At 35.8% G+C, this 117714-nt stretch overlaps 7 protein-coding genes across 11 annotated transcripts; 3 read left to right on the top strand and 4 right to left on the bottom strand.

Annotated features, from left to right (window-relative positions):
• Positions 1-29608: 29608 nt before the first annotated feature.
• On the bottom strand, positions 29609-47929 carry LOC144448894 (RNA-binding protein 25-like). The gene is made up of 21 exons (XM_078139241.1): positions 47808-47929; positions 45314-45518; positions 44924-44985; positions 44390-44449; positions 41944-41991; positions 41497-41577; positions 40917-41003; positions 40009-40158; positions 39626-39700; positions 39164-39269; positions 38747-38805; positions 37847-37930; positions 34477-34628; positions 34011-34134; positions 33451-33614; positions 32807-32957; positions 32465-32590; positions 31746-31860; positions 31167-31447; positions 30698-30844; positions 29609-30226 (listed from the first exon to the last, which is right to left on the bottom strand). The coding sequence occupies exons 2-21, from the start codon at positions 45414-45416 to the stop codon at positions 30134-30136; spliced, it is 2268 nt and encodes a 755-aa protein (XP_077995367.1). The 5' UTR covers positions 45417-45518; positions 47808-47929; the 3' UTR covers positions 29609-30133.
• Positions 47930-48202: 273 nt separating this feature from the next.
• Positions 48203-49375, top strand: LOC144453528 (exosome complex component MTR3-like). The gene has a single exon (XM_078144842.1). It carries the CDS (start codon positions 48289-48291, stop codon positions 49129-49131), a length of 843 nt encoding a protein of 280 aa, XP_078000968.1. The 5' UTR covers positions 48203-48288; the 3' UTR covers positions 49132-49375.
• A 1462-nt stretch (positions 49376-50837) lies between these two features.
• LOC144445635 (testis-specific serine/threonine-protein kinase 2-like) lies at positions 50838-51731 on the bottom strand. The gene has a single exon (XM_078135264.1). It carries the CDS (start codon positions 51729-51731, stop codon positions 50838-50840), a length of 894 nt encoding a protein of 297 aa, XP_077991390.1.
• A 441-nt stretch (positions 51732-52172) lies between these two features.
• Positions 52173-53063, top strand: LOC144445628 (testis-specific serine/threonine-protein kinase 2-like). The gene has a single exon (XM_078135252.1). The coding sequence runs from the start codon at positions 52173-52175 to the stop codon at positions 53061-53063; it is 891 nt and encodes a 296-aa protein (XP_077991378.1).
• Positions 53064-54343: 1280 nt separating this feature from the next.
• On the bottom strand, positions 54344-74973 carry LOC144450789 (WD repeat-containing protein 64-like). 3 transcript variants are annotated; one of them, XM_078141521.1, is made up of 28 exons: positions 74701-74973; positions 74203-74333; positions 70935-71040; positions 68574-68680; positions 67811-67843; positions 67046-67156; positions 66531-66745; positions 66105-66147; positions 65465-65562; positions 64463-64685; positions 63733-63859; positions 63242-63390; positions 62886-63009; positions 62395-62561; positions 62035-62199; positions 61722-61849; positions 61227-61382; positions 60843-60915; positions 60513-60588; positions 59985-60184; positions 59455-59560; positions 59122-59183; positions 58482-58594; positions 58049-58264; positions 57452-57641; positions 57070-57201; positions 56732-56761; positions 54344-55233 (listed from the first exon to the last, which is right to left on the bottom strand). In XM_078141521.1, the coding sequence occupies exons 1-28, from the start codon at positions 74846-74848 to the stop codon at positions 55123-55125; spliced, it is 3540 nt and encodes a 1179-aa protein (XP_077997647.1). In that variant the 5' UTR covers positions 74849-74973; the 3' UTR covers positions 54344-55122. The 3 variants fall into 3 exon arrangements, with proteins under 3 accessions (XP_077997647.1, XP_077997639.1, XP_077997655.1); XM_078141513.1 differs by having other exon boundaries at positions 56738-56761; XM_078141529.1 differs by lacking the exon at positions 56732-56761.
• Positions 74974-79251: 4278 nt separating this feature from the next.
• LOC144453733 (methyltransferase-like protein 25B) lies at positions 79252-80994 on the top strand. The gene has a single exon (XM_078145074.1). It carries the CDS (start codon positions 79252-79254, stop codon positions 80992-80994), a length of 1743 nt encoding a protein of 580 aa, XP_078001200.1.
• A 1978-nt stretch (positions 80995-82972) lies between these two features.
• On the bottom strand, positions 82973-108372 carry LOC144448426 (presenilin-1-like). 3 transcript variants are annotated; one of them, XM_078138674.1, is made up of 10 exons: positions 107861-108372; positions 92286-92521; positions 91679-91820; positions 91213-91280; positions 89119-89339; positions 88709-88807; positions 88222-88347; positions 86384-86602; positions 86041-86153; positions 82973-85582 (listed from the first exon to the last, which is right to left on the bottom strand). In XM_078138674.1, the coding sequence occupies exons 1-10, from the start codon at positions 108056-108058 to the stop codon at positions 85427-85429; spliced, it is 1578 nt and encodes a 525-aa protein (XP_077994800.1). In that variant the 5' UTR covers positions 108059-108372; the 3' UTR covers positions 82973-85426. The 3 variants fall into 3 exon arrangements, with proteins under 3 accessions (XP_077994800.1, XP_077994809.1, XP_077994816.1); XM_078138683.1 differs by having other exon boundaries at positions 88234-88347; XM_078138690.1 differs by lacking the exon at positions 107861-108372 and adding an exon at positions 99068-99509.
• Between the last annotated feature and the right edge of the window lie 9342 nt (positions 108373-117714).

Raw genomic sequence — 117714 nt, 5'->3', positions numbered from 1 at the left:
GTTTGTATGTATGTATGTATGTATGTATGTATGTATGTATGTATGTATGTATGTATGTATGTATGTATGTATGTATGTATGTATGTATGTATGTATGTGTGTGTGTGTGTGTGTGTATGTATGTATGTATGTATGTATGTATGTATGTATGTATGTATGTATGTATGTATGTATGTATGTATGTATGTATGTATGTACATGTATGTCTGGCTGTGAAATATGCACGTGTCTCTGTCTCTCTCCATGTCTCTGTATATGTCTCCGTCCGTCCGTCCGTCCGTCTGTCTGTCTGTCTGTCTGTCTGTCTGTCTCTGTTTCTATCTATCTGTCTGTTTCTCTCTCTCTCTCTCTCTCTCTCTCTCTCTCTCTCTCTCTCTCTCTCTCTCTCCTCTCTCTGCAACCAATGCAACCACAACCCCCCTCCCTCTTTCCCTTTCCTGCACCGTACAACCCAGTGTGTCTGTATCTTTTGTGACCCTGAATTATTTGTTCCATTACAAGCTTTACATCTCCAACCCACTAGGGATCTTGTATCCTTTTATAATGATCATACTTGTCATTAACATATCACAAGAAGTAGATGTCTTTATCCTTCTGCTGGTGTTTACTACTTAATGATATCAAGGGATATACTCATTTGAAAATTAGACGTTGACCTAACAACTCGTACCCTCTGACATAATCCAGTATTTTAACACGTGACCCAAACGTAATCATATCACGTTGGTGTCAGTTTGCATTTTTAAATCACAAAAAAGGTAAAGTGGGTTGCGTAAATAAAGCTCCATTCGGCGTAGATTTATTTCCAAAACAGCCTTTTCTATGTATAATATATTTTTAAAAAGTCCCTAGTCATGGAATGTATTTTGATGATAATGATATATGCTAATGTATGGAATGATGTGAATAGTCAGAATTAGAGACCCAGTCCAGCTCAACCTGTGATCATAACACTCTGACATAATTAAGTATTTTGCATTCTAGCAAACCAGATCTAACATTTCTTCCACGACACTGTGAAATATCTAGTCTTGGATGGTGCCGTAAAAGAGGCTGTGTGGTTTACGACGATGGTATTTTGAAATAGCAAATGATCTTGTATGACTAATATCATAGTAATTTAAGTTAGTGATTTTACTTTATGACATATAGTAATGGAACAAAGTGGATCGGATATAGGAATGGACGTAGACTAAAATCGAACGAGTAGAAATTGAGTGACACAGCGCCATCTATCGGCTCAGAAGATAAAATTATAAGTTATCATCCTGGAAGCAGAAAAGTATGGGTAATCAAAGCAAAAAATTCCTATAAGATATTTTTACTGAAAACCTGAATAAATTTAATGCATGCGCACTACATAAAAAATGTTCTTCATTGTATGTATAATACAGTCACTTGTGAGCTAATATTCTATTTCAGGATGATAATATTCTATCGTAGGATGATCATCATACAAAATGATGACATTGTTAGGTATTCACGAATATTCAAAAAATACCGTCATCATTTTTGCATTCTGATCATCCTGGAATAGAATACTAGCTCACAAGTAACTGTCGTATGATACCTTATTACATCCTGTGGCATCTACTATTAACGGGAAAACGTTTAACAATGTGAAGGAACCCTGTGAAGTAAATTATCGAACAGTGACATAAATTACTGTCTAATTACAGAGCTTGTTATTCATTTTATGCGACCATTCTTCTATTTATTCTTTTTATTAATGAATAGTAACTTTAATCAACTTTATTGTAAGAAGTGACCATCTTTGATAAATGATAATTACTGCATTGTTTTTGGAGTAATCATCATTTACGCTGAAAATTGGTCATTTTGAGAACAGTGAACAAATGCAATTCGAAAGCTCCAGACACAGTATGTGTTTCCTGGCAAGTTTCTATAAAATGCGAACAAACTGGACTATCATCATCCAGTGTTCATCGAATACTAACAGTAAATAATGAATGCAAGCATCGTTATGTTGGCCTGCCTCTTGGCAGTCGCCTGTTCGTTCCCGACCAAGGTAAGTTGACTTCTACATCATGTAATAGCATTTGATATGAATACTGGCATTTCGGAAACTCTGCCATCTCGGCACTTAACGTAGTCAGATGAAAACCTTAAAATTTAGAAATTCAAACCAGTATTGGAGAGATATAGCTACACACACATCACAATATTCTGACATGGGTAAGCTTATTTTTTCTCATTACTTCAAAAAAAATTGGAAAACACGAAAAGGGGGAACGTGAGAGATGTAAGATATCATCCGTTAGATCTTTTCAAAGAATTGATTCCCGGGGCCCCCATGTAGTCATGTGTTGACTCCTGTGAAATCGTCTTTGAGCAGAGTGTTGCACAGGTGTATGAAACCAAGCCCAACAAACATTACCTCATACAGCCTGTTACAATATTTCAATTTCCTTGGCAATGTGTTCAAATTTTTCAATTGTATTCCTTATTACAAGACAATTTGATTAACGTCAAATGTCATAATTTCAGTATATGGTCTTATCATTTATATCAATTCATTTTTCATAACTTTATTTTAATATGCATCTGTATAGAAAAATACTTTGTCTGTTGAAGACTATGATAGACTCTGCAGAATGACGTTACGCTAAAACATTAAAACGTATTCAATCTTATATTGCTCAGTGAGAGACTTGCGGTTATCATTTATGTATCACTTTCCTATTGGTGCAAATCATAGACCCTCCAGGGTCTATGTGTAAATCCATTCCGCTGAGTCTATTGTCTATTTTGTTTTGCGTTCATTAGAAGGATTCGAAACGATTAAGTATGTTGGATATTTTAACCAGAACTGAGCCCCCAGAAGAAAACCAATCTGAAGGTACATTTGAATCGGATATGAAATTGACAGCCGAACAACAAACAGCTATTCAAGAGTCCATCAAAGCAACTAAAGAAGGGAGGATGAAGAGAAAGGCTTTAAATTATTTGAGTTACAGGTGGCCGCAGAAGATTATCCCGTATGAAATATCATCATCAAGTAAGGAAACAAAAATAATTTCACATCTATTTACCACATCTCTTTAGCTTGGCTTTCAACGACACCTCGATCAAGTTGTTTGAAACGAAGTGGTGTCCCGTTGTAATCATTATCTGTGTCGCCTGTCCTACCGACAATTGCAATCTAATATCTGAAACAGTTTATTAGTCTGCATAGATATTTGATGTGTAGGCTTAAGTCTATTGAGATTTTACATGGAAAGATGGGTTTTGTAGTTTTTCGTGAATTGTGGGTACTTTGTCATGGTTTCAGAACTGATATTTTCGACTTCATCTCTGAAACTGCCTGTAAGTTGCTTTGTTGATATCTGATGTATGTGTGTGTGTTTCTATGGTGACGTCTTTTTTCATATTCAAAGATTTCCATGTCATTTTCGCAGTACTGTTGTTGATTTCTCGGGATTTTGTTTAGGGGTGAGGGGGTGGTTAAAAATGATATTTTTGTCTTGAAGTTGTTTTATTATTTGATATTTGATATGTACAAACTTACAAGTTTGAATATATTTTATTCTAATTCATCCATGTGAATATTACATTTGTCTACTTGTGATAATTTTTAGATAGATTTTTAAAAACCCAAATGAAGTGCATGGCTCCCAAAAAGGATCAACACAGCTAGGCTGTTAGGCTAGTTAAAGTCCTAAAGTAATGTGTGCATGCCGCCCCCACGTATCAATCCACGTCCACAATAATCGCATTTACAAAACGAACCTTTTGTTGCCGTGTTATCTTCACAGGTGCTGGCGATACCGCTGTTATTCAAGCCGCCATAGATCACTGGGAGTCTCAAACCTGCATTCGATTCCAGTCATATTCACCATCTCAGAGCAACACGCTGGGTCACAGTGCCTATGTAAACTTCATTAAAGACAGTGGGTAAGTAAATTAATATACTAAAGATCATCCAGTGGTGACTAATATGTATTTATCGATTTATTAACGATGTCTACAGGTACGTAACCCGGTAGTAGAGACACTGACTGACTCTCCCAGCTTCGTTAAAAAAAACACCCATTTGACATGAAATCTTGTCATTTTACAGTTGTTGGTCATATGTAGGAAAAATAGGAGACGGAAAACAAGATATTTCTATCGGAAGTGGTTGCGAATACGTAAGTATATCTAGATCTTTTTTTGTATGTTTGTTTTTGTACACAGAATGTCGTTTTCTTGTCGAAGTGAATTTGATAGGCAAATCATTAACAATTCCCATGTCAAGTATTTCTTTCGATAACATACTGGTCTAATACATACATGACTAGCATAAAGTGGCCATCGTCGTAAAACTTCTAGTCTCTTTACAACACCGATTAACAGACGTTCCCTCTCAGACACTGAGGTACTATATTTCGTTGCTTTAGCTAAAAAATACATGTATACGATCTGCCTTGTGAGAATAAAAGTCATGTGTTCGTCGTTATTATGGAAATGTTAGTTCTCTAGAAGCACCGTGACCGTTCCACTGAATAGGAACAAATAAATTATGTTTGAAAGTATAATAATTTCTATGTATTGTGTGCTGACAATCGCTATCCCAGTTAGTTGTAAAAGTTATAAAATTACTGATATCGGAGAAAAACGACCATAAAATGAGACATCAATGAACCCCGATATGTCCATTTCTAATCTAAATCTGGACAAAAATGACTGCAATACCTAAGTATTGACAGTAACACTATCTGGATGCACTAATATGAACACTACTTACTCATTACTATACATATGACGTCACCAGTCAGTCTTTCTTATTATCAAATCCAGCTTGGAACCGTCGCACACGAGATTGGACATGCATTGGGTTTTTTCCACGAACAAAGTCGTCCTGATAGAGACGACTACGTTAGAATCAACTATGAAAATATACAATCTGGTTTAGAAAGTAATTTCAACAAATACAGTACGAATGATATCAACACACATGATGTTCCATACGACACCAGATCACTTATGCACTATGGAAGTCACGTGAGTAATTATTATGGTTATTGTATCACGTGTTTTAATATCTTGTTAAAAGATCAAAATTTGGATAAAGAAAGAAAGTTGACTGGTAAAACTGGTGGAAAGGTTGTGTCTGAACGAACGAAGAAACGAGCCTATGTAATGGTTTTACTAATGCGATAACACTATACGAGAACCTGGGATTGAAACGCTGGCCTTTCAGATACGCCATCTAAACACTAATTATCAAAATGAGTTTGTTTTCTTTGTCCTTTTTAAAATTAGCATTCATACCAAACAAATTGATTATTTTTTATGTATTAACCTGAACTTTGTGTGTTTTGTTTTCAGTACTTCTCTAGCAATGGACAACCGACAATCGAAACACTTGACCCTTTGGAAATGGCAAACATCGGACAACGTGATTCACTCAGTTTCTTTGATGTAAAACTTGCTAATATCATATATGGATGTAATGGTAAGTATGGCTGTTTTCAGGGAATTGGTTCAGTTTTTTTAAAAGAGTATTTTTCAACTATTCAGCTAAACAATTGTTATCATAATGCCATTAATGACAGTAATTATCATCATTTATCATGATAGGTTTCCTGCTCGATAGAGTCGAACATTGAAATACAAACAATGTCGTGGTCTTGTTGAAAAAGGTCAAATTCTATAACAATTATCTGGAAGTATCTTTCTTCCATAGTTATCTTTGTCAAAATATTTTTCATTCAATATTGATACTTAACATTACTACTTGATCAATAGATCATTGTGGTACTACTGGGACCTGTCAAAACGACGGCTACATAGGACCTGACTGTAGCTGTGTGTGTATGGATGGTACAAGTGGAAATATGTGTGAGAACATAGATGTAATTACAGACGGTTAGTATAGTATATAGCTTTGTTTCATATTTCCGTTTCAATGAGATGGAATTCTTATTAAAGGTAAAAACACACACACAGAAACACTGTACTACATAGTACATCAATATGGGGGTGGTGGTTGAGAGTCACCCCTCCCCCCCCCCCCCCATGGTAACTGTCCCTTGGGCAATCGTCCCTGGAATTGCAAGTTCACACTCTATACTCGAACATACCAAAAAACCTAAAACATACCGAAAGAGATCGCATGGAATAGAATGTGAATGTTGATTACTAGGAATCAAACTTCTCACTATCAAAATCGAATTAAAGCGTCATATCGTGTTTATGTACTATAAAACAATAGAATACAATTCAGTGGGAGTGATTTGACCACGAAACAAAAAGTATCACACTCAATGTGTAATGGCAATACTTTTATTTGTTGCTACTGACCTCAACCACGCCACGGAACATCTTACACTATATCATATAGAGTATACAGAGAAGTCATCACAAAGTACACTTTGTATGCCTATACCGATTTACGAACCCCGTCCCCTCCCCTAACCCATTTTATACTATGTACATAAGACAATTGTCCTGGGTCAATTTGTATTGATACCAAGTATTTAAGACATCATTTTCCTCACTGGTATTTATGTGTGTTATCATGCAATACAGCACGTTTATAAAATTTTACCAAATTACTAATATTTTAACCAGACTGTATTATTAATTCAGAAGCGTGATGTGTATTTGTGCAACATATATTATGCTAAATTTAATCAGATATACAGGAAAAGTTCATCGTCGAATGAAAAATACATAAATATTCGAAGATCTATTTTGTTAATCATAACAGTAAAACAACATCGCCTTTCAAGGAATATCCATCACATCCAACCAAAGCAAGTCACCAATCATGTGAATTTATGTGGTATGGCACATTTTAACGACGTTATTATTATCAATTATTCTCAGAATGTGGTGGCACATTAACAGAAAATACTGGAACCTTCACCTCACCAAACTTTCCCTCCGATTATGAAGATAACGAAGACTGTATATGGCACATCCAGGTAAAACTAGACTTGTATATGGCACATCCAGGTAAAACTAGACTGTATATGCCACATCCAGGTAAAACTAGACTGCATATGGCACATCCAGGTAAAACTAGACTGTATATGGCACATCCAGGTAAAACTAGACTGTATATGGCACATCCAGGTAAAACTAGACTGTACATGGCACATCCAGGTAAAACTAGACTGTACATGGCACATCCAGGTAAAACTAGACTGTATATGGCACATCCAGGTAAAACTAGACTGTACATGGCACATCCAGGTAAAACTAGACTGTACATGGCACATCCAGGTAAAACTAGACTGTACATGGCACATCCAGGTAAAACTAGACTGTACATGGCACATCCAGGTAAAACTAGACTGTACATGGCACATCCAGGTAAAACTAGACTGTATATGGCACATCCAGGTAAAACTAGACTGTACATGGCACATCCAGGTAAAACTAGACTGTACATGGCACATCCAGGTAAAACTAGACTGTACATGGCACATCCAGGTAAAACTAGACTGTACATGGCACATCCAGGTAAAACTAGACTGTACATGGCACATCCAGGTAAAACTAGACTGTACATGGCACATCCAGGTAAAACTAGACTGTACATGGCACATCCAGGTAAAACTAGACTGTACATGGCACATCCAGGTAAAACTAGACTGTATATGGCACATCCAGGTAAAACTAGACTGTACATGGCACATCCAGGTAAAACTAGACTGCATATGGCACATCCAGGTAAAACTAGACTGTACATGGCACATCCAGGTAAAACTAGACTGTACATGGCACATCCAGGTAAAACTAGACTGTACATGGCACATCCAGGTAAAACTAGACTGTACATGGCACATCCAGGTAAAACTAGACTGTACATGGCACATCCAGGTAAAACTAGACTGTACATGGCACATCCAGGTAAAACTAGACTGTACATGGCACATCCAGGTAAAACTAGACTGTATATGGCACATCCAGGTAAAACTAGACTGTATATGGCACATCCAGGTAAAACTAGACTGTATATGGCACATCCAGGTAAAACTAGACTGTATATGGCACATCCAGGTAAAACTAGACTGTATATGGCACATCCAGGTAAAACTACATACCGTAGAAAACAACAATGTGTCGCCGTAGTAGTAAAAACATGGCTTCGAACACATGACAATTTCAACTGTCTGAATCCGATTGCGTTTCGGGAATCAATTTGTCTCCGAATCAAAGGTGTTCAAACATCTCCAAATTTTGCCATAGGAAAGGGTATTTCTGGTCCTTTTGAAACTTCAGAAAGGAATTCGAGAGTTCACTTATTAGTTTTCAAAGAAATCGACAACCTTTTATTATCTCTTGGAGTTAAAACAGTTTTTGTTGACCGTATTGGATTAATCATTTGGGACCCTTTTTAAAAGTGTATTTTATTGTATTTTCTTGACTTTATCAGAGAATAGGGTTGAATTTTCTTGACCAAAGTAACTGTTACAGCAAACGTTTACAGAGGCGAAGTCAACGTCAAGTGAAGTATTTTGATAATTTGTTTTCATAGTGGTACAATGTATATCCAGCCACTTTTTAAATTTACATGAAATCAACAAAAAACAATTTCGAATCTTATTTCACAAAAATAAAGTTTCCCAATGTAAAAAAACACTCACTTCTCTGATATCTGTAGGCTCCAGAGGGAGAAACCATCACACTCACGTTTAATGCATTCAACCTGGAAGCACATAGCACTTGCAACTATGACTTTGTCCACATACGTGCGGAATCAATTACTTCCGGTGGAAACAAGTAAGTTCTTATTTCAATTTTTCATAATGTGCTCTTTTTTCCGCCCTTTTGGCAAAGTATAATCGTGACTCCTGATGATCGGTGTTGTTTTCATCATTCGCGTATCTTCTCATCTTCAAAATTTGCTCATAAATCAGTCATATTGGACCACTAGTCAAAGTTAAACATAATACATGTATCAGCTTGTCTGTTTGTTCTACGATTCTACCTATACTAGGTACTGTGGTAGTAACAGCCCTCCTGTACACATATCAGCGAGTAACGAAATCGTGGTACACTTCCACTCTGATGCGGGGGTTGTTGCCCAGGGTTTCAGTGCATCTTGGACCATGTCTGGAGGAGAGAGTGAATCTTCCGAAAGCGAATCTGAATCTTCCGAAAGCGAATCTGAATCTTCCGAAAGCGAATCCGAATCCTCGTCTGGACCTGTACCAACAGATGGACCAGTGTTGGCAGGTAAGTACTGTCTTAATCTGAATGGTTTCATCAAACTCATTTATCTTCATTCACTAAGTTGTGCATTTTTAACCAAGCATGCATGGAATGTTTAATTTTATACCGTAACTAGGAACAGCGCTTTTGGAACTGCACAGTCATTTGCAATACACTCCACCAACAAAAATGCAACTAATAGTTGCTTCGACAGAGTGAATACCTCTCTGCCTCAACGTGGTTTATATTTTTCATAAAATTATTTTCAATTTGCCATGTGTATTGTGTATATGTCTATGTCTTTCACTTTAGAATTACTTTTCTCCTACTGAGCATTCTATTTCCACAAACGTACACATACATGCATTCCAACGCAATCAAAACTTGAACGTTAAATTTAAATAATGGTCTCACCACCGTACCAGTCGAATATCTGTTCTTAATATTCGTCTGTAGATTGATAGACATCAACGCGAAGTTTGCTAATAACTTCTAACTGTAACGGTCAAGTTCTAACAATGTAAAGATTATGTGAGAACAGTTTTAAAATATTTCACTGATGGGAAGAATAGAAATCAACCTTTGCGTGTTTACATTACAGGCTCTATTGTACATTGTATTCATGTGTGTTTGTTTCTGTTGCCGCAGAATGTGGTGAAACACAGACGTCTGAAAATGGAATAATACAGTCACCCAACTACCCCTCTAATTATGACAACTACGTAGACTGCACTTGGATAATTGAGGTAACCAACTTAATAAATCTTCGTAGGGAAAGAGTTGTAATGCAACACAACTATAAACGCAATCGAAATCGTAAAGAATAGACAGTGTTCAAATGAAGCAAAGATGAAATGATTATTTGTAGAATGACTCCTCTCCAGTGTACTTTAATTGCTAAATCGAATAAAAAGAATATGAACCTTTCTGTTTTGATTGAAGGCTCCAGAAGGATATGTAATCACTCTCACATTTGATTCTATGGACGTGGAGGAACAAGAAACATGTGCTTGGGATTGGGTACTTGTACAAACAGGCCCCGGTAATGGACAGAAGTAGGTGTAAACTTAGTTGTAACTTGTATGTTTCGTGAATATTTCGATAACTATAGTGTGCCTCAAACACCCAAATACTAAGCTTTTATGACAAAGAGTGACCAATTAGTACTAAAATAACCAATGAGATGTTTAATATGTCAACATGAAAATAACTTTAGAACGACTTTAACTTTCACTTGTGTAACTTGAGATCTTTGATTTTGATACACATAGAGCGAATAAAACGCGGTATTATAAAAGTTGATTTATTTGAGGTGAGTTAAATGCCCCGAGTTCTACACTACTATTCAGCTAAACAAGTAATCGCTATGCCAAGACCGGCCTGATCATGCACATATTGCTTCCACATATACTAAACATCATCGAGGATAATTACTTGTGATTATTTGTGTTTCTACGAGTGGTACAGCTACACTGGATTGTATCGTACAAAGTCACGTGACACCACGACGAGACATGCTCCAACTTTTCTAACATTTTTGTAGCTTTTTGATTATTTTATCTAAAGAGTTACAAACATGAGAACGGTATGTGCTGTTATGTTTCACATTGTCTTCTCTTTGAAAAATACTCGAATTATTTTACCAATTAAAGATCAATAAATATCCATTTCTTATCCATATAGCCACTTCGATACACCGATTGATGACGCCAGACTATCTTCTTGCTTCGTGCAGTAAATAAATTAACACAATATCTACTCCTTGCTTACCATCTAGGTTCTGTGGTTCTACAGTGCCTGACCCGATTACTTCATCGGGTAACACAATGTATGTGGAATTTCATTCTGACTACAGTATTACCAAAGCTGGCTTCAGAGCTTTGTGGATGATGTCTCAGGGATGGATAGCTGGTAAGTCTCAATAAACCAACATCACACCGAATCTACACACGATTTATTTTATTTTGTGTGATAACTGTATTATGCTAACGTACTTTCCCCAAACGTCTACTATTCTTGTGTTTTTTCAGAGTGTGGTGAAAAATTGACTGGTAGTCAAGGAACATTTACATCACCTAATTTCCATTCAAATTATGATAGCGACTTGGACTGTGTATGGATTATTGAGGTAACATACATTCTATTGTTAGCTGACAAGGATATAATGTATTATAAACTACTGTCGTGGATCGCTTCTTGATAGTCTAGGCTTCACACAGGCATGGCACAGACCATCGAAACACCACCTAGTCCTACTCAGAGGGATTCATAGCTGATAACAAACGTCCATGTTCTGTGTTTTCAGTGCCCAAGTTGTCTTTGCAATTGCACACAGTCATGGCTCAATATCCTAAGGCTTTTAAAAGTTGCATCTGGTTTGTCACTCTGTAGGTACCACAGGGAGAAGTCATCACTCTCACATTCGACTCCTTCGACATTGAAGCAAATTCACATTGTTCTTGGGATTATGTAAGTGTCCGATCGGATGAAAATCTTCCAGAGTCTGGAGAAAGGTGAGTTCAATATTATTCCCTACGAAAAGATAAACCACCGCAAATCACATTGCATTAAAAATAGCAATGACACATGTTTGTTAAACAAAGTCCATTTCAACGAATAACGGTCTAAGATTCAACAAAGTATAAAAGTGATGCTGGTATAAAAGGTATTCTAGCAATCTTTGTACTACTAATTGGTATGATCTTAGGCTATCCTTCATTGCTCCTAGCATGTGTTTACATTGTTTGATTAATTCTGTTTCGCTTCATTTTACTCTTTCCTTCATCCAATAATCACTTGTTGATTTATACGCCCCTTTTCCTCTTGCCAAATCCAGATATTGTGGAACATCTGCTCCGGTGCTGACGTCATCAGGCAATAGGATGTACGTCGAATTCCATTCTGACCATAGTGTCACAAAACAAGGGTTCAGTGCTTCATGGACGGACAAGTCAACAAGCAACTGAGTACACTGAACCAATGGTAAGACGATTAAAGTTAACTTTATGTTATGTTTGCAAAAGGGTACGTTAAAGCTACTAGACTGGTTGGTTAGTTGGTTGGTTGGTTGGTTGGTTGGTTGGTTGGTTGGTTGGTTGGTTGATTGGATGGGTGGTTGGTTGGTTGGTTGTATTGGAGTTCAGTTAAGCAGGTTTGTAAATTGTCTGGAAATCATTTACTTACAGAGTTATAAATGCCTGTCTCATGTATGAGTTTTGTCATGGCTCTATTGCATATTGACTATCAAATTTCTTCTTCGTTACAGCTATATGGTAAACAACGTTATTTCATCGCACTGATGTTCTAATCAAAATAAAGCTATGCCAGTTTGGACATTTCCATATTAAAAAGGCCATGGCCATTCACTTTTGTTTCAAAATCAAATACAGACGGCACAAGCTGAGTTTCTACGTTATTTTACTCGAACGAAAATACTTGTATAAAACTCCCTTGATATAACTAGTTTGCTTCTAATGTCGATACATCGACGATAAAATCGTCTTCTGGCTTCGTTAGCACAGTTGATGACATAAAAGGAGTTTTCTCGATATTTTAATAGATGCATACTAACTAATGTCACCGAATTATTATGCCAGAATACAACAGTTTGAGTTCTACCACTAGTAAGTGATTGTTAAGTATGCTTCAATAACTATGTAGAATTGTAATGCAGGTATTTTTTGATATGCAACCAAAATATCCCCCAAACTAACGTATAAGCACAGTTTGTGCTCATTTAAATGGACAATTTTTTTCTCTTCAACGAGTTATCCACCAGTTCCTTGTTATAATGAATGTTCTACATGTTTTCTATTGTGTGTAGTTTCACCCCTAGTCGACCAAACGTGTTCTCTTGTTGAATACATCGTACCGTAAGACCACGCTATGATACACAGTTTGTCGCCATTTGATCCATTATTTTAAACATGTCACATTTAATGTACATCTGTCAAGATTCTCAATCAAATTGTTGTTATATCTTATTGTTACAACAATCTTAAAATCTAAGAATAAAGAATGGCATAACTATAGTTGACCGTTTGGCTTGTTTGTTAATTGACTGGTTGGTTGGTTGGTTGGTTGGTTGGTTGGTTGGATGACTTTTTTGATTGGATGGATGGGTGGGTGGGTGGGTGGATGGGTGGATGGATGGATGGATGGACGGACGGACGGACGGTTGGTTGGTTGGTTGGTTGGTTGGTTGTCAAACGGTTGAAAAGTTGGTTGATCCATACAACTGTTCATGTCTGACTATCATGTAAGATTCCAATCCCCTATAATATATACCTGAGATAAAGTAGACTTCTTACACTGTACGACTGGAATGACATCACCTTTCCATTTCAAGGAGGGTGGTTAGTAGCCAAAGACTTTGGATTTCATGGAGTAGCGAAATGTATCTTGTGAAATTACATAACAACAAAAAACCACTGTAAAATGAGGTACAACAACTTTACACGTGCTACTTACAGTGACACCAATGACGATGTCATGTCATGTTGGTGGGTGACTACTCCACTCGACAAAGGGCCGACATAATTATGAATTTTAAACAGATTAGCTATAAGACTTACATCAATGGCCATGTAATCAGATACCGACTGGATAACATGCCTATTAGAATCGTCACAATTCCACTTCCTAAAAGGGACGTACACATTAGGCCTGCCATACATTGTTTCCATTCCTGTACGTTCACCCTTCTTATCACCAACAACATCAGCTATCGTCAAAGGTTCTTACACAAAATGACATTATATAACATCTTAATTTGTAGTCACCAAATGCAACTTCATTAGGCTTAATAACTAAATTACCATTAACAATATGATAGTGTTTTAATTGTATTGGTAATTTAGATCATCATCTGGAATATTCAAAACTATCTTTAACAATAAGCTGCACAAGATGGATTGGCTTCACGTCGATAAAATCTTGATAATGGCCAAGAGTAATCAATCTCTAACCATGGGATGTCTTTTAGAGGACAGTTATGATACATACTAATGTAACAAATTAGATTGGATATTGTTCCGATTGATATGTACAACTTGCTGAACATCGCCATCTACGACACAAATGATAGAAATAGGAATCTATATAACTTATCATCTTGGAAACAAACTGAGTATGGATGACGATAAGAATACAACCATTCCGATGGCATTGTCTCCAAAGCTGCTAGCTTTATGGATCTTCGTTGAAACTATAGGAGGCCTGTAGGTGTGATATACCTGTACCGTCTTGATTTAGATGAACAGCATCGCTCCGAAAGTAAGATGCATAAGAATAACAGTCGTTCATTAGTTGTGTAGTAAATATATATCAGTTTGTTTTCCAAATTAAACGGAAACGTGGCAACTAGAGATGAAGTTGTATAACGATAATGAATACGAATGTTTCATAGGAATAGGTACTTCATTAATAATATATGATAGAGTCTGTAACCATGGTAATGGGTACCTGGTAGGCTGTTATTTTGCATAGCAGCAGTGAGGATTGTGAGCTTCCCATTGATTTGAGAAACTGTAAAGGGTGGTGTCATTAAAAGTCTGTAATAGGGTTGGGGTTGTTTTAGGAAAGCACTAAATTAAAATGTACAATATTCATCATCGCTGTTTTATATTTCGAATTAACCTGCATCCTAAGACCATTATCTAGTCATTGTTGGTCGTTGCAGTTTTCTACATACAACTTTTTCCGTCGAAGTACAATTTCAGATTAATATTAGTCATTTTCTTCTGTTGAATATTGCTGAATTTATTGTTTTACATTTAGAGTCAATAATATTTTCTTCGTTGTTACAGATATATGTAGACAATCTTATCTCGCCAGATTGACGTACATGCATGTATAGGAAATGTCGGGTTTTTTTCTTATTATCCATGTCTTTTCTTCAAAATCAACCAGACAATTCAATTAGCGTCAATTTGACTGATAGCAATATGTCGATCGTTGTCAATGACATCTTGCATGCTCGTCACTTCAACCTTAATAGCGCAGAATAAAGTGAGTGAGTGATTGAGTGAGTGAGTGAGTGATTGAGTGAGTGAGTGAGTGAGTGAGTGAGTGAGTGAGTGAGTGAGTGAGTGAGTGAGTGAGTGAGTGAGTGAGTGAGTGAGTGAGTGAGTGAGTGAGTGAGTGAGTGAGTGAGTGAGCGAGCAAACGAATGAATGAATGAACACCCAACTGTCCAGGCCTATACATGTACATATTTGATAATCACGATATAATCCAATCTCCTGAGGTAACACACTAGGACTGTAATCGTCTCCTCATTCAATTAGGTATCGTGTTAGATAGTATGGGTATAGTGTACAAAGAGAACACGTACAATGGTAAAATCTATAATTACCTGTATATTCAGTCACTACTACTGAAATTATTCTGCAACCTTTGTTACAATTCCACTGACTAGAAGGTCTAATGATTTCACTGGAACTTGTAGACATATTAATACCTTTGTACTCAAACAGATTGGATGCAGATAATTTTAGCTTGCATGTTGCATAGAGAGGACCATTTTCTTTTCTTATCTAAATTTTACATATTTGGAGTACATCAATACTAGCCTTTGGTGTCTACGCTTTCAGGTGACCTTTGCTTTACTGCTGTTCTTCTCATAACCAACGACAGCTGTGATCATCCGGATCCCCAGGTACATGTATCTATACGACATTACATGTAATCGAAACTGTAGTTGCCAACTACCAACTTCATGACGTGTAAGATTAATAATTGATTATCAATCAGCTGATATAATTGATTCCATGCTTTCATTGTATTCATTATTCCCATTGATATGTGAAAAATGTAGAGATGTCTTTAAAAATAAAGTGTAAAAGACAAATTGATATCACGTCGTCATAAATTACTGTTTAATTATAAAGTGTCTGTCATTTATTTAATGTGACAATCTACTCATTTGATGAAGACAAACTTAATGAACGTATTGTAAGGTATCTGCGACGTTCGCGAATGATACTTGTTACATTGTTGTTAGATGAATTACATACGTCATTATCTCATCAAACATTAAACATACGTCGTTTGCATTCAAAAATTCTAAACCTCCATACACAGCAAGTATAAATTACTATCTTGTAGAAAACTGCCAGCATACTAGACTGTATTCATCCTATGTTACTGTAATAACGCAAACCATGAATGTAAGCATCGTTATGTTGGCCTGTCTTTTGGCAGTCGTCTGCTCATTCCCGACCAAGGTAAGTTGACTTCCACATTTGATATGAATACTGGCATCTTGGAAACTCTTTTGTACTTTTATATACATATTTACATATAAAGTTGGCAATGCCCTTATGTAACCAACATTGTAATGTCAAAAATAACATTATGTCTGTGATAAAACACTGTTTCGACAATGCCTCTAAATTCAACGATTGAAAGAAAATCATTCCCATCGTTTGTTTTATTTAGTTTGAGTGGTTCTCTGGAAATTTGTGTGGATAGATCATAGATGTGTAACATTTTATTTTATATGGAAAACTCTGTCCATGTTTACGCATGCACTGTTCATTTCCTTCTGTGTTCATTACAAGGATGCGAAACGAGTAAGTTTGGATGTTTTAACCAGACGTGAGCCCCCAGAAGAAAAACAATCTGAAGGTACATTTGAATCTGACATGAAATTGACAGCCGAACAACAAACAGCCATTCAAGAGTCCGTCAAAGCAATTAAAGAAGGGGAGATAGAAAGAAAGGCTTCTCGTTCGGTTTGGCGATGGCATGCCAGAGAACCTACAAATCTCAGCGGAAAGAAGGCCCCGATAAAGACTTTTCCCACCAAAGTACCGGTGTCGTCAACTTCCTAACACGGTATCGTCATAGCAACGTCATAGCATTTCTCGAAGTACTACCGTTTACAACTTAAGAATAATACGTCAACAACTGACGTACCGACGGCGACTGTTGTCATCGGCTTGACTGGCTAAGCTGCACCTCCACGTGCCTGTGCCAGTATGTCACTATAACTACTCTGACTTGACGAACTTGATTCATTCATTCATCATGCTTCATACAAGTATTCTCTGTATGTCACATTTTTATTTAACATTGTGAAATCAATCGAAACTCATATACAACTGGGGAAATTTATTCGGGATTTTCTCAACTTGTAGCTCAGCAATGAGCATGTTTATTATATCATCTAATATTAAAATTGTGAAATTCATAAAGTTAGTTTTTCGTTACTTTTTTGAAAAAATCACTCAGCTAACTATATCAATCCAAGTCCATTAATCCATAGTCTGAGTGTCTGTGTTAGGTGGGGTATAGAGGTCCTCTTTATTACAAATGAATCTTCATATATTCAAAGAAATTAAGTAACCCCTTTCAGGTTAACCCCCCCCCCCCCACACACACACACACACATAAACACCACAGACGTTCTCACATGGCCATTGCTATTGTCTATCATACAAATATTTCTAGCAAGCCAAACTTTTCTCTCATAAACTTGACAATTTCCGCCATGATCATTACAACTACTTCAGGACATTTCTCTTTTAAAATGCCGTGGTTCACATCTATTTATTAACACTATCTGCCCGAACCAACTGATCCATTCTCAGATGGTATATGCGTAGTACTCTCAGACTTTTAAAGCCAATGAATTCAGTTTTAAATCCTGGTCCAGCATTCATATTTACGTCTCTGAATACTAGTATGTAAAAACAACAAGTGCACTGGTAGCATGTACATATCATCAATCTCTCCAGCTGCTAAGCAATGTTATTTAAAACAACCACGGGGGAGTTTGGGAATCAATTTAATCATAAGACAAAAAAAAGTACATGTGGTTAAATGATGAACAAGACAAATGTGTAATTATTGAACGATCATAGCTATGAATCAAGTAGTCTAGATTGAATCATTGTCAACAATATTTAGTCATTGAAAGCAATCTAACCATACATTGTAGTTCGACAGGTATAATTAATACCTACGACTTCACCTATTTTATTCAGTCGTCAAAATAGTTTTCTAACAGACATTAATGTGATAACTGCACCAAATATCCAACGCAGTGTGGAACCTATCTCTCTAAGAAAACAACTTTTCAATTTGACACTTTCAGCAGAATAATGGAAGATATTAGTGACAGTATTGTGATCACTGTCTGCCTTTTAACATTAGTTTCATCATCATTCCCAACAGAGGTAAGTTATCTTTTACGAATCATATAATTTCGTAGTATATTTTCTTCTTGCACCGTTGTATTCAGCAAACGTTGCATGATATCTCTGCCGAAGTGAGGTTATCGATGAATACGTATGAATATTAAACGCAGATATCCAGAATTCATCGCCGCAAAGATGTTTCAATGGGGGGGGGGGGGGGTCATGGAACGCAGTGTCATAACTACAACACAGTTTTAATAAAGAACGATCGTTTTTAAGTCCAAAATAATAATTTCACAGCGATTCCATAGATTGATTGATTGATTGATTGATTGATTGATTGATTGATTGATTGATTGATTGATTGATTGATTGATTGATTGATTGATTGATTGATTGATTGATTGATTGATTGATTGATTGATTGATTAAGTTAACATGTATTTCTTCATACGACATACCAGTTGTTCGTAAAACATACATTTTGTGCCCTCACCGAGTGCTTTGTCTGAACTGCCTTTAATATTAGACATCACATAACCAATGCATATATGTACATAGACCAATCTAACTTAGGAATGTCATATACAACTGCAAAGAAAGAGACTATGGTTTATTTTCCACAAAATAGCACTTGTATTTTGTTTTTCGGTTGGCTTTTATTCACGGCTGATTTTTCACGTATATTTATGAATAGTAAATTTCATGTCATTCGAGTCACTAATTTCTATGAATTTTATGATTAAACATCATAGGACCCTTTACATATTAGCTGTCGTTCATTTCACTCTGAATAGGACAGTTTATTTATTGTGAAGTTACTGTAGGTAATAAATGCAAAGCGTGCCTTTATGACGCATGCTTTGGATAAAATAAGAGCTGTCTTTATTACACCAGTTATATGAGTTACATAAACCAGAATGAAAAGAAACTAATTTTTTTGCTGGAAACTCATGTTACAAAGTTTCAAACCCAATCAACGTCTGTTTACGTGTGACATCTTTACACAGTCCGTGCATACTACTCGGTTACCCAGCCTTACCGCTGATGGCTCACTTCATTGCCGAGCGAGAGGCTTGGTAACCAAGACTATACTACACCTAATTCTGCAGGCTTGATAATCATTTTGGAAGCTTCACAGTAAACACAATCACCAAATACGCACAAAAGAGGAACAACACAAACAAAATTCTAAATCTGCAATGAATAGAGCATTTTAGTGTGATGTCCGATATAATTATACAGTATATAGGTTGTGGAACTTATACAGTGAGAGTAAATATGACACAGGCTCAGCAATATAACACGCATGAATTTCTACAGCATTAAATCGTTAATGTCTTGTAAATACATATGTAATGATATATGAATATGAAAATGGCTAATATGTAGTAAATCACTTTCGAGCGATAAAAGTATGGACATATTTATAAGTCAGATGTGTAGATGTTTTTCTTCAAGAATATCATTGAACGTAACAGTGATAATATAATGATATTACTACAAATGAAACTGATAAAAAAGCATTCCACGTATACATATACTAATTAGGCAAACAATTCTAGAAGAAAATAATGATTTATTTTTTGAGTTTGTTGACTTTTTATTTCAGCATTTCCATCGTAAATTGACCAATGTCTCCAGCAGTGTTGTTTCCGTTTGATTCTATGAATTACTTTAAATGGTATACTAAAACAAACCCCTCGTATAGATATTTCAACCAATTTATACAACCTGTATTAGTGAAAGTCAACATTTTACAACAACTGCACGAAGTACAGATCTGTCTAGCGCGTTGGAGTTGTCGAAATCAACAGTGTTTCAAAAGCGTCGTATTGCGAAGCTTTAGACATCAGATATAGGTAAGGGGTGACGAGTTGTCGAAATTTTAGTTTTTGATTACTGATTTTCACGCTATTGTCACGCTATCTTCCTCAAATTTCACGCACTTTTTCACTATTTGGACTTAATTTTTTTGGACTTGTTGAATCACTTAGAAAGCCGAAGTGTTAGAAATGACAACAAGAACTGGTATCGCACTTTTGACCATCGCAGTCACCGTAGTGATTGGTTTTCCGACAGAAGATTTAAAGATGGCTATTGTACGACTTTCTGAGGTATGTATGTTATATATTTACCGAGGGTGGAAAATGGTCGAATCATTCGTCGAATAGTAATGATTATGTATAAAACTAAAATATAAAGGAAAGTTGGCGTTTTTATTTGGTTCACTTACAAAATGTAAATGTACCAGAGGTGTGATAGCATACTAGATGAATTAAAAAAAGTCTTAGTCCAGTTACCGTTACGGTATTAAATAGGCGACTTTCTTATATCTATGGATCAAATGGTCATCTGAGAACATTGGTAATTCCATCTTCATTTCCACATTTCAGGACTATGATGACGTCATTGGAATTATTAGCCCTAGACCTGAACCTCCTGAAGAACAAGAGTCTTATGATACTTATGAATCAGACATGAAACTGACAGCCCAGCAAAGAGTTGCCATTGAGGAGTCTATCAAGGATACCGAACGTGGAAAACAAACCAGGAAAGCTATCTCTCCACTGACGTATCGTTGGCCGAAAGGAATTGTACCATATGAGATTTCTCCTTCAAGTATGTTTTAGCTTACTTTATTTACACGGTGTTTCAAACTAATTATTCCAGCGGTACTCACCAACATTGAGTGAGTGGATAGTTTCTTCAAAGCTCTGTCATTTTTTCTCATGAGACAATGAAAAAAAACTGCCAAGGCTGTATCGTTCAATTCCAAAAAGTGATATGAGTCGTACAAAGTTTATTTAGAATTAAAAAAACCTTCAACGTCGACAAGCAACACAAAGGGAGAGTGACACAGAAGCTATATATAAAATTACTATGTTTTCGAATTCAAAATGAGTGTTCAATGGTTTTACTTTTTAGGCGAATGGGACAAAGATGTCATCAAAAGTGCCATCAACCAATGGGAGAGTAACACGTGTCTGTCTTTCAAACCATTCACAACAGAGTTAGCAGCTGAACTAGGTCACAAAGGAAGAATTAATTTCATAAAGGAGTCTGGGTAATGCTGTATATCAGTCTTTAGCATATGGTAGCCTGATTTAACTAATTGTTGTGGTCACAAAAATTGTATACTCTAAAATCAACAAGGGACAAATGTCTAAATCTCCCCAATATTGACATAGATTACCCCGATTCTGAAATAAAAAGCTGCACAGTGAAACTATTTTGATAGCCTTTCATCTTGATTATTTCACTATCATTTGGTGACGAAGAGACATTTACAAAGTTTCTACTCTAGTAATATTTATACAATTTTTGCTTTTACCTTATGTTTGCTAAAAGATGTTGGTCATGGATTGGGTTCAGGGCGGAACAACAAGACATTTCGATTGGTTTTGGATGTGAAAAGGTGGGTGTCTATCTATCTAATCTGATCTATCTATCTATCTATCTACCTATCTATCTATCTATCTATCTATCTATCTATCTATCTATCTATCTATCTATCTATCTATCTATCTATCTATCTATCTATCTATCTATCTATCTGTATGTCCGTCTGTCTGTCTGTCTGTCTGTCTGTCTGTCTGTCTGTCTGTCTGTCTATATCTATCTATCTATCTATCTATCTATCTATCTATCTATCTATCTATCTATCTATCTATCTATCTATCTATCTATATATCTATATATCTATCTATCTATATATCTATCTATCTATATATCTGTCTGTTGTATGTCTACTATCGCTCTATTATCCATCCGTCACGCGTCAGTCTGTCCGTCCATCCATCCATCCATCCATCCATCCATCCATCCATCCATCCATCTGTATAGTGGTCAACCTAACTCCAATGTCTTAAATGTATTATCGTCCGAGGACGTTCGAAATAAACTGGGTTCATGCAATTGCTTTTCTTTTGGTTTTAGTTTGGGTGCTTTTTATTTGTTTGTTTCCGTACATATTAGATATACAAATCTTACTAGGTTTACGTGCCGATCTGATACATCTTTACATCCATGTCAGGTTGGGACTGTCGTACATGAAATTGGACATGCCTTGGCATTTTTCCACGAACAAAGCCGTCCGGATAGAGATGAGTATATCAAAATTCACGAAGAGAATATCAGAAAAGGCAAAGAACACAATTTCAGGAAGTTTTCCACTAACCTTGTTGCCACTCATGACGTATCATATGACACATCATCATTAATGCACTACGGCTCTAACGTAAGTCAATGCTTTGAATCGTGTACATCTATAACAAGTATAATTCATGCATAGTATGCGACCACGATGACATGTTGGCCATTGCGCATGCACACAGAGACTTCACAAATCATAATAAATGCGTCAAGGTAATATTAAATGTATTTTTACACCAAGAAACTGTTATTATGTTGGTTTAGTGAATGGTTCTCATACTATGTTATTTATAGTATTTTTCAGCCAATGGAAGGGCCACCATATCAACCCTGAATCCATTAGAAATGGTAACCATTGGTCAGAGAGATAAGTTGAGTTTCTCGGACATTAAACTCGCTAACGTTATCTACAAGTGCAACGGTGTGTATACCAATTTTAAAACGAACGAATAAACCGATGGATGGTTTGGTTGGCTGGATTGATGAAGGGATGAGTGGGTGCGTGAATGAACTGATGCTTTTTATTAGTTTCTCTTTCTTTGTAGATAAAAAAAATGTGAGTTTTATTGATAAATGAACAGGATCACGTTTTCCTCACACCATGGGGTAGAACTGATACATTCCCTGGTAGACACTCTGTCATTGGATAAAATGAAAGCATTTTCCTGACTTTGGTAACTCTAAGTGCATTGTATAGATACCTTTTTGCTAGGAAAAGGAAATGTTGCACGATAATAGTTCTAAATATCGTAGGATCGCTAGAATGTCTTGTTTATATCTTTTTTGGATGGGATATCGTTTTGTTGAATCGTGATTACTAACAATTTCTACCTTGTTTGATAATTCTGGTGCAGCCCACTGTGGGGGTGATGCCCCAGAGTGTAAAAACGACGGTTATGTCGGGCCTGACTGTAAATGTGTTTGCAAGGACAATTACAGTGGAGATACGTGTGAAACATACACCCGAACTACAGGAGGTACGTATTCAATAAAACACCAGTCGTTATTGTTGTAATGTACATACAATTTCATGATAAATCACACTTGGGTGCTCAAAATAACCATAATTTAAAAACCGATTTTTAAACAGCACAGCTCTCAATGGTTTATATTTAACTATTTCAGTGTGCTGTTAATTTGGTTTATTGATAATCAAACATTTGGGCATTAAAATACGTAGTGTTAGTGAATTTATGTACACGATTTAATTTGAATTTCTTGTTTGTAGGATGCGTGGGTCGATTGACAGATGCAAATGGAACAATAACCACGCCGAATTACCCTTCACGTTATGACATCAATAGAGTTTGTATATGGCTTATTGAAGTAAGTATGGCTTTGTACTTAATATAATTTTAAAATTGCCAAAAATATGCCGATCTTGTAAAATTGACCTTGTATACGAAAGTAAACAAAAGATACCAGGATATTATTTGTGTGTGTGGGGGGGGGGGTGTCTGTCTGTGTCTGCGTCTGCGTCTGTGTCTGTGTCTGTGTCTGTGTCTGTGTCTGTGTCTGTGTCTGTCTCTGTCTCTGTGTCTGTCTCTGTGTCTGTCTCTGTGTCTGTCTCTGTCTCTGGGTGTGGTGTGTCCTGTTAACAGGCTTCGGCATGACAAACCTGTTGTCACCGTACATCTGTTTAAATCTCTTCAAACAGGCTCCCGAAGGGCAGACCATCACTGTTAACTTTACGTTCCTCGAAGTGGAATACCACTACAGTTGTAGATATGATTATGTGTTGATTCGTAGTGATAATGTACATTCCGGAGGTGTCCTGTAAGTACTTATCATTTACATCATATAACTATGTGTTAACACATAGCGATAATCTACATTCCGGGGGTGTCCTGTAAGTACTTATCATTTACACCATATGACTATGTGTTAACACATAGCGATAATCTACATTCCGGGGTGTCCTGTAAGTACTTATCACTTACATCATATGACTATGTTTTAACACGTGGCGATAATCTACATCCCGGGGGTGTCCTGTAAGTACTTATCATTTACATCATATAACTATGTGTTAACACGTAGCGATAATCTACACACCCGGGGTGTCCTGTAAGTACTTATCATTTACACCACTTTTATACAAAAGATTGGTAAGCTTACATGAAAGGAATAAATTTAGTTGACGACTTGTTCCGAATGTTTGCAGGTTTCCTCTAAATTCACAGATTAAACGAGATGATGTCGTTTCTGAATTATGAATTTTACGTTTGTGTAAAGTGACGTGTATATTGCCTATCGTTACCGTAATATTCCAGGTATTGTGGTAAACACAAGCCCTTTTCGGTGACTTCAAAGGGGAATAAATTACTCATCAAGTTTTATTCCGATGAAATCGTTACTTACGCTGGCTTTGAAGCACGGTGGTCAATGTCAAAGGCCGAGAAAGTCGACGTCGATATCTAAGGGTAAGCTGATTTGAAAAGTATACCGCTGTTAACAAAGACAAAATACTGAGGAAAACTAATAAAATACTGAGAAAAATTAAGAACATAAATATGAAATGAGCAACTAATGTATATTATAATTTATATTTGATAAACTCTACTGGAGACTCAATTTTATCAGTGGCGATTTCTTTACCCAAATTGATCAACCACCCATTCTAATTAAAACACGTAGGTTATTTTAATAGAACATTGTTTGAAATTCTGTTTTCTGTTTTTGTTTCAGGGTTATCTCAAAACATCGATCGCATTGTACATTGTTGGTCAACAATCAACTGTCAATGTCAATGTCAATGTCAAAGTCGATTCTCTGTATTTGGTGATGGGTTGGATGTAGTACATTAATTAAAAAGTTATCACATAAACACATATAATATTCATGTATGTCTCATTGGTTTGAAATTTTGTGAATGCGAGATAATCAGAATGATGGTTGGTTTATCCATGCCATCTTGTACATTTCTACTGAAACTAAATATAACAATACTATTACACCTTAACTCTGTGAATTGTTGGTACATGTAGTGGAATGAGCTGCTGAAAATGGCTACAAATGTAGGAGTTTAGCTTAACCAATCAAATGTATAGTACATGACAATAAATATCTTAGACACATGTCTGGATGTGACAAACATGAGTATGGTACACACCCATGAATTAATTTAGTTAGACAAAAACGTCATGATTGACAGATAGCTTTCAACCGAAGCCTCTCCATATGAGTAACTAAGGACTAAATGAGAGTTGGTACACATATTACCAGTATATAGAGTAATCATTAATCACTGACAACTTGTTTAATATCCGATGGGCGGTGTTACGGTGTTAGTCTAGGGAACTGTCATTTACTGTGGTCTTCTAAAGGGGGTCGAGTATGGGACCGTCGTTAGCGTAGATATTTTCAATGTATTCTTCTTGAACATACAGACGTTGTCTCTCGTCAACATCTATGTGTAAACTAACAGTACACATGTAAATATTCGCAAATGTCAATGCATATGTCTTGCGTTTTACGAATGATATCAACACACGTGTCCCGGTGATTTCCATTCCCTCCAAAACTTACTCAGTCAGTTGTCCCTCACCTGTCATGAACCAAGTCTCATTAATATCAACACGTTCGAGGTGTTTTGAGTACAGACGGAATTATGCCAGTCTCCAATATGGGTATAACTCGTTTTGACAACCAGGGATCGTACTGTAGGTAATTCGTGAGATAAGTGCGCGGTCGACTTTACAAGTAATACATCTTGGAATAGTTCAAAGTCATCATCAGTGAAATGTTTCTTTTGACACTGCCACATTCAACTACCACACCTGAAGATTCAACGATAGCAATGTGTCGTGTCTACCATGTTTAGAAGTCCGTGAAGATTGTCACGTTGTCAAGTGCCGACATTTAATCTCGAAGTTGACAAGATGGTTCATTCCAACTAAACTCTGCGGATTTCGTGAAATCGAGTCTCTAATTGTGTCAAATAAAGACGAATCAAGGTAAATCGTCATATTGTGCTTATAATTTACCAGACAGTACTTCTTCATCGTCAAGTTTCGTGAGAACCAAGACAGGAATGTCACATGTTTTAATGTTTAAAAAAGCAATATTGACCGAATCCTTGAGTATTTCTTAGCTACTCATCACACAATGATAGTCAATCTTCGAGGTACCACTATCACGGTCAACGATACGCTATCAGGTGAAATCGTACTACAAGACCTTATTGCATATCCTTGGGTTCGATATCTGATGATTTCAATATACATTCTCACTATTCTTATTGGATCTTTGGGGAATTTCGTTCTACTCTTCGCAGCGTGTTGCAATCGTGGAGTTTCTAGAGGAAGTTCTAATATCTTCCTTGCAAACCTGGCGGTCTGTAACTTTGCTATATTATTATTTGATGCCCCTCTCAAGTTATCGTCTCTCATTTTTTCATCTGGAATTGAAAATATACTGAATACTCGAGTGTGTCAGGCGGCGAGTTATATTATTCTGTTGGCGGGTTCATGCTCTCTACTCACGACATTAATCGTCAGTATAGAACGTTACATTGCAGTTTGCCACCCGATGTTTTTCCGTGCTTCATGTGGTTTCAAGATGGGTATTGTATTGACAGTGTTTACGTGGCTGATCTGTGGTGTATCGGTGATTCCACTTGCCATGCAATCCTCACCCGCGGTGTCAGTGTTACAGTTGAAGGGATACACAGATTACCCAGGACTGAATTTCACAAGGTCGTTTTGCCTGACAGAGATAGACACGATAAATTCCGTCCCATCTGCCTATTTCTTATTCCTTATTATTGCATTTCTTATTGTGCCATTAATGATTGCCATAGCAGCATATTTACGAGTGGTGATATTATTGCGTAGAAATCGACATTACATGACCGTAGACCATATCATCCTAAGAAAACGTCTAGCGAAGATGATGATACTCGTACTTCTGGTATTGGTTATATCATGGCTACCAATCCTTGCTGTATGCCTTATGTCTGCTTTTGGGGTCAGTTTATACAGGGATAACATTCTATTTATTTATCTCCTTGTCCTATGGTTTATGTTTCTGGGACATGCCATCAGCCCGTACGTCTACATCAACTTTTCAGATACATTCAGAAATCAAATGAAGAGGGTGTCCTTGTTAAAAATTTTCTCTAACAGACCATCAACCACCAAGGTTCGACAAAGACTTTCTAGTTTTTATGCCAGGAAACCAGTTTTTGATACTATTGTCCAGGAACATTCTTTAAAAGTAGGCCAGAGATTGTCTACCGTCTTATGACGAGTTTGAAAAAATTGTTATAAATAACATTTCAAAATTTGTTCTGTAAGTTGTTAATGATACAGACAGGTGCAGGGAATAGTATGAACTATTGCCATATATTGCTTTCAGATGACATGTCAGTCCGGTTACTCTAATTGAAGCCACGTTTCCTACTCGGACAATTTCTCATAAAACTTTTACCTATTTATAGTATCCCATAATTTAACGATATGTGACAACAGTCTGTTTTCTTGTGATCAAAGGATTATTTATCAGTGTAATTACAGAGTAGTGTGCAGTATCTTTTAATAAACACATGTGTTATAGTGTCAAGCTTGTGATTATAAAGTGAATTGAAGTGAGAGAAATGGGGTGGGGTCAAAGGTGAAACATTGCATATGATATTGATATGTGTCTGTGTGAAGTGAGAGAAATACGGGATGGGGTGAAAGGTGAAATATTGCATATTATTCACATTGATTTGTGTCTGTGTGTTCAGTTTGCTACATGAGCGATGTCAGGGACATATTTACATACTACGATTTATATACTGGTAATTGACTTCTAAGGTAAACACAAACACATAGTGAGGTCTCTATCATGTTCTATGGTGCTCCTACATATCTACACCCACACAAAGGCACCACACATAAACCTCCAAATTATATGAATTTGCAATATGGGTTTGCAACTTTGTAAAGTTGAAAGGTTCACATGGGAACTTTGAGGTGAAATCTAGTATGTAACGACGCCCCCGGTGGTAGGATACGTCGATGATGAAAGCGTACATTGTATTATATCATGTTAACAGTTTCTTGATACAATAAACTCAATATTTAGTGGGCATAAAGCCCCACTTCGAATCGGATTAAAATCTAGGTTGTGAAAACCAGTTAATTGTTTGATAGGAAAAGTTAGTTCAGAACAAAAGAATGATCGTAAGTAATCCTTATCAAGATAACACTAAATGCAATGACCTGGTATTGAAACATGGCCCTTTAAATGTCAGATAGGGTAGAACTCTGATGGTTGTCATGTAGTCTTATGAAATAGCTCTACAAGTCATAACACATAGATCTTGCACTATTCTTAGATTGTTATTGTTCTGCATGACACTCATAATACAAGAACTTACTTTTCCTTGTTTGTGCACACACGAAAAAATGACGAAAATTAGATGTCCTCATAAACTACCACAGCTTTCTTTTAATATTGTGGTGTCATTGTCTTGCTTGACATACAGAAAAGATGAAAATATTGCTATGTTATTATAAAGTACATATGCTAATACTTCAATGGTCTATGGTATTTTTTACACACACATAGCTATATTACAGAAAACATATTCTATGGGTTGCCTATTGTGATATCAATACTCATTTTATAATGACAACATTCAAGGCCTGGTAATTATAACTGGAATTAGTTTTTGTCATAATTGTTATTTACTGATGTTGTTGTACTAGCTGATGTACACATGGTTGCCTAGTGATCAAGTCCTACCTACACTCACAAAGTTACTATTTCTAAGTGAATGGGCTATACATCTTTTATACTTGTGTTGACACACATACATCAAGTGGTTGGCCACTGTATTTTTAAGCATCAACATATTATGGAGAGGTCATTCAGCTCCTCAGAATGATTGAACCAATTCATGTACAGATGTGGTGTATATTTCAACAGGGATAAATGAAAAAAAATATAGCACAAAATAATTGGGAGTTAAACTTGAATGGTCACCATAGCTGTGCAGTTTTTCTCTACTTTAATCTCATCTCAACTAGCAGAGAGTAAAAGGAGTCACTGATGATGTATGCGTTGTGTTAACCAAAATTCCATTGCACTCGACTCATTCAATCACCACTAGCTTGCATAACATGATCACAAAAAACACACTTTTTACAATAAAAAAAAGAAAACCAAGGAATGCATTTATTGTTAATTTAGAAATAGCGATTACATTTCACTATATCATTTCTTGCTGTTCAAAATTACACTTATTATGAGGCATCATTTTGATGTTAACTTCCTGTAGTAAATACTATATAATGTTATGATTTCCATGAAGCATATGGGACATAGTAAAACAGCACAAAGACCAGCTTAAAACATTCCCCATCAAAACTATTATGAAACTCAAGTTGACAGGATGTATATGTATCAATGCATAGATGACCTGACAGCTGTGACCCCTGACCTCTGACACTAAACTGCATCTATCACTGTATGTAAATCTATATGAATACACCAAATATGGTAACAACTACAGGACTTCCTGAGTGGATCAGATCAGAGTGACTGTCCAAAGACAGATTTTAGTATCAACAGTTTTTTTTAGGAGACAAACTTCAGGATTGGTGGCACAGGAGATGACTTTATGATTATCACCACATAGTGGTTATTTGCAGCAATTACAAGCAGAAGTACTGTAATGTCTATTTGACTAAACCAATCTTTTTGGCTTCTGTTTCATATATAAGTAACCGCCACATCTTTACAACAAATACTTCAGCTTCTTCATCCAGTACCTGTGAGATATAAAATTGTAAGATTTGAATGGTAACGTACTGTACTGATTAAATGAATGCAACACAAACCAGATTTCATGATATTGGCAGGAAGAACACTTTTATTACAGTAGTGTTTTTGTCATACATTTACATGTTACTATGGCAACCACACAACAATATGAATTACTCCATCATGTCATCAAACAAAATTGAGTCGTGCTTCCATATAACTACCAAAGTAATGGTACATTTATATAGAAAAGAAATCTATGCAAGGTTAAATAGACATCCCAATCTCTGTTACCGCAGTTCTGTTTAGCAAAACAGAGAACACTGCATGGGACTGAAATCAATCATCGAGAATTGAACCCAACATATTGGTACAGATGGATGGAGAGAGGTGATCAAACATTCATACAATTTGTACACCAATCTCTGATTATTCAAGTCAGCCTGGTTGATGAATTGAGAAATCAAGTTATAACTTACCATAGTAACATCATTTAAGATATCTTGAGGTGAACTCCTTGCCATAACTTTTTGACATATGAAATCTACCAATGTTGGTTCTTCTTCACCTATATATTCTACAATCTTCTTATTAATCCATGGTTTTACTCTTCTTTCCATTAAATTCTATCAATGATAAAAGTCAGACAAATAAATTAGAGATGTAAACTCTTCAGTCTGGACCACCATCACAGGATGTCATACACCTCAATGTAACAATCTCATTACTTAAAATCAAGTCTTTTGCTATTAACGTCTAACTTTTTGAGAAGATGGAAAAATAATGTGCTGAAAAGGTTCACTTTTGATGAATATGCAGGTGTTAAGAGAATGTACACACTCGCACTGTTAAATGAAGAAATCCTACAGTTCAGAGTTTCATTGCAGATCTTCAAATTTTCAACGGAGATCTTTTGATTTGCTTAAACTTTGAAATGAATGACCTCACCTCATCTACCATAGACCAGTTGAGTTCATAAGCAAACAACTCCTCTTTAGCTGTAGGTATTTTTTCTATAAGACTCTTGATATGTTTTCTCTTTTCCTCAGCAGCAGTGACAACAGACTGTGACGGTCTGACAGCTTTCATTTCTTCCTCTGTGTAATCTAGTGGAATCAGTTTCCTCTTTTTGGAGGCATCATCACGACCATCTTCTTCATTTGCATTAAATACTTCACTTAGTGTCATTTTTCTCTTGTTGCTGCCTTGTTGGGGACTGTTGTTAGCTCCTACATCACAGAATAAGAAGATAAAGCACAATGTCACTCAAATGCACACACATTCTTGTATCTCAATCACAGAACCTAATACGTATAGTTCAAAATATTCAGAAGTATCACAGATGACAAACATCTCATTATCAGACAACCTTTCACCATGAATATGCTAGGGAGTTCAAATTATCAATTAATGTAACCATGGGTTTCACACTTAATTTCCTTTTATGGGAGGTTATGCAAGTTGACATAACTGAAAGAAATGATTTCGAAACCAATGTAGTTCATCATGTAGCCTGGTCTTACTTACCTAATTTTAATCCCGAGAAACCCAGTTTGGGTTTAAATTCAGGTCCTTCTGGGATACCACCTTCATCGTCTTCAGGTTCTAAACTTGATGCAGGTGTAGGAGGTGTAGCACTTACCTACAACACACAATGTGATTAGATGTGTCAAACTCAATTCTCTACACTATTACTATCCCCTTTGAAATCATTTTTCAATTTAGTAATTTAATTAGTTACTACTTTTTGTGAAAAGATATTAACTTATATTTCATTATCAAACATAAATGCAGACATTCAAAACTGACCAATTCTAGTCTCCAAGCCTGTATCACGTATATGCAGTGGAAATCTACAGGAGCTACAGTTGATATCTACAGTTCTGAAAGCATTCTATAATTGACTACAACCTATAACATGATTAAATATACAGAAAACAAAGTAAAGTACACCATATTTTCCCATGTTACTACAATGTTAAAACCTTTGCAGAAGTTCTGGTTGATTCATTGGTACACAACATGATCACACACACACACACACACACACACACACACACACACACACACACACACACACACAAGCTGATATACTCATCAGTTTTCACTTGTAATACACATGATATAGCAGAGGTTATACGGTAACAACCAAAAACATAGAGCTCTTCATATAAAGTAAATATAGTGTTCTAGAAGTGTGAGACACCAAATATGTTATAAATATTTGATATCATGTAAATACTTACTTGAATCGGTGTATAAGTCGGTTTCAAAGTAGGCTCTAATTTTGGCTTGGGTTCTACAATCTCTCGTTTTGGAGTTGGCTCTTTCTTGATTTGAGGCTGCTTATGACTTTCACGTTCTCTTTCAAGCTGTAACAGAAACACAAACAAGACATGAACAATAATATATATATGATAATGATACTGTCGGATGGATGATCTGACAAACAATACAGACCATATATCTCATTGTCAAGGTTACAAGATCTCTCGCAGCAAACTATCACTTTATCAATAGTACAACTAATGTTTTACATCTAAAGCATGATGGTTCTCATTTTGCCACTACTTCACATTGAATCTAACCTTTTGTATTTCAGCCTCCGGATCTGGGTGGCCTTCTTCCATAAGTTTCCTGCGTATTTCTTCCAATTCTTCTTTTTCCTTCTTTCTATCTCTGTTATCATCATCGATTTCCTTTTCTCTATCTCTCAACCGTCTCTGGAAAGCTGTTCCCCTGAAAAGATGAGCACAAAACATAATGTGAATTCCACTAAGTATAGAGAGTAGCACACATGCAACATTATGCCTTCCATCAAAAATACATGAGCAGTACAAAAATTTTTGTTAAATTTTCCTCTACTGTACAACACAGGTTTTCCCCGGGTACTTCGGTTTCCTCCTGCACTAACACAGAACCCATGAGGGATGGCCCTCATTGGACTTCTTGGGAGACCAAGTATTTATATGCCTAAAGAAGTATCCAGTATAAATAAAATTTTATATCCATGGCATAGTACCTGTTGTAGTCACATATATGTTGTTCAATCAATTGACCTACGTGCACCAGGTTCGAAAATATGAAACATTTTAATTTTTTTGTTTGTGAACAGAGTATGTGTAAGTCCTTATGAGGGTAAACTTTCATTTCACTTTGAAAGAATGCGTCAACATATGCAGTAGCCAGAACAAGCAACCAATTTGAAATATCGATTTCACATTTCACTCACTTGTAAAATTTAGGATCATCTTTCTCATCATCATAGTCTTCTAGAAATTCCTTGAGACGTTTTCCTTCTCTCTCTTGTTCCTCTTTCCTTTCTTCATCTTTATCTCTTTCTTTTTCATATTCTCGACGCTTTTTCCTCTCTCTGCTCTCCCAGCTCTTCAGCAGCTAGAAAAAAATATACAAATATTATTTAATATATCATTTTGCCTGCTAGTCAAATACAAACTCTCTATAACTGGTTCACTGATGAACAATAACATGACATATTTTGTCCAATTTCATACACTCACATTTAGGGGTAATGGTAGTCAGTAATGTAATCTCTTGTTAGTTTGAGATTGCATCAAGTACTTGATTTCATGACATATATCTTGATCACCTACACAAACCAAAGTCACAGGCAATTCCATAGTTTCCACATCTATGTCCCTATTTCATCATGAACAATCACTGAATACATATTTGTGTGTGTGTGCGTGTGTGTGTGCGTGCATGTGTGTGTATGTGTATGTATGTAACTGCAGGTTGTTATATCATCCCCTTCAGTGTAGGAACACATACCTCTCGATATGCTGCTTCTTTTTCCCGTAGTTTTCTTTCCAGTTTCCTCCTCTCATACATTTCCTCCTCTTCCTCTCGTTCTCGTTCTCTCTCTTCTCTCTCCCGTTCACGATCTCGTTCTCGTCTGTGGACAAGATTTGAAATTTTGAACATCCCTTTCTAACAAGTACTACAACATTCAATGTGATATTTCCTTTGTCAGTATGTTTTACTTTACTTTATTGAGGAGGACTGAATTTTGGCCAAAAAAATTCTTTTTTGTTTGCTAATTCACCTCCATGCCAGGAGTTGATCTACTCCACTCAGCTGAATAAGAACTTTTTCTACACAAGTAAATTCTTTGATACACTTTTTTTCATAATCATTAGCTGCACTTTCCTTCCAACTTCTCTTCAACATTGTACAACTGGTGTTCTTAATACAATGATTATAAATGAGTACTGAAGACAACAGCCATCCATCTCACCTTTCTGAATCTTTTTCTCTATCCCTCTTCTTTTCTCTCTCTCTGTCTCGGCTCTTTTCCAACATTCTTTCCCTTTCCTTTCTTTCCCTGTCTCTTCTATCACGTTCCCTTTCTCGTTCTTTCTCTTTTTCCTTTTCTTTATCTTCCTCTCCCTGTGTAGCAAAGATACAGCAAAATAGAGACGAGACATTAGAATACGGCAATAACATCATATAAATTGCCAATAAAGCACTCAAACTTGTTGAACCAAGAGTCGACTACTCTGGGTTTGAAATCTTTACTTTGATCAGTTCACAAATTTATTAGGATTGAATGTTACTTTCTAGAAGCGTTGCACGCCAAAAGTAATCATTTTTTAAAATAATCAACATTCATTGTTTTCAAGTTGGTCTTTACAAATGCACTTTAACAAAATTCAGAATCAAAATTTTCATTTCGGGGAGCATGTACAAATACACACTGTTGTAATGAACATGTAAAATACCGTAAGTTACCAGTCCGGGGATATCACTATTTTGTATTTCATTTGTATTTTTAGATTTCACATTGTGACTTTCATTTTAATTGCTTGCTCCAAATTGTAATCAGTGGCACTTCGACCTAAAGTCCTGTGCTTTGCAAATCCGTAGTAGTCTACCCCTGGTCCTATTATAAAACTGGTACAGCTAAAAGTTGCATATATAGCAATAAAGAAGGCATGTACATATCAATCATTCCCGGGGTACAACTGTCATTACATCAAAATTTCTTTCATTTTGTTGTGTCACCAGTCAACTGCACATTGTCAAGAAGAGTTCACATGAAAACATGCATTGCCAAGTCACAGGTAATACTTTGGCTGCAAAACTACAACTTTGTTGACCCTCTAGAAAACCAATTGAGTAACAAAGCTTAAACACATATCTAAGATGAAAGTCTGAAATTAACTTGGTACTTGTCAGGGATCCAGTAGTTGTCACACAGCTTCTCACGTCTTGGTACACGCTGACAGTCACAGATGATGACTTGATGTTCTGTTTTCCAATGCTTATAATGGCTAATGCCGCTTTTGAAGAGAATTTGGATTGAGTTTAAGATAGAAGGTGCAGAGAGAGGTGCATGTGCCACATTTGTTGTGGTGACACTGTACAAAACAGCATAGTCAGTTGCATTAGCACCAAACAATACATAAGAAATCAATGTTTTCATTATAGAGAAGACATTTCATAGAAAAATAGAATTGTCAAGTCCTGCAATATAAGTGGTTAGTTATCACATGGAAAACATGTCAGTATATAGTCATTTGACATACATCATGTAAAAGTAAAACATTTCCACTGAATACACTGTCTTTACCTGTGCAAACTGCTCCGACTTTTATTGGAAAGACCTGTGTATAATCACATTGCTTACTTCCTGTATGATTAATTCTATATATTTCAAAGTAGCCACACTCAGTCTCATTACCCAGGTCCTAATTACTTCGTGATCGGTCAAAGTTTTCAAGGCATATGCTGGAAGTTTGGTTTGGGATTTCAATTTGTTACCAAAAGGAAAGTACTAACTAATGTTAAATTGAAAACCTACATGACATCACACCAGGTACAAATGAACTGCTAACTTTTCTGTATCATATTTTTACCTCAAGAATATGCCTTCCCAACAATTTTCTTCACAATCATTTTTTTCTATGGTACAACCATTTGTCATTGGCTATTTAAGTTCCTTGTTCCCCATCATTTTTAAGAGGGAGATGAAGCTGCAACATTAAAAGTGGATTTCTTGTCTGGATGTAGTTACATCTTGCAGTTTTACTCTGAACGTCACAGTGTGAATCAGTCTGCAGTTTGGCCGTTCTTCGTTATTGATATAGGTTGTATGAAATTGTTTCTAACGAACGTCAATCCTTCCATACATCAGAGAGACAGGAGAATACATTTGTACAGATGTACATTTCACGTGTATAGCAGCACAGAGTTGAACCAATCAGTAACCAAGTTGTGAATACCAACATCAGTGCAGTGATTCTGCCTTGCACATACTGCATGGACTTCTAATGTTCAAAGACTCTTCAAAATATTCAGTGACTTTCAATTAAAGAAACATATTCATTACTGACCTTATTCTTCTTCCTCTGGAATTTGTACCATACTCAATGAGAACCTAGAGTCTACATACCTTGTAAGAGACGATAACCCAGACTACATCTAAGATTTCACCGGGCCAACATTCATTGCACACCTCACCCACTCTCTATTTACACATGAAGTTGCATCAAGCATACACGAACAAGATGATATATATATGTATATATATAGTCTTTTGACGTCAGTTTTACAGCTCAATCTTGAGACACACTTCCAATACAATTTATTACCATTTACAATTATTGAGATCCAGCAATTTTATCATAGGAGCAAGCAGAGATGTTTTGAGTATATTTTATCAGAGCTCTATATGGATTATATCAGATTCCCTTTGCTGACACCATCAGGCAAAACACTCAAAGCTAAGACAAATAGTTGTGTCTATCTCTTTCCAAACTACCAACACTTGACAAAAATAGACAGAGCAAGATAAACGAAAGCAGAAAGAATATTAAGTGCAAAAGAGCAATAGCAATAATGAATAAAATTGTCACTAACCTTGATTATATCTGCTTCTTTGATACTCTACTAAAAATATAAAGAAGTGACAAGCAAAATGTGTACTCACCACCTTTAACAATTTCCACTTTAAACATGTGTGCACAGCAATGCAGCTTTGGTGCTGGCGCTTGGTTTTCTCACCGACATATCTATTGTGTTACATAGTTGGGGATAGTGGCCCATTAAATTCGGGGCAATCAAGCAGATTTCAAGGGCAATCCAATTTCATCTATTTAGTATTTCATTTTTGAGTTGCTTTGATAATGTGCACACAGGCATGCTTTTTTTTTTTTTTTGCAAAATGTTTCATTTTGGATTTTTGTATAAAACGATATTTGATCACACTTTATACTCAGAGTCACTTTTAGCAACACCGAAGTGCAGGAGTGTCAAAACCAGTATAAAATAGACTACCAGATTAACTTATAGTTCTAATATCAACCAATAATCTGATTTAACTGAACGCGAGAACGATGCAGAGAGAGACCATCTTATAAGCTTGAAAAATTGTCAAAATTTGCTTTCACAGTCAAAAGATGGAGACAATCTAAATATTTGCTTCTGGCATGAATCCAAATCAGCCGAGTAGTGGACATATATGATATTTTTCATAGGAAATTATTTCTATGGTTGGACAATTTCTGTGTTAACAGTACGGTTGTGGGGGGCAGTAAAAAGTAAGCTGCAAGGGTTAAAGATAACATGTGTTCTTGAAGACATAGTTGACAACAATAATAGCATACCTTGTGACTATCTCGAAACACTCTAATTTCTCTTGATATTAGATTTTTCTTGTCTTCGTCCATTTCCATGTCATCAATCTTTTCCTGTATAACAAAAATCACAGAATCTTTGTCTGGTTAGTCTACATTTTCATCATATTCCATTAGACACTACACAAAAGTTAAGTCCCAATAACTGAGACTTGTCATATATTTTTCCTCTTTGGGTGACATGGCAATAAAACCCATCTCATTTTCCTAGATCTTTTACCAGGTTTGAATTTCCCCGCAAAACTCTGACACAAATGATAGAAATCGATGCAAGTTTTACCAGATTCCCTCTCTTTATTATTACGGTTTACCAAACCTTAAACAAAATGCTGGTTATCAGTGGTAATTTATCTTCATTTACAGTTCTAAATCATTCCTTTTGATATTCTTAACATTTTGAATTGTTCAAATTTACCATTCCTGTAAGGTTGGAAAAGGTCACTTTTTGTCCCAATTCCCTGTTCTTCTTTTTGACCCTTCTTGTGTCATTGTACTCAGTGAAGCACGTTTCAATCAGATTTACAAGCATTGTTGACAAATCAGTAAAGTGCCTCTTTTGCGACTGTTTATACACAGACATCAAGCCGGTGTACACAGTACAATTAACATTTAGTAGGGAGATAATTCAGCTGATAAGACTGACTGCACTGTTTCAAAGGCTTGATATGTGCAAAAATAACAAGAAATTGTGGAGAGTCACAGCCATTTGGAGTTTATGAGTCAGCCAAACCGACCCTGTACGCTGTAATCCAATATACAGGTTACCCTGAATATGGACTGAAAATGCTATAGTTGTGTTTGTAATAAACTGCATATGCTGGTGTTATGTTAACTTGATATTCAAAATTTAAGTACGCAAAATTATCTTACATCTTCTTTCTTTTCCTTCTCAAGTTTTTTCTTTCCTCGTCTTCCTCCTTCTCCATCTTCTGTAATTAATGAAATAACTACGGGTAGTGACACACATCAAAGTGGTAAATGAAATATTTGCATCCACATACATGTTCTATCACTAGTATTAAATCTCAGTGAAATATACATATCAACCAACTTCAGAAGAAATACAATAGAACAATTTCACAACACTCAAATGATCATGACATCATAAAACCTCTCTCAAAAACTCAACAATTTAGGTCTAACCCAATACATGTCCAGGCTATGAAGTAAGCAGATGACAGAAGTAATTGTTGGTATGATGATAGAGTAACAAAAGTACACTCACAGAAACCACAACTACTGCTCTTTACCTGCAATACATGCAGTGCATAGAAAAAACAAACTTACCATCAGGAAAAGATCTATTGAGTTCTGCAGAATGTTCTTTTAAAATGTTTTCTAGTTGTAGTTTTAATATTCTATCCTTCTTTGCATTGTCCTGGTCCACGTCGTCCTGGTAAAAGAATCATATCATATATACAGTAAAGTGATAACACCAACCACTGATCCTACTTTTTATAAAGTACAAATGTACTTATTTGATATCTACTACCAACACTTCTGGTGTACTACTTATGTTGAATTAATTTCAAAAGGGTGAAATAGATCGATGAGTTAGTACACAGATGTTCACTTAAGAGTTGTTCAAATTTTCAAAACAATAAATTGGAGTGAGACTTCTATTCAAAATCTGGAATTGTAACACTCATATCATTATGTTTTACTTTATCATGTTTTGAGATGGAGGTGTCTTAGTCTATATATCCAGACATTCTTTTGAACAATGTATGAATGCAGATATACACATACCTTGGAATCATCATGTCCCTTTTTCTTGGCCAAATAGTCATCTAACCTTTCCCTTGTTTTTGCATCTACTTTGACCTGAAAGTAAAATGGTGACTTCAATCAGACATTGTTTTTGAGACATCAGGAATTTAGAGTGATCTATACATGATTTCTACCATGACAACATCATTCCTAAAGCAACACGGAAACATCTGAATATCATTGTACAAGTAATCTGAAGCTCAGAGCCGCACCTTGTCATCTCAAATTATACATAACATCTGACATCACATAACACAGATTTCTCCATAAATACAAATCCATTCATATATTATTTATCTTTTCAAGGACAAATAGATGACTAAATATCATGCTCTTCTTTTAAAGGATGAGTAATTACCTACCACAAGATTCTTTTCACCAATTGGTCTTTCATGTAAAAGTCTTATTGCTCGTAGACTGGCTTCAGGGTCTGCATATTCACAAAATCCAAATGCTTGTAACTTGCCTGAGGCACCCTGAACTCTCTTCCAGCTTGTCATCAGACCACATTTCTATAAAAACGAAAATGTTTTACAATGTTAATAGTTTCAAAGTGTTTACAAAGTTTCACATGGACAACTGATATACTTTTATCATGACTAAACCACTGCAAATTAGAATCTCCTACTTAGCAATTCTTTATCTTGGTACAACTTGATGATAAAGTTAAGATTTTATACAGAGCTTTAGCACACTGCTCAAAGCACTCTACAATTATTATTCCTGGCACGAACCCATATTGGTGCAACAACCCTTTACACTACCTCAACTTGCTGAGAAGCATACAATCTATTGCAGCCTCCATTAGTGCATAGGATCAAAGTATTCACAATGCAACCGTTATCCTATCAGGACCCCAATTAAGCAGCTAGGTTGACTGGGGCACAATAATGGTTCAAATCTTGCTCAAGGACTTTAGCTAATCAGAAACAAATAACCATGGTGAAGCTTGAACCTGCAACCTGCAGATCTGAAGCCAACCACTCTAACCATTCAACCATCATAACTAGATGTGCGTTTCAGACATACATCAAACCCATACAGTTTGAAAGAATGCTGGAAAAATACACTCAAATGCAAGTTTAATATGTTGGTCTATTTAGAGCATACAAATGTTCATATCATTTTGAAAAGAAGAGTCAAAAAGTAAAGCCTGGCAAGATGAAATACATCAATGTCAAGATTTCATGTTGGCTAGCATTGTAACGTCTTTTACATCACAAAACTAATGTATACACTAGGACTATTAGTATATCAATACTGTACTTACTGATAATAGTTGTCTGATCATAACATCTGATGCTCTCTCTGATATATTGCCAACAAATACAGTTGTTTTGTCTTTATTAGATTCCCCCTGGAAAAGAATAATGTGAATGGCAAAATTAAATATAAATCATCAACTATACAACTTAAATCTATGTTGTCATCCTCTGAGGACAGCAATGGTTTGAATTAATTCATGTTTCCTGATACATGGATAAATCTGTGTAACTGATTATTTTATGCTACAAGTATAGTATTGATAGCAATCTTAATCATATAGAGTTTTACACTATGTACATTCATGGTGGAAGCACTATTATTAAATGCACACAGATAAATTCTGTAACAGTGTAAGATCTGTCAGATGAAGAAGAATACTGTAAGTGATTTGTTTGAAACATGGAAGGAAAGAAACTGTGTATCACTATTTGAGCTATTATGTTATAAAATACCATAGCTCAAATATTGAAAAATTTAAACATACTACCCAGTAACCCTATATATGATTCTTCCATTTTGAACATCTTTACTAAGCTGAGAGCTGACAACAATGTAGTGTAGATGAAATTAAAGTTGTCACTAACCCTGTCTGAGTTTTCTCTTCCATCTGATTTCTTGTATGTACTGGCTACGGAACTTGAAGACATACCTCTGGACATGTCAGGCTGTTAAATAAACAAACAAACATGTTTAATTCCAATGATACATTTCTTTATATACCTCTATGTTACTCTATATACAGCTGTTTTTGCAGGCACTGATGCCAAACACAGCTAACACATCATACATGAGCTACACTTAAAAAGCATGAATGAATGATAAGAGAATATTAAAATTTCGGAATAGCACTTGCATACCCTGGTTTAACAAATGTGAAACAACAGGGACATCTACCTGGGTACAAAGTACAGCATTACAGCAAAAAAAAAACTGTCATTGTGAATCTTTAAAGTTGGTGTACACTAGGTCCTCCATTAACTTTATTGAAGGCCTATTTAAGATAAGCTTAGTGATAGACATTAAAAACTGACCTTTCTACCAAATGGACGTCGCCTTGTATCTAACAGTGGTGGCTCATTCTTTAAGAAAGTAAAGGGTACATAGTTCACTTTTACAAGAAATGCTGGCTAGCATTGAAAGACTTTCAAATATGAGCAATCTTATTACAATATAATGACCACTAACTATCAAACAACTACCAAATACCAGTAATGTTGTCAGGATACATAATAAATGCTATCATATGGGAGTATTCTTCGATAATATCCACATGATTAACTACCATGTCAAGAACACCTGCAAATCAATCTACACACATCTTCATCACATTGCATCTATAAGGCAATACATCACTGATTACGTTTGTTGTACTTTAATCCATGCAATCCTATCAGCCAAGCTTGACTTCAGTAATGCATTATTATACAGACTTCCTGACACACAATAAACATATTACAACGTGCTCAAAATACAGTGGCAAGGATCATCTCTCGTACCAAGAAGTTTGAACACATTTCTCTAGTTCTCATCAGCCTGCATTAGTTACCAGTTCGTTTCAGAATTGATTACAAAATTGATTTACAGTTGCTTTTCCTGGCTTAACTCCAGAGTACATTTGTGATTGTCTCCAGCCATACACACCGAGTCGTTCTACAAACAAGAATCTGCTTGCAACAACAAATTACAGACAAATCACCAATGGAGGTCGCTCATTCTCATATGTCACCCCCAAACTATGGAACTCTTTGCCACTTGACATTCACCAAGCCTCCAGCCTGGATTGTTTCAAAACAAAACTGAAGACTTATTTGTTCACCAAAGCATATGGTGTGCTTTAGCCCTTCAGCACTACTGAACAAAACATTGCTCTGGAAATCGGCTATAGAGATTTGATTGCTTGATTGATTGATATGGACAAAGTTAGTCTTTTGAAATGTCATAAATGATGTCCTACTTAAATGTTTTCAAAAATTATATACTTATGCATTTAAAAAAAAAATTATTATGCTTCCACTTCCCTATTTGTTTCGGTACACAAATTGTTGTTTCCCTTATTCTAGCTTTGAAATGTCTAGACAAATATTCATTACAATATTGTCTCATGTTACTAGCCATAAAGCTCAACAAGTGATATACTAAATTACACACTATGCCTTCAGTAGAAAAATAATGACAAAAAATATATATAAAAAAGCCGACTGCCATACACCTTCTTAATAAGGCTTTTAGTACATATACACATAATTATTATGAAAAATGTACACAGGCAATTACACAGTTTGCAAAGAGAAAAGACAATGTGAAGCCAGCACATTATACAGGCTACTAACAATTGTTACTGCTCATCAACTCTATTATTTATTTAGTGCAAAGTTCACTTGATATTATGATATGTTTGACCTATATACATGTAATTTGTGGGCGCTAACAAGCAGGATTGGTACGCCATATGGACAACAACCATGATTGTATTTCAGATCTTTCAAATAACCTCTTAAAGCTGATCAGTAACAGTTGAACCATTGTACAAGCATACCATGTTTTATTCATTTATCTATATTTTTATTTATGGCTACCTAATAATAAACACTTTACAATTTAGTGTGATGTATCACACAATCTGACATATTGCCAAGACAAACAAACCAGCTCAATTTTATTTAGTAAACACCACTGACAATTTCACAACTATGCTTCTTGAACATTATCAAGTGTAGTAGTAGAGAGATATTGTAAACACATATTGAGAATAGAAATCACCAATCAATAGCTGGGTTTTTTCTAAACACCTCCGTTACATAAATTGGCCATCTCATACAAAATAAATCACAATTCTAGCTCTTTAGCAAGAAACAATTAATTTCATCTGTACTTTGCAACAGTACAAATTTGTCCAATATATTTACAATAAACAATAGAATTTCTTTGCAGTGACTTGAGGAAGTATACAGCATGTATGGGTTTTAAATTTCACCATGCTCAAGTGCTAAATCATTCCCAGTTCATCTTTTACATCATTTATGGCGACTTATAAATCAGAATGTGGAGCATTCTTTTTTTACACAAAAATGTAATGCAAGCCATATTTATTGAATACCATTCATCTCATATCTTATCCATGTATAATGGAGGTTACCATGACAACTCCTGCAACTTTGCCTTCAAATTTACATTTTTTTCACTTATGACATAACCATTATTTAAACTGTTTCATTTCTTGCCCCGTGCCTATATTTACGACAACTACAAAGTTTATTTTGGGAAGCGATGAAAAAATAACAGTCATTATCCCTATAGAAGGGATGTCTACTCATGACTTGACTCTTTAATTTTACACTTCATATATCACTGGGTTTAAATCCACACACAAAGAGATGAATTATACATTTAATGTGTGTTTTTTTTGTGTGGAACATTGTCTCAGAAAACTACTGCTAGAATATTCAGCATTTTGTTGATCATGTAAGATAAACTAACCTTTCTATCCATAAGTGACGGTCTTCCCAAACTACTTGTTGATGATGCTGCTGCTGTTGCCTGTGAGATGAGAAAGTTCAATATCAATGGCATTCAATGAATTGAAGAGTCAACAATATATCAATCCATAAATACTTTTCCTGAACACACTACCTAATTAGAAATATGAAGCCACACTTGCAAAATGTAGTATTTTGCAAAACTTATCTAGGAACACAAGTTTCAAATTTCACAATATATAGCCCTAATTATCTACGTGACTGATATAATTACTGTATTACCATACAGGTGACATTACATTAGATTTTCATACCATTATCAGTAACATGTCATATACTGTTTTCTCTCCCTTGTTTACATGTTTGTTTTTTTGTACTAGAATTATTTTTCATATTTTTTTCTAATTCTTGACATGTATGTGTTTAACTTCACTATCTGTGCTGCAGCACTGTTCCTAACATACCGTAATAATCAAGTCCTTCATCCAAAAGGGATGCACTATATAGATAAGTAAATGACACAAATTGATCTTACCACAGTTGTCTGGGGCAGCATTGACATTGGCATTCCCATCGTACTTCCCATCATTTGGGTTCCTACAAAGAAAATATATAGAATAGCATGCATGAAAACTGTCAACTTGCATTTTGATTTAAGGTCACATCTATTCAATTGAGGAGTATAATATTAATTGGTTAACAAATTACATGTCTAGACACATTTCATTAGGCTTTCAAACTTACTTAATAAATTTGACAGTCACACTATGCTCTCACCCAAAATGTAGTGATGCCACTGGCACAGTACAGAAATCATTGCTCTTAATATTCTCATATTTTAGATAAATACCTCATACATCCTAATGCTAGTACTATACTAAGATTAGAGTCACATCTAAAAATTAAAGACAAATTACATACATACCTGGTGGCATTGGAGGAAAGGCAGTAAATGCTGGTGGTGGTATACCTGGTGGCAGTGGTGGCATAGTGAAAGGAGGTCTATTCAACGATGGCTGAAATGACATCTTGATTTCACCAATGTGGTATCTCCTTTACAATATAGAACTCACTGTTGAACAGTCAACACTGCTCTGTCAACTACTGAGTATGCTGTATGTAGGTTTATTCTGGAGGAAAAAGAAAATATTTGGTTGTGACATTACCATGTGGCCTGTGTCAGCAGGCATTGGCTTAAATATATTGAAATGATGTAATCTGTTTTGAATATAGCTAAGACATACTAACTAATATTTTAAGTATGTCTTACCTATATTTAAAACAGATGTATTTCAATAATTTAGCATCAACTTCATTCATTTCAAATTTCAATATCAAACCCATCTTGTGTTCATGTCAAATTTCAAAGTCCTCCAAAATGATGCTCCTGGACATCATAGCAGAAAAAAGAAGATATTTCCCCCGTTTGGGTCAAAAGCCTTCAAGTATCACACATTGAACAATAAGCATGGATATTGTTACATTGTGTAGCCATAATAGCAATTTTTTACCTTGTCCTTAAAAAAACTTTTGTCCTCGTAAAGTGATTGTAATGTCAAACTCTAACATCACAGAAAGAACTGTGCATGGTTTTTACGTTTTAGTTATGATTTGAAAGTCCAGGGTACTGTGAATTCAATATTTATTGACAAATTCTGTTCACTTTTGGTTGAGTATTTTGGAAAGGGCAATGTTTTCGAGGTATTTGATAAGACAAGTGCAGCGTGACATTCAGTTCCTTGCTATCAGACATATGTTTTAGGACACTTTGGTATCAAGCATTCTTTTCTCTCAAACTGATTACATATCAATGTGTGTATAAGATTCCGAACTAGACTACATAAATCATAGACACTCTACCCACTGCATAAATAGGGACAACCTCTTAAAATGTCTCCAGTTGGCCTATTTTCATGATTGCCATGTGTTTTGAACAGTCACACATGGGGTAAACTAGCTGCAATAATTGTAGCATTTGTTGTGATTTTGAGGTTTTTTTCTTCTGTTTTGTGCTGTTTTTCGTTCTGATGTTTAACTGGAAACAAACTCTACAATTCCTGCTGGGCAAACTCAAATAGACGAGATCACGCTGAAAATGTGAGCAAGATGTCAGCGTACTATCCATTTCAAAATGCTGCATGCATTGCTACTTTTGCATGATTTTGACAGGGATTGGGGTACCTCTGATCATTTCTTGGTTCTTGAAGGCTCTGTAATTATGTTGGAGTTAAAAAATGTCTGATTTTTTGGCAGGTAAGGCTTAATTTAGCAGAAAAATCCACCCAATTTTGCAATTCAGATCTGAATTGCTTCCGTCTATTTGCATTAACGTTGCAGGAATTGTAGCATTTGCTTCCTGTTAAACATCTTAACACACAAAAGAGCACAAAAACAAGAAAAAAACCTCTAAATCACAACAAACACTACAATCATTGCAGCTAGGGGTAAACCACCATTTGCCTATTATTAAATATTGCTATCATTCACCTGTTTTTGTTGGCTATGTTTTCACTTTTGTCACAAGTAATTATTCTTTATGATCCAGGGGTGAACAAATCCACTGGTCCTGGGTCCAGGACTAGCAAATTTTGGGGCAAACCACACAAATGTTACCTTGTCTGGTCTTTCAGACCAGTACCTTACTGTTAATAACTATGTTAAAAAGTCGTCTGAATATACAGATTCATAGGCAAGATCTAAATTAATGTTTCACATTAGCGGGACCTGGGACCACTAATTCTTTCAGCAGGACCACTGGATTTTTTAAGGCACTGGTATGGGGACCACCAGTTCACAAAATGATTTGTTCACCCCTGGATACATATAGAGAAGTGTGTACATTGGTAAAAACACACTGTCTGCTGGGATGTTGATAATGTGGGTGCTGACACTCCAAACAACTGTTTATTTTCATGCAGGGTGAAAATAGATACTCTTCACAATGCACATAAATACATGTTGTATGTGTCGTTTAAATTTTATGCATCCAGAGTTATAAGTTTGGATCGACTTTATATTAAAGAGGCAAGATTTTAAGTAAATTCTTTCCGTATTTTTTTTCGTAACTATTAAACTTTGTGACTTTCGGTTTCAGTTGTTCATTTGGGAGGAAGCCCTACACACCTCGTAAAATTTAAACAGAGTTGTATGAAATGCATGCATTTCTGAAAACACACACTTGAACTTAGCTAAAACACTAGATTTACATTTATATACAAAGTTTATATTTTAGCGGGAAATATTTTCAAATAGTACAATTTTCATGAAAGTTACACCTTTTGAGCGGAACAAAATCATACAACTAAAGCATGCTGGCGTATTTGTCCCAGCCTAGCCACGCATAGGAAGCCGGAAAGCGAACTGAAGTGAAATAAAATGGTCCTAAGCTTGATATACCACCTATAATAATATGACCTTACCTTTCCTTGACTACTCAGTTCAAAACAGTTCCAAAAACGAAAGACCTAGCGAGTTAATTAAGGAATAACATAAAACATAAGGCTACAATTTTTCTTCGATTCGTTTGGCGTGCAAGATGGCGTCAGCGGAAAAATAATCTGTGACCTTTGTCAATGTTATCCTCTTACAACCGCTAATATTTTTAACACATTTAAAGCATCTAATAATTACATAACTTGTTTTCAAAAATAAATTATATACTTATTATATACTTGAATATATATCAAATACCATAAAAGTTGGTTGATATTGTTTTTAAAAGAATAAATAAAATGTAATTCTAACGTTACCTTTGAACGAGACGACAGTTGATTGATTGTTTAATATTCCTTTTCTCCACCCATAGCACGTTCGCACGTGTAGAATGCTGAAGTGTGCTGTACGAGCGGTATAAAAACACTGAGATGAAATAGCTTGTTACTGATTTACTGAAACCCAAAAATGCCACAAGATTCCAGACGTATTCAGGGGCCAAAGGATTCATTCCCGGTGACAAACTTTGTGGAACTTTCTAAATCGAGTCCTGTCTTGAGTGAAGACAAACTCCGACCAGATGGTCGTAAATCAGCTGACTTGAGACCAATCTTTGCAAGAGCTGACGTTGTTAGCAATGCAAAGGGATCAGCGTACATAGAAACAAATAACACCAAAGTGATCTGCGCTGTATATGGACCAAGACAGGTTATCCGGAGAGAGGATTTTAAACTAAAGGGTATTCTTAAATGTGAATTTAAATTTGCACCATTTTCTTGTGACAAACGTCAACAACACATCCAAAGCGCACACGACAAGGATGCATCTTTGACAATCCAACAAGCAATGGAACCCGCTGTCTGTCTCGATAAATACCCAAGAGCCCAAATAGACATATTTGTAACAGTGTTGCAGAACGATGGAGGTGCTTTGAGTACAGCTATTACCTGTGCCTCGTTGGCTTTGGCAGATGCTGGAATCGACATGTATGATGTTGTTGTGGGGTGTTCAGTAAGACAGGCAGGCAAAACGACCATCCTAGACCCGATATTTCAAGAGGAATATGACAGCAAAGATGAGGGTTCAAACAATGGAAGCATATGCGTTGGACTTTTACCTTCCTTAAATCAATTATCCGCTGTCATTCAATGTGGGGATCTTGATAAAGATGTGGCACAAGAAGGCATGCAATCTTGCATAGAAGGATGTACAAGAATCTATCCAGTTGTTCAACAATGCTTGGTTAAATCTATTAAGATGCTGAGTGACTCTACTTCAAAAATAAACCAAGGAAAGACATCATCAACATAAACTTTGTCTCTGCCATTGATGGCCATGAGGTTTTAATTGTACAATTGAATGTATCGTGTCTTTTAAAGCATGTTTTTTGGTGACATCAATATACATCCTGCTTAAGGTGACGTAAGTCAGTCAGGACTCAGTTCTGACAATGTCTCTTTTCTTCTTTCTTTTGTGTTTAGGGACATTGTCAGAATTGAGTTGCATATTCTTGTCTGCAAGCAGGACTACATCAATATGTGCTAACTTTAATCTGTGTACAGCTTTAGTTACAAAGAACATTGTTATTCCAAAACTGTAATTTTAATTCCATTCACTTGATGTCAGTTTATCACACTTTCAATACATTGACTTCTTTAAGTAAACCAATTTTGAGTTTGTTGTCTCAATTGTGTTTATCTCTTCTTTTTCAAACATTTCCTCAATTCTTCTGTCTATGTTACTTTTTTTTTTTAGCTTCGGTGTGTTTGCTAAGGTTTAGCACAGAGACTTGGCAAAAGACATCTTCAAGCCAGATAGCCAAGTCTGTGTGTTAGCTAAGGTTTGGAACCTGAGTAAATGAGAACAGAAATCTGGTATAAACTTAATACATACATTTCTATACCTAAGTCCTTGTAACAAAATGTTGGCGGGGACCTTGTAAAATACCTGGAGAAACTCATGTAGACTTCACCTACTTGCCACTTAGACTATAATGACTTCATTGGTCTGGGCTTATCAGCTTGCCCTGATAGAAAAGGAGATTAGAGCATGCCCACAATGCTGGCTGATCTGTCAGTCTACTTCACTCTGTAACAAAAGACTAGGCCTACTTGTTTTCACCCTTTGCATATACAAAGTTCAATCAAGACACAAGCCCACCTACTCCAACCCAACCCAGAATTACTGCAATTTAGCATCATGTTCCACCTACAGGTAGTTTATGCAAAATGAGAACCTGGCCGATGATGGTCAATCTGAGGACAGGGAATCCCTGGGATGTGTGAAATTTGCAGTCAAAGTAGTTACTTGTGATAAAGTTAATCTTGCACAGACAAAAGTATCTAGTTAATTTTTCTATTCAAAGCAAATCTTACTTGTGTCGTCCCTCACAAAATATAGAGATGCAATTGCCATATCTTCACTGATGAGATCCATTCGGTGAAAAAATAGGTAGGAATCATGTTTTAGAAGCAAATATAAGAAACGTTGCCACATCATGGTGTATTGGGATATAGCTATTGCTGAAAATTTATAACCACGATAGTTTTCAATCATAATTATCTCTAAAGAGATTATCATTGCCCAGAGAATTAAAACTACAATACAGAAAACGTTTTCCATGGTTGTACATTTTCCCCCATGGTTCTCTTCGTGTGACAAGTACGTGAACATTTATATATAAGATTCAAAATAATGATTATGCTAAATCGATTTTGTAGCTAGTGACGCCAATACTGATGTGTTCATAAGGCCGTGCTAAAGCTTCGAAAAATTTGATCCTTTTATATTCCTGTTTTCATTCAAGTTGTTGTTTCACAAATCTAAAAAAGGATTTGATTAGACCACTTATTTAGAGGAAAATTAGTAATTTAATCTTGTGATAGATGAAATATATTCCAAACCACCATTTAGTATCCGCTAGACAACTTATACAAAATGGAGTCGGATTTCCAAAGTACTATGTAATAGTAATATGTGACAAGTGCTTTAGGGTAGCAGAGCTTCTCAATTTGTCTTCAGGTGTCTATTTCCTTTTCTGTCGATGTTTTTCCTTCATCCTTGACCTTGTCCTCGGACTTACTCTTGTCACTGCTCGGTTCTTTCAACACCCAAGCACTTTCCTTTACCTCTGGAATTGTCGCACGTTGATCAACCTTGGCCTTCAACATGTGACATATCAAATCTTTGCATTCCGGAGAAAGTTTCTTTGCTCTTGAAAAACCAAGTCTTTTCTCCGTTTGATCTTTGACCATCTTCTTGACGTTTGTGTCGTCATAGGGCATAGAGCCACATACCATAATATAAAGTATGACTCCTATACTCCACATATCATAGCTGGGACCATTGTATGGAATTCCTTGTAGGATTTCTGGTGCCGCGTACGCTGCACTTCCACAGAACGTCTTGCTAAGCTCTCCTTGAGTTATTTGCCGGGCAAAGCCAAAATCAGTTACTTTGATATGGTTCTGGCCGTCGAGAAGAATATTCTCGCATTTCAAATCTCGGTGGATGATATGTTTTTCATGACAGTATTTGATCGCATCAATAATTTCTCTAAACATTTGGCGTGCAAGATCTTCTTTCATGGCACCTCGTAATTTGATGTAGTCTAAGAGATCGCCATGACCAGCAATTTCCATAGATATATAGATGTTTCCACACAGTTCCAATATTTCGAAAACTTGCACAATGTTTTTATGTTTGACTATTCGTATTATTTCCAGTTCCCTCGGCAGAAACTTCTTCTGAAAGTCACGCGGTGCCTTTTTGCGATTTATGATTTTCATTGCGACTCGTTGTTTCTGCTTCTCACTGAAAGCACTTTTCACTTTCGCATACGAACCTTCCCCTAAAAGCTGACCTAGTACGTACCCTCGCTTTTTCAGTTCGGTGTCTTCTGCATCCGCCATACCGGACGCCGTAGGTCTTAATAGTCACTTTGAAAATTTACGGAATTTGAAATTATTTGTCGTCATTGTAACAGTTTCCGTTCACACTTCTTGGCCTAGTTTTGTTTTCCGTACATTGTGAATTTAAACAATAATGGTCATGACGACATAGTGAAAATATGGAATGAAATATCACGTGATCAGCCACACTGTCGGCTATCATCGCGCGTTAGGTGAAACTCGTGAAAAGGCGAGACACCTGTGTGCCGTTCGAACATGTGTGAAGATGACGTACCCAAGAAAAGTTCTAATATTCGTACGTAGAATTAGAAAAAAACCAAAGGTATATAATCACAGTCGAGTTGCCAAAGAAAGTTTGCAAGTCATCCGTACTTACAGCCTACCCAACTATAAGCTCACTATCGGAGTTTACCCAGTTATTTTTTTTGACTTACCAAACATATGGAAAGTACAAGCCAATCATCAACACAAAAAGTCAGCGTTGAAACCATGGGCGACCGTGAAGTTTTGAGAAGTCATGGCCTAATGATGGGAGAGAACGTGGGATATGGTTCATACTCTAAAGTAAAGTTTGCTATCGAAACGAAAACCATGGCTAAAGTTGCTGTTAAAGTAATCGATCGCAACAAAGCTCCGAAAGATTTTCTTAAAAATTTCCTTCCAAGAGAACTGGATATCTTAACCGACCTTGAACACGAAAATATTATTACTACATACGGACACTTTTCTTTCAACGAGAAAGTGTACATCTTGCAGGAATTTGCTGAGAATGGTGATGTACTGTCCTACATCAGAATGGTGGGTTCAGCCCTACCTGAAAGGCTTGCTAAACAATGGATTCGAGAAACAACAGCAGGCTTAGAGTACCTTCACAAGCAAGGCATTACCCATCGTGATTTGAAATGTGAAAACCTTCTACTTGATTATGACATGACTGTGAAAATAACAGACTTTGGGTTTGCGCGGTTTGTTGAACCCGATGACCTCAGTAAAACATATTGTGGATCAGCGGCGTACGCATCACCTGAAATACTCAAGTCACAACCTTATCATCCGATGCCAAGTGATATCTGGGCATTAGGAGTTGTCACGTATATTTTAACATGTGGTGAGATGCCATTTGGCGATGACACGACAAATGTAAGTAAAATAATGCGTCGACAGCAAGACGGAATTGTATTTCCCCTCTTGAGAAGGCTGTCACCAGAATGTAAAGAACTTCTTAAAGCAATGTTGAGAATACAGCCGAAAGAAAGAATAACTGCAGAAGAAGTGTTGGCTAACAGGTGGTTAAATGTACCGGCAAGTACCACGAAATGTAACACGACATAACACTCTATGTCATTTCAATTGCTTCGTTTAACTCACTGTTCTTCTGTGAATAACAATATATGGCCAGATCAGCACCATGTCAACCTACGTTTTCCTTTAAAGTTAGGAAAGCAAAGTGATGGAAAAAAAGAGAATGTACCCGTGTATTTTAATTGAAGACTTTTCGATACAATTTTGATATATAAATTATTGAATAAAACTGACAGCATTTACGATGAAACTGTTCGGATTTATGAATGTTTTTTTTTTTTACTTTTTTAAAATTACTTTGTCGTACAGTGTACAGAGATAGGCGCACCGTCGAAACCCATTAGCCCTCTTTGCGTTGTCGTAAACCATTACCCTTTTTTTGCCGCAATCGTAGAAAATGTTATCGGTATTTAATCGCAAATGTTGTTAATTCCGACTGCTTGTAAAGAATACTATTTCAAAATTTCAAAGAATTATGAAGTTGATATAAATTACAAAACGAAATATCAAGAAGCACAGCCAAGTACTCAGTTGAGTAGACGCAAAATTTTGCAGTCTGTCGTTACATTAATAATTGGTCACATCACACTGAAGACCGAATGAGAAAAAAAGTGGAAAAGAATTACGTTGTTTTAAAAATTTTCATTTCAGCCAGTGCACATTTTACACATTGCCGAAACAATAACTCTCTTTCCCATATCAAAAACAATAAACCAGGAACAAACGCCGAACTTCTCATGCACATGATATATATGTAACTAGATAAGGTGCATGAAAAGTTCAACATTTCCTACGGGCACACATACAATGTCATTGCACTTTCTGTCTCTCAGAACACCATACATAAGCATATATAGAAAGCGCCCACCCCTCAAAAGAGAACAAAGAAAGGAGAAAGAATGAGACACATTCTCAAAGACATTTGCCAGAAAAAAAAGAAAGTCAACTAAGTCAGTGCGAAACTGAAATTCGCCAATTTAAACAATTCCTCTTAACTATACGAAGGAATATCAGTGCAGTACATATATGACCGGTCAGGTGGCAGTTTGTAGTTTTTGGACGTGTTGGTGTTTGCCCAGAATGACAGTAAACTGAACTAAATAGAAATCTCCACACATATGCTTTCTCTCAATGATACTGTTCTGTGAAACAGTTGGAAAACAGCATTCTGACTCATTCAATCGTTCAACATTATTAGCAACTTGAACTAGTTGAACAAAAAAAATAAATCGACATTTTAATCAATTTCATCTTCATTTATTCAAACAAATGAATTTACTTACATTTGCTTATATTACAAAATAATCCAACCATTTTTTAGAAAATCTCCATATCTCAAAATATGCGTTATATAAATGTGATGAATTATTGTTAAGATAATATACAGCACCAAAAGTCACAAAACTAGCCCGTGCATGGGGCTGGCAAAACAATTCGTTTGTCAAGTACATGTAATGAACTATGGACCGGAGTTATATACAGATAATTCATATTCATCTTTGTATATACAAATGATCATTAATATAAATTTTACAAAATATACAAATAACTCACTTAAACCCATTTCTCAAGGCACCTTTTACATTGGCTATGTGTTATAATACAGTCACCGTCGTTGCAAGGTGACCATTTCTTTATCAAAATATTATGAATACATGAAACCTATCTGCCTTGGAAATGTGTCTGCTTACTAAGAATGGACGGATTTGAGACGTCTGAATCAGTCACCACGACTGAATCTTATCATAATAACATAATTTTATTTATGGTTGAATACTATCACGGTACCATGCATGTGCCTGAACTATCGCCATAGGTAAACGCTTTGAAATACAGGTGATATAACGGCAAATGCTGATAATTGGTTAGGATACACTGATCTAAGACAGGTATCTCTCATACTTATATCATGTCAAACGCCTTTTTAAAAGTGCAGCAACTTGACACCCAAAGACAAGTGATATCAAGAACGAAAACTATATACATAAAAAATGAGTTGACTGCAACGCATATGGCCCAAATCTCACGAGATTACCATCTGTAATCGAGATCATCACGAGATTACCATACGGGGCTGTAATCGGGATCGTCATCGTTTCCTTGGTGATGGCAAAGAAGACAGTGAAGCACTCGTGCCACTAGTACCTGTAGTTGGTACTGCTTTAGACACTTTCTTGGTTCTATTTGGTTGTTGCTGCGGCTGCAAAATGAATAAAATATATTGTATTAAAGTATGCTTGCAAAGTGCCACGTGAAAAACCAAAGGCAGGCAGGGGTGGTATAGACATTTCTTATACACTTCTGACGAAACATGTATGAGGTAGGCCTACATATCAGAACTGGTATTTTTTCTATAGTTCTTAACTGCTATATATATTCTTAGACTAGGAGCTGGATCAGCTATACTCGACCATGCAACAACTGCTGTTCAATTTGTCTGTTTAGTATTACGTTCTTCATGAATACACGAAGTGACCTCTGCGTCATCCAATATTACCTTGTCCGCGTATTCCACATGCAGGAACATCATTTTCGCATTCAATGCATGCTTTTTTTCAACATGCAAAACAAAAGTTGGGGAGCACAAACTCATATATTCACAAATAAAAGGGAAAAGAGGAACATGCACACACTTTGGCAACTTGTCACGTAATTCTACTTTGTATGAATACACGACTGTCATTTATTCACACAAAAAACACATTCTCCATTCACTGACATTTAGTACAATATAACTTAATATATAATATTAAATAAGGTGAATCAGTGCCTCTCATAAAAAGAAATCAGCCAACAGAATTGTTGTTGTCAACTTTTTATGATGTGTGCTTCTTTACTAAGTCTTGAGGCTGACAAATGGTACTTGTGCATGTGTACTGTACTTGTTGGGTTGGTGTTAGCCTGGGTTATATATACTCACTGTATATGGTACTCTAATACCCTTACCCTGTACAACATCATAATGATAAACTTTAAACCCATACCAGATTCTATACCGAAATACAATCAACTTGGGTATTACTCTTGCCAATTTAGAAGTGCTGCATTTTTTTAAACACGTGTGTCATAAAGGATGGTAAGGTCAGATTAAACGTATACAGTCGACATCTAATGGATTGTGAACTGTAAACTTTTAATACATGAACAGTTCAAGTAAAGGTACAATTTTAGTTTTGAAGATTTTGTTCTAAAGAATTTGGGGTGGGATGTGATGTGAAACATGTTTAATCGGCACTTTTTCCCATCGGAGAAACATTCAGATATATAATTAATTAAGTGTTCTATATCGCAAGGGGTGAGTAGTCGAATCCATATTCAAAATCAGAATATGAACTATTAACGTATTACAACTTTAATATGACCGTATCAACCTTCAGACAAATGGAGTTAACGTTTTCCTTGATCAATTTCACCTGTGTCACCGTGTTTCCAATAGTGATTTCCTGTTTGCTTTCTTATTTCGAATAATTCTATTCGAGTGAAATTCACTTGTATCTTTGTTTTCCCAATAGCTTGTTTAATATTGTCGGCGATAATAGCCTTGATTTGTCCATAGCTAATATAGCCCTGATAACATGTGCAATGCTTGCCCTCCACCATGCAATACAGCGTTAGTAGCTACAGGCAATCTGCATATTGTCATCTTTCTGTTTAACTACGCATTGCAACTACATGCAAAGAGATGGAATTGATTTTACCAATACCTTTACACGATAAAGTGTCCGGCGCTAGAAGTTCGTCATTTTAAAAGAGAAATATAACGTATTTGTTAATTTGTCTGTTTCTTTAGGCACTATCCGACATTATTTGTTTTGGCACCGATTTACATTCAAGCATCTACAACAACTAAGTTTGGCATGTATTGAAAAGCAGAATTTTAAGTTACATTCTTAAAGTTGTTACATTATATTGGTAAAAGTAACGGTATGACGTCACCAAATTCTTCATGTATAGTCGCTGAAACGTGTGTTTGGATATCCAAATTTTGCAGGTAAATGTTCAAAAAGTTCATCAAACAAGCTATTGAGCGACTTACCCTTCCTAGATCTTTGGTCGGTGATGCTCTATTTAGTTTACCTGGGGCAGCAAACAAATATGCTTGGTTTTCTTGCGAAGGAGACAGACCAAAATCAATGGCAGGTGTATTCATTCTTTGAGGCGTATGAATCTGAAAGTTTGTCATGAAAAGGTACGTGTTTAGAAGTCTAGGGAAAAATCGGGCATACAGAAAATATTTCACAAGTTTACCAGTGACAGTGAAAAGTATGGTCAAGACGGAAAACTGGTACAAACACAATACATTAAAAAAATATAATATGTGAATCAAGTTCTGAAGATCATCGAAAGTGTTTAAAACAGTATTCTTTATCAAAATGAGGCAGAATGAATCAAACCATCTGTCAGAATGTAATACTTACCCTGTAGACAGGCAATGACCTAAAGACAGCACCAGTTTCAGCGTCAGCTGCTTTGACATATTCTAAATGATCGTTGTAAAATTGAGGTTTCCTCAGAGCATTAAAGAACTTCTTGTCTTCAGGCTCCATTACACTTAGTTTAGGTTTCGGAGGTTTCTGAAGGTATGCCGACCTTCTAAAAGGTTTCCACCTACAAGGTAAAAATGGAAATCATGGAGATTAGACGTGATTTGTATAATTCGATTTATCCGATGGGGTCAAGTGTATAGCAGAGCTGGTGTATAGTAAGGGAATATGATATGTCCATTTTTGTAGCCTATAAGGAAAGATTCTCCCAAGTCTTCAAAGCCAGTTTTAATTTTCCAAATCTGATAAAACGACGTGTTGTGAAACAGTTATTTCTATCACAATATTGAAATGGTTGTTGAATTGACTATGCTATATGGCTTTGAGAGGTAACTTATGGTGCAAACTTATAATCGGACGATTTAGCTCGTTTTGATACTCTTCGAGTACGAATGTTTACATACTATTCTCACTTCGTCGATGAACGTGTAAGAAAGTGATTAATGTTGGAAATGTAAACGACAGCCTCACCTTTCTTCGTTGAATCTAAGCGGGTACTCATAATGCTGTACCCGTTTGGCTTTCTGTGTAGCACTTTTGCTTCTTGGTGGTTTCATCGGTCTTTCGCTGATGTCATACGGCAACACAGGTGTAATCGCCCTCTCTGTGTTCGGAAAGTTCCATGGTCTATGCTGACCAAAGAAACCCATGAAATGTCCACGAGAATGTTCACCACCAAACCACATCCTATTTAACCAAACAAAGAAGAAACTTCAACGTTACATGCTGAATCTGGCTGCTGACCAATGATAAAGTTCAATGACATTTATTATATTTTCATCTGTCATTACTTCTTCGTATTCATTAAGTCAGAGTTAAGTTAATTAAATTTGATAAAGGATAACGTGTATACTTCACATGTCTCATTGTGATAGTCAACTGACATCTCTAAGTTTTTCCATACCTTACAGAGCCGTCGGTAGATGCTGACATAATAGCCCTCATGCGGTCAATGTAAGTCAACGCAACTACTTTTGTCAAATGAGCTCGCCAGCTTAGCAACTGCTTCAAGGTGCCCTGTTTAAGAAAGGAAGTATAGTAAATTTTAAAAAAAAGGGCAAAAATGTCAGAATTGTGCATTAACCCAGTCTGTTATGCTATGTTATGTTTAAATTTAGTTACTTCTACTCAAAAGTTACTAACGTTTGTCATGTTAAACCATGCCACATACAATGTTAGCTTAGACTCCTACGGGGTGAATTTCACCAAACTGTGAGTGAGACAACTCGAGAAAGTCTTCTAACAGCGTAGATTTAATTTTTTAAGTTATCAAACTTCAATGAAGAATTCGTTGATCAAACATGAATATCAAGTTCTCACGTGCCATGACAATTTCTTACATAACCCTGACTATGCATTTTATCAGACTATAAATATAATAATGATTGCACAATTTGTAACAAATAAAGTTTCATCATTTATACATTCAAGTAAAACTAGATGTGTGAATCATTTCGTCGGAATACATCGCCATAATACAGCAATGAACATAATGAACTGCATCGTATACACTCTGTATGAATAATAAATGTTTGCATAAATACCTTTTCCTCTGATTGTGGATCTTCCAAGAAGTGGCCAACGTCCCACATGGTCAAGTAACCCTCTGTGTAGAAAAAATAGTAATCGAATGTGTTATCCACTATGATAACAGAGCCATTCCTAGCTAAAAAAAATTCCTTTATTTCATACACAGTTCGACAGAAAACAGAGGGACAAATGGTTCATGTCTTGCTAAGTGACAGCATTAGCCTGAATACGGTAAGTTGACCGCATTGAGTCTCTCAATCTCAATGTATAACATCAAACAGGTGTGACGTAGCATATACCGTGGTTCTAACTTTACAAGCACTGATAATCATGACGTCATTACTTACTGTGGTCGCCTGTGATCATAACATGGCAATCTTCATCAGCACACACTGCTGTTACTGGTGATCCCTGTCGTCTTGTCATGGCTGCCACTTGTCTTATCATATCGCCCTGGGGAATGATAAAATGTGAAAGCGTGAGAAACATACAGACAGACAGACAGACAGACAGACAGACAGACAGACAGACAGACAGACAGACAGACAGACAGACAGACAGAAGGACGGACGGACAGAGAGGTGAGTGAGTTGGGGAGAGAGATAGAGAGAGTGGAAGTTAATTAGCTTTAATATAAATTTAATATAAACTACATCTTGAGTTAAGCTCATAGTTCAAACAGATTTAACGAATTTTGGATTGACAGTGTAGGCTCTTTGATATTCAGTTCTACACCTCAACTAATATTTCAATCAACAGGTGGTACAACAATTTCAAGTGAAACGAATCGGCCATTATGACGAAATGGACCGTGGTGTAATATCGGTATACAGGACAATAAGAATGTGTGTTTCAAGACCTGAAGTTGAGAACTCACCTCCATCGTCCAAAATCGTATATACGAATCAGTATGACAGGTTACTAATACTGGATCATACACAGATACTATCATCGTTGCTTCTGGATCAATATTTTCAAAATCTTCCTCCTCCTCCTCATCTTTTGGTTCACCTTGTTCACTTGCATCGTCATCCTTGGGCATCCCATCAACATTGTCACCATCTTCATTGTTCAGATCTACATGTTGATAAAGATATTTAATTCCAGTGTTTTATTGATAAACGGATACTATTTTTAGAACTGACTATTGCACACTGCAATTATTAATCGTCAAGGCAGGAGAATCGTGTTATGTATACATATAACTTGTTTTAATCAAATGACTTGACATCAGTTGGGTAATTCGAGTTAGTAACGAAGACGGGTCATTGCCTAAAGCGTCCAATGAGTTTTACGAAGTCGTTACGAAGTAAAGATTTCCGTACAACAAATGTTGAGCGCTATATCAGATCGCCTTTCTGTAGTGATCTGTGGTGTTGTAAGACAGAAGAAGTCGATTTCATACCTCCTTTAATGGACTCATGTTGACTGTTTATGCTTTCTCTCCCACTTGTATCTGTACTGTCTGGCAATTCCTTAGTCTGTGTATCAAAAATTAAAGAGAAAATATGCAAATGTTACAAAGCTCAGTACCAGAATGCCTTAGTATTAGTTAAAATGTCAACATTTGCTAGGAAGCTGCATTGATAAACATCAAATTAAATAAGGAAACATCTAAACGTTCAAATATCATACTTGACGTTTTATCATAGGCCACGAAATTATCCGATATACAACCTATACAATATACGTTATATAAATTATATACATATCATCTGTATTTTCAAATTCTCACCTCTTCTGTTTCTTTCTCTTTGCCTGAGTTGTCATCTGGTGAATTGGCACCTGATACGTGACCAGTCAGTTTCCTACAAATAATACAGTAATGCCATTAGTATTATTGCCATCATCATGATTATGATTGCTGCAGCTTTAATCTACAACGTGTCGCGTGTCGCTCCATCAGTCAGTACTCACAAAAAAGAAAAGAAAAAAGAACTGACCGATGAGGGCAGAATGATACGATGTTGGGTACAGTCTACTACATGTACTAGTAGTACTGCAGCATCAAATCACCATGTCTATTATGTTCCACGCACTCAAGATAAATATCCTTGTTACACCAAGTAATTCTACCAATTCTGAGTAACATATAACTAATTATATAATTTCAACTTACTTGATATAGGCTGGGTCGGGGCGTCTCGTTTTGTGGACGAGAAATCTTAAGGCATTTACTCTCTTGGCATTCGCTGGTTTTCTTTTATTTCCTTCTCTGGTATCACTTTCCCTGCTGCTATTATTACTTGCAATGGCATGATCAGGCAGCTTCAACCTAGACAAACACAATGTTATCATAAATCGTTATGTTTCATGGACTTGTTAATTTTCATCCAGATAAAGATAAAGACTTCTGGATAAATCTCAAATATATTTGTATTTGATTCTCACATGAAACTGATAAGGGATGATTTTTCAGATTAAAGGGATTCGGTTTCTAAGAAACAATTGCACAAATTTGTACATTGAAGTGACTAAAAGAAATTTACTGAACGTAAACTGTGTATATACACGGAGCATCGGATTAAAAATAGGTAAAACAGTTCAAAATACAGCTGTTCCGAGCAAAAACTCTTTACCAAAACATGTGAAGAGGTGGAATTGAAAAACTTACACTTTATTGACTGCGCATTCTTCTATATCCCATAATATCGTGTTTCCGTTTGATGTGCCAGTGGCTAGTACACCACCTGAATGGAGTATATCCATGCAACTTATTTCATGAGTGAACAGAATATTTTCCTGAAAATAAGAAAATAAAATTCTCATTTTCATTGTTCATTGTCATTTTTTTTTTCAATAATGAAACAAAATACAAAAGAATAAAGGTGTGGTATTGTGGAATAGCAGCTGAATTGGTTAACAGTTTGTTTGTTTGTTTGTTTGTTTGTTTTTTGCATGTGTGATTACCATTTTTGATAACATACCTTACTAAATATGTTTGTAATTTGTGCTGAGCCCTGTCCTATTCCAGGAAGGGGTGAAACTCGACTGAAGATATTTGGTGACTGAGGTGTACTCGGTATTTCCTGAGGCCAGTAGTAGATATCACTAAAGTCCATCATAAACAACAAATCACCATCATGTTGGTCCTAGAGATGAACAAAACAACAACATATACTTAAGTTATGACCATCTCTCTGGTATAAATAGAATGCTTTAGGACGCCGCATCACATCGAGCAGTTTCAACCAATTAAAGAAAGCGTTTAGACTATTAAGTTACATTGTAAAAAATGTTGTCCCGAATGGAGTAGGAAGGACAATTTTTTTTTGAGAATCGTTTACCTCTAACATCCTGAGTTTGTTGTTCCAGCCAATGGTAATAAGGCATCTCTTGTCCTTTATAATGCAGTACTGTAAGCCTGTAACGCTTAGATCTTCTTCCGGATCGTGTGGTACGGTCCAGTTACGGATTTCTTGACCACTACCAAAGTCCCACACTTTAATAGATCCTACAAAGAACACACGAATCGTATTGGGAGTCATATAGAAAGATATTACACAATGTCGCAGACATAAATAAAATCGGGGGCGACTGAGTCACATATCAACGTATACTATATATGGTTAGTAACGAATTATTTCTATATGTATGTCATTTCGAATTTTCATAATTTCATAAAAACACCGTTTGGTTCTTTTTGTCAGATTGTACTATCATATACTAGTATTTACCCTCATGAGTTCTTTCCCATCGATAAATCTTACGATTTGGTAACTAAGATTGAATCCCACGACATTGATCAAATAATAAACTAATATATATATATGCTTACCATCAAAAGCACCTGAGGCCAGTCTATATCCTGTCTTATCGAGAGCAATAGACGTCACCTCAATATTCGGACCATGTGCTTCAGCTATTTGATACACTTGTCGACCAGCTTCCATTTCCCACACCTACAAATACAAAAGTCATGTTGACGATTAAAAGGCTACTGAGTATATAGTAGAGTGCCAACATACCTCAAATACATACAGACACTAGTTTAGGAATATTTATTAATTTCATGTTACTAATATTATGATAATCAAACCACGTGTATGTTAGTTACGTTTTTTGGTTTTAAATTGTGAAGAACCAATGGTATAATTCACAGATTTCGTAGGGCAAACCATGTTTCATACATACCTTTATGATTGATTCTGAACACACAGAAACAACTTGATTCAGTTCTCTATTGAATAATGTCTGTGTTATCGGCCTATCGTGGGTGTGTGGTACTTGCATAGTGTCTTGAACGGCTCGCGTTAACGGCCAGGCGTCTAACACACTGGAACCTATGAAGCCGAACAAAATAGAAACGACGTTATTCTAAATGATTAATTCACAACACATCTTATAACAATGAAAACTACGTCGTGGATGAGATGTCTCTGCAGGAAAGGAACAGATTTGTAACTTCACTTATTTTCGACGTCGTCAAAATATCAAAGCAGTAAAAGTGTTGAGTGAATTTCTATATTGCATGTAACCACATATGTGTTTGTGGGTTACTATTGTCATTTGGAATTTTCATCATGATGTTGCCAAGAAAATCGTTAAATGACACATTTCATGTAATACACTTTTACTAACTGTTTTTGTGTCTAGTATTGCTAGTTATTAAGTACTAGTATTACCTGTGACCAATCTTTCATGTTTGTCATCGAAAATCATACAATGTATCCTCTTTTCTCCAGGTCGTTCTTCATTGTCGGTAAATACTTGGAGACTTGTCAATGTATGTATGTCCCATATCCTGAATACCTGGAATATGAATAGATAGGAACAGCGTTAGCAGATCTTAGCATGTCAGACATAAAAAATATCTATACAAAGGTATGGATGTCGCATGGTGGCGCTAGCTAGACATTCGATATCATATGATGTGTTGATGTAGTGTAAAAGAAAAGAGGTGTAAGGTGATATAAGTTATGATTTCTTGCAACGTCTGTTGCCCAAACAACATGATGCGGTAATGTTAATTTTTAAGTCTTTCGGGAATAACTTATTTTCTTAGTTGTTGTTGTTCTTGCACATACAAATAGATTATACAATTTTCGAATGGAGCTCCCAAAGTTTTTTATTAAAACAATAAGAATTATTGTTACAGTTCTTCTAATACATTACATTTGCAACGTTCTACAACAGACTACGTGCATCACGTGGGACAAAAGTGCCAAAATGACTGGAAAGTGAAATTGCTTTCGTGAATCTCACTATCCATCACTTACGCCTTTGTACTGAAAATATAGTGAAACAAAGGGTTCTTAGACAGTTTGGTGACCACAAGATAGTTTCTCACCAAAGCATGACTACTAGTGTGGGTTGTGTGAGATTTTAATTAGCCGAGAATTATGATTTACTTACCCTTGCAGTAGAAAGACTGATAACATGCTGATCTTTTTCGTTGATCGCAATGTCGATAATGGTGAACAAATGACCTATCATTTTCCCTGTTGGTCTCGTAAAGATATGTGGATGCCAGATTCGGATGACCTTATCCCCGCAACCAGTGGCTATGATATTGGCCTTGGCGCAGTAATCAAAGCAATTGACTCCTTTTGATATGCTAACTGTTTGTCTAATTGGCCTGCAAAGATTAATGTAAGAGTAATGGACGGCGTTATTCAGATTACCTTCACATACTGTCCGTTTACTAGTTGCTAGTGACAACAGGAATCTAGTGCTTGTCGCACGAGTGTTATTATGTTGTATTATACATTTGATTCTTGTTCTACGTCGGGTAATATATGATAGGTTTAACAATCGATATGGTCGTGGGTCAGTGAACTCCTGCCAACTACTAAATCTTCCTTTACAAGGTCCATTTACTCTCCATGAATATAATCTAATTATAGAACATGTATCATCAAATTAGTAAATTCGATAAATCTTCCAGAGACACAGTATTACAATATATATTGTACATTGACGTCATACACGTGACTTGGCATGATAATGCATGTCTTGCAAACTGTCTGTGTTTTCTTCATGTCAGTTTGTACATCCGCACTCTCATTTTATGGAGTACATCATTCGAACATAAATTATCCCTCAAAAAGCCAAGCGTCGCGGTTAGTGATGTCATTAAAGAGGTATTACCTACTAAATACATGTACGTTGTGTTGGCTGTGAGGACAATACATTCCATTCACAGACATACAGTACTACATTGTGTTTTTATTTTAATCTGGATTGGTTTTGGGATTGTTGTTTTTTAATAAATGTTTTGTAATATGTTGTTATTCACACATTAAAGTTAAATATCTATGTAACTAATTATTCAATATTTTGTAGCAAGTTTACCATCAGCTTGTACACGACTCACTATTTTACATGTCATAGTTCTATATAGGGTAAGTAACTTACTGATTATCTGTAATTCTCTCCACGTCTTCGAGAACAAAAGAATTGGTACTACCGGGTGAACATGAGGCAAAGCACCTGAGTTCAGGAAAATATTTAACCTGAAAAAGAAGTGAAAATAGTTGAATGTAAACTCACCCCAAAGGCAGCATAAAAGTGTTACATTTGTAAAGATGTCGAGGTAAAAACTATGAAAGTGTACTTCCGAAACACATCTATGGCGCGCAATCAAGGCCAAAATTAAACATATCATTTTAGTCTATGCCATGTGCTGTTATCGAACGATGCCATAGTCTGCCAGTATATTATGCAGCTAGTCGATGTCAAAACTTAATGTTTGCAAGCAATTTTATCGTTTATTGTTATATATGACACTGTAATCTTCCTTGTATGAGTGCCTCCATATTTATAGTATATTCATAAATTAGATATACCGTATGGATACACGAATGGTGTTACTAAAAATGAATATGCTAACTATATTATCACATAGAGTAATATATATTCATCAGAAACACCATTCATATTCGTTGTGTATGATATATTTCCATTCATACTACCAATATTAGATTTGCAACGAAAGATTGGATTTTTTAACGTTTTCATCGAAATGTTATTATACAGGAGATATTTACAAACTTACCATTATGACCCAGTCATCATGTAGCTTTCTTCTATGAATAGGACTGTGAAAAGAAAGTCATAGTAAATGAATGCTAGAGTAATGTTTCATCTAACTTTATATCTTAACATATGGATTGGCTATATGTTTCTATCATTTGGAATGACAGAGCTGAGAGTGACAGATTGAGATTTGTAATAATATTGAAGTTATCAACTTAAATGCAATCTTAGACTAGTCATTCATTTAGCATTCTATATACGAAAGGGAATTGCATATCAGATTTGCGTAAAGCATCACTTAATGAACATCATCAAGGTGTAAATTAATGAAGTAATGTTGACTTTTACAGCGTGGAACAACCACAGATTTCTAATAATCTCTGGAATCGATCTTCACAAGGTTCTATTTCTTAATTATTACAATACCATCAATACAAGTACTTACTAGCTAAGCGTGGCAGGATCTAGGCACAGATTCAGTGGGTTTTTCTTGTCTATCTTGGCATTCTTAGTATTGAGATCTTTGGCTGCTATGGTAACGAGATTGATGTAGCCTTCGTCATCCCCGATAAGTAAACAATCTTCATGCATATTATTACTATATGGTACATACGTCATACACTGTGGTGAGTGCTCCAATGGTTTGATGACGAAATTACTCTGTGAAAAGAAAATCGAACACAGACGTTAGGTACATTAAAAACTACTAGTATGTTGAATAAGCATCTTATGTGATAACGTGGTATAAGTAGTGCTTATACATGATGACTCTACAACAATACACGATGCAATGATGAGAATGGATATACAAATACGTATAAAGCTATTTCAATGTACTGACATATACAGTGTTCAATACCTTGTATTACAACAACAACAACAACAACAACAACAACAACAACAACAACAACAACAACAAGAAGTACTCAACACAATCTAAACTATGCCAAGCAAACTTACAGGAGCCTTTCCCTTTGATCTGTTGTCCCATATTGCTATACTTCTCTCTGTTATGGCAGCTACTTTTCTTATACTGGGTAAATAATCTATTCCTGTCACCCATGCTGACTCCTGTAATTATAACATATGCAAAAAAAATACAGTTAAAAATCAACTTATAGAATTGTGCAAAGGTTAAACATATCAGCTTCGCGAAACCAGAATGTACACGTTGTTGCTGTAACATATAACAATTTCACTCAACTTACACAATGTTACGAAGTTATACACATTGCAGTAAATACAAGTAGTATTTGTTATAAGCTGAATAAACTCTTTAGTTATAGACAATGGAAGGGAAACTCCTTTCCATCGTACATGCTTTAATTGGAACTGAGTAATCTTTCCATCGCTATATATTGACTGAAATGGTTGACGTAACTTAAAGAAAAATGTATTGTGACCATGTATATTGCAGTGATAAAAGGGAATGGTGATTTGTACGATAAGATTTTCGCACTGAAAGTTTATTGTAGGACAGTAAACGACCAAGTTCTAAACATAGTGACTGTATATGCACATTCATCATTGTGTAGTTTTGATGACCAGCTGAATGATATTACCATTCTCTAGGGCTATCGATTTTGTAATAGCATACAATGTTACATCATGTAACAGCAACCATTTGACGATGCTAACATGAATGGTAATAATTCTTTAAGTGTCTCAGCCATTACAAAATACACTACTTGTACATGTTCTACTGATAAAGGTTTGTCTACTTACATTGACGTCACAGCACGATTGCAAACGCATGTTCTGAAATGTGAAGGAAAATGCTATTACAGTAAAAGTACATATGTGATTACAAATGTATATGTAGGCTACCTGAATATCAACAACATTTCACTTGACCTTCATGTTTTACGAAAGAGCAATTTTTATTGATGGTCCGATGCGGAAAGATGGGTGAAGATGGTTCATTACATTGACAATAACCGAGAAAAAAGTTTTCATTTTAATGGGGAAACACTTTTTCTATTTGTACAGATCTTATGTAACTAAATGTAAAGCTGTCTTCTGAACTTTCAGGTGTACTTTCACATATTGAATCAGTGTGTGTCAATTTGAACTACACTGAATTAGCATTTTGTAAATTTGAACAGCCCATGAAGCTCTCACGGTGGAGTGTAGTTTTTTCCCCTAATATAATAAACAACTAATTGTGTATTTATTTAATGATCAAGTTAATTATCAGATAATTAATAGTGTACATATAACGTGCATAACCTCACTTCTACTACTGCATTTTTAATATATCAGGCCCAGGTGTCAGCCGCGTGTTACAGGCAAATTCAAGTTAACATTCATTTTTCTTATTTTGTAAAACCTAACATATGATAACCAGACATTGTTTCATTGATATAGGTAATTCATATTGTCCCGGTCGAAAATGAGGGGGAAATAAGCCAAGTATACTTTTAAAAAGTTTTGTTCCAAAACAATTTTGGCGGGAAATTATGGCAATTGGTGAGTTTAAAATACTTACCTTGGCCGTCCATACACATAGTACTCCTTTCTGTGAGGCCGTTAGGTAAATGTCTGATGCAGGATTATATACAATTCGTTGTATGGTATCTCGTCGCTTCTTATCACCTGAAAATAAATCAAAATGTATTTATCACCTTTATTTATACTCTTTACAATACCCATCAGAACCATGTTATCTTCAACTTCAATAAGAATTCTCCCGGGATACCATTGTTTAATATTAGGCCTATAGCTGTACATACCCACGTTCTCTATAGTTGGGCGCATGACACACACTCACACATTGCAATATACATTTCATTCAACCTCAGACGAGATTCAACACATAGAATGCACCGAGTAATAATGGAAGTCTAACAATCCAGTGACAATGCAAAGATTTAAAAGCTAAGGGTGACTTTCGCACTTTGTGGATAAAATAGGGGCATCATATATAATCTAGTGGCGGATTTATTTTACCTCTTAGGTCCAAAGACTTCAATACATCATACTTATACATACAACCATACATTTAATGACCATTCAATATCTTTGCTGAGACAGGGCGTTATAGGATTCAATACACGTATACCCTGTGTTGCCATAGCATTTTTATGGACGGAGGGCAAGGTATTACTTTCACGAGCACAACTTTTATTTAGTTGAGCAATTGACAATAGTTAGCAATACAATAGTATACGATTTCAGACGGCTCCTATAATACATCATTTGTGTACACGTGGAAATTGAATTAGAATGTTGAAAAGAAATTAAACCGATTGATGTGATTCATTGCCCAAACTACATTGTATATAGAGTTAAAGTTAATTTTGATTTCTTAAGCTTTGCCTGCAGTCTAGATATGTATGTGAGTTGCTGTACGTTCCTATGCATTCAGTACTTTCAACCGATCGTATCCATATCCCGGCGTACAGAAATTTGAGCATCCTTTCTAATCGTTCCAGTGTTTCTTTTCATCGTCTAGTCTGTATGTTAGTGATACAATTAAAGATTTGTTTGTTTGTGTTTCTCTATATGGTTTCGTATGGAGAATAGAACTAAGATTGGAACCTATTCTGTAACAAAGGATCGTGGCCATTTAAGTGTGCTCAATTATATGCCTGGTTTCAAGTCGACACGAGTATTGACTGTAAGCTAGTCAGTGTAACAACCAGTATTCAGGGGTATTGAGACAAAATGGTTCCTATGTGTTGTTGTGTTGAATAGTAGACCATGAACTCTAAAATGCATCTGTAGCAGTGATTTATTCTCACTACACAACAATAATAGCATTCCACCACTTCTTCTATTTTAAAATCATGAGTAGTAAATTTCCTTGAAGTGATCACATTATATTAATTGCATGACTATCATAATGCTTTGTTAGTCGCAATGAATGTAAGAAATTAATATGACTGAAGGAGGCTGTTGTGATGATTTAGAAATATTTTTTTATCTCAATATTATCAAGGTCCTATGCTATATTCATTTAATACATACTCTGTAAGTTTCCTTGAATAATATAAAAACAAACGTACCGCCACTAATTTAGTTTCAACTAATCAACAATCTACTTTGTGAAAATTCAAATAAAATGATTATTTTCTACTGCAAGCTATACACCGTGGCATTAATTTGTTTTATGATATTAACATTGTTGTCAGTGTTTGATGTTGCCGTTAGTAACCATGAGTTTCACGACATCACGGGAAATCGAGGTTAAGTGATGTGTTGATCTAAATCCTATGTTTTTAACAGGGTGATTTCAAGATATGTACATCAATACAGGTAACTGACCTTAGATGACACTTATAGACCCATCGATTGCTATAATAAGTGGAAACTCTCCCTTCACCATCGTATTTGGCGAGTTTTATAATATTAGATAGTGTAGTGATTGAACGTGTTACAAGTCGAGTCTATGTATCCATGTATATGACAGAACGTACTTGTATACAGATATTTGAATTATTTGGAAATAAACTTGCTAGACTCCAGAAAGTCTAACATGCCATGTCGACCAACTAATATAGAGACGCACAGTACCTAGGTAGTGTGTGTGCAACACCTGTACATTATTATTTTGATGAGTCATACTAAAAACAAATACTAGGCACAAACAGCTCCATGCACAGATCCACACATTCAAATTATATTGTACGTGCCATCCTTAAATACAAGATGTTAGTTTCATTATGATTGAGGACTTTTTAGGGCTATAGCAAGTCGCAGATGTCCAGAGACAGAGATATATTTGGTATTCAAGGAAAAACTATATAGAGGCTCTCACCACAAGACGAAATGGGGTTCTGCTCTTGGATCAGTATACATATATTGTTTAATTCAACGACTCAATACATTGCAATACTATCAAACTTACCCGCAGCTTCTCCTATTCTATGTTTCTTTGACACGGTGAATACGCTAACTTCTTCATTGACAATTTGTTCTTGGTCTTCATTGTCCGATTGAAAATAACCAAATAACTGTAAAAAGATTGACATAAAAGAGAGACATAGCATCAATGGCTATTCAACATTGTATTGCATACAATCTTATCCTGGCGACAATTATATATTGCTAAAACGAGTTGATGTATAGTAAACGATGTCTTTACAATGTTGAGTAATCATCACACCGACTTCCCTGCAGAGTTTCATGTATTCGGCTGAAGCTTTATGTTAGCTAGCGCTTTGTCCAAGAAAGCCATGTAGTTGAGTTTTTGTTAAGGCCATTGAATTTCTTTTTATAACTTCAAATGGTGACCGCCTTTTATATCGTGTTTTATGCGGAGAAAAATTGAATGTTCGATTATTAGATCATTGTAACAGGTGTTTCATAGCAAACCCTATAGTGCATGGTATGTATTCACTTTGGGAGACTCAATATCGTTAGTTGTTGTTGTGTTATCTTAGTAGCTACTTGGTAGATCTGTGAATGGTTAACCTTTCCTACGATGTCCTATAAAAATAACGTTATTAAGGTAATTGTTTGCATTTAATATACATTAAATGTGAATTATGCCTTCCTCGCTCATTCTTCATTTCCATTAATGATTTAAAAAAACACTTAGCTTATATTAAAAAATAAGGCTATACGGCATAAATCGGGACAGTTATATTTATGAAACCTTTTTTTCATGACAACAATTTTCCTCAAGAATGTTATTGTTTAAAATAGCGTCAATCATATTTCACTCAAACGGCGTAAAAAAGACCTAAAAATTATTTGATCCTCACGTTTACGAAGACCCGGTTAAAACTGTATGCATTGAGTGAGTAATGTATCAACACTTTGTTCCATGACAACACACATCAACTACGTTAGAGTTGCTGTATACAGTCTACAAAGCTTAGACATGGCTAGATAATAATAGAAAACAGAAACCAGGGAGATACATTAAGTGCTTTTATATTGGTTTGTAATTAAATGTGATTCAATACGACATTGCCGGGGATATTACGTTGTAATAACGGATACATTGTCAGTAATGATTTAACGTGAATACAGTTCCCTACACTACGAGTGATTGAATGATGTGTGTTAAAGCCGATCTCCATGGTTTTCAATTAAGTCCTCACTCTCAACTGACGTCATCAATAACATAGTCAGGCAGACTTAACTGAAATTTAATTGATTTTGACCCTTTCCATGTTCAATCATCATGTGTCAATGAAACAAGATGGATAATTTAAAAAAATAAAATGTATAGTGTATACAAACTAATTTCCAGGTCACATTGCTCGGACTCAGTATATTTGTGTGATAATCATAGAATACTGTGAACAACTGAACCCCACGCCCAGCCTTTTACTCTAATTTCAACAACGGCTAGCGACTCAAAATATTGATTGATTTACCTCCTAACCACCACCCCCCCCCCACCTTGTAGTTTCACTTTTGATAGCTAAACGATTTCGTTGTCTTATCAGTTAGGTTTTGGTACGAGTAGTTGTTTTCCTATCTCATTAGTACTATTTGACATAAACTGTAATGCATTGATATGTTTTTATTTTAAATTCACATCTATATTCCTCCTTTCAATATGATTTACCATTGTAACATCTTCTAATCACTATGATTTACCACGGTAACATCTTCTAATCACTATGATGATTGTATATAAACAACTTTCGCATTCATTCCTGTTCATGAATAAATTATAACGCCCAGCATTTCCTTCCGAATGGTACATGTTGAGATTAGCTATTCGTACCGAATCTGTTTGTATTCGTGATTGTAATCCTAATACTAGATACTATGACCTTGTCTTCTGTGGTGTATTAGGAGTTTCTGGTATCCGTTGAGGAGTCAATAATTTGTACTTGTCAGCAGTGGCCACGGTCAACTTTTACCGATGTTGTCCAAACACTTCTATATGTACTAAGCCCCCTAATGAATGGGATTACAAAACAAAAGGAAGCACGGATGCATATGTCACAATAGCTCAATCGATGTCAGAGTTCATTTAAGAATTCCAGTCAGGTTTCCTCATGGTTACGCTGTTGTTTAGCGATACTAGGCAGTGTTTCTGAGAGTTAAAAGTTCAGTTTACAATGTTTCTTTGTCTTCGTATCCTCCAACCGATCCCCAACAGAGGTGTCGATTTAAGAGCAAATAACGATAGCCTATCAATGCACCAAGGTAACCACTGTGATTGAAAACCAGTTAGACATACCGTAACACAACAACTCTTCGAAGTTGACAAATAAAGGCAAAGTCCATACACAATAACGTTTAATATCCGCTAATGTCTTTCAATTGTACTTTTCATTTTGTAACTCATGGAATGTGAGTATGTTGTATTTAGTTAGAATTACCTCCTAAATATTATTTATTTTTAATGAAGCATACATCATTCACACGTGTCTAAGTTGCCTAGTGTAAGTAGTATCGCAGATACAGCCATGTAATCAATAACACACGCTAAAAGGTTTTCAACCCATCAAAAATGAATAGATTCTTGTATGTAAGGTAGTGAAATATTCATTGTTACTCCTGGATGCTGAACTTAATCACGGATAAGTAACACGTAATCAAGTACGATACCGTGGACAAGATAAGATGATAAATGAATGTACAGATTACACGTATATAGCATTAACAGTGCAAACATACACTGGGGATCATCATAATAATACCGCCGAGTGACAGACGTTCGATCCTGGGGTCAGACTAACTATGGCCAAAACCTCGTATTGCGTTTATAATGCAACGAAGACAAAAACTATTTAATTGCACGAAATATCTGAATCTCCATCAATCGTAGAATACAATATAAACCCTCTATTGTATTTGTAATGATTATTCACCCACATTTGTGACCCTGAGGTCACTTTTAAACGATATCTCATGGATATTTGACAAAGGGGACTCCAAATACTTTAAGTGGACGTATGTGTTCATGTGGAAACTACACATGTTTAATTCCAAGGCAAATATAGTTTGTTAAAACGACAAGTCGTGTCATCAATCAACGTCTATGATAAATTAATTTTGTACTCGTTAAACACTCGACTAGATCACACATACCAGCCAACCAGTAAAACAAGTTTCATTTGATACGTGTGTATGTAATGCCTCAACAGTACAATGAAGGGAAATTAAGTTTGCGGCTAATGCAGTAAAAAAAAGGACAGTATCAGTACCTCACTCCAGTCGACTTTGGCGTCTGGATTAGTGGTAATTTTCCTGTAAATCGCCTTCAAATCTTGATTTCTGATATCTGGCCCAAAGAGGGCTCGGATAGCGTCACAGAATGAATCAAACCGAAGATTTTCTGTAAAATAAACAGACAAAATATGAAGTCAGGATACCATATGAATAAGTTTCTTTAATACGTTTATATTCTCTAGTATGTAAATTGTCGTCTCTCAGTAAAACCAAGACAGGTAAAACATTCTGATCAAGTGTTTAGATTTACAGGCGTTGCAGGTTGTTTGCTCACACAGTACTTAATATGTACTGAAGGACATGTAGTAGTACGGAATGGGGCAGAAGACATACGGCTAAGAAGAATAAATGTTTTATGAGGTGTCTCGGTATGATAGCTAACACAACAACCACCTGTTATATACATACATACACAAACAATAGCGAATCAACCAGTATCTGGTTAAAAGAATTCGTAGACTACTATACCCTACCATTGATATTCTGTCGTCGCTCCTCAGGACTGGCTTCGCTATCCTGTTGAGTGAGTTCTGCTATGAGTTGTTCAAATTCATGCAGCTTCAACTGGAAACTGTTATTGGTGTACGGCCGAGGTAGACCGACGTAACCCTTAGCAGACATTGTGGTATGGACTGTGAAGGGTTCTGGCCATTATGCTGGCCACTACTCGCTACAACAACTCCGTCCTGGCGATCAAACCAATCTAATCTTTCTGCATGGGTAACAGTTGCGTTGGCAAGTCGATACCCAAGTCTGACTTGTGTACAGTGATCGGCTTCCTTATTGTCATGCAATCCGATCGTTGCTCTTGAAAGAAAGCTTACAATGCCCTCTGAAGGTGGTTGTCATGCCGACTTCTACCGCTCATGAATATGCATGATGCGTGGATTCTTTGGGCGACAGACCCTATTACGACCTCACAGGTCCAGGGTGTGTAGAGTATAGGTCACCTGCGGCTATCATAGGGCAGGTCATTAAGATCTATCACCGCCACAGTCGTGACTATTTACGATTGAACACATGACCTAAATAACAAACTAATCACGAGACTGATATAACAGTAAAACCAACATTATTAGTTCAGTTGTCAACATTAAAAATGTTTATTGAGATACAAGTTTTCAGTTATCATAATGATCAATATTTTCGTTTGGTAGTTACATAGAAAATTGATTTCGATTGGTTGAATCATGGCGTTAGAAGGACTCGTCCTACCTCCATGTTTTACGTTAATTTGTTCTGCTCTTATCATATCAAGGATACCAACAAACACCTGCCCAGTCTACAATGTGTACGACTTTCACAGAGTAAACAGAAATACATGACAAGTCTGCATGCACCAGTTCAAAAGCAAATCAGATTGCAGGTATTGTTTGTTTTCAATGATTATTTTCCGTCATTTTTTTATGTGTCGTGAGAGATAACATGGTCTGAAGATAGTGACTCGTCGCGACTAGTGTGCTCTCCTAATTCTCAAATATATAACGGTGTAGTTGAAGGAATGGACCAGTTAATTTACTAGTACTATACATTGCCCTTGAAGAACCTTTAGAGTGAACATTCCATAGATACTGTTATCTAGCATGATATGGAATACATTCTTTTTATTTATTTATTTACTTATTTATTTATTTATTTACTTATTTATTTATTTATTTATTTATTTATTTATTTATTTATTTATTTACTTATTTATTTACCAAATTACAGGTTCGTAAAAAGAGTAGCACAGTACTCAAATAGGATGTCAACAGAGACAAACTGAATAAAACACTGTAAAATTAAGTAAAAATAAGTAATCGTACAAAACGTTAAAATCGCCAAACTGCTCAACATTATGAAAATTGCCCATGGAATTAAAAAATGACCGAGTCCTGGATAAAAAGAACATTTTAAGACATTTGTTCGAGCAAAAGGTGGTTGAAAGAGTTGATTTTTGAAAATTCTGGCAAATACTTTGGTAATAACTTGTATTTCTGTGTTACAGACAATCAACCAGGATTGTAATATCCATATACCCGACTTACATTGTGGTTTCATTCTTCGAAGTTAAAGCTACACGGCGAAATTGAAACCACTACCTTGGCTGCATTGTACATGGTTTGTATCGATCGCCGTGTTACATTTCCCTTTCAGTATCTTACTCTAATATCGGCGGTTTCTTTCAGTCTATTTTGGATTGTAGTCAATATTTTTTTTCCATTGAACGAGACCATTAAAGAAGGGAAATGTATTTCCCGTGGCACCGTTTGTAAATAATGGAATTAAATTGGAGTTAATGCACGAACACTTTGTAAATCCCAATCACATCATGTTTTGCCTTAGGATGACGGTCGTTTTTATTGACGTCGTAGAATTCAATTAAATGAAATGTCTACTCCTGTTAGTCCTTGTTATCAGTAAATTATAATAGAATAGGAGGGCATTCCTTCAGTGTTATCGTGGCATTCAAAACATATTACTATGTCAGAATATGGAGACATACCGCCAGTGTTATCGTGGAATTCAAAACATATACTATGTCAGAATATGGAAGCATTCATTTAGTGTTATCGTGGAATTCAAAACATATACTATGTCAGAATATGGAAGCATTCATTTAGTGTTATCGTGGTATTCAAAACATATACTACGTCAGAATATGAAAGCATTCCTTCTGTGTTATCGTGGCATTCAAACATAGCCTATATCAGAATATGAAGGCATTCCTTCAGTACTATTTTGACATTCAAAACAGATCATACTACACTAATTTTAATACGACGTTATTACGGAAGTCAAATGGGTACGTGTACTATACTAGTGTGAGTAGGAAGGCATTCATCAGTACTATCGTGATATCCAAAACAGATATTTATCTCTTACGCTTACTTGTGAAATAACCAAATATTAGGAAGGACGATAGAATATCATGGATTTTCGAGCAACAACATTATTATGTATAGTTTTAGAATATTCGTTTAAACTTCTTACATTCTTTTCAAAGTTTTCACAGCTTTCTTTGCATCAGTGATTTTATACTGAATGTTCTAAATGGTAGGTATCAAGCTTTCAGTTCAAGTGAGGAATGCTCTGTTGATGACATTCTCACTTCGATAAGTTTATGGGTCCGAGTCCCGAGGGTTGAGTAGAAACATATTCGGAACTCGTAGTCGCCTCTATTTATTTTTCGTACACTGCTAAATTTCAAAATGAATGGTCGTAAAACCGCAATTTGACGTTCGTTGTTCTTCTTAATCATTCATTTTCTTACATAATCCTTCACAAAAACATTTTTGTACGTATGTAGGGGCAAAAGAAATTAATAAAAACTGTTTAATCTTACAACATGTAAAGTTTAAACATCATTTCTTTTTTTAATATATGAAGCTATTTTATCTGTAATTCGTAAAGTGGGCTTGGTTAGTCATAATTGTACAAGGGTTTATTATCTGTTATGTACTATTTCGTAATTGCCATTTAATTTTCATTGCAAACTGTACTGACCTGCCTTGTGCCCACCATCTCATAACTAATTAGATATTCAAAACTATATATATATTCTATTTACAATCATTACATGTACGATCTGCAGGGTGTCTAAAACCCACGGCACACATTCTGGCAAATCAATTAAATCAATTTCAAATTGCAATAGAGCGAATTAAAATTAGACTAATTGTCAAATTTGAAATGCTTTCGTCACAAAGATTTTTCGCTTTCGCTATTACTATGTTGAATAATTCATTCTGATATTGAAAGTTGAGGAAATGCGTGTATTTGTCTGTGGGGATGGCAATTTAGGTTTGTCTTCTATCCAGTGAACTTCCAGTTTATCTAAAAGTCGTTTTTTGATTGGCCAGAATGTACCACCGTGACGGATTGCCAAAAGCTCCGATAGTACAGTAGAAGAAATGTGTTTGCCATTTGCATGTAAAGTATGACGAAATTTACTTTGTGGATGGTGGACGATAACAGCGACGTCAATGAAATTTACTGGAAAATATCGTTCTGGGAACTTGTTGAAGTCAGTTGGATAATGAGTTGACCGAAGTTCAAGCATCAAAATGCACTCCCATGCAAATATGTTTGGTTCATTTAACACATTTTGTCGGACGGTTTGACACTACAATATAACTTCCATAGAATTGCAAATTTTACCATACATGTTCATGTGATTGAATTGCTAAAACTATCCAGCTACTGAAGAAAAGACGCACCTTTTCCACGAGGGTAGATTCTTCTCATGTTTTCATAGATTTCACCTGGTGTAACCATGTTGGTTTGGTCTTACATATCACGGTGTTAATCTGTCTCTGGTTTTGGAAGCCTACATCACCTCAATGCATGCAATGGTTATGTTACTATCTGAAATCGTATTGATGTTCACATATTAGCATGTGGCTAACTGAGCCTACACTATCCATGCATCAATAATACTTTCACAGCATAACTTATAGTGAAAGGAATGTTGGGGGGGGGGGGTGTCCGTTGTCGGTTAACATCCTGCGAGGTTGACTAAGGCAAGTTTTAAAGACGAAGAATATTCTGGAGAAAAACAACTATATTTACCCAGGGATCTGGATGGCTAACTTTTAAGTCTTAGATTCGATTTTCAAATGAAGTAAAACTTAATCAGAGTCAACTCGGCGACTACGAAAGTGATGTTCACTGCACATTGCAATACTTATAATCATAATTATAATTATTACAGTAATATAATAATATTTTATAATATAACATAATTTTATAATTTCAGTTATTTTATATAATAGTAACGTGACTAGCATGGGGTCACCTAGGCTGACTACCGTCCCACTACCGAATGTACAATATGTATTATTAAAGGTCAAAAGAGAAACCAGTTTAGACTGGGGTCACCCACATGACCCAAGGAGGTCACCCCATGTGGTCACCCTCGGTCGATGTTGTACAGCGCCCTCAGGAGGTCGAGACGGATCAGACGGGGTGAACAATAAACACATCTGTTTCAGCATCTTTCCCCGAATGAACGGGCGATGAAACAGTGTTAAAAATAGGTCAGTATGGGATATTGTTGCAACAAAGAAACACACCAATGTCTCAAAGAATACGCAGTAAGGTTACTGTCGTTCATTAACCATTACAAATGGTTATCAGAAGCCTACATTGTTGAATTTTTCGTCAAGGACCACTGGAGTAACCTTCCAAGAACATGGCTGACAGTACTTGAAGATCTAGACACTGTGGACATATCATGTATGTTGTTGGAATCACCAAGAGACGATAGATCTATCAAGTATTCTAAAGTGTGGCCGCTTTCATTGTTGGCGTATCGGGCCACTGTTCATGCTATTGCTCTCCGAAGAACGCCACAAGATGGACGTGATGATGATGCTGTTGAACACTTGCTAAAGAAAACATCAACTTCATATGAGCATTTATCTCGCCATTACAGAAGACACGTGAAACCAAAGAAACAGTATGAAATCTGTCGGCTGGCAAGACTCATTCATGAAACATGCCAGAAGTCTGATTGTAATAACGTTGTTGATGTAGGGGCAGGGATGGGACATTTAACCAGGCTTTTATCCTTTGGATATGGTCTGCATGTTACAACTGTTGAAGCTGAAGGCGGCCATGTAGGTGGTGCCATTCAGCTGGATGACAAACTGAAAAAGTTCTTTGAAACTAAAAGTGTTGAAAATCCTGATAAACTAAAAGGATTTAAACAGTCAGACTGTAGTCCTGACGTTCCTGTTGTCCCTAACCATGTGATTTTTCACATAGATCCTAATATTGCAGTGGATGACTTTTTAGACTTACTTCAGCAGCACAGGGGTTCTACTGAAAGCAGTAATTCAGAGCAAACAGTAACCACTAAACTTAAGTTGCCAGACACTCAAGCCAGAGAACCTGCTCAGCTTGACATAAACCAAAGTCAGCTAGACTCAGAACGAAGTATTGACTTGTCAGTTTGTTGTCAGCAAGGATCAACCCATTCTCAGAGTTCAAGGCCCACAGAATTTGGCTTTGTAGGCTTACACACCTGTGGTGATTTAGCACCAACAATATTGAGTGTGTTCTCAAAATGCAGTTCAGCAAATGCTCTGGTATCCGTAGGTTGCTGTTACCAAAAGCTGACGTGTAGAAACGCTGTCCCTGCCAGACGTCCTAACGAGTCAGATCATGAAAATGACACAACAACAAAAAAGGAAATGTCTGACTCAGAAAACCCTCAAACTGCTGTAAACAATCAAAAGATCGGCCAAGTGGGATACCCGATGAGTGACTGGATACGATCTCTGCCAGATTATGAACTGAACTATGAATCAAGAGAACTAGCTTGTCATGCACTTGATACTTATTGTCAAAGACTGAAAGACAAGGACCCTCATCTAATCCTACAGTGTTATAGATCTATACTAGAAATTATCATTCAAAAACAAGATCCAGATCTTACTACAAAACATGCAGGAATACGACACATAAAAAAGGTCATGCGTAAGCTCAAGAAAGGTCATGACCAACCCCTGTATACCTACTTATCAGAAGCTTTGAGAAAGCTTGGGCTGCAACCAATACCAGAAGATGAAGGGAAAGAACTTGAGAAACTGTTGAAACGTTGGAAACAGTTAATTACATTTCATGTGCTAAGGCTATTGACAGCTCCAGTGACAGAGTCACTGATTTTGATAGATAGGATGTTGTTTTTGTACGAACAAGGCATTGACAGTGAACTTATACCTCTGTTTGATCCAAAACTGTCTGCAAGAAATTTTGTACTCATTGCTAATAAGACTTCTTGAATAACAAGATCATAATAATACAGCCAATTTTACTAGAGTAAAAGGTTCATAGTTGATGGCACTCATGTAAATTATTAGCTAAACACTGTAATGAATGCTTCGAAAAGGAGTGTAGACAACACATCTTTCAGGCTACCATACATATATGTCCATCATTGTTCAATGAACTCTTTGGACTACATATTGTTGATCAAAATCAAATATCAGAATTTTTTACTACAATTATGAAGTGAGAAATTGTATATATACTTCACTGATATGTGTGTATAACATAACCATCCTACTTTTTCCCAGGACTTTGCAGTATTACAGTCAGTAAGTTAGAAACTGTATATAAACTTCATTAATATGAGTTCATTAATGTATCTGTGCTGTATTATACCATTCAATCTGTTTACAAGTTTAGGGAGTTATGTTCATGTCAACTCAAATTATTCTCTTATATCTATATCTATGTTCTACTTGTTAAAACTACACTAGCTGTAACTGGAGCATTATTATTTCGATCATAAAACCAACTCAGTGAAAGTTGTTAAAAACCCATTATTACTAATATTAGACTTTGTACACGTTAATTTGGGTCAATTTTATCCATTAGTAGTACAGCAGAATGTTGAAATGGTAATCGTGTAGGGGTTGTTGATTTTATGATACAGACCCCCCAAAAAATCAATTTGATTGCATTTATTGTGTCTACAGTTACACACATGTGTTGACACATAGGTGATTCAATACTGTTCAGGGTGTACAATATTACAAGTAAATCATTACATCCGACAAAACAGTTTCAAGAAACATTCCAGTTAGTTATTTCAGCGTTAAATATGTTATGTACAGTATTACAATGTCACATTGTGTAGAATCTTTTGATACAGACACTTGCTGAATTTGGATTTCTTAAAAACATTCCATAATGTACCGTGTGCTCTTATGTTTTGCAATCAGCTGGACTGATGGTTAATGCACTCAGCTTTTTATGTACTGTAATGTGTTATCTCTGTCCACAGTGCAGTTAACAGATATCTTGTACTAGTATATTGTTATGTTTTAGATTGCACAAAACTTATAAGATCCCATGTTGAGATTAAATAAAGTGATTGTGATTCAGACTGACTTAAATGTATACATTTACTTACTTAACCCATTGTTGGCAGTTCTTGACTTTGAGGCAGGTACACCTACCCCCTCCCCCTCCCCTCACACATGCATCCTATGAGACTGACAAACAAAATATGTTCCCACAAATATTAGGACATAACAACATGCAGTCTTTAATATATGGCTTAAGAAGAGAAGAGCATTAACACATTGTGAAGTTTGAAACTTTGGTAATATTGTAATATTCTGCATTAGGTGAAGTCCTTTACACACATTCTCACAAACCAGAGGACATGTTTGGATGGTGCCATTATACAAGTCTGTGGTTTAGGATGATGTCTACACACTTTATATGAGATACCTCAGTTTGATCTACAAGTACACAGGTCTATACTGAAGTTTGGTTTTAGTAACTTTTTTGGAAATTAAAAAAAACAAAACTTATGCACATGTTCATGACGAGAGTATGCAAAGTCTTGCAGGTAAGACCTCTGATCTGTGCTCATCAGGTTGTCAAACATATTAAAGCCAAGAATGACAGTACCTCTCTCTGTACTTACATCAAACACTTATGCTGTAATAACATGTACCATTTTTATAGGTTCTGATTGTTCAACAAAATGCCTTATTTTCTGTAATACATGTTTTTTAGGCATAGTTTTCTATGAACAATGATGAAACATGGTCTTCAGTTAGAATCACCTAATACAATCTGATTATAGATTTGTAGCTATCATTTAGTTTTTGACATGTGGATACAATACATCCACTAACCCACATACGCACACACACACACACACACACACACTTTGAATCATCAAGACATAATGATAACTATATTTGACAAAATATGTTTCAAGTAATCAAGAATTTATTTTGCTGTAAGACCTGGCTAAAAAATGTATGACAATAGTTCAATAGTTCAATTTGTTGTAATATTCCCATAATGTAATTACATCACAATGCAGTGGATTTCTTTATTCAATACACAAGACTTCAAATTACAGTTTTCATAACTAAGTCTTGTTGATGACAAACATAAAGCTAATCCCAGTTGTCATCTGTAAAGACTAATGTCAAAATTATGCAGATCAAGTTCAAGGGTAATGTGTAACCCAAAAACTGAAATCTTCAATTGAACAACTATTCTAATAAATATCGCTCACTTGGACAGCATTTATATTCCCAGTCATCCAATTTTTGAGGCCATGATCAAGTGAAAAAAAAATTCCCACATTTATTTAATCACTTACACTTGATTTCAACAATTTACTACATCTAAATCTACTGCATTTTGAAATACACCAAATTACGAAAAAATGTGGCCTTGATATTAACACAGCTTCTCTTATGACAATCTCCATGATATACTTTCTTCAAATGTCCATATTCTACAAAGTTTATATCCCAGCTGAGTAAATGGAGTATGCTACAGACATCAAGACATTGAAGAAACAACAGGCAAGATGAAATATCTCTAAATACATTCAGAACTTGGTTATAAACAAAGATAATTACCTCGAGTATACATTTACGACTAAAAAGTTATTAAAAGAGGACGGGAAAGAAGTCACATAATATTAAGTTTCTGTTGAAAATCAAACAGATATACCACCCTATATGGATACATATATTTTAGAAAGATGACAGAGTTGAACACAATGGTCAGTCATGTGGCGGATTCCCAATTTTGTTATTACGTCAACATTCACTACCTACTATCCATGATGCAACCCTGATTCCTTCATTGGGATATCAGAGTGAAGATTACAGCGTAATCAAATCTAACTATCAGCTGTAAATGCAATTTTCACACACACACCTAAGTAGACTCTTTCTAGTTGTGATGTTTTAAATCATATCACACCAGGTTCAACCAAACAGATTTAAATGAAAATCGAGTACAACATCCCAGAAATTATTTGATAGAATTCTTATTGTCTTACTTCACTTTTTAATATACAAATGTATGTGCATCTAAGCAGCCACAGCTCAAATAAATTCCAACCGATTGATAATCACTCTAAAATAGACATTTTTCTTCAGCATATTTTACAAGGCATTGGTGCATACTGAATAGTTAAATACCAACACTGAAAACAAATAACAGAATTCCTATCACTATCAAAATCTATGAAAATCCTAACAACTTCCGTGAGTATTTATACATTATGTGTAAATATTCTAAATGACAGTATAAAAAGTTGTACGTTCTCAAAACACAATATCCTATGTATTGAATGAATGCAGTATGTTAGATGTTTAGAGAAGAGCCTCAAAATGAACAATACATGTTTACTGTATACATTTTAACTTGAACACTGACACAGGTTGATTTGGTATGGATAACAAACTACACAGTAAAGGTGTAACTTAGAATTCAAGTTCAGTGTTTATATGTTAGATTCTACCTTGTGTTTGTAATCACTGTACAAGGTAGAATGTAAGTAATGCCATGTCGCTCCATCCTCACCAGCCTGATCTATCATGAAAGGGGTTGACCGATGTGTGAGGGCACCCTGTCATGGCATACCTTACAGATTATATACAAGGGTAGTATTTATAACAGGCTGTGCAGCTATCTCCACTAAGTTCAAACTGAGTACCACTCATCAAAGAATTGGGTACTGAAAATGAGTCACTGGTTAATGTAATATGTAATTTTGACAGTGTTATGACAGTATTAATAGTGCCAACAACGTATGGTTTGTCAAATGTAACTCATTTTCAAATCCATCAAAGTTTACTAAAGACAAATACAATGGCAGGTAATTGGTCCCAATTCTTTTAATTCTAAACAGCCTGACTTGTGAACAATAAAAGGACTCATTTCCAGAAGGACTTTTTTTTCAATACATATGCTTATACCAAAAGTTATAATCTCAAATAATTTGATGCACTGATTCGATAAAATTATTACAATAACTGACTTCCTGCATTCATGGCATCAATGTACATGTAGAAAGATTTTGGAATCACAGAGGGCAGAAATCTGGTAAAATTTCCATTGTCTCTTTTTCATTGCACCATAATTTTGGCAGGAAACAACCAAGGCCTATATGCAATACAAGTACGAGTATGCCTGCTCCTATTTGATAACATTTCATGTCATTATGTACAATCTGACAACAAACACATTCCATAGCTATTTCTGCATTCATTCGTTCATATATTCTGAAACCTTACTTTTCATATACATTACCTAAATCTATTTCACATCTTCTTTCCAGCATATGAGCCCTACCCTACTCCATCCCCACCCCCATCCCTCCCTCCCATCTACACACAAATATCCCAATATAAAGCTTGTTGTTGATTACAATGAAAATGAGTGTCATATGAAAACTTGTTGACTAGCCACACTGTCTATGAAAGGTGATACAAGGTAACTGGTACAGAAATAAAATATCAAGCCAAACGTGATGGAGATTGGCAATGCTGGCAATGCTTTCTTGAAGATAGCCAGCAGTAGAAGTGTCAAACACAAACCCTGTCAATATACAATGAGAACAGTGGTATTAGGTTCAATGTATCACAGTATGAAAACAATGGTATATTAATAGCTTAAATAGTAATTATATCAAAATAATGGTATTAGCTAAATAACATGATTACAGAACAAAAGTATATAATAACTCATAATTCATATATATAAATGTCATATGCAGTATGCTGTGTGTATGTTACATGACAGCATTAATATATCTCGACATTATGAATTGTTTCCATTTTTCACAATTTCATAGGTAGATTCTTCTTGGTATCACGTTAGTATAAATATGGTTGATCAACTTAGTTCATATTGTGTGCTTGTTTTTACTTGTTTTCACTACACTTGAAGCAAGAATAAAGAAATCTGCAGTATTCTTAATTTTATTTTCTATCAGTAAAGTTTCGATATAAATTGTTGACATCCCCTGGAAGAGATACGGTAAGTCTAATACTTACAATAAGAATAGCAACAAAGCAGGCCAAAGTGGTAGTCCAGTCTCCATAGGATGATGCCTTACCAACTAACACACTGTAGAATATGAAGTCACCTAGACCTAGTTTTACACCACCTGAAATGAAAATATATCATTTATCAAAATAAAACATCTATACAACTGATATATTTAGAAAAGTATGCAGCTGTTCCTGTCTACAAAATTTGATTGGAAATGGACATATGTATAAAGATATTACGAATTTTTATGACCTTTTATGAGTCTCATGACCTGTTTTTTTAGACAGTTTTATCTGTCCATATTGTAACGAAAATAATAATACAGGTGGCAATGTTTACACTTACGTTCTTCCTCTTCTTCTGGGGGTTGAGTTGATGTTTCTCTTGGTCTTTCATTACTTGTTGATCGTCTCAATGCATTGGCTGCAGCCCTGGCATCATCAGAGTTAACGCTATTGTTAGAGCTTCTGTCCAGTTCAGTACTAGCTAACTGATCATTCCGTCTCTGTTCCCAGTTGACTGTGAAACCACCGTTATCTTCCTCTGCATTTTGCTGTGCGTCCTCTGTGATTGAAAGTATTAGTATACATAACATCTATATGATTGTATCAATAGTTTGTAGTCTGTCCATCTTGTCAAAATTATATATTTCATTTCCTAGAACCTGGTTGATATTTCTGAACATATCACTAGCGACTAGATAATCTCTCTATGCCAGCATTCAGAATCAAATCACACTTGATGTTGTACAAAGGTGACCTTGAATTAAAGCAGCACAGCCTGTAACTTACATCATACACATTAAAACTAAATTTGGAGCAAAAAGGAGTCAACTCACCATGATAGAGGTAGTTGAGTATACAAGAAAGTTTCCAAATTGATCATAATCATCATGAATCATTTGATTGAATCATCTTTAATCTACATCAAAATCACTGGTAAGAGTTCTACCAATTGCTAAATACAATTCAATGGACTTCAGTGTAGTTGGAATAAAGTAAGTTTACATCAATATGAAACATGCAAGCCAAAACACTACGTTACAAACTGTGCCACTTTTAGATGTAACATTGATATACAATGTATCAGTGGTTAGTACATGGGGGGAATAGGGGGGGTACTTTCATAGAACTGTTTGGTGGTATCTGGCCAAGACTTCAATGCTTTCAGGCCTCACATAAAATACTTGTACAAACTTCAAAATTTCTCTCCTGAAATTGAGTAATTTATATATTTGTGACAAAAAATCAAAATGTTGAAATTTATGAAATAATAAACAAAATTGTTTTCAAAACCTGCTCACACATATTAATACTGACAATATCAGACAATACTTATGATTTGACAAGAATAACGGATATTTTGGAAAAATTGAAAGTCTAAATCAGATATATATTTCAGCAGGCATTTTCATTCAATACACTGCTATTGATGCATAAAAGACATCTACATATTCATTTCTTGAGTCTTTCCAAGAAACCTCTTTAACATTAGAGACTTTGCAGATATTGGTAATCAATGATTTTTATTCCAATTATGTCAACTCTGTGGTTATTTGTGATTAATCCAATACTTAGAATGTGTGGTATGGATAAGGATTGCAAATCTCTTTGTTCCGTCAAGTGAAGAGATTTGTAGGACTGCCATGTCACTGTACTTTACCATCAACACAAAGCTGACGCTAACTGTTCTATGCTGTTCATCTTGTGTACAGTTAAATTCAATGCAGTCTTGGCCAAATGTCACTGAACGTGATAAGATCTACCTACAGTATGCAGTATTGGTTAGTGATTTCATAGGTGCCACTATTTCATCTAACTGTACAATACGCTAGCATAGCTTTTGAACACTAAGCACTTTAGTATGTGCAATATACATTTACTGTAACACAACAATATCAAAACTTTGTTCTACATCACCACAAGTACAAAGTGCACTGACATATCAACATTCATTACGTGGGTAAATCCAGCAAACCATTCACAAAAATCACAAAATTTTACTTTTCTAAGTGCAAAACACACTGCTCAGCAAGAAAAGTTAGAAACTGATAGAATAAGAGAAAGAAAGCAGAGACACATCAAAACATGCAGGACAAATAGGAAACATTAATCACAACACATCAATTTTGTACATGTCCGTCATTTCTAAAAGTTAGCCCATCATTTCTAACTTTTCCTTACCACGTGGCTTACCAGGCTCCCTAATAGGTTGTTCATCAGATTTTTTTCGTTTGATTTTCTTCTTTTTCTTTGGTTTTCCTTCACCTGGGTTGTTGTCAGCCATACCAACTATCCAGATCATTGTAGCTATTATGAGATTCAATTTAGATTGATTTCACATCATTGCTAGTTTTTAAATGACAGGTAATAGGTGAACACATTCAAAGACTTGATAACCAAAGATAAAATACAAATAAAGTTAAAAGGACCGGTCTATTTAGTATATCATATGGTTAGTATATGACTTCCAAGATATCACTGGAGTAATGAAACTTAAGTTTGGTACAACAATTAACATAAAGGGGGCTACTATACAGGTATGTAACAACAAAATATTAATGTTCAATCATGCATACAAAATGATGGCAGAAAGATGACAAGATTTGTCTTGCCTCTTTATTCAGAGCATTGGCCATTCTATATAATTAATAATGTAGTTATTACTTACAGGAGTATATGAGAGCTGGAAATATCGGTTCATTTCTTTCTTGAGCAGTTTCTACAAGAACCCTGAGTGGGCCTTTAGGACACAACACAGCAACAAGATCTGGTGGTAGATAAGATAACATCAAGGGTAGTAAGGGTTTGCATATGGTGCTTTAGAAATCCTTTTCAGTAATTGTTTAATAGATTGATTAACTGACTGATTGATTAATTAATTACTGATTGATTGATTGATTGATTGATTGATTGATTGATTGATTGATTGATTGATTGATTGACCAATCTGCCCAGCCATTAACAGACCAACCTATTGATAATTTGATAAACATGTTTTACTTCTTACAACTCTTACATTCTCATACAAAACAAATGAATAGCTATGACTAAGAGAGTGAATGTCCATATGACACTAACCATATATGGATATTGCTGCTAAAATAACCCAAGTGGTCCACTCAGGTAGATATTTGATAAACACCAAAGCCATCAATGCTGACACTAAGATGAGATAGGCTTGTTGTAAATGTAGAGGTCCTTTCCAGTGAATGCAGATCATACCAACCACACCAAAATTCCACATAAATATCGTTGTAGTGATATAATCCATAGGCACATTGTAGGTACTGAGTAACTCTCTATGTATGGAAAGACATAGACATGTAGTTAAGTCATTGTGGGTATTGAGTAACTCTCTATGTATGGAAAGACATAGTCATGTAGTTAAGTCATTGCAGGTACTGAGTAACTCTCTATGTATGGAAAGACATAGACATGTAGTTAAGTCATTGTAGGTACTGAGTAACTCTCTATGTATGGAAAGACATAGTCATGTAGTTAAGTCATTGTGGGTACTGAGTAACTCTCTATGTATGGAAAGACATAGACATGTAGTTAAGTCATTGTAGGTACTGAGTAACTCCCGATGTATGGAAAGACATAGACATGTAGTTAAGTCATTGTAGGTACTGAGTAACTCCCGATGTATGGAAAGACATAGTCATGTAGTTAAGTCATTGTGGGTACTGAGTAACTCTCTATGTATGGAAAGACATAGTCATGTAGTTAAGTCATTGTGGGTATTGAGTAACTCTCTATGTATGGAAAGACATAGACATGTAGTTAAGTCATTGTAGGTACTGAGTAACTCCCGATGTATGGAAAGACATAGTCATGTAGTTAAGTCATTGTAGGTACTGAGTAACTCTCTATGTATGGAAAGACATAGACATGTAGTTAAGTCATTGTGGGTACTGAGTAACTCCCGATGTATGGAAAGACATAGACATGTAGTTAAGTCATTGTAGGTACTGAGTAACTCTATGTATGGAAAGACATAGACATGTAGTTAAGTCATTGTGGGTACTGAGTAACTCCCGATGTATGGAAAGACATAGTCATGTAGTTAAGTCATTGTAGGTACTGAGTAACTCCCGATGTATGGAAAGACATAGTCATGTAGTTAAGTCATTGTAGGTACTGAGTAACTCCCGATGTATGGAAAGACATAGTCATGTAGTTAAGTCATTGTAGGTACTGAGTAACTCCCGATGTATGGAAAGACATAGTCATGTAGTTAAGTCATTGTAGGTACTGAGTAACTCCCGATGTATGGAAAGACATAGTCATGTAGTTAAGTCATTGTAGGTACTGAGTAACTCTCTATGTATGGAAAGACATAGACATGTAGTTAAGTCATTGTGGGTACTGAGTAACTCCCGATGTATGGAAAGACATAGACATGTAGTTAAGTCATTGTAGGTACTGAGTAACTCTCTATGTATGGAAAGACATAGACATGTAGTTAAGTCATTGTAGGTACTGAGTAACTCCCGATGTATGGAAAGACATAGTCATGTAGTTAAGTCATTGTGGGTACTGAGTAACTCTCTATGTATGGAAAGACATAGACATGTAGTTAAGTCATTGTGGGTACTGAGTAACTCTCTATGTATGGAAAGACATAGACATGTAGTTAAGTCATTGTGGGTACTGAGTAACTCTCTATGTATGGAAAGACATAGACATGTAGTTAAGTCATTGTAGGTACTGAGTAACTCTATATGTATGGAAAGACATAGTCATGTAGTTAAGTCATTGTAGGTACTGAGTAACTCCCGATGTATGGAAAGACATAGACATGTAGTTAAGTCATTGTAGGTACTGAGTAACTCCCGATGTATGGAAAGACATAGACATGTAGTTAAGTCATTGTAGGTACTGAGTAACTCCCGATGTATGGAAAGACATAGTCATGTAGTTAAGTCATTGTAGGTACTGAGTAACTCTCTATGTATGGAAAGACATAGTCATGTAGTTAAGTCATTGTAGGTACTGAGTAACTCTATGTATGGAAAGACATAGACATGTAGTTAAGTCATTGTAGGTACATGGGGCATCAGAATTTGTAGAGATTTTCCCTGGATCTGTGTAATGCAATGACAAGTTGATATTACAGGTACTTGGAAAGCTGTAACCAGTGTGAGTCTGACATGACATGTGAATACTTACTGTAAGTAGATGTAGGTAAACAAGAAGAGTAACAGCAATGAGGACACTATCAACCAGCCATGTATAAACTGAAATAAAATACAACATACATTGTATAGACAGTTATTTCATGTAGGTGCATGACTTGATGTACATCTAACATTCCAGCTACATAGATTCATAGTACATAGCTGAATAGATGCATACAAAGGTCAGTTCCTTTGCATTAGTTATCCTAACTTCACAAATTAGTGTGTAAATGATCAAGCCTCCAATTACTACACAGAAAGAGTGAAATCAGTGCAGTCACACTTGCCATTTCCTCAATAAAAAGTGTGACACTATTAAGAGAACCACTTTGATTTGAATGATATCATGAATTTTTGTGCACAGTTTTCACCATGTATATTTCACATGTGAGTGGGTTAAATAAGGGTAAGGTGAATCTTGGTGGGAAAAAAGGAAGGGAGAGGTAATCAGTACCAACCTTGTAACATCTTTGTTTATAAAGGATGACAAGAAAGACTGTCATAACAAGAATGACACCAATCATTATGGCTGCATTAGCTATGGCATTCCATGCAATGGTACCCGCACCACCACTATCTTCATGAAAAGGTGTGTAAATTCTAAATGGAAGGAACAAGGGGAAACTAATATAGTCAACAAAGATTTCCAAATAGCTCTTATACATGTAAACACCATGATATCACCACAATTGTATACATTTCTCCATTGGTACATTGGTTGAAGAGCAAACACTGTTAGAAGAAATGTTTTATACTGACAATTGTTTGGATGGTTGACCACTAAGCTGTAATTGTCACTATAGCGATAGTCTGTTTCTATACCTTTGAGCAAGTATATGTGTTATCATTCTTGCCATTATCATCTAATATAATGAGCAGTGGGACATTCATTCCTGTGCAGGTGAATAAACAGTTGGTCTGGATGCCAACGTGGTCTCTAAATCACTGTGAGTGGAGGTGTAAATCGTAATGATACTGTATAGGAACTAGACTAATAAACAGTATATTCAGTAATAACGTTCAAAGTGTATTACATAGGCTAAAAAATGTGTTTGATTTACTTACAAATATGCACCACCACTGGTGTCTGTGTAGAATGTGACAGCGCCAACTGTAGCTACAACAACTAACATACATAAAGACACCGGTACAAACAACATGATGACATGCTTGGCACCATATTTTAGTGTCAGCTCCTCTTCTTCCTCATCGTCGCCATCATCGTCTGGACGACTGCCACCCCTTGGTTGTGTGTCTGATGCAGGACGATTACCACTATACAGTTCTTCTCTTATTCTGTTCTGTTGAGGTATAGATTACATAATACAGTTAAAATATGACAGGATGGTGGTTGTCAAATCAGCTGTTTTATCAAAATTCACACACAAATGTACTATCTAAGTACAATGTACTACCCCTAGTACAAATGTACATTTACAAATCATGACATTTGATGCAGGTCTACCCTAATCAATGATAATGTCATCAACCAACAACACTTTCTACTGTATTGGTACACGTCCATATTCAACAAACAAAATACTCTCAACGTCTATGGACTTACACACAGGTTCAAAAAAAAAATCAAAAATCAAAAATCAAAATCCATCTGCTTTCGATTGGTAATTGAAACTATGTAGTCAGCATGTATGACTGTTTATAATGTTTGTCTTTCTACAGCCAGTAGCACTATAGACATTTTTACTGGTGGTCATAACCAGCAGTTATCAGAATTTATCCTTTAATAGCATTTTACATCTTGACCAGAGCTTGACTACCATATTTATGAGGTAATAGTCTGTTAAAAGAACACTGTAGTTGAAACAGTGTATTTGACTAAATCTGACTACCAAGCACAGAAGTTAAATTCACACCCTGAATTCATCAGAAATAGTTTGAGGTGTGCTATAGGTTTAAAAATGATTTTTACAAGATGCAATCTATCACAGGTCACACTGTGCCACTTGTAACTTAAGCTGTGCCTTGCAGTATTTTGCAGATGGCAAGTACATGTAAGCTATGAACCAATCAAATCCCTCCCTCAATTCATGTGACTTAAACAATGGCTGTGTCTGGTGAAGGTGTGTGTCTTTTTCTCTGTATCAGTAGTGCTAATATATGAAGAATATATTCAAAGTTATCAAGAGTCTTCCTCAGAATGTATATAAACAGGGTACATCCTCTTCAAGTTCATGCTCCATAACATAAATACATTGGTGAAGAAGCCAGACATGACACAAATAAGTTCTAAGGGAACCGATTTCTGGCATCATAAAATTATAAGTATTGCAGCAATAAATGGTAACTTATTGGGTCTGCCATTTTTATTAATTATTTCATGACCTCGCCAGAGACTACTTCTGGTTATTGCCACCATAAACTTTGTCATACTGTGCTATTAATCTGCCCCTGGCAAAAAGTTGCCTGCATGCAGTCTTCCTGAAAACTAAACCAGCACAGACTTAGAGTGTTAGCAAAAATTGTCTGTATGGCGTGATACTAGGCTTCCGGCTTACAGTGACTATTTTCAGCATCACACTCAAAGTACTTGCATACCACTGATCATATTTTACTGCCTCAAACTGCTACACCGGCATTGGTTACTTCTCCTATATTTTAAGTTAACAATTTTGATAAAACACACACACACACACACACACACACACACACATGTATGTATGTATGTATGTATGTATGTATGTATGTATGTATGTATGTATGTATGTATGTATGTATGTATGTATGTATGTATGTATGTATGTATGTATGTAAGTATGTATGTATGTATGTATGTATGTATGCATACACGCACGCACGCACGCACGCACACACACACACACACACACACACACACACACACACACACACACACACACACACACACACACACACAATGTTGAATTCTTCCTATCATTGTGTACACTCCTTTAATTATTACTGTTCAGCATTGACTAAACAGGAGCACCAACAGTGAAAAAGCCGTCAGTCTTTAGCTTGCATCATTTAAAAGTTTACAACAGACTGGTACTCTTGAATAAATGCAAGTATATCTATGTGGTTTGTAAACACTATTCTAGTATTGTTACTGTAAAGATGATCTAATCAATCATTTACCAAACTAAAGAGTGTCGTTAACTGAAACTGTAATACTCTTATCATTTATGTGTGTAACATCTGGTATCAAAATAATTCCTACATAAATTATACTATATTAGTACAAAATTCTACTTTTTACATGTAGGTCATTGTAATAACTAAAATATTCTACAAAATATCATTACTAGTGGTAACAGTCTATTTCCATGGCAACAAAATGAAAGTGACTGTTTTGTAGACTTTGTCTACCATTGTGGTATTTGTGCTATACAATCAATCACCTTGTAACATTTATATATGTATGTACACGTACATGTATGTAGGCATGAGTGAGCAATGACTTATGACATTATTGTTAGTATACACTGTCTGGGTACTACTAAGTTATTGCCTACCAGTAAATCTTTTATAAACGCAATACAACTAGACATCAGTCACTGTGTGATGGCTGTAAAACGGTACATTGTACAGTCAGATGTAGAGGCCTGTTAATCCAATTACATATAGATGATGGAGATATAAGATGTACACATGTACAAGTTCACATGCTGAACCTCACTGACAACAATACACTCACTTGTTTATATATTATGTCAATGACATATATTTTATAATCCTATAATTAATGTTGCACAGATAAAATACTAGTATGTCTATATCTAAAATGCAAACAAGTAAACTAAATTGGGTCCGGGGTGGGTTTTTATTTTCAATATTCAAGTTATAAGGACTTGTGGTATTAACTATATATCTGTGAACTAGAACTAGAACAACTAGAACATTCAGTATGGATTTTCCCTTTCATGTACAGCTTAGCTTGTTCACAAAATATGTCATGAATTACAAATGCTTTTTCTCACTGTGTACATACGACAATTCCCCCACCTTCCCTTTCCATATAGATACTCACACACCAATACATTCGTACACTCAGCTAGATGTACACACAATGACACACATACATATATGTCTATGTCCTTTTTCTAAATACTAGACAGGAAAAAAATACTATTTCAGATAAAGTATCATACTGAGATGTGAGAGAAAGACCTTTGAATAACCCTTCTTTAAAACGTTAAAAATTCATTTTAACTCCAGGGAGTCAGAAATAAGGTGAGTTGTACTAGCCAAGAATCCAAGCTTTTTGAGAGTCCTTTATTTCACAGCATGGTTTCCTCACTAGACTGGTGAATGCCCATTTTGAGCCAAACTTCACAAACTTAAATATATACATGCATTATGAACATCTGTGTCTAAAACTCACAGGGTAAATTGGTCAATTACCATATATTGTCAATTGAACCCTGTTACTGTTTTTATTACTAGGTTTACAGAACTTTAGGGTACAGAGAGCAGGTGAGTAAAGTTCAAAATTCGCCACTATCAAGTACGTGGAAAAAGTGTGGCACTTCAAGTATTTTTGTAAATGATACCCACAACCACTACCTGTATCTGTGTGGATATGTGTACATGTACAATGTATACTGTATTCTAAGTGGTTCTAAAATTACATGCAATGAACTACATGCATACTCTAAACACAGATAATTTTAGGAATATCTATAAATTGCTAATCCAGGAAGTAAAATGACAAAATATTGGCTGGTAGTAAGGTATAAATACATTTATGGATACATGAAATTTATTGCAACAAATAAACTGTCACATGTGACATGCTTGTTTCATTTGCTGTCATATACAATGATGATCACATATCTCTATTTCTGTCTCTATGATTTGGGGACAAAGTCTGTGAAAACATCAAACAAGAGCTAGTTTACCAAGATACTATTTATAACAATTTTGTAATTCTTTACAAAGAACTTAAATTTAAAGATACATTTCACGATCATGGACTATAATTGTTCCAATTCAAACAAAGGTTTCCATTTTGATTCCATTTTGATAGATTGCCTGCCGTTTGCACCCATAAAAATTAATAAACATACAAATGAAAAGAGGAAAAGACAGACAGTCATCCTGATTTTATAAATGGAATAATTCTCCTGAATAGCATATTTTATTGATGGCATTGTGAAAAATCACCAATCTATCAATTTCACACAGCCAGCTGTTATCACTGAAGGCTGTATGTGGAGTGCTCTTTTACTGAGATGAATTGAAAAGATGCCTGGATGTGTTATATCATCTATTCTGCACAATCATATTTATTTTGTTATACATTTGGTTTACAGGCTGTAATATCATGCCTTCTGAATTCTCAAATTAAATACCTGCAATAGCATTTTACCTCATGTTTGAGGGTCAAAATAGAACAAGAAGGTTGTCTTATTGTCATGCACACATTGCATGTGTGACGCTTGGAAAAGGAAGTCATGGTGTCAACCAAAAATCAAATGATCGTTACATGCCTTGTAAACCCCATGGGTTGTAAAATTCTATTTCAGGAACTGAGAATTGATCATTTGAAAACAAAGACACCACATTATAACAGTTTGCTTTGTTACTGATACAAACATCATCAGTTGGACATGATAAATCAATAAAGGGTAACATCTGTATCAAACAATTTAAATTGACATTAAACAGATAGGGTTTCAACCTTGATCATATTATATTTATATTTATATCCCGTAGGATGATTGGGTCAGCTGACTTATCAAAATTAATGCCGTATTGTGTGATCCAGGGTTATACAACATACATCAGTTTATCAAGTTTGTAACCTCCAACCAACTGAAATTGCCAAATTGAAATTCACAATGAATGAATTGATAGTGAATTTACACACATATCTACATGCATGCACATGCACACACACACACACACATGCACACACACACACATACACACACACACACACACACACACACACACACACACACACGCATGCACACATGCATGCACACACACACACACACGCACACACGTATACACACACACATACAAACACACTCGCACACATTACAAGATTCATAACATATGTAAACATATATTATTTACTTATTTTTTACAGCACACTAGTGGGACAGAAAGACACAACCAGACAGAGATAGATAGATAGATAGATAGATAGATAGATAGATAGATAGATAGATAGATAGATAGATAGATAGATAGATAGATAGATAGATAGATAGATAGATAGATAGATAGATAGATAGATAGATAGATAGATAGATAGATAGATAGATAGAAAGATAGATAGATAGATAGATAGATAGATAGATAGATAGATAGATAGATAGATAGATAGATAGATAGATAGATAGATAGATAGATAGATAGATAGATAGACAGATAGATAGAGTTAGATAGGCAGGTATACAGCAATATACCGATACTTGCAAAATCAAGAGAACCATACACATGTACTAAATACAGAAATCAATCAATGATTGATTCATCTGTACAATTAGTATCCATTCAGGTATTAAAAATAAATATCAGTTATGACTTTGAGATAAAAAATGTCACAACATCAAACAAAATGAATGTTTAATATATTAATATTAAGTCAGTTGATGAACAGACAAAGTTCCAGTACTTGAACATGAACAAATTTACATTTAAGTACTAAGTCATAAGTTGGTAGATCTACCTATACACTAGTTCCACCTTACATTGGCTGCTAAATTCCCCATCCTGATTACTGAAACATGGTATGACTTATTTAATATTTCCCTCAGGGTTTTTCAACCTATGATGTCATGATCAAGTAAACAGCTCCATATGAATGACTTGTGAGCATGAGTCCTGGGCAGGTCATGAGTACACCTGTAATATTTTAAGTATACCTTGTACACCTCACAGGTTCAAATCCTGCCATCCCATAACATTAGTGGACTGTAGTGGCATGTCCTTTATTGACCCATAACTAGATCAAATCCCATGACAAGGAATATAACTGAGCATGCTAACACATCTGGATTGAAGTTATTCATACAGAAATTATTGTACTTCCACAACAAGTTTACTAGCCTTTCATGTTAACCTTAAGGAAACACAGGAGTCAGCAAGAAGCAACCAAAATTTAATAGGAAGAGTATAGAACTGATGTATGAATGAAATCACCAAGCACAGAATTATGGGCCATTGGCTGTATTATTAGTTCAGGTTCTAAAGGGATGGGATATACATGTATGATGTAAGCTTTCCCTTTGCCCTACCAATATATCCAGCACACTGTGAACTCTAAATGACATTTTTGTAGCCACTACTCTCGTATTCTCTAATACAAAAATTAGATAACATTTTACTAACATTTCCTAACATGGCAAATTTCCGTAAAATATTGCTGTAAAGTTTTCAGTTGATCTGTTGAAAAGCTGTGATTAACCATCCTATAAAAGGTTAAGGTACATCTAATATGTTCTCAGTCTAATAAAGTTAAAGATAGCCGGCATTTCGAGAGTAATCCTTCTAAGACTGAAAGTGTATAAAGTCTATGATGTATAGACAAACCATCCTATAATATTGTGAGAATTAAGATTTGTGAAAGGGGTGCATAAGAATACAAAATGTAGTATGTCAACCACTCTAATTCCAATACTAAAGTTACAAAATGACAGAGCAGTAAAATGTACTCTCCATTACAAATGACAGTCTCTGGTAATTTCAATTTTAGCATACACCATAACATGTAATTATACATAGATGATGACTATAGAGTTCTTTTATTCAAGCTCCACATTATGAATAATACGTACAATTACAAACTCAAAAAATTACTACCGGTAGCATATTTTTTTTTTTTGTAACTTGTCTGAATATTTTCCGTATTTCCTTACCTGCTCATATTGTATTCTACCATTTTGAACAAATGTTGTCTCTGGAAAGTCGGTATCCAACAGCAACACAGCACATTCCTCGCTATCAGACATCCAAGCTATTGTCAAAATCTCAAATTACCACAACAGGTGTGCTCAAAAAACTCTCAATGACATCAGTAGGGAAGACAAGTGGTTGTCCGTTCACAAAAAAACCACCATGTATGTACTGACTGGTAAAAGACTCAACACCACCAGTTGAATAACACACACACACACACACAGTGTCTCCACCAAGTGTAACGGCAGCTGTCATACATATGAAACTCACACTTGTACTACCATATGGTAGCAAGTGGCTTAACTACATGTAAAATGATAAAGTATTCTTTCAGATGATATGTGCATTTGAATATGTAAACTGTCTAACAGCTGGGAAAGGTTACCACATGTTGCAGGCTCCAACTGATATAGCTGCCAATACAAGCCATAAACTACTATTAATGTATTCAGTTTTGTCTCATTATGGAGGATACCAGTAAATTGCCGTGGCAATACAAGCCTTAAACTGCTTCCTAACATATTCAGTTTACTTGTCTCATTATGATGGATACCAGTAAATTGGCGATATTTTGCAAATATACATGCATTGACACTAGAATTAATCATCCACATGGTTTCACAACTCTAGTGTTTATAAGTCTATGGGAAAGCCAACAAATGGTGCAATTATTGGACAATACTTTATACCAACAGAAGAAATGTCAACATGTCACAACACAGGAAAATATCAACTACCTGTATCATTATCACCTGCTGAATAACATTTGATACAAATTATTGCGAGACCAAAAACTGAAACGATATGTGTACATTTTGATACATGTGTGACTTTTAAACTACGCTAGATACAGGTAGAAGGGAATTTTTTTATTTTTATCTTTTCACAACTTAACATTTCATGATCAAAGTTTAGTGGTCTGTAAATGAAAACCTACCATGTAATATTTAAAACATGGAGATGATTTAGTGAAATATTTTGACATCATACTATAACAACTGCAACAGTGAGTGATTATTCACCATAATTTCACCACACACATAAATTCTACCAAATAGGTTTAGAGTAGCAGGAAAACAATCAGTATAAAGTATAGCGGTATTTGGGTAATATCAAAAACCATGCACACAGTAATTTGGTACAAAACAGTTGGTGTCTATCTTGAGTCTAGTAAAATACCTCATCAGTAAAGGATCACTCACTTAAACTGAAGAATCATTTTGTTCATAAAATTAAACATATTTTGTTGTTAACATTTGAAAAGTGTATTTTATCTACAATTTGTTTCTATCTACATGTACATGTATGTTGCTACTTCATGCTTCATACATGTATATTAATACAACTGATATATTAGCTTCATTGATTTTGGAGCAGTTCACTCAAGGGTCTGTGGATAACTACATTGAACATCAACCATCAACTAACACTGAAAATAATGGGTTAAATATCTGTGTCATGGGTTCATAGTTCAAAGTTCAAAGACAGAACTGAAGATTGTTAATAATTGACCACTAATCAGCATGCCTAGTTATTACCATCTGAACAATTGTAGCTAATCATGGCAATTATTTACAGTTTATCAAGTAACCATTAACAGTCATGGCCTTGGGATTATACATGCAAGTCATGGCTTTAACAAAATAATATCAGTATTCTAAATTTATGGCGACAATTTCTCTCCGTATGATTAATGGAAAATACAATAATTTCTCGCGATACCTGGTGTCACTGTCAGTGTTGTTGAAAATGAACAGTTTGTTTACATCTAAAATGTTGTGTAGAATTACCAGAAATCAACATATACATTTAGTATTTAAATTGTTTCATATGTTAAATCGCATGAAATTATTCATACACATCGAACTATGACATCACATTCAATGATTATTAACAAAAGTGAACTTGCAAATTACACAATTTATATATCTATAAACATACCATAAGTTTTATTGTTGTCAAATTGAAAATTACACTATAATGTACACACATTTGACAAAATTTTACTATGTTAGTCAAATTGAATTTACATGATAATGCACAAACATATGATAAAGTTTACTTTTTGTCAAAATTGAAATATGTCTGAAAATATTACTTTTTTGTTGAAATTGAAATTTACATGATAATGCACACACACATGATAAAGTTTACTTTTTGTCAAAATTGAAATTTGTATGATAATGTACACATGTCAAAATATTACTTTTTTGTTGAAATTGAAATTTACATGATATGCACAAATATATAATAGTTTACTTTTTGTCAAAAGGAAATATTTATATTAATGTGAAAATGTACACACATATGACATTCTGTTGATTTTAAGTGAAAATGCAGCAGAAAACACTGCAAGTCAATAATGAAGTGCAACTACATGTACTCTACTTAATCTAACATTGCTTAGTCTCCGATCATCTTCATAATCTTCCACAATGTGACATCAACTTTGACCCCATGATCTAATTCATTTCTATTTCTGGAGCTAGTATAGCTGTCCATAAACAACATTTCATGTATGATTATATACTTCTTTGTTTGGTCAACATTCAAATATACAGATTGTACTAAAATGATGACAGTTATGAAGTTGTTCATACAAATAATATATGACTGCCACAGCATACCAGTACATGTAGATTGTCAACAAACATTTTGCCTGTCATGCATCATAGCTTATGGTGTAGCTATTTACATCCAAGGACATTATACTGCCCTCACAGGCATGCATGATATTGATAACTAGCTCACAGGGTAAAGGACCAATGATCAATTTTGTACTCGCGATTTTCCGGATTTCTAATATTATTTTCTGTATATTTCAAATAAAGTTTGAAATACTGTTTCCTCTCACTGTTTTTTTTCTATTTCCTACCTGATATCAATGTCTTATCTGAGTTTATCAGCTTTGCATTAATTAGTAGCTTGCTAGAACAAACTCACTATTTGCCCAAATTAACGCATTATGCCGTGAGTGTAAACATCTACTGATCCGACTAAATGGTAATACACGGATGTGTATTACCATTAGTCGTATCAGTAGATGTTTACACTCACGGTATAATGCGTTAATTTGGGCAAATAGTGAGTTTGTTCTAGCAAGCTACTAATTAATGCAAAGCTGATAAACTCAGATAAGACATTGATATCAGGTAGGAAATAAAAAAAACAGTAAGAGGAAACAGTATTTAAAACTTTATTTGAAATATACAGAAAATAATATTAGAAATTGTATAGAATCCGGAAAATCGCGAGTACAAAATTGATCATTGGTCCTTTACCCTGTGACTAGCTGAAGGGTACATGTAGCCTATTGTAGGTTCTATCAGACAAAGCAGAGTAATACACACATACATACATTGTACACACACACACACATACATTATTACAATATAGGGTTATTCTACATGACCATTCAGATGTGCATATATTGGAGTGAACTCTGTACATCCTTTGGAGACAGTAGAAACCAATGAAGTGATTAAAGTGAAATATGTGTACATATATTACATTATAGCAGTACTCAAACCATAGACAGTGTCTATACTCAAACAACCAAGTACAGTTGTTTACATGTCATGTCAGTAGCAGTGGTCAATCATTGGTTAAATCTACATGTACAAAGACTCTAGAATAGCCCAGACTCTCGTCATGGTTTTAATACCTTAAATTGGTTTGGATAGCTTGAATTAGCTATTAAGACCACAAAGAGCTAAGCCACTACTACCTGGTAGTACGTTCCTTCTTGTCCAAAAGTAATCAAAGTCCTTGTTGACAAATAAACTTCACTACCCACCATGTACCAGACTATGTTGTTGAATAGGTGTACCTTCACCATACACTTAATATACATCAGATACTCCAAAGAATATCATTGTAATTTATGTAAATGGAAAGCCCCTGCTATCATCACAACCCAATCACCTATTTCCATGCTTTCTAAGATCAACATACATTGTATCAATCAGATTTTCTTCATGTTTTACTTACTAATATCTAAATTGTTCCCTGGTAAAACCAATGTTAAATCCTGCTAGTATTTTAGAAAGATGTTTATTGCTGGATGGTAGACCAATAAAATATTCAAAATTTAGTACAATGTGCACTGGTTTCAAGGACATGAAGAAAGAGACAATGTCGAAAGTAACAGCAGTAGTCTGAGTCTAGACTGACAGATTTGTCACTGTGTACATTCCAAGGTGTACAATCCTGTAATTATTCAGGTTTGTACCATGTGTAAAAGAATGAACACAAAGACAACCCTTTCTGTTTATATGTAAAACAGTACCAGTATTATAACTAGGCTTGAATTAATGCCAATCTGTCCTACAGCATGAATTATTCAAGGCTAACATTAAATAACCTGTGAAAGAGCTGGGTATGTGTGCTGTTGATTATAATCATTACACATACACTATAAAAGCACAACTCTATCAAATTTGATAGATGACATTATTTGGACCAGCCATTCTTTAATATACAATATGTAAACTCTAATGTATGGCAGAAATAATACAGATTTTACTGGCCTAGAAACAGATTGGACTATAATCATGTACAGTGTGAGATACAGGAATGACACCAGAAGTTGAACACAGTCACTTGTGAGCTACTGTTTTATTCCAGGATGATGTTTATAGTGTTCTATTCTAGGATGATCACAATACAAAATAATGATGTTATTAGGTATTTTCGTATATTCAAAAAATACTGCCACCGGTGATTGCATTGGAAAATACTAAAGTTGGGAAACAACAGATGAATATATGCATACTCATATGTTAAACATGTTAAAGAACGATGCAATGTCCCATAATGCCTTGTTGTCCAATCGTACCATGGAGGGTTGTTTAAATGTCGACATATTTCTTTGGAAACAAGTGAGAAAACCCATATTGGATCAATAGCCCTGTCTACACAGCATTAAAAATCCTACCTGAGGTAGGATTCAGGATAGTTTGAAGCCCGTGTAGACGCAAACGCATCCCGAACCTGTCCTGAAACCCTCCTAACTTCGTCCTATGAACTGTCAGGATGGAACGCACAACATCTCCGCTGTAACTTTCCTACATGTAGACACAAATCTATCCTACCTCAGGTAGGACTTGGGACTGCCCCAGGTAGGACGACTTACATGTAGATGGGGCTACTGTTGTCGCAGATTAATTGTCAGGTAGGGTCAAGTGTTCTCTAAGAGTGCCGTGGGTGGTTATGTTTTTGTTATATTTGCTGATTTTGGAATTAAAATGGATCGTTGAAATCAGTGTGTCATGGGATAATTTCTTTTGTTGTTTCCCAACTTTAGCATTTTCCGATGCTATCACTGGTGACAGTATTTTTGGTATATTTGTAAATACCTAATAATGTCATTATTTTGTAATTATGATCATCCCAGAATAGAATACTATGATTCTGGAATAGAATATTAGCTCACAAATGACTGTGCACCAGAACTGTTCAAACTGTTTACCCTACCAGTTACTGAGGGTCAATAAAATACTGACATGTTGAGATTGGAGTGAAAACAAGCAAACAGCAAATAATGCAAATAATTTGAGCAAACTGAACAAAAACCAGCAAGTTTCTCTCTCAGTGACTGAGTGTGAAGAGCACTGATAACTATGAATCACTACCATATACTTTCTTTTTTCTTTACATGTCATTATCCCATGATAATTGTGATTGTGATTGTGTCTTGTGATTGTGTATTGTGTAGATTGTTTACTACTGCCTTGGACCTTCTCTCAAATTGACAGGCATACTACCTTTTGTTTGCTATAAATCACTGCACTGACTGGTTATCCAACTAAACATAAGTTGGTAAAACATAGTATCTTGTTACTTGGGGTCAAATGTCTGGTGCAAAAGCTTGCCCATAGTTCCAGAAAAAATACCCCCACAGCAAGATTTGGAAATGTATCTGGCAGATAACATTTACTTATGATTAAATTTGGAATGATAAATAGTTACATAACCTTCTGAGACTAACATTTCATCTGTTCCAATCAACAAACTTTGTCAAACTGTCTGCTTTTTTTTTCACCACAATGCCATCTAGCAATTCACAAAGCAAACAGTTGCCTGATAAGGCTTGTTGATCAGAACAGGTGCAACAATGCCCAGTACTTTACTGGTAATGTAACTTTTGGTTGTGCAATGAGAACTGAAATGTAAGAATATAGATACAGAGTAAGGGAAACCTACAGTAGGTCACAAGATCAAATCCCACAAATGTACCATGTTGTAACAGTTGAACCATGTACTACATACAGCATACTAGTAGTAGTAATAACACATGACATCGTAGGCTTGAAAACATAAATAACATGTACATTGTACACATAGATCTGATTTACAGGCTAATCATCAAATAATTGTCTGGATGTTGAATTCAACAAATTTTGTATAACACCACTGTGTGACCAGTCCTGATTCCCCATCCTACCACCATGTCAGTATTTCACATATTGTTTACATTCTCACTGTTATCCACAAAGTTAATTCTACATAAATCTGGTTTGATATGCATGTACTACCAATAAAGATGATTTCAATAGTGCAGACTAAAATTTATCTGAGACAGGACACTGATATTTCTGAGTCTTCCATCTAAAGAACAGCTAGCAGCTACCTTCATCTTATCTATGGCCTGTTACAGTGTCACAGTGATAAATCTTCTTGAATAATTACATTCTATGTATGTGTATGTTTGCAATTGTTTAACTTAAACTACTTAATTACTCCATCCTATAATTAACATACATGTGATATTGAAAATACACTGTTAATATTCTTCTTCAGGTCAAGTTCATGTAAAAAATAGTGGCTGGGACAGGATTAGGGTTAACATGATGTACCAGGGTAGCACCATTTGTACAACTAACAAGATATGAGATGTCAACTACAAAACAAGATGAACGGTTTGGAAAGAGACATTTCACTACCATCACTCACCCCCCCCCCCCTTCCCACCACCCCCTCCACACACTCATTGCATACACTGAGTGTGCATTTACGTTTGGAAGGGGTGAGCTAGGGTGATCGACACACACACACACACACACACACACACACACACACACACACACACACACACACACACACACACACAAATGTTCATAAACTGTAGTGTAGCATTTAACAATATATATTCAAAACTACAAGATTCAACAGAGTATGGCCATCTGATCAGTTCATCAGATTTAAACATCACACTTTAAACTTGTCCATACAGACAGTCTGCCTGAAGATTGAACGCCAGCATAATTGTAAATTTGAATTTTGTTAGTGTTTGATTTACTCTTGACTTGACATCACATAGTACATGTACGCATTCTCATATATACCACTAACAAGTAGCATCTGGCTCTGCAATATGTTGGTCCAGCAAGCATATATCAGCCAGTCATAGCTACACCCCTGATGGAACAGTAGACCTATCCACTACTACCTTTTAAACATGTGACATGACTATAATGTTATAAGGAAAATTTGTCAACTAGTACGACAAGTCAAAACTGAGATGGGTTAACAGTTGACAGAGTTGAGATCAGCAGGACGAGTCAACAATAGGATGAAGAGAGATTGGATGAAGTGAGTGCAAATCACAAACACATTATGGAATAATTCACCACTGTGTTCATCACACCAAACTTGCTCAGTTCCATAAAGGATTATAACACAGTGGTCTTGGTCCACTCACGGATGTGTCTACATCGCTAATACTAATCAATACTCCAGTTAGCAAAGAGACTTGGCTATCTGGATTCTGATTCAACTACTGTGTTCTGTTGATCAACATTGTCAAGAATATAGCAGAACTCAGCCAGTACAAGAATTCAACCAATTGTAAACTTGTTCAATTGTAATACATGTACCTGAACAGTATCACAAGATGATAATCTGAAGTGTCCTAAATGTATGTCATTAGCTGTATTAAATGTACATCTAATGATTGTTTGTCACTTTCAGCAAAACTGTCTTTCCGAAGATCATGCAAATCATCTTGAGCCATGTCTGGTCTCTGCCAATGTATTACCATGTATTACTTTCATGTTCTGATATGAGTGTACAATTCTGATACCATCTAAATATATACCTTGCCTTCAAAACTTTCCTCATTTACATTTGTTACATGCATATTGAACTATTTTAATGTACCACATACATGTAGTAGTTACTGGCCAACTTCTCTTACTGCCCGATAGCACTACTTGCATAGGTCTGTAACTCTATTCTGACTGTTCGTCACTCCCTGTGTGGAGAGTGTAATGTACACTACAGCCATACAAGTATTGCTAACTACCAGACTGTTCTTGAAGTTGATACCCATTGTCAAACCAAATAGGCAAGTCACGCCTTGTGGACTCTAGTATCAAACCATCCCATGATTCATGAAGTCATCATTTCTAGGTTAACAATAATATCAAATTTTGCCTTGTGAAGAATAAGGAATTCTATGACTTCACAGAATCACACTAAAACCCGACTGCACATTTCAGGAAATGGTCACACTACCTAACCGAAAACAGGTCCCATGAGTGGGTCATGTGACACACTCTACTTCTGAGAAACAGGAAGTGATGCGAAAAAGGCCTCTCCCTTCCTTCTAAAACAGAGGCATATAATGTTGCTTCCGTACGTGATGTCAGTGCCAAACATTCCTCTAGAAACACATTTCAACTATTGCTAACCTGCATGGGCTGGACAGAGATCATTACAACTTTAATTTAGAGAGATATAAACACACTTACTGTAGTTGGTTGAGATGCAGCACTGCTCTCCCTCTCACTCAATGACGATTGTGAAGTGTGTTCACCATCGTAATTCACACTACCACCACCAGTACGACTGTGACTGTACCGAACACTAGGTACTTGTACGTCGGTTGCTGCATCCATGAGGCGAGTGCGTTCCGAAACGTGTTCTTCTTCGTCACTAGGGACACTCATACAGTCTACAAGTGTAGCACGACCGTGCCACACGCCTCAAAATGTGATTCAATTGCAATAAAAAGTTTCCAAATACACCCACTGACTGGATTGGCGGATACAATTTACGTCAACACAAGAACGAGGTAAACACAAAACTGGATTACTATCAATCTGTAGATGTTGTAGACCCTGAGAGTTAAAATACCCGTTTTCCGATGAAATTGTGCCAAAGAAATAATGTACTACCTACTTAAAACGATCAAGACAAAGAAATTTGAGTACAAATGAAACAGAGAATCTCAGTGAGTCACCGATCAACATGGCGGATGATGGCGGCTAAGGTCATGACGTCACATTAACTGGGCTATCCTAGTCACGTGACGTCATCGGGATTCCCTTTTGTGTTGCCTTTCGTGCAAATAACATGATCTTTACCACACAAGTGGAGGGCAATTAACCACGCCCTTTTGGCCGATAATAACATCTAAGCAAACAGCTACCCATGGCAAAATGTTCTCCCAGGGAAAGAACCATATATTGACAGTCTGTTCAAATTTTGTACGGATAGTAAAACATCCAGAGAAGTAATATTTTGTCTGTGAGTAGTGATGTCAATAATCGCATAATATAACACAACTGAGTTGTACATTTGTGCCATGTGTCAAATTCATACTCGATAATAAAAAACAATGCAGACATAAAGAGTTCAACCATTCTACTCGTTCTATTACACAAGTACATTTAATGTAATAACAACGAAACAACGATTTGTTGAAATCGATTGCTTTTATTGACTCACCGACACTGAGTAGGATGGCTGCCAACGTCAAATACAATGTGGCCGATTTTGATATTTTACGGCTACATACAAGTTTTCCAGTACAAATATACTGAAAATCACACTTCATAGTTAAATAGGGTATATGATACAATCTCTCATCAGCAGAGAATTTTTCCCAGCAAAATGATAAATTCTTCATCCATTTCAGTTTCACAAAACTGACTTATGTAATGTGGTTGTAATATAACAAGTGTTAGAAATACATTTTATATTCTGCTATCGACTATTTCTTAAATGACATTTTCATCCACTGAATCAAATAATTACCTTATCATTGGAGTTTTACAATTCTCATTATCTATCGGATGCGTCAGTTTGACGGACCCGGATTTATATTCTCCTTGTATCTATCGTTCAGCACGTCATTTGTACAACATCCGTGAAGTTTGACACGTGATCGTGATTACCTTTTGAAACCACAATTTTCATGACAAAAACTAGATTAATGTTACAAATGTTACAATTCACAGTATATCTAAATTATTCCGAAGTAATGAGTATTAATAAATGTAATAAACATTAATAACATAACAGATTGTGATACACAAAGTACTTCTACGAAAATCTTGAGAAGCCTAGCGCTTCTACGTTGCATAAGTAGTAAGTTCAAACACTACACATTGTAAGAACAAGTCCTAGTGGTGTCCGTCGTACATTCTGCTAGCAAGCCAGTGTGATATTTTTACCGCGGAGATGATGTCATGTGGCCATAAGAGTTTGATAAAATTAAAAATTGACAAATCAAACATGATTGGTCTGACCACTATTCCTATGTATATAACCATTACGATTATCATTATTGTACAAAGATACATGGGATTTTATTACCAGCTTGGATAAAGGAGTAAACTGTTTGGGTCATGAATTTTCACGCCTCATGCATCTCGCTGTTATAGATACCAAAATTAAAAACACGTAATATATACAACTCAACTCTGAAAAGACACGTCAATTAATACAATATAATATCTCATTTACTTAACATTAATATACACATCACATCAACATGTGGTTTTCTTTATCTTGTACTGTTATTCTTTTTAACAGCAATTCTGATTTTGTATTCACGGAAACGCCATTTTCTGACACAAAAGAGTAGTCTCGACAAATTACTTATTGCCAGAAGAAAGTCAAAGTGCGATATGGAAAACTGCATGGTTTAAATTTCCAAATCTACATCTTGTGATTCATTTAGATAATATAGACAAAGAAAAAGAAATAAATGAATGCTTGAGTCATACACTATATCATAAAAGATATTTTTTCAAATGGTTAAACTTAGATTATACCTTTCCTTTCTTTTTTTTTTTTTCTCGTTTTCCCTCGTCTATAATTTTAATTCTCTCCCTAGAATGTAATACTAACAATTTTGGCTGTTCTACTTTGAACACGTTTCCATTGAAAACAAAAATCTAAACTTTTGAAATGTCCCCTTGCCAACTTCTAAGCCAGTTTGAGAACAGATTTGCACTGTCAAACCCTGCCGAATCTGACATGCGCAGGTTGCGATGTTGTCGGCTCCTCTTCTTGTATGTAAACACGAGTAATCCAACGACAATGAAAACCAGTACGGCACTAATGGCAGATCCGACCACTGCAGCAATCAGGATGTTTCTCTGCTCTATCGTTAGGAGCCCTGTCAAATAAAATAAAAGTGAAAATGTACCTGATGCTCACTGCCGTTGGAACAAAACACTCTTGAAAGATGCCGTCATTAATGTTTGTGTGTTATTGAAGAAGCATTGGATTATTCAACAAAGTGATATATATCAAAAGTAAAGGTATGGAGATGGTTTCACTTTTCTTGCAAGAATACTGGGCTTTTGCATGACAACCAATTGAGTTAATGCTTAACGAACATCCACCGCCCTACAAAAGAGAATTCCACTTGCCTGTTTCCTTTTCTCTCGAAATGATCGTTATGTTGGAATCTGTCGGGGTGAACGCAAACCAAAGAATTCTTTCTCTCGTATGACCAACCTCTGCATTAGATTTAGTCGTACTTGGAACTGTGCTGTCCCTCGAGACTGTTTGCAATCCATTAGTGTACCTATCAGTAATAAGGGAGACCTTGGTAGTGTTTTGTAGGTGTGTTGATTCGTCGACGTCGCTTGTGTCCGTTCCATTTTCTGAAAAATCGTGATCAGTTGTCGTGTTTTCCTGTATGATACTCATTCCGACTGTGTCTGGATTGGTATTATGTTTTGACATCATGGTAGTTTCTTCAGATCCTTCCTTTGGACTTGTTCTCCCTGTGTAACACAACAAATTAACGAGTGGATTTAAAGTATCGTCATGTTAGAAATTACAAGCTTTGAATTACCCACAAACAAGTTTTGCCCTCCTTTTTATGAATTGTTTGTGTTATTCTATTTTTATTTTTTCTCCAAAATCATAAGGGTGTGATAATTGTTAATGTAAAGGTGTATCATAACTTTAACATATAAATTTGCTCAGTGATAGCCAAAAAACCACTACTTAAAAACTTATCTTCAAAACTATGTTCTTTAAGCAAAAAAGGCCAGATATTGGACCAAAATCATTACATATTCTTCATAAACACTGGTCTACCTAATGCTATTTCTGTTGATATTGTGGTTGTATCTCCATCGACTTCTACTCCAGATGTGGCGGTGGTATCTCCCCAAAGACGTTGTGTAGTGACCTCCAAATCTTCATACGATGTAGAATTTTCGTTGCGATCATCAAACGGCGTCGACGGACCAATGGCAAGTCTGCTACCAATACCTTCACCACCCATGAAATTTCTACCCATATTTCGTCCATTTACCATTTGGTCGATTGTCTCGTTGAGTGTGTCGCTGGTGTTCTCAATTTCAGGTTCGTCATTCACATGTGTTGTGTTGTTGTCAGGGGTTTCAGATGATGTTATTCTTGCCCCTTTTCGTTCACCACCTTTATCAATAATAGTATTTGACATTTTAGTAGTCCCGGTTTCTTTAGCTTTGACAGTTTGGTCTGTTGTCTGTACTGTCCATGTTAAACTAGTGTGTTCGCTGCCAATCAGTCCGGTGTCCGTGGTTATTGATTTTGGAGAAGGGATAGCATCTATGGCTTTAAAACTGGCTTCAAAACCATTACCAAATCCATATTTAGTCACTAATAACACAGTCATTTGGTTTGAATATGAATAAAAGGGTTTTGGTAACTGACTACCACAAAATGTCCTGGTCGGCATTCCGGAGGAGGTAACTTGAATGTGATCATACAATAAACTGCATTCTCCATCAATAGCTGGATTATCTATATCGATGAAGCGAAACTCCAGATGAATGGACTTATGTTGTTCAACATGAATGTTCCAAGTACATCTTAGATTTGGACGGTATGGTTCCGGAAAGTCAGGTGAATGTATAATCCCATGTATACCGGTAATTGCAACTGAACATGATACATTGTCTAAAGTTGCATAACCACCATCTGTCACAAGTGCTTTCTGAACATCCCCAGGCATTCTGTCAACATCCTTTGGATACGCCGTGGGATTTTCATCTGGATTTATCCCGATCAATCTCCCACTCATTGCTACTTCTTGATATGCAGCTTGAAATCCCGTACCAATACCGTAATTGCTTATAAATTTCACCCTTATCTTGTTACCCTGTGATTGTATGGATCTTGGCGAACTCTCATCACAAATTAGAACACTGTTTGTATCACTGGAAAAGACTTCTATATGGTCATATTTTTCATCACATGTTCCATCCACTGAGTAAGAGTCAATGTCAAGATACAGGAAATCTAGCAATATTTGGTTGTCATTTGCCACATATATGTCCCATATACAGATAGTGTTTTGTGGGTACTGGTTCGGAAAACCTCGAGATTCTATGATTCCAGAAGGTCCTGTTAAGTGGGCCATGCAGTCACTTTTAGGTGATGGTGATGGTGTGGACAATGGTGTCAGTAATACTGTGGGATTTGTTGTTTTCAAAGTAGTGTCGGTCGTGAGATTAATATCTTCAAATGGCTGGCTTGTATAAACTCCCCGAAACCCAGTACCAAGTCCATAATTGGTGATAAATTCTAATTCCATTACATTTGTTTGGGAATAGAATGATCCAGGAATCTTATTGCCACATACGATATAGGTTTTATCTCTAACTTTGATTTTCAGATGATCATATATAACATCACATACGTCATCTTCAGGGTTGTAATCAATGTCCACAGACAATAGCGTAAGGACAACAATGTTTCCTTCAGCAACCTGTATAGTCCAAGTACAATTTAAGTTCTCTGGATATATATTTGGAAATTTTGGCGATTCAATCATACCACTGTCATTTGTGATCATCCCCCCACACACTTGTTCTTCTGTCTCTGGAGTAGTGATGTGGTATGGAACCTCGTCTGATTGCACGTTCTCATTTTCATTTTGATGAGATTGTATGAAGCGTCCAATGTCCATGAAGTTCTTGCTCGATGGTATCGAATAGTAAGCCACTTGGAACCCTGTTCCAAGTCCATACCTGGAAATGAAGTCTAATATTACATGATTTGACGACAACTTTAGCAGTCCAGGTAGTTCAATACCACACAGAACAATGTCATTAGCATCGCCTTGCAATGTAATCTTTAAATGGTCGTACAGCTCATCACATGCTTCGGAGTCTGATATAGAGTCTATGTCGATTGCAAGAAACTTCAGTACTATGAACTTATCAGGATCAACGTGAATAGTCCATCGACAATGTGTATTCTGTGGGTATTGCTTTGGGAACTTTGGTGACGTTATCACGCCAGTAGAACGATTCAGTGTAAAACTACATTGATCATTAACTGTAGTTAATTGGGTGTCGTATTCACTTAAGTCATTCGTTGTTCCTATCGCGTTAGACAAATCTTGGAAACCTTTTCCTGATATTTCCTCAGTGCCAGCATACGGTCCTGGAATAACTCTTCCAATAGGAGGTGTTTCATCGTCAAGTGCTCCATAAATTGCTTCAAATCCAGTACCAAAGCCATACTTTGCATCCAATACAACTTCCATCTTGTTCGTTGTTGTTTTGATTATGTTGGGAATTTTGCCACCACAAAATAATTGAGTATCTTCCAATGTACTATTACTGTTGTACTGGATAATTTTGACGTGGTCGTACATTTCATCACATTCTCCGTCAATGTTGTTAGAATCAATATGAAAATATACGAATTTCATGTAAATGATTTTGTCCTCTGCCACAGTTATGGACCAAGAACAATAGGTATTTTGTGGGTATTGATTTGGAAAGTTTACAGAATGTATAATTCCCCTTGGACCTGACATGGTGAAGTTGCAAGCTTCATTAGACGATGGTATGGTACTTTGAAGTGGAATTTCAGGAGGGGTAGCAAGAACATGTTCGTCACCTTCTAGGTTGGAAAAATCTACTGCACCTACTCTTTCCTGAAGATTCAAGCCGTTATAAAATGCCTGAAAACCTGTTCCAATGCCGTATTTACTGGAAAATATTATTTGTGCTTTGTTAGTGTTGCTGAACATTTCTGGGGGTACAGTCTTTCCACACAGTGTTGTTGTCTGTTCGAGTTCACTGTCATTATCCATAATGATTTTAATGTTGTCGTATAAATCACTACATTCATTCTCTGTAGATACAGAATCAATGTCTACGAACATAAACTTTATGGATATTGTATTTCCCGTTGGTACTTGTATTTTCCAAATACAAGTTGTTTGTTCTGGGTAATTGTTCGGAAAGTTTGGCGACTCAATGATACCACTGTCCCTTTTTAGTTCATATGAACAGTCCAGTGTTTTCCCATATTTCACGATATCCACTTCTGCCATGTCAACTGCGTCCTGTGTAATAATTGTTGATGTTGTAGTTGTCTCTTTATCTTCAATCAGTGGGCTTGTGTCTTGGTGTTTAGACTTTTCCCATGACTTTGTGTTCTTTGGAGTTTGGATTTGAGCTTGAGTGGGTTCCATTGTATTTGTCATAGTATGCGACGATGTTTTCTTATAAGCATTATTGAATAACGTTGTTGCTGAAGTTTGTGTAGTAGTATATTTTTGGGGATTGCTGAGCATTGAGGTAGAATATTTGTTGCTTTTCTTGGTGACTTCAATGGTATTCTGTATAGTTGGCCTAACATTGTCAATAGGAACGGACATAGATTTTGTCATTGTAAGAGGAAACTCACCAGTTGGATTTGAAGTGACAGATTGGTTAATATCAGAAGAGTCTGTCAAAGTTGAAGTGGTCATTTGTTCTGTTGATGGAACTGGAGATGAAGGACGTCCATTGGGATTGATCACCTTATCTGTGGTGTATTTACTGCTCGATGTCATCTTTGAGACTTCTTCAACCAGAGACGCCTCTATTGACGACTTTAAATTTGGCTGTGTTGAAAATGATGTAGTATCTGTAGGTTTCTGATCTGATGAAGTTGTTGCCCCGGTTTTGTTAGATTTGTGCACAAATGGATCTATAGGATGTTCGGGAGTGGTAGCGTAATCACCAAGGTCTATGACAACAGTGTTGGGTGTTTTCATGTTATTATAATAATCAGTTCCTTTGCTTGGTACCTCAAAACGAGTGTTGTCTGTTTGAACAAACATACTTGTTTGGGATGGTAGCACTGGGTCAATTTTTGAATTTGTTGATTGATAGTCTCCAAAAGGTACTGGTGATATTGTTGATGTTAACGTTAACTTTGTGTTTTCTTCATGTCCATTTGGTGTTAAACTGACTGGGTCTGCTTTGGTGAATTCATCAATTTCTGACGGAATGGTTAAGAATGTGTGAGTCAGCTTTAGAGATGTATTTGGTGTTTCGACTGAAGAAAATGTATGTTCTTTCTGTGTTGAAACTTCTTGATAATAAGTATCATCAGCTTTACTCCTATCTGGCATTGGAGTAGTGGGAACCATCATTTTGATATCATCTGGTATACCAAATGTTTTTGTTGTAATAGATTTGGATGGAGTGCCCACAGAAGACACGGGGATGCTGCTGGGTATTTTGTTTTCGTATCCTGTGGTAAACATGTCTTGCAATAGCGAGGTGGTGGTTTGGTTCTTGCTACCTTCTGCATTTTCCACCGACGTCAATACAAAGCTGCTGTGTACATCATCAAATTTATTGTTTGGTGTTGTAGACGTCCTATCCTGTCCAGATGATGTGATATCCTTCTCAGGAGATGTGATATATTGTCCAGGTGATGTAATATATTGCCTGGAAGATGTGATAACCTGCTCAGGTGATGAGGTTCTCTGCCTGACAGTTGATAATATTTCGTTTTTTGTCTGTAATGCCGTTTTACTATCTGTCTCAGTGGTTTTCGTTTGCGTAGAATCAGAAGAATCTCCAGCCATCTCTAAGAAAGTTTGCCGTGCGTTTGTATCCATAGACTTACGCGGTGGGTGTTCGAACAGTGTTACTGTCATCACGAGTACTGATGGAGTGTTGACTGTATCTTCAGTTTGCATCCAACGTTTTGAAATATGTTCTCGATCAATTACTTGAGAGTCTTCTTCGATTTGTATATCTGGTAATTTTGTAGTTGTTGGAAATGGTGTAAGTGCTGCCGTTTGTGAATCTTCATTGTCTTTCAAGATGATATAACTCAACTTGAAACCACTAAACTCATCGATACCTCTTTTGAAACTTGTGAATTCTACATCAATTCTCCGAGTTTTCAGTTCTATGTTGCGAGGTCGGGTATGTCCACAAATTGTATGGGCACTGACAGGAGACCCTTTCCAATAGCCAAAAATCCGAAGATGATCATTGCGACGACTACAAACTCTCCCAATTTTCGGAAACGGTAGGTCAATCGATATAAATTTGAGTTGAATGGAACACTCCTCACAGCTAATGATTTCCCAGCTACACGTCACGTCTTCGGGATATAGAGAGGGAAAATTTGGTGATGATATATATCCACTATCAGCTGTCAGTCTACCGCCACATTCAAAACTATTCCTTTTGTCTCTCATGTGTTCATTTCCATTTATGTGAGTTTTAATTTCCTCGTTCACCATTTCGACTGCTTTCGGTTGATCCATATGTGAATCTAATTATGTAGAAATTAAAATACAACAACGGTTTATAATTAGTAAAGAAAATATGCAAACTAGGTCACAGTGGTCAGAACGTGGTCATCATGAAATGAACCAATGGATAGAAACAATCGTATATTACTTTTAACACTAGGAGAGGGTGAGTTACCTTTTTTTTTTTGGGGGGGGGGCGTATTTAACCCTTAAGTGAATTGGTTTCTGTAACGCTATGCAACTACACAACCTTTAACAGGATTAACCAACTGAGTTTTGACAATTGCGAAACACCCTATGCCCACTCAACGGCCACATTCAAATTAACTCCTACAGTAGATTTAACTATCCTATGCCACGCGTACGTGTTTAGATATACCGCTCAATAAGTGTCATGTTTGAATGTTGTTATAAGGTACTGTAATAATGGGTGTAATTTTCTTTAGTGAAGTCACTGTGTGGATCACATTTACGCACTATTTTCTTATTCGTGTAACTGTGTGTGAAAACCAGAACACGAAAATCAATGACTTGATTGGTTATTTTACAACAAACAGGTCAACAAAACAAATGTGTGAACAGACATTAACGAAAAGCACAGTACTTCAATCAAAGATTAAGAAAACATTTCTTTGCAACGGATATTACAATAATAGAGGTATTTATTGTAAGTGTGACAAATTAAGCCTGGGTACCCTGTCGCCAGAATGGAAGTACCTGATTTACCGTAATATCTCTTTCAATAGATTATACATGTTCTTGTATAAATTGCGAGTGGCAACAAATATGATAAATCAAATACAAACTTTT

Source organism: Glandiceps talaboti, chromosome 2 (genome assembly GCF_964340395.1).
Source record: "Glandiceps talaboti chromosome 2, keGlaTala1.1, whole genome shotgun sequence".
Classification (NCBI taxonomy): Eukaryota; Metazoa; Hemichordata; class Enteropneusta; family Spengelidae; genus Glandiceps; species Glandiceps talaboti.
This window is presented reverse-complemented; position numbering and strand designations above follow the sequence as displayed.

Excerpts from the sequence above, each read along its gene's own strand:
- LOC144448894 (XM_078139241.1), bottom strand. The coding sequence starts at position 45,416 with ATGTCATTTCAGCCATCGTTGAATAGACCTCCTTTCACTATGCCACCA. Across the intron at positions 41,004-41,496 it reads GAAGAGAAAACTCAGACAGG|GGGGAATCTAATAAAGACAA; the intron begins GTTAGTGACAAC and ends ATTCTTTTCCAG. Across the intron at positions 38,806-39,163 it reads CAATAGATCTTTTCCTGATG|AAGATGGAGAAGGAGGAAGA; the intron begins GTAAGTTTGTTT and ends CATTAATTACAG.
- LOC144453528 (XM_078144842.1), top strand. The coding sequence starts at position 48,289 with ATGCCACAAGATTCCAGACGTATTCAGGGGCCAAAGGATTCATTCCCG.
- LOC144445635 (XM_078135264.1), bottom strand. The coding sequence starts at position 51,731 with ATGGCGGATGCAGAAGACACCGAACTGAAAAAGCGAGGGTACGTACTA.
- LOC144445628 (XM_078135252.1), top strand. The coding sequence starts at position 52,173 with ATGGAAAGTACAAGCCAATCATCAACACAAAAAGTCAGCGTTGAAACC.
- LOC144450789 (XM_078141521.1), bottom strand. The coding sequence starts at position 74,848 with ATGTCTGCTAAGGGTTACGTCGGTCTACCTCGGCCGTACACCAATAAC. Across the intron at positions 67,157-67,810 it reads AATCGTGCTGTGACGTCAAT|GAGTCAGCATGGGTGACAGG; the intron begins GTAAGTAGACAA and ends TTATAATTACAG. Across the intron at positions 60,185-60,512 it reads ACATGAGTCCATTAAAGGAG|ATCTGAACAATGAAGATGGT; the intron begins GTATGAAATCGA and ends ATCAACATGTAG.
- LOC144453733 (XM_078145074.1), top strand. The coding sequence starts at position 79,252 with ATGGGATATTGTTGCAACAAAGAAACACACCAATGTCTCAAAGAATAC.
- LOC144448426 (XM_078138674.1), bottom strand. The coding sequence starts at position 108,058 with ATGAGTGTCCCTAGTGACGAAGAAGAACACGTTTCGGAACGCACTCGC. Across the intron at positions 92,522-107,860 it reads CTGCATCTCAACCAACTACA|AACAGAATAAGAGAAGAACT; the intron begins GTAAGTGTGTTT and ends ATACCTCAACAG. Across the intron at positions 86,154-86,383 it reads CCCAGAAGAAGAGGAAGAAC|GTGGTGTAAAACTAGGTCTA; the intron begins GTAAGTGTAAAC and ends TTTTCATTTCAG.